Genomic DNA, 108,031 nt, shown 5'->3' on the forward strand with positions numbered 1-108,031 from the left:
AGGGCATTTCATTACTTCTTCTCCATTATCTCCCATTGACCCCCAGGATAAATCCAAACCTCTTCAAATCAACCTTAATGCTGCTGTGGTCTGAAATTGGGCCAACACTGAGGAACAGGGTTAAGTGGATACCCCACTACTTGGGGATGATGGAGTAAAGTATATTTTTAAAGCTCTTTTAGCCATGAGGTCTAGCGTACTTTGAGTGCATTGGTCTTTGTTTAGTTTGGAGAATCGACCTTGGTCTGGAGATTGTAGTTTCATTCAGAGTGGACAAAATACCACACGTCCATCTGGGCTCATTTGCTGGCACATCCTTCTCAGCTCTGTCAGCCCAGGACAGTACAGCCTCGGGTTCCAACATTGTTCAGGCCTCAGAGTGACCTTAGCTCAGGTCACCCAAGGCTGAGGGGAATATAGTGGACATTTCACTTGAGCAATTAATCATTAATTATATTGGCGTATAGTTCATTTCCAAGTTGTGTATGTTTTTTGATACAAGCAACAAATTTCAAGTACGTGTAGACCAGTATCAAGGCTTTTTTGTACACCCTGACTCTCTAGCTTATTTCAGAGTGTTGAGTAGTTTTCCCCATTTTATACAGTAGGCCCTTGTGGATGTTCTGTTTTTCTATATGAGTGTGTTATATGTTAATTGGAGGAGAAAATGGCTACCCACCCCATGGAGAATCCCATGGACAGAGGAGCTGGTAGGCTGCAGTCGATGGGGTTGCAGAGTTGAACACGACTAAGTGAGCTCTCATGCACTTATACCTGTTAAGACCAACTTTCTGATTTATTCCTCACTTCTAGTGTTATCCCATCAGTGTCACTAAGTTGGGTTTTGAAGTCTGTGAGTCTCTTTCAGTTTTGTATCAATTTAACATTTTCTGCATAGGTGATACCATAAGATACTTGTCTTTTTCTCTCTGACTTCCTTCAGTTAGAATGACCTAGTGGTCTTCCTAATATGTCGTAACAAGTGGCATTATTTCAAATCTTTTTTATGACTGAGTAGCATTTCCTTGGTGTGGTTTGGAACTGTGGTGTTGGAGAAGACTCTTGAGAGTCCCTTGAACTGCAAGGAGATCCAACCAGTCTACCCTAAAGGAAATCAGTCCTGAATATTCATTGGAAGGACTGATGCTAAAGCTGAAACTCCAATACTTTGGCCACCTGAAGCGAAGAACTGACTCATTGGAAAAGACCCTGATGCTGGGCAAGATTGAAGACAGGAGGAGAAGGGGATGACAGAGGATGAGATGGTTAGGTGGCGTCACCATCCTGATGAACATGAGTTTGAGCAAGCTCCAGGAATTGGTGATGGACAGGGAAGCCTGGCATGCTGCGGTCCATGGTGTCGCAAAGACTCAGACATGGCTGAGTGATTAAACTGACTAAGTGTTTCCTTGTCTTATATAAATGTATAAAATTTCTTATCCATGCATCTGTGGATGTACAGTATGTTTTTTCTGTATCTGTGTACTGTAAATAGTGCTGTGTAAACATTTCCAAATTACAGTTCTTTCCAGGTAAAGGCCCACAGTGCAGGTACTGGACCTTACGGTATCTCTGTCTTTGGGTTTTTAAGGAATCTCCGTGCTGTTCTCCACAGTGGCTGTTACTAATTTACAGTCTCACCAGTGTCTTAGGAATGTTCTTTTTTCTCCAGTTCCTCTCCAGCATTTATTGTTCGTAAAGTTTTGAAATTGACCATTATGACTGGTGGGAGGTTATACCTCCATGTATTTTTGATTTTCATTTCTTTAGTAATGATTGATACTGAGAGTTTCTACTTTTTTTTTTTTTTTTAACATGTTTGAGTAAAATTTTCCCACTTAAACTGGCTTTTTAAAGTCCTGCCTTGTTTGGAATTCTTACGGGATTACCTACTACAGGCCATTAATGAGGGCAGGTGTTGTTTACACACCCACAGTCCTTGTGAGTAATAAGTGCCATTCAGCATCAATTCTAAAGCTGTTGTTACATGAAATGGCGAGAAGGCAGCAGCGTGTCTTCATTCCACACTCTGGTTATATGAGGCTTAGTAACAGTCATGTTTCTGACTTGTAGAGAGTGATAAGAGCCAAATCACACACCCAAGGGCTTGTTTCTCATCCCTTCCCCACTATTAGTCTCCCACTGACCCCCAGGACAAATCCCAACCCCTTCAAATTCACCCTGCTGATGGGGCGATCTGAAAGTTGGATGACAGAGGAAGGATGGTGCCAGTGGCTACCTGGAGAGGAGGCGACCACATCAATTTTCAAAGCTCTTGTAGCCCAAGGTCAGGCATTCTTTGGGTTCGTTTGTTTATTCTTCCCTGATGGCTCAGTGGTAAAAGATTCCATGGGCAGTGCAGGAGACACAGGATGCACAGGTTTGATCCCTGAGTCTGGAGGATCCCCTGGAGAAGGAAATGGCAACCCACTCCAGTATTCTCCCTGGAGAATCCCATGGATAGAGGAGCCTGGCGGACTACAGTCCATGGGGTCTCAAAGAGTCGGACATGACTGAGTGACTACTCGGGCAAATCCTTGTTTACCCGTGGAGGCTAACTCTGATCTCTAGACTGTGATTTCATTCAGAGTGGACAAATACCACATGTCCATTTGGGGTCATTTACTGCCACCTCCTCCTCAGCTCTGTCTGGAGAGGCACAGTGCTGTCTTGGATCCCTCAAGGGATGCCTCAAAGAGCTGACCTTAACCCAGAACACCCAGGCCTGAGGGAAGTACAGTAGCCATTTTGCATGTGAAATTAATCATTATTTCTATTGGAATATACATCATTTCCAATGTTGTATTTTTTGAAGGTGCTCAGTAACGAGCTTCAGGTATACACTGACCAATTTCTAGCCTTTTTCTGAGTCCTTGACTGTTGGCTCTATCAGGGATTTGAGTGGGATTCCCCTTTGTGTAGTGTAGCCCATTGTAAATGATGCGCTTTTTTGTAGGTGAACGCGTATGTGTTAATCCCTACATCCTGACTTGTTCCTTGTCCCCAATATTCCCCTCAATTTTCCAAGTATGTGAATCTCTTTCATCTGTGTATATGATTTCATTTTTATAAATTTTTAGATTCTCCATATAATTGATACCATATGATATCTTTCTTCCTCTGAGGTTTTTAGTTCTTCCATTAGAGGGATCTAGTGGTCATCCTACTATGTTGCTACAAATGGCATTATTTCAATCTCTTTTTGTGGTTTAGTAACAGTCCCTCATCTGTATAAATATACCACAATTTCTTCATCCATTTATCTATGGATGGACATTGTGGTTGCTTCTGTGTCTTTTGTACTGTAAATAGTGCTTTGTTGAACATTGGGTTGCATGTGATTTTTTGAAATTGCAGTCTCTCTTGTAGAGTCCCCGAAGTGTAAATGCTGGACCATATTCTATCTCTATTTGAACCCTGAGAGGGTTTCCTTGTCTTCAGGATCTCCCCAGCTTTTACTGTTTGTAGACTTAAATGATGGTAATTCTCATCCATGAGCGGTGATAGTGTAAGTGAAAGTCACTCAGTTGCGTCCAACTCTTTGTGACCCCATGATACAGTCCATGAAATTCTCCAGGCCAGAATACTGGAATGGTAGCCTTTCCCTTCTTCAGGGGATCTTCCCAACCCAGGTATCGAAACCCAAGTCTCCTGCATTGCAGGCAGATTCTTTACCAGCTGAGCCACAAGGGAAGCCCAAGAATACTGAAGTATAGTAGCCTATCCCTTTTCTAGCAGATCTTCCTGACCCAGGAATCAAACCATGGTCTCCTGCATTGCAGCAGATTCTTTAGCAAGCTGTTAGGGAAGCGGTGATACCTTCTTGTATTTTTGATTTGTATTTCTCTAATAGTAGGCTTCCCAGATGGCACTAATGGTAAAGAATTTCCTAACCAGTACAGGAGATGTAAGAGATAAAGGTTTGATTCTTGAGTCAGGAAGATCCCCTGGAGGAGGCAATGGCAACTCACTCTTTTATTCTTGCCTGGAGAATCAATCCATGGACAGAGGAACCTGGAGAGCTGTGGGCCATAGGATCACAGAGTCGGGAAACATCTGAGGCAACTTAGCCCACCTGCATGCAATATTGAGTGATACTGAGGATCTTTACATGTGTGATTTTTAAAAAAATCCGTTGGAATAAAACTTACCCAGTGAAATTGCCTTCTTGAAAGCCTGCCCTGTTTCAAATTTTATGGTATTACCTACCCCAAACCTTTTCTTGAGGGCAGCAGTAATTTCTAGGCCCTCAGGCCTTCTGAGGGATAAGCTCCCATCAGCACAGGTTGTAAAGGTGTTGTTAGAGGAATGACCACAAGGTGGCAGGATTTTTCCATTCCTCAGCTCTGGTTATTAGAGCACCAGAGCCTTAGTGAATGTCCTGTTTCTGGTTTGTCAATGAGAGTGCCATGTGGCAGAACACATATACAAGCATTTGTATCTCATTATTTCCTCTGCATTAGCCCTCCCACCCCCGATGCCCAGGACAAATCCCAGCCCCTTCAAACCTTTGTTGTTCAGCTGCATCTGACTCTTTGCAACCCAGAGTTGACTGTGGCACGCTGGGCCTCCCTGTCCTTCACCATCTCCTGGAGCTTGCTCAAACTCATGTCCATTGAGTCGGTGATGCCATCCAACCATCTCATCCTCTGTCATCCCTTGTCCCTCCTGCCTCCAATCTCTCACAGCATCAGGGTTTTTCTAATGAGTTGGCTCTTGGCATCTGGTGGCCAAGGTGTTGGAGCTTCAGCTTCAGTCCTTCCAATGAATATTTCAGTGAATATTGTGGGTTGATTTCCTTTAGGATTGAAACCTTCAAACCTACTGTGCTGCTGATGTGGTGGTCTCTGATTCAGTTTAGTTCATCGCTCAGTCCTGTCCAACTCTTTGTGACCCCATGAACCGCAGCACGCCCTGATTGGGGCGACTCTAAAGAGACTAGAGGTGGGAACCCAACCACTGCGAGTTGTGGAGTCTAGATAAATTTTCAAAGCTCAAAATTTTAGCCCAACGGTCCCAACATCCTTTGGGTGCATTATTCTTGTCTTGTGTGTTCAGGGCTGACCCTGGAGTGGAGATTGTCTGTTCGTACAGAGGGACAAACATGAAGGTCCATGAGGGGCTCATGTGCTGGCACGTCCTTCTCAGCTCCCTCAGCCCAGGGACAGACCCCAGGGATGTGGACCCCAGATCAGGTCCCCAAGGACTGAGGGTGACGTAGTTGGAATTTCATTTTATTTACCAGATTAGTAAATAATTTGTATTGGAGTATAGTTCATTTCCAATGTTGGTTTTGTAGGTGTACAGCAGTGAGCTGCAGATATTCATAGACCGGATATGTCTTTAGACCTAACATGTAGTCTTTTTCGGAGGCTTTGCCCCTATAGGTGATTTCATAGTGTTTAATAGGTTCCCCATTATATACGGTCAGTCTTTGTGGATGATCTGTTTCTGTACATGGATGTACATGTGTTAATCCGAATCTCCTGATTTTCTTTTCACCCCGACATTTCCACTTCAGTGCCTCTAAACTGGGTTTTCTGTCTGTGAGTCTGCTTCAGTTTTGTAAATGAGTTCATTTGTGTCAAATTTGAGATTTTAAGTGATAACATATGACATTTATCTTTTTCTCTCTTACCTGCATCACTTAGAAGGACTTAGCAATCATAATACGATGTGGCTGAGAGTCATTATTCCGTTCTTTTTCTCCGGTTGAGTAACATTCCCTTGTCTGTATATAAACCTACCACAACTTCTTTATCCATTCATCTCTGTGTGGACATTACGGTTACTTCCTGGTGTTGGCTCTGGTGGACAGTGCTGCGGTGCACCTTGGCCTGCACGTGTTTCGTTTCGTTTCCAGATTACAGTTATTTTCAGGACAGAGTTCTGAGAATCAGTGTGCTGCATCATACGGTATCTCTGTCTTTAGGTTTTTATGGAACTTCCACACTGTTCCCCACAGCACTATTACCAATGTACATTCCCCCAGTGGCCTAGAGGCTTCCCTTTTTCCAGGCTCTCTCCAGAATTTGTTTGTAGTCTTCTGATAACAGCCATCTTGTCCATTGGGAGGTGATATCTCTTTGTAGTGTTGATACGCATTTCCCTAATTATGTGTGATGCTGATCATGTTTTCATTTGGTGTTTGGAAGTGCAGAGCCTTAATCATTAGCCTGATGGGGATGCCCTTGCCAATGTATGTTAGCTGACTATATCACAGGCATGCCTTTCCTCCCTGTGTTGTTTAGTCTTTTTTAAAAATAAATCTCTAGTTCTGTAAGATCCTTTCTCATAGGTTCTGATCTTCTCACTGATGGTTTTTCTACAAACATTTGTGATTTTGGTTTTTTCTAGGGGCTATGAGCTCAGGGACCTTCTACTTTCTTGGCTTTTCTCTACTGAATAATTTCAGTCAAATTATTTTCAAATATTATCAGTGTGATTCTTGTTTACCAACTTTTTTAGTATATTTATGTAACAGTGTACGGTAAGTTATATACTCTTGTTTTTTAAAGAATTAGTGTTTTCAAGATAAATAGCACTTAGTTTAGCTCCGTTGCTTCAGTTTATAGAGGAAGCAAATGAAATCCACTCAGAGAGTCGTTGCCAGGACTAAGTTTCTGGGCTGGTCTATTGTTCTTCAGCCAGTTGCTCCTTCCCATTTACAATATGGGTCACAATTTGTCTGGATGACCATTTCCTAGAACTGCGTTCTACACAGTAGATTGTTCTTCAAAAATATTTTTTTAGAAATGCTGCATAACATAGCTTGTTCTTGGTAATTCTTGGGAAATCCTTATTAAAAAAGTGAGACAACCTATGTTGAGAAATCTAACTTCTCACCTCTGGACATGAAGCTGCACAAACTCGAGGAGATAGTGAAGGAAATGGGGAGGCTGGTATGCTGTGGTTCATGGGGTCCAGTGTTTCTTAATGTAACCAAAGGATACATTAAAATATTCCATTAAAATACTGAGGGTAGCAGCACAGAATCTAATGTGGGAAAGCTTACATAAAGAAATGTCCAGGACTTCTATTCAGTAGGGCTGCTAAGTTACAGAGGGATTATGCATATTTCAGAGCTCCAGACAAATGTGTACAATCTAAAGGAATAAAGAAGAAACATGTTGACTCAAGAAAGAAGCCGCTTTACTCCTAAGGAACTGAAGGGAAGTAAATGAGGATGACACTCAAGCTCCAAATGTGAATAGGTTATGTAAGTAGGTGCCTAAAGCCCCTGAACCTTAACCTCTCAGTCATGAGAAAAATTTCCTGTTATATATAAAACTTTGAAGCAGATAAGCTAAGGGAAGTACAAGTGCACACACACAGAAATACATGTGTGTATGTGTGTCTGTTTACATATGTCTGTGTACATACGTAAGAACAGAAGAATTGTCTTGTTCACAGAATGGTTTCTCAAACAAGGATATATCCTGAATTTTATAAACAAAGAGTTTAGAAAACCTAGTGGCTTAAAATTCGGCCAGAAAATATTTACGGAACACCTACAAAGTACCAAATATTATTCATCAGATTCTAGTTCTCGTTTCTTATTAAGCTTACATTACACTATGTGATAAAACACTTTTTGAAAAAAGTATGTATAATGAATTACGGTGATGTGATAAAGTGGCTGAGTACTTCCTTTATATGGTGTAATCAGGGAAGACCTCTATGAGGACTTAGCATTTGCAATAAGCAGTGTGGCCCTCCAAAACTGCCTATGCCCTAGTCCTGATAATCTGGGAATATTCTTCTCATACCACATGCTTCAGACTTGACAGCTGATAGGGCTGTGTTCCACAAGGTCACCCAGGAAGTCAGGCAATGGGAGCCACCATGTCTCTGCATGTTGTCAGGTATAGCAGCAGGTGAGTGCTCTGTAGCCTCTGAGGAAGTCTTGCATAGCACTTCCATCCAGTCTGCTAGAATTTATTGTATAACCACTCCTAATTATAGGTGTCTGAGAGATTCAGGGGAGAGGACAGAATATTTGGAGCCACCACTATCTGTGCCACAGGTAATAACACCCTTTTTAAAGCAAAATATCCATGGCATTAACAGATAGATTCATCTATCGTACAATTCAGGGGACACTAACTATAGTTGGATGGTGAATAGAATTTGCACAGAATGTGAGTATATTGAATATAAAGAAGTATTCAATTAATAATAAGGTATCTCACATGTAAGAGTAAGCAAAGAATTTTAGAAAGTTACAGCAGGGAGTTAGGAATGTTAGCACTTATGTAAGTAGCTCTGTAGTCCAGGAATGTGTCATGTGGTACAAAAACTTCAAACAGTGTAGTTACTACCATAATCAGATGATTAAGGTTAGCATGTCAGTGAAAGCCACAGAATAGGGAAAACAACCATTTCAAATACTGAGCACTTTATACATGTCTCTTTTTGCACTGAGTACTTTATATTCATGTGTGTGCTGTGCTGTGCATAGTCACTCAGTTGTGTCTGACCCTTTGTACCCCCATGGACTGTTGCCCGCCAGGCTCCTCTGGGAGCCACATCCCAGGCAAGAATATTGGAGTGGGTTGCCATGCCCTCCTTCAGGGGATCTTCTCAACCCAGGTATTGAACCCAGCTCTCCAGCATTGCAGTCAGATTCGTTACCCTCTGAGCCACTAACGAAGCCCAAGGGATAGGCTACTGGAGCAGGTAGCCTATCCCTTCTCCAGGGGATCTTCCCAGCCCAGGAACCAAACCAGGGTTTCCTATATTGCAGGCATATTCTTCACCAGCTGAGCTACCAGGGAAGCCCATATTCATGCATAGATTAAGTATAGTACAGTGTTTTTTAAAGACAAAGAAATGAATTATGAGAGGCAAGCAAAATAGTAATAGCCAACAGTACTTTTTAAAAAATGTACTCGGCATTCGTTATTCATAAGTAGAATGAATTCATGGTCACTAAATTTAAAGGAAACACTGAATAGTAATTTTTCCTCTTGTATATTTTCTGTCACATTAAGAGCTCTGAGAAGCCTTCCAGAAGAAACCAGGTAGTGTCTTTTACCCAAGTTTACCAAGCTTTTTATCATATAGGTAAAAAGAACAGAGAAAAATTAACCTGCCATACCCTGCTCAGCCTGGCATACAACCGAAAAAAAACAAAAGAGGCTTTTCTGCCAGTTGGCTTTCAAAGTGGTCAATTCCTGAAATTCAGCCTTCCTCAGCTGTGATGTAAACCTATCATGTGCATAGTCTGTTTGAATTTGTTGCATCTCCACTGTGAGGTTTGAGATCAGGGGAAACTGACAGCAGATAGGCTGATACGCATGCTCTTTACTGAGCGCTAACAAAGTCTTTTGTCTCTGTCCCAGGAGTTTTATGTGTCTCCTGCCAACGTATTAGCTTGTAAGTAACGTAAAGTCTGAAATATAATAGTGCAGCATCAGATCAGATCAGATCAGTCGCTCAGTCGTGTCCGACTCTTTGCAACCCCATGAATCGCAGCACGCCAGGCCTCCCTGTCCATCACCAACTCCTGGAGTTCACCCAGACTCATGTCCATCGAGTCAGTGATGCCATCCAGCCATCTCATCCTCTGTCGTCCCCTTCTCCTCCTGCCCCCAATCCCTCCCAGCATCAGAGTCTTTTCCAATGAGTCAACTCTTCGTATGAGGTGGCCAAAGTACTGGAGTTTCAGCTTTAGCATCATTCCTTCCAAAGAAATCCCAGGGCTGATCTCCTTCAGAATGGACTGGTTGGATCTCCTTGCAGTCCAAAGGACTCTCAAGAGTCTTCTCCAACACCACAGTTCAAAAGCATCAATTCTTTGACGCTCAGCCTTCTTCACAGTCCAACTCTCACATCCATACATGACCACAGGAAAAACCATAGCCTTGACTAGACGAACCTTTGTTGGCAAAGTAATGTCTCTGCTTTTGAATATGCTATCTAGGTTGGTCATAACTTTCCTTCCAAGGAGTAAGCATCTTTTAATTTCAAGGCTGACACTGCTTCCACCGTTTACCCATCTATTCCCCATGAAGTGATGGGACCGGATGCCATGATCTTTGTTTTCTGAATGTTGAGCTTTAAGCCAACTTTTTCACTCTCCACTTTCACTTTCATCAAGAGGCTTTTGAGTTCCTCTTCACTTTCTGCCATAAGGGTGGTGTCATCTGCATATCTGAGGTTATTGATATTTCTCTCGGCAATCTTGATTCCAGCTTGTGTTTCTTCCAGTCCAGCATTTCTCATGATGTACTCTGCATATAAGTTAAATAAGCAGGGTGATAATATACAGCCTTGACATACTCCTTTTCCTATTTGGAACCAGTCTGTTGTTGCATGTCCAGTTCTAACTGTTGCTTCCTGACCTGCATACAAATTTCTCAAGAGGCAGATCAGGTGGTCTGGTATTCCCATCTCTCTCAGAACCCTCCAGAGTTTATTGTGATCCACACAGTCAAAGGCTTTGGCATAGTCAAGAAAGCAGAAATAGATGTTCTTCTGGAACTCTCTTGCTTTTTCGATGATCCAGCGGATATTGGCAATTTGATCTCTGGTTCCTCTGCCTTTTCTAAAACCAGCTTGAACATCAGGAAGTGCATGGTTCACATATTGCTGAAACCTGGCTTGGAGAATTTTGAGCATTACTTTACTAGCGTGTGAGATGAGTGCAATTGTGCAGTAGTTTGAGCATTCTTTGGCATTGCCTTTCTTTGGTATGGGAATGAAAATTGTCCTTTTCCAGTCCTGTGGCCACTGCTGAGTTTTCCAAATTTGCTGGCATATTGAGTGCAGCGCTTTCACAGCATCATCTTTCAGGATTTGGAATAGCTCAACTAGAATTCCATCACCTCCACTAGCTTTGTTCGTAGTGATGCTTTCTAAGGCCCACTTGACTTCACATTCCAGGATGTCTGGCTCTAGGTCAGTGATCACACCATCGTGATTATCTGGGTCATGAAGATCTTTTCTGTACAGTTCTTCTGTGTATTCTTGCCATCTCTTCTTAATATCTTCTGCTTCTGTTAGGTCCATACCATTTCTGTCCTTTATCGTGCCCATCTTTGCATGAAATGTTCCTTTGGTATCTCTGATTTTCTTGAAGAGATCCCTAGTCTTTCCCATTCTGTTGTTTTCCTCTATTTCTTTGCATTGATCGCTGAAGAAGGCTTTCTTATCTCTTCTTGCTATTCTTTGGAACTCTGCATTCAGATATTTATATCATTCCTTTTCTCCTTTGCTTTTCGCTTCTCTTCTTTTCACAGCTATTTGTAAGGCCTCCCCAGACAGCCATTTTGCTTTCTTGCATTTCTTTTCCATGGGGATGGTCTTGATCCCTGTCTCCTGTACAGTGTCACGAACCTTAGTCTATGGTTCATTAGGCACTCTATCTATCAGATCTAGGCCCTTAAATCTATTTCTCACTTCCACTGTATAATCATAAGGGATTTGATTTAGGTCATACCTGAATGGTCTAGTGGTTTTCCCTAGTTTCTTCAATTTAAGTCTGAATTTGGCAATAAGGAGTTCATGGTCTGGGCCACAGTCAGCTCCTGGTCTTGTTTTTGCTGACTGTATAGAGCTTCTCCGTCTTTGGCTGCAAAGAATATAATCAATCTGATTTCGGTGTTGACCATCTGGTGATGTCCATGTATATAGTCTTCTCTTGTGTTGTTGGAAGAGGGTGTTTGTTATGACCAGTGCATTTTTTTGGCAAAACTCTATTAGTCTTTGCCCTGCTTCATTCCGTATTCCAAGGCCAAATTTGCCTGTTACTCCAGGTGTTTCTTGACTTCCTACTTTTGCATTCCAGTCCCCTATAATGAAAAGGATATCTTTTTTGGGTGTTAGTTCTAAAAGGTCTTGTAGGTCTTCATAGAACCGTTCAACTTCAGCTTCTTCAGCATTACTGGTTGGGGCATAGACTTGGATTACTGTGATACTGAATGGTTTGCCTTGGAAACGAACAGAGATCATTCTGTCGTTTTTGAGATTGCATCCAAGTACTGCATTTCGGACTCTTTTGTTGACCATGATGGCCACTCCATTTCTTCTGAGGGATTCCTGCCCGCAGTAGTAGATATAATGGTCATCTGAGTTAAATTCACCCATTCCAGTCCATTTCAGTTTGCTGATTCCTAGAATGTCGACATTCACTCTTGCCATCTCTTGTTTGACCACTTCCAATTTGCCTTGATTCATGGACCTGACATTCCAGGTTCCTATGCAATATTGCTCTTTCCAGCATCGGACCTTGCTTCTATCACCAGTCACATCCACAGCTGGGTATTCTTTTTGCTTTGGCTCCATCCCTTCATTCTTTCTGGAGTTATTTCTCCACTGATCTCCAGTAGCATATTGGGCATGTACTGGCCTGGGGAGTTTCTCCCTTCAGTATCCTATCATTTTGCCTTTTCATATTGTTCATGGGGTTCTCAAGGCAAGAATACTGAAGTGGTTTGCCATTCCCTTCTCCAGTGGACCACATTCTGTCAGATCTCTCCACCATGACCTGCCCATCTTAGGTTGCCCCAGGGGCATGGCTTAGTTTCACTGAGTTAGACAAGGCTGTGGTCCTAGTATGATTAGATTGACTAGTTTTCTGTGAGTATGGTTTCAGTGTGTCTGCCCTCTGATGCCCTCTTGCAACACCTACCATCTTACTCGGGTTTCTCTTACCTTGGGCATGGGGTATCTCTTCACGGCTGCTCCAGCAAAGCGCAGCCATTGCTCCTTACCTTGGATGAGGGGTATCTCCTCACCGCCGCCCTTCCTGACCTTCAATGTGGGATAGCTCCTCTAGGCCATCCTGCGCCCACGCAGCCACAGCTCCCTGGACGTGGGGTTGGTCCTCCCAGCCACCGCCCTTGGCCTCGGGTGTGGGGGCGTGGGGTAGCTCCTCCCGCCAGCCGCCCCTGGCCTCGGGCTTGGGGCGTGGGGTATCTCCTCCCTTTGCTATTTCCATGTTAGAGTAATTTTTCCTGGGCTACTAGTTTTGACAGAGAAGAAATAAGAGTTGCTGGGCAGTCAATTCACAGATGCTATGATCTACCAAAGTGGCAAAGGTCTTTTTTGTGTGTGTGTGTATCACAATTTATTTTTAGCTTTTTATTTTTAATTGGAGTGTAGGTGATTAGCAACATGTTAGTTTCAAGTGTACAGCATAATGATTCAGTTATAAATATAGATAAATTTATTACTCAGCCATTAAAAAGAATACATTTGAATCAGTTCTAATGAGGTGGATGAAACTGGAGGCGATTATACAGAGTGAAGTAAGCCAGAAAGAAAAACACCAATACAGTATACTAAGGCATATATATGAAATTTAGAAAGATGGTAACAATAACCCTGTATATGAGACAGCAAAAGAGACACAGATGTATAGAACAGTCTTTTGGACTCTGTGGGAGAGGGAGAGGGTGGGATGATTTGAGAGAATGGCATTGAAACATGTATAATATCATATAAGAAACGAATCGCCAGTCCAGGTTTGATGAAGGATACAGGATGCTTGGGGCTGGTGCACTGGGATGACCCAGAGGGATGGTATGGGAAGGGAGGTGGGAGCAGGGTTCAGGATGGGGAACACGTGTACACTCATGGCAGATTCATGTCGATGTATGCCAAAACCAATACAGTGTTGTAAAGTAATTAGCCTCCAATTAAAATAAATAAATTTATATTAAAAAATAAAAAGATTCTTTTCCTAAATGAACGGTTACAAAATGAGTAGAGTTCCCTGTAGTGAACTGTAAGTCTCTGTTAGTTATTTATATACAATAGTATGTATATGTTAATCCCAAACTCCTAATTTATCCTTCCCCCACCTTTCCCTTTGGTAACCATAAATGTGTTTTTGAAATCTGTGAGTCTATTTCTATTTTGTAAAGAAGTTCATTTGTATCATTTTTTTTAAGATTCCATCTATGTGATACCAAATGATATCTTTCTGTGACTTACTTCACTAGTATAAAATCTCTAGGTCCGTCCATGTTACTGCAAATGCCATTATTTCATGCTTTTTTCATTGCTTTGTGTATATGTACCACATCTTGTCTGTGCAGTCCTCCATCACTGGATTGTTTAGGTTGTTTCCATGTCTTAGCTAAACAGTGCTGCAGTGAACAGTCAGGTGTGTGTATCTTTTCAGATTGTGCTTTTCTCTGGGTACATGCTCAGGAATAGGATTGCTGGGATCATATGGTAGCTCTGTTTCTAGTATTTAATTAACCTTCATACTGTTGTCCAGAATGGCTGTATCAATATACATTCTCATCAACAGTGTGGGAGAGTTCCCTTTTCTCAGCACTAACTCCAGCATTTACTGTTTATAGATTTTTTGATGATGGCCATTTTGACGATGTGAGGTGATACCTCAGTGTAGTTTTGATTTGCATTTCTCCAGTAATTAGAGATGTTGCGCATCATATAGTGTGCTTTGTTGGCCATCTGTATGTCTTCTTCAGAGAAGTATCTGTTTAGATGTTCTGCCCATATTTGATTGGATTGTTTGTTTTTTGATGTTGAGCTGCTGCTGCTGGTAAGTCACTTCAGTATATGCTGTTTGTACATTTTGGATATTAATTCCTTGATAATTGCTTCATTTGCAAATATTTTCTCTCACTTTGTGAGTTGTCTTTTTATTTATGGTTTTCTTTGCTGTGAAAAGTCTTCAAATTTAATTAGGTCCCTCTTTTTTTTTCATTATTCTAGGAGGTGAATCCAAGAACATAATGCTGTGATTTATGTCAAAGAGTGTTCTGCCTGTGTTTTCCTCTAAGAGTTTTATAGTATTTGGTCTTACATTTAGGTCTTATAGCCATTTTGAATATCTTTTTGTGTGTAGTGTTAGAGAATGATATAATTTCATTCTTTTACATGTAGCTGTCCAGTTTTCCCAGCACCACTTATTGAAGAGACTGTCTTTTCTCCATTGCATATTCTTTCTTCCTTTGTCATAGATTAATTGACCATAGGTTCATGGGTTTATTTCTGGGCATTCTGACCTCTTCCATTGATCGATATTTTTTGTTTTGTGCCAGCACCACACTGATGTGTTACTGTAGCTTAGGAAAATATCTTTTAAACCCTCCCAGTTAAAAGACATTTTGTCAGTATGTTTTGAGGAACTTTGGATTTTTCAAAGATCCTTCAGAAACGGTGATATCTCAGTTTGTGGTTTTCAGTGTTTACTGTGGCACCTAATGTGAGGAGACTGAATTGCTTTTGGATTTTAGTAGGCAAACAAAGCAATTAAAGTTTGTTAATCAGTCAGTTGTGTCCGATTCTTTGTGAGTCCCAAGGCTTCCCTGTCCTCCACCATCTCCTGGAGTTTGCTCAAACTCACGTCCATCAATTTGGTGGGCTTGATGCCGTCCAACCGTCTCATCATTTGTTGTCCCCTTCTCCTCCTGCCCTCAATCTTTCTCAGCTCAGAGGCTTTTCCAGTGGGTCAGCTCTTCACATCAGGTGGCCAAAGTATGGGAGCTTCAGCATCAGTCCTTCCAATGATCATTCAGGGCCGAATTCCTTTAGGATTGATTGGTTTGATCTCCTGGCAGTCCAAGGGACCCTCAAGAGTCTTCTGCAACACCATAATTTGAAAGCATCAATTCTTTGATGCTCAACCTTCTTTATGGTCCAACTCTCTCATCTGTACAAGACTATTGAAAAAAAAAAAAAAACACACACGCACAAAAACGTAGCTTTGACTGTACAGACTTTGTTGGTAAAGTAATGTCTCTGCTTTTTAATACACTGTCTAGGTTTGTCATAGCTTCTCTGCAAAGGATCAAGCATCTTCTCATTTCATGGCTACAGTCACCATCTGCAGTGATTTTGGAGTCCAAGAAAATAAAGTCTGTCACTGTTTCCATTGTTTCCCGGTGTATTTGCTATGGAGTGTTGGGACCCACTGCCATGATCTTCATTTTTTGAATGTAGAGTTTTAAACCAGCTTTTTCACTCTCTGCTTTAACCTTCATCAAGAGGCTCTTTAGTTCCTCTTTGCTTTCTGCCATAAAGGTGGTGTCATCTGCATATCTGAGGTTATTGACATTTCTCCCACTAGTGTTGATTCTAGCTTGTGCTTCATCCATCCCAGCATTTTGCATGATATACTCAGCATATTAGTTAAGTAAGTGGTGACAATATGCAGCCTTGACGTACTCCTTTCCCAATTTGGAACCAGTCCATTGTTCATGTCTGGTTCTAACTGTTGCTTCTTGACCTGCATACAGGTTTCTCAGGAGGCAGGCAGGGTGCTCTGGTATCCCCATCTGTTGAAGAATTTTCCATAATTTGTGTGATTCACTCAAAGGCTTTAAGCATTGTCAGTGAAACAGAAGTAGATGTTTTTCTGAAATTCTTTTTCTTTGATCCAAAGGATGTTGGCAATTTGATCTCTGGCTCCTCTGCCTTTTCTAAATCTAGCTTGTACATCTGGAAGTTCTCAGTTCACATGCTGTTGAAGCCTAGCTTGAAGTATTTTGAACATTACCTTGCTGCTGCTGCTGCTAAGTCGCTTTAGTCGTGTCCGACTCTGTGCGACCCCATGGACGGCAGCCCACCAGGCTCCTCTGTCCCTGGGATTCTCCAGGCAAGAACACTGGAGTGGGTTGCCATTTCCTTCTCCAATGCATGAAAGTGAAAAGTGAAAGTGAAGTCGCTCAGTCGTGTCGGACTGCCAGCGACCCCATGGACTGCAGTCCACCAGGCTCCTCCATCCATGGGATTTTCCAGGCAAGAGTACTGGAGTGGGGTGCCATTGCCTTCTCCAATTACCTTGCTAGCATGTGAAATGAATGCAACTGTGCAGTAGTTTGAACATTTTTTGGCATTGCCTTTCTTTGGGGTAGGAATAAAAACTGACCTTTTCCAGTCCTGTGGCCACTGCTGAGTTATCCAAATTTGCTGGCATATTGAATGCAGCAGTTTAAGAAATGCATTTTAAAAAGGAAAAGAAAATGAAAAACCTTATAAAAAATTTAGGAAAATGTGGTCAAGATTGAATTTAAAAAGAATGTTTCAGAAAGAAATACAGATGCATAAAGAAATAAAAATTCAAGTAGACTACTTCACACAGAACATTAGACTGAATGTTTTGTGATACAACAGGAATTAGGCAAAGCACAGGGATACGAAAGGGCATCTTTTAATGAATGAAACCAGTCTTTCTGCAGTGACTGTGAAAGCAAGAAATATTACAGTAAGTAACCATTAATGCCCATTCTACTCATTGTACCCTTTCACCCAAAACTTTTTATTTTCATTTACATCTCTTAACACTAGCACCGAACTCTTTTTATTTTTATTTATTTATTTTCTGGCTGTGCTGGGTCTTCATTGCTATGTGCAGGCTTTCTCTAGTAGTGGTAAGCAGGGGCTACTTGTTGTGATACATGGGCTTCTTGTGGCTTCTCTTGGTGCAGAGCGTGGTCTTTAGGTGCATGGGCGTCAGTAATTGTAGCACTTGGGCTTAGCTGTCTTGCTGTATGTGGAATCTTCCTGGACCAGAGTTCAAACCTGGGTCTCCTGCATTGGCTGGTAGATTCTTAACCATTGGACCACCAGAGAATTCCTAGCATAGCATTCTGAAATTGCCAAGCATAAGTTGTATGCAGCTGAGTGAAAAGATCAAAATGTATTCAGTTTTCCAGAAGAGCTGATGAACATGGAAAATGACAAAATCCTTTTACATACCCATTTATATAATCATTGACAAAAATATAAGCATATATTGTTAAAGAGAGCATGATTAAAAATAATTCCATAAAGAAGGAAACTGAAGTAATGGATAATAAATGGTTCAGAGGCCAAGCGTTTGGTTACCATTCTTAAATGCCTTTCAAAATAGTTGATCCTCGTGAAATGCAATGTACCAACAGTCTTGGGGTTTGTGTTGTTTCAGGGAATTGATAAGAGTAATGATATTTCCTCTTTGAGGAAGACAAGTGTTCAAGATCCAGGATTTGTTTAGGTTGTCCAGTCCTCTGCCATATTTACCACCAGGGAACCAATTAGTAAATCAATATCCAATAAAAATACTTGTATCATGAATAAGTGAGATCTGTAGAAACTTAATTCAAGTTGTTGTGTGTATGTTAAATTTTAAAAGGTACCTATTTTTGTTCCAAGTGTGGATGGCATCTTAGTAATTCTTTAGAAATGTGCTTATGCTCAGTGCAAAACAAAAACAAAAAAATGCCACTAGTTCTTCAACTCTAAGATAAGGTGTGCTTGCAAAGATAAAGCACATCAAATCTTCATTTTGTAGGTCGATATTAAGAATGGTCCTGACGTAGCCGATGCATGAATGTGAAGACTCATTTGCTCCCTGGAAAGCAGAAAGTAAGTACTTAGTGCTTATCAGAAAGTTGTGGAAAAAATAGGTAATTCTGACATTCTTTAGATTGAAGATGTCATATTTTCTAGTAATTAGCCCAGCTTCTCAAGCTGGAGAGAAAGATTCTCTGATGCACTTCATGGATGAGACAATTATTTTCCCATTCCAGGGAGCATGAAGCCTCCTTCCCAGCTCTCAAGAGCTGCACGCAGTCACATGAGGAGGGTCACTCATTAAATCTGCTCTGAATGAGCATTTCCACTCCTTGCTGTCCCTTCAGACCATCCTCCATTTAGTGGTGTATGTACTGCTACTTTCAGAAAGACTACTGGTTTATTCTCTCTGTGAATAAAACCACACCTTAGCTCTACCATCTTTGCTTTATTCCCTCCTGTACATCCATCTTCTTATTTTTCAATTGTTTATAAATCTGCCCACAGGCATAATTATTAAATATTCAACATGAGGCCTGTTTAAGGAAATCTATATCTGTGATTCTTCTAAATCTAGTAAATCAAGTAATCTATAGAGAACAGTGTTCTCTGTTTGTAAAGGAAAAAAAAAGAACATTGTGTAAAGAGCAGTAGCTTTCCACTGCAACAATCAGATGTTTAAGAAAAATCAATATACTTGTTGACAGTGACACGTTAGAGAGTTCTCCATCTTTTACCTTAATTTAGCCACATAGAGCCCCAAGATACTGGGTATTCAGGGTTCATTTAGCACTGATGAAATATATCACATAACAGTTACAGGGAAGAATACAGAAAAATTTACAATTATTACACTTCATTTTGAAAAGAATATTTTCCCACCAGAACAAGTTTTTGTTGTAATATGGCTTTTAAGTGGATAATCTTTTCTGTTGTATAAATGGTCATGTGCATTACTTTGTTTAATCATAACTTATTTGTTACTTGACTAATGATAGGTCTTAAAGGTGATACAATATTTCCTTCATTACAATGTGAATATATTAGATTAGCATTTTGAATATTCTGTTCAGATGGATTGTAGGCAGAAGTATTCAGTCTTTTTAGTGAATAAATATAGGCAGAAAGCATCAGAACAAAAGATTGAGTGGTCTTCCTAAGCCCAAGTTCTCATTCTTACATACAGAAAATACTGTTGTATGTCCTGTTTTACTTTTTTTTAATAATTCAGTTTGACTGATGTCACACTTAGAAAATGAACAGATTTGCACTGTTAAAATTTTCTGTAATGTCTCAAAAAGATAGATAGAATGAATGCTGGTGAATCCCTGGCTACTGGAAGTATAAAATTTTCATAGAGATTAGTTGGGATAATTCATGTAAAATGGTTATCATAATTTTGGTGCACAATAGAAGGTCAGTCATTATCAGTGGCAGCTCCAGAATTTCTGTATAAGACATCATACAGTCAACAATCTGATTGAAAGTAGAGTAAGAAGACTTGTTTTGAAGTTGTAATTTTTCATAGCAAGTATATTTGCTTTTATTTTGATTGTATATATTTTTTGATTTTCCTGGGAAGAAGGGTGGATGGAACCTAATGTAAGTGGAAAATCCTCCCCACACCCTACCAGGCCACACCAATGCCACATATGATTATTAAAGGCTTCATTTAGGGAAGATTGAGTCAGATGTTCCTCTATTTACAAGGGGGCATAGGCACTAATAACTAAAACACAGAGACCTGAGCCACGTCTTCAATTTTGCTTAAACTCCTACTGTCCACATTTACCTGATTTTTCCTGTAAACTCTGAGTAATTTGGTCTTACTGTATTGACTTGTTTTTCTTCTATTCTTTATACTATTGTATTCAATTTTAGTTCATGAATTGTAATAATTCATCAAGACTTCAACATTAAACAGGTAGGGTACACACTGATTTTGTACTGTGATTGTAGCATATTTTTATGCTACAATCCTTTATATTAATATGTTATCTTCATCTTAAAATAGCATATTTATCCTGTTTTCTTACCATCATTTATTGAGTTTCTATTTCTCCTTAATTTCTAGCTTATTTAATAAACCTTTCTATTTTCTTTTCTCTTGTAAATTTCAGTCTCCCCAAATATCTACCGTTTTCATTTATATATAAACTTTCCTAGTCTGTGATTTTATTAATTTGTGATTTTAAAATAATTAGCTAGAAATAATCAAGAAATGAAAAGTTAGAACACATTTAGCTTTTGTGCAACATTTTAACTTTTCAAAAGTGATGACTTCATATTTTAGTGCATTCCTCTCAGAAGAAAGATGTAATGTAGTGATCTGCTTGGTATTACTAGGGCTTATTATTCATTCAGCCTTCATTTATGTTTTAATTTACATTCAGTTCAGTTCAGTTCTCAGTCATGTCCGACTCTTTTCGACCCCATGAATCGCAGCCAGCACGCCAGGCCTCCCTATCCATCACCAACTCCCGGAGTTCACCCAAACTCACGTGCATTGAGTCGGTGATGCCATCCAGCCATCTCATCCTCTGTCGTCCCCTTCTCCTCCTGCCCCCAATCCCTCCCAGCATCAGAGTCTTTTCCAATGAGTCAACTCTTTGCATGAGGTGGCCAAAGTATTGGAGTTTCAGCTTCAGCATCAGTCCTTCCAATGAACACCCAGAACTGGTCTGCTTTAGGATGGACTGGTTGTATCTCCTTGCAGTCCAAGGGACTCTCAAGAGTCTTCTCCAACACCACAGTTCAAAAGCATCAATTCTTTGGCACTCAGCTTTCTTCACAGTCCAACTCTCACATCCATACATGAGCACTGGAAAAACATCTCAAAACTTCAAAGATACATTAAAAACAATTGTTGACTAGACAGATCCAGAAATATTTGTAGCCTAATTTATAACCTCTTTTTGATAAAATGAAAACAAGCAATATATAATGTTATAGCAGCTGTATATAATTTTTATTATATACTTACTTATTTAACACTCCACTCGGCATGCACAGTATGAAATCATAAAAGCAACAAACATCACTGTACCAATACTCCATAAGATTATTTGTACCAGGCGAAGGAGGTTTATTTTTCCAGTTACTTGATCTATGAACATTGCTGCCTTCTCATCACCAATGGTGGCAGTCTGTAATAAAGTTAATAGTGTTTTTGGGGTAGTTTAGTGAAGCAAAATACTCAAAACCTTCAATTTATGTATCAGTTTTTTTTTTTTTCAAAACACTGCATAAATTTTAGTTATTTTTTTTCTGTAAAACAAGCTAATGGAAGTCTCTTTGCATGTCAGAGAAGGTAATAAATGCCAAGGTGGAATATTTAGAGAAATACAATCATTTCCCTTTAAACATGTTATATAGCATTCTTCAGTACACTGACTTCTTTGTTCAATACACTGGTCTTACAGAAATATTTTCCAGTTTCCCAAAGAATGTTTCTTAGTGACAGAGGGAAATATCAAGGGTCAGCAGTTTTCTTCCTCTAAAGGCTTATACAATGCATTTCCTAATTCTGTGGCTAATCCACTCCATGATTTTTACACTAAAAATGTCTCATCAGGAGATAAACTGCCTACATTTACTATAAACTCATCTTTATAAACTTGGTTGGCTTTTATTAACACTACAATATTCACACTGAGTTATTTGGAATGTCATGTTTGCATGACTCTTCCCCATGCCAAGCACTATGACAAGAGATAGTGTTTAATATACGCATTATGGAAATAATCTTAAATGATAGGAAGTACTTTGTCTTTCTAAAATAAAAACACTGAAATCTAACATAATCCTGATATTTCTGCATGGCTTGGTTCTCTCAAAATAATTAATTCTATAATTAATAATGTATAAACTTGCCCACATGAGTAATGGAAACTCATACAACTTCAAATACTATGCACACTTACTCAATTTTCAATCATCCAAGATTTATTCTATATACAAAGATGTTTGCTATTTCAGTGACTAATAGATAAAAATACTAACCTCATTAAGCCAAAGAATAGGCACCAAATAGTTCTGCTCCAAATGCTTTAATGCTCTGTAATATACATTGAAAATAATTATAAAATATTAAATAATTATGGAAATAAATATATATTATACACGCATAAGAGAAGTGTTAGTAATTATCTCTATACATGAATGTTCAGAAACTAGTTGCTGTTGTGTCTTGGTTAAATTCCTTGATTTTTGTTCCACGTGATGAATCATTTAAATTTTAAGGTCTGTTTCTGAGTTTTATAATCACTCTATGAATTTTTCTAATATATATTTCTAATTAGATTCACTTTTTCTAATCACTTATTTTCCTTTTCAACAAGTGATGCCCAGGAAACTGAGAGAGTAAATTCCTAGGCAGGTTGATAAGAAGTCCGGGATCCCCAAGGACAGAGGGGTCTGGAACTCTTGAGGAGGAGAGGACAAACTTTTTTATCCTCTATATTCCTTAGGATTATATAGCAATAATGTAACCTGCTTGAGGACAGTTTCTGGAAAAAAAAACCTTCTGGCTAATCCTGTTATCATAAAATGTAAATTATGGGAGTGGGTCTAGTAAGGTCTTTACAACCTCCAGACATTGTTTTGATTTGCTTATTATTAATTTGACTAATAATAAAATTCAATAAAAATTTGATAATTATTATAAAATAATAATTATCAAATTATTATACTAATATTTTGATAATTATAATTTGATTATTATAATATTTTGTAATTATAATTATCAAATATTATTATCATCATCATCAAATAGCTAACACTAGCAATGGGGTACTCTTTCTGCCCCCTTCTGATGTCTATGTCAGAAGCTTTCTCTACCTCTTTTATACTTTAATAAAACTTTATTACACAAAAGCTCTGAGTGATTAAGCTGCGTCTCTGGCCGTGGATTGAATTCTTCTCCTCCGGCAGCCAAGAATCCCAGTCTTTTTTGGTTTGGCAACAACCTTTCAAAACTAAACTTTGAATTCTGGAAACTACTGTCATAGAAATATTTGGACAGCTAGTGTGGAATGAGCAATACCACTATACACTCATTCCAAAATGTGTGTAAATACCATTTCAATACAAACTAGATATAATTCTAAATTGCAAATGAAAGTTATTAGCATTTTATGATTTAATGAATTAAGCCAAAGAAGTTGAAATTTTATTTTATATATGTTTTTTCATCATATTGGATTATTACTGCATGAGTTTATTCAAGAAAACTAAGAAGAAGTGGCAAGAATACACAGAAGAACTATACAAAAAGATCTTCACAACCCAGATAATCACGATGGTTTGATCACTCACCTAGAGCCAGACATCCTGGAATGTGAAATCAAGTGGGCCTTAGGAAGCATCACTATGAACAAAGCTGGTGGAGGTGACGGAATTCCAGTTGAGCTATTTCAAATCCTAAAAGATATGCTGTGAAAGTGCTGCACTCAATATACCAGCAAATTGGAAAACTCAGCAGTGGCCACAGGACTGGAAAAGGTCAGTTTTCATTCCAATCCCCAAGAAAGGCGATGCCAAAGAATGCTCAAACTACCACACAATTGTACTCATCTCACATGCTAGTAAAGTAATGTCCAAAATTCTCCAAGCCAGGCTTCAGCAATACGTGAACCGTGAACTTCCAGATGTTCAAGCTGGTTTTAAAGATCAAATTGCCAACATCCTTTGGATCATCAAAAAAGCAAGAAAATTCCAGAAAAATTTCTGCATTATTAACTAAACCAAAGCCTTTGACTGTGTTGATTACAACAAACTGTAGAGTATTCCTCAAGAGATGGGAATACCAGACCACCTGACCTGCATCCTGAGAAACCTGTATGCAGGTCAAGAAGCAACAGTTAGAACTGGACATGGACCAACAAACTGGCTCCAAACTGGACAAGGAGTACGTCAAGGCTGTATATTGTCACCCTGCTTATTTAACTTCTATGCAGAGTACATCATGAGAAACGCTGGGCTAGAGGAAGCACAAGCTAGAATCAAGAGTGCTAGGAGAAATATTAATAACCTCAGATATCCAGATGACTCTCTTATGGCAGAAAGCAAAGAACTAAAGAGACTCTTGATGAAAGTGAAGGAGGAAAGTGAAAAAGTTGGCTTAAAGCTCAACATTCAGAAAACTAAGATTATGGCATCTGGTCCTATCACTTCATAGCAAATTGATGGGTGAACTGTGGAAATAGTGACAGACTTTATTTTTTTAGGTTTCAAAATCACTGCAGATGGTGATTGCAGCCATGAGATTAAAAGACACTTGCTCCTTGGAAGAAAAGTTATGACCAACCTAGATAGCATATTAAAAAGCAGAGACATTATTTTGCCAACAAAAGTCCATCTAATCAAAGCTATGGTTTTTCCAGTAGTCATGTATGGGTATGAGAGTTGGAGTATAAAGAAAGCTGAGCGCCAAAGAATTTATACTTTTGAACTGTGGTGTTGGAGAAGACTATGGTGTTGAGAGTCCCTTGGACTGTAAGGAGATCCAACCAGTCCATCCTCAAGGAAACCAGTCTTGAATATTCATTGGAAGGACTGATTCTGAAGCTGAAACTCCAATACTTTGGCAACCTGATGTGAAGAACTGACTCATTTGAAAAAACCCTGATGCTGAGAAAGATTGAAGGTGGGAGAAGGGGAAGACAGAGGATGAGTAGGCTGGATGGCATCACCGACTCGATGGACGTGAGTTTGAGTGAACGAACTCTGGGAGTTGGTGATGGACAGGGAGGCCTGGTGTGCTGCAGTCCATGGGGTTGCAAAGAGTCGGACACAACTGAGCAACTGAACTGAACTGAACTGATGGTGACAAAGAATACTTTAATCCACAGCTTACAGTTTCTTCAGTCAGAAATTCTTGGACATAGGTTTTCAAATCATTTAATGGTCATGCTTTTCTTTAGTAGCCTGTTTTGACATTCCTAAAGGGGAAGATATTCTAAATTTATGTAGAAATTATAAAAAAATCTTATCTCTAAATCTTTTAAGAGTATCAGTAATAAAGCTGGTAGAAAGAATTGAGCTGCAAACCTCTTACAGTGCTAACATGGAAGGATATAACCATGCTTATACAATTTTTCATATCTCCTTTTGCATTTTTTTCTGTGCATATATATTTTCCTCATACAAATTTGTTTATGCAGTCCATTCACTGTCTGTCTTCCTAGTCCAGCTACCTAAATTTCTGTAGACTTTCTTTTATTTCTATTTACCAACATTTTGTTTTATAGAGGTACAGGTAGATTTTTATTTTCATGACTCATTATTATCTGTGGTCAGTGCCTTGGGCTAAATAACTCTGATCATCTACATTACTTTAAAAAATAGATTTTTTTTTTTTTACATTGGAGTATAATTGCTTTGCAGTGTTGTATTAGTTTCTTCTGTACAACAGCGTGAATCAGTTAAAAGTATACATAAAGCCCCTTCATCTTCAGCCTCCCTGCCACCCCTCTACATCATCACAAAGCTCTGAGCTGAGCTCCCTGTGCTATACAGCAGCTCCCCACTACCTGTTTTACACATGGTCATGTGTTTATGTCAGGGCTGCTCTCTCAATTCATTCTACCCTCTCCTTCCCTCGCTGTGCCCACGCATCCGTTCTTACATCCTCATCTCTATTCCAGCCCTGCCAGTAGGTTCATCAGTGTCCCTTTTCTAGATTGCATATATATGTGTTAATATATGATATTTTTCTGACTTAGAGAAGTTGAATTTTATATTCTTTCCCCTTCTTTTCATAGATATACTCTCATTCTTACAAGAAAATACTAAAAATCATAATGAAACTTGTTCAAGAGACTCACTCAATTTTTCTTGCTGGTTTAACCAGTATATTGATCTGCAGTTGTTTTGCAAACTGTAGAGTGAATCCAGTTATCTAAAGACAGAACAAACTAAATTAATTATCAACTTCCTTAAAAAAAAAGATTTTATAAATCCAAAATTTATTTTTACTGTTACATAAAACCTAAAGTGAAACTCTACTACTTGAAATTTATTGAATAACTAATTGGACATATTGCTTCATGCACACATAATTCGCCATAATTAAATTTTGTGTGTGCATGAATAGGTGTATACAGATGTATATACCCATGCATATATATGCACACAAAATTCCTTTGCCCATCCTAATGCCTAGGCTTTATTTAAATTTAAGATATTTATTTGAACTGGTTTTGAGGGATCCACAACAATAGTACTGAAACCCAATACTATTTATACTGTCTATAAATCCTGAACTTTGCATGATTAAGTATATATCAGTCAGAACCCATGTATCATCCATATAATTATAATACTACTTATTATTCCTTAAACTGACATGTGACTCCTAAAATGCTGGCATATCATTTAAACTTTGAATAGGAGAATATTAAAATAAATGAAAAGTTGAAAACTGTTACTCTATAGGAAATTTAATAGATGTTTCCCTACACTGAGTATAATGAATCTTACCTCAAATGCATATATATCTGTAAAATCTTTTAATTGCTTGTAATCTACAGTGTCCCTTCATGTGAGCAGTACTTGCAGTTAAGTTATAAAATGAGCATAAAATTGTACTTTACACCAAATTGTTTTAAGTAGAATCATTTCTATCATTGCTTTCCCTGACCTATGAACAATTAAAAAGATCTATAAAATTTCACATGCTATAAACTAAAACAGAATTATTTCATCTCATAAGCAACAATAGGAAAAAAATAAATTTAATTTTCATTGATATAAAAGTAATTTATCAAGATTGTGATGCAATAAATATAATCAATAAATGTGATTGAGAAAATGGAGAGAATTTAATTTTTCTTTCATTAAAAAATAATGTTAAACCAAACAGGTCAATAATGTAGTTGCTTACAGGTTCAACGTCTAAGTACGTGCTATGTTCCTCTTCATTTGGACTTAAGCCTTCAATAGGTTCTGCAATTTCTGGACTTGCATGTAGAAAATGAGGAAGTGAAATGTACACAGGTTTTCTTGCAAGCAAGTTTTAAAAGACAAATGATATAAATACTTTTTCTTATTATACATCCCTCTCAGAAAAGATTTCCTTGAAGATAAAGCTTTTTAAGTTAAAAATGAAATGCAAAGTTTGCTTTGACTACTAATTGGATGGTGAGGGTTAGAGACAATTGTAGCATCTAATCACTTTTGAACAATAACAAAAAAGAAATGTAACCAGTTATCCCTTAGGTGTTTATTTCCTATAAGTAAGGCTTAGTTGGCCTTCCCTGGTAGCTCAGTGGTAAAGAATCCGCCTGTCAATACAGGAGATACAGGTTTGATCGCTGGGTCAGGAAGATCCCCTGGAGGAGGAAATGGCAACCACTCCATTTTCTTGACTGGGAAATTCCATGAAAAGAGGAGTCTGGTGGGCTATATAGTCTATGAGGTCGAAAAGAGTCAGATACGACTTAGCAAGTAAGCAACAACAGCAAAGCTTAGCTGCTGAACACAAAGTTACAACCATATACCTTCATGTTTCAGGTAGTAATGTGCCGGTGGACTGATAATTTTTTAAAGAGATTCTTTCTTTCTTCACACCTACACCAATATGAAATAGGTGAGCAAAATATGATAAACTCCATATTTTGCGTCAATTCTTGTTTTGGAGACTTCCTGAAATACACTTATTTTTATTTACCATTTTCTAGGGTAGAAAAGTTAGAAAAATGCTAGATAAGTTGGGATGTTTAAAGTATTCTGATAACTATTTTAATTTTATCCTAAATCTAAAAAGAGCACAGAGATTCTGCACAGCAGAGGACACCATCAAAAATGAAAAGGCTACCTATGGGATGGGAAAAAATATTTTCAAAACTTATATCCCATAAGTAAGTAATATCCAAAATATACAAGGTATTCACACAACTCAAAAAAATAATCCGTTAAAAAATGAGCAAAGAACCTTAAGATTTATTTTCCAAAGTAGCACAGAAAAATATCAGGGTGGTTTTACCTAATAACAACTAACTTTTGAAACAGTGAAAATCAGAACAAAAACAGCCTACCACTTTCTGCCATTGTTGCCTTCTCACTTTAAATTTCTTGTGGAAAGAAACCCTGGGTGAAGTTTACATTTTAAAGAATAATGCAAATTATGCCGTGGATTGTAACATTGAGAACCTGTAAACTTACCTTCTTTGCATTTGCCAATGTCTAGCACACCATATAAGGTACAATTTTTTGAGGAAAGTTTTTCTGTGCAGAAACAGTGGTTGTCTGGGTTTTGAAATGGAGATGCAAAAGCCAAGGATGGAAGAATGAATCTGTACACAGGGATTCCTTTCAGATTCGTTTCAGCTGTGAACACAACATAGATGGACCTGAACACAGATATGAAAAAGCTTCATTCTGGGAAACTGAACTTCCTTCTGGAGATCCATTTTCTCCTATTTTAAATTTTATATTATTGCTTTAACTTAGGAAAATTATGTAATCTTGCTAGAATTCCTGCTTAATTCTTAGGAAAAAAATCTTGAGAGATTTTAAGCTATAACAGAACTCAGTACTTGGATATTCTTACCTTTGTTTTCAAAAGCTTCTGAGATTAATTTTTGTTTGTAAACTGCAATAGAGTATTTATCCCTTGAGATGGGAATGGCAGCCACTCTAGTTTTGTCACCTGGAGAATCGCACAGATAATGGAGCCTGGTGGGCTACAGGGCTACGGTCCACAGAGTTGGACATGACTGAGCGACTAACCACATAGAGTATTTATACAGCAGACATTTCTCATAGTTCATTTCTTCTGTGGATTAATTATTGATGACTCTCTCAAATCCTTAATTTGTGCCCAATTTAAGTGAGATAAAAATAAAGTTTCAATCTTCCAAAACTTAATCATGGAGAGAAGTTCAGCTTGAGTGTGTGCATGCTGGTGTTTAATATTTGCCTTCTACATGCCCATCATTTACAGCTATTCACCATAACCAGGCTTCCCTGGTGGCTCAGAGGATAAAGCGTCTGCCTATAATGCCAGAGACCTGGGTTCGATCCCTGGATCGGGAAGATCCCCTGAAGAAGGAAATGGCAACCCAGTCCAGTACTCTTGCCTGGAAAATCCCATAGACTGAGAAGCCTGGTAGGCTACAGCCATGTGGTCGCAAAGAGTCAGACACGACTGAGTGACTTCACTTCACTTCACTTTACCATAACCGCGACAATGTACTGGATCCCACTATATACTTTTTTTTTTTTTTTGATACCCAGATGACCTTATTTGAAGAAATTCTGCTCTCTTCAATTTTACAGATAAGAAAAGTTTCAGAGATCTTCAAAGCTTTCTCACACCACAAAGAATTTAGAAACTAAAGGATTCAAGCATACCCAATGCCCAGTGTGGGTGCTGATGCTTGTGTGATAGCTACTGCACCCTGCCAATTTGAATGGATGTCGTAATGCCAGTAGAGCACATTAACATAGATCTGTGCCTGGAATCTCATCATTTTAGACAATTTAAGGAAGATTGGGCATGTCTTTCTTGACTGTTATTAAGCATACTACTACTTTAGTAAAAGAGAGGAACAAATAGCTCTTGCTTAGAAATGACAAAGAAGAAAATGATTTGCATTATGCAGAATACCTTTCTACATCTTTTAGTTTTCAGAAATAAACACATTATGAATTCTATATTGTATTTATTAATATATCAAAAAACTTCCTTAAATTTGTTTTATTTTTCTAATGTACTATTATTGAGTGTGGTTTTCTTGATTTATCTCTTGTCACTTGGGGAAATAATTCTGACTTATAGAAATACATCAATGTCTTTGTCTTACCTGCAAATGTCCAAGGAGAAGAATTGTAATACCCGGATCTTCTCAATAAAAGGTGGAAATGAAGCTGCATCTGTTTAAAAGTTGAGCCAGTGGCAAGGGATTAGATGCAGTTTGTGTCTTAAATCAAGAAATCTTGATTCCAACATGCTTGATAGAAATATAATATGAACTGTAGCAATTCTACATGTAATTTTTTAAACAGAAATTTATTTTTCTCATTCCTTTCTCTTTTATTAAATTTTATGTTGGATCAGTTGATTAACCATGTTTTGTTAGTTTCAGGAGTATAACAAAATGATTCAGTTATACATACACATGTATCTATTCTTTTTCTTTTCCCATCTAGGTGAAAAAAGAATACTGAGTAGCATTCTTTGTGCTCTACAGTAAGCCCTTGTGGGTTATCTGTTTTAAACATTAATAGTGTATCTATGTCAATCCCAAACTCCAAATCCATCTCCTCCTCCAACTTCTTCCCTCAGTCACTGTACTTCATTGTCTGAAGTCTGTGAGTCTGTGTGGTAAGTTCATTTGTATCACTTTTTTAAGAGTCTGCAAAAAAGCAATATCACATGATTCATGTCTTTCTCTGATTTACTTCACTTAGTATGATAATCTCCAGGTCCATTCATATTGCTGCAAATGGCATTATTTCATCCTTTTTAATAGCTGAGTAATATTCTGTTTCATATATGCATCACATTTTCTTTATCTGTTGATGGACATTTAGGTTTCTTCCATCTCTTGGCTATGGTAAGCAGCACTGCAATGAATCCTGGTCTGCATATAACCTTTTGAACTACATTTTTATCCAGATACATGCCCAGGAGTGGGATTGCTATATCATATGATAGCTTTATTTTTAGTTTCTTAAGAAACCTCCATACTGTTATCCATTGTGACTGTTACCAGTTTAAATTCCTACCAAATGTATAGGAAAATTTCCTTTTCTGCACATCCTCTCCAGCCTTTATTGTTAGTGAATTTTGGGGTGATGGAGTCTGACCATTGCGAAGTGATACCTCATTGTAGTTTTGATTTTCATTTTTCTAGTAAATAGTGACTTTGAGCACATTTTAATGTATTTCTTGGCCATCTGTATGTCTTCTTTGGAGAAATGTCAACTTAGGTCTTTTGCCCATTTTTTGATTTTTTTATATGTATATATAGAGAATATGAGCTGTTGAAAACTTTGGAAATTAATCCCTCATTGGTTGCATTGTTTGAAAATACTTTCTCCCATTGTGAGTTGTCTTTTAATTTGGTTTATGGTTTACTTTGCTGTACAAAAGGCTTTGAGTTCAATTATGTCCTATTTGTTTATATTTCTTCTTATTTCTATTTCTCTAAGAGGTGGCTCAGAAAAGATACTGCAGTGATTTATGTCAGAGAGTGTTCTGCCTATGTATTCCTCCAAGAGTTTCATAGTATTCAGTCTTTAGTTACTTAATCCATGTTGAGTTTATTTGTGTATGGTGTTAATGTTCAATTTCATTTTTTTACATGTACTTGTCCCATTTTCTCAGCACCATTTATTGAAGAGACTGTCTTTTCTCCATTGTACAGTCTTACCTACTTTGCTGTACATTAATTGGCCATATGTGTGTGCGCTGTTTCTGGGCTTTCTACCCTGTTCCAGGGATCTACATTTCTGTTTTGGTGACACTGCCATACTGTTTTGGTGACTGTAACTTTGTAGTATAGTCTGAAGTCAGGGAGCCGTGATTCCTCCAACTTTGTTTTCTTTCTCAAGATTGCTTTGACTCTTCAAGGTCTTTTATGTCTCCATACACATTTAAAAATTTTTGTTCTAATTCTGTGAAAAATGCCATTGGTAATTTGATAGGGATTTCATTGAGTCTTTAGATTGCATTGGGTAATATAGTCATTTTAACAGTCTTGATCTTTGAATACCAGAATGTGATACATCTTTCCATCTGTTTCTGTCATCTTTGATTTCTTTCATCATCATATAGTTTCAGAGTATAGGTCTTTTGTTTCCTTAGGCAATTTTATTTCTAGGTGTTTTATTCTTTTTGATACAATGGCAAATGGGATTGTTTCTTTAATTTATCTTTCTGATCTTCATTGTTAGTGTACAGAAATGGATTACATTTCTGTGTAATAATTTTGTAATAATAATAATTACACACTTAGTTATCCTGTAACTTTACTGTGCTCAGACACTCAGTTGTGTCTGACTCTTTGTGACCCCATGGACTGTAGACCACCAGGCTTCTCTGTCCATGGGATTCTCCTGGCAAGAATACTGGAGTGGGTTGCCATTTCCTTCTCCAGCAACTATATTACAGCTCTTCAAAAATGAATTCAGAGGTTTTCTGATAGCATCTTTAGGATTCTTTGTGTACAGTATCATGTCATCCACAAGCAATGACAGTTTTACTTCTTTTCCAATGTGGATTCCTTTTATTTCTTTTTCTTCTCTGATTGCCATGACTAGTACTTCCAAAACTATGTTAAATGATAGTGATGAGAGTCAACATCCTTTCTTGTTCCTGGTCTTAGAGGAAATGCTTTTATCTTTTAAATGAATAATATGATGCTAACTATATTTTTGTCATATATGGCCTTTATTATGTTCAGATAGGTCTCCTCTGTACCCACTTTCTAGAGATTTTTTAAAAATCTCAATGGATATTGAGTTTTGTTAAAAGCTCTTTCTACCATCTATTGAGATGGTCATATAATTTTATTCTTTAATATTCTTTGATATCATATATCACACAGATTGATGTCCAGATATTGCAAAATGCTTGTATCCATGGTATAAATCCCACCTTATCATGTTGTGTGATCCCTTAATGTATTATTTGATTTGGTTTGCTAGTAGTTTGTTGAAATTTTTCACATCTGTATTCATCAGTGATACTGACCCATGGTTTCCTTCTTTGCAGTATCTATTGTCTGGTTTTGGTATCAGGGTGATGGTATCCTCATAGGATGAGTTTGAGAATATTCCTTCTTCTGCAAATTTTTCAGTAGTCTCAGAAGGATAGGTTTAACCCTTCTGTAAGTTTTTAGTAGAATACACCTGTGAAGCCATCTGGTCCTGGACATTTTTTGTTAGAAGTTTTTAAAGCGCAGTTTCAATTTCATTACTTGTGATTGGTATGTTCATATTTTCTATTTCTTCTTAGTTCATTCATGGGAGCGTATACCTTTCTAAGAATTTGTACATTTCTTCCAGGTTTTCCATTCCATTGACATACAGTTGCTTGTAGTTGTCTCTTATGATCCTTTGTATTTCTGTGGTGTTTGTTTTAACTTATGTTCTTTTTCATTCTAATTTTATTGATTTGAACTCTCTCCCTTTTTCTTTCCTTGATGAGTTTGGTTAAAGGTTTATCCATTTTGATTCTTTTTAAAGAACAAGCTTTTAGTTTTATTGATCTTTTCTATTTTTTTTTCCTTTTTGATTATGATTTGTTTTCTTTTGCTAACTTTGGTGTTGTTTGTTCTTCTTTTTCTATTGCTTTAGGTGTAAGGTTGGGTTGTTTATTTGAAAATTTTCTTGCTCCTGAGATAAGATTGTATTGCTATAAACTTCATTCTTACAACTGCTTTTGCTTCTTCCCATAAGTTTTGGATCATCATGCTTTTATTTTCATTTATCTCTACGTGTTTTCTTTATTATTATGCTTTGATTTATTCAGTGATCTATTGGTTTCTTGATAACATGTTGTTTACCTACAACACATTTGTGTTTTTTCAGTGTTTTTCTTGAAGTTGAATTCTAATCTCATAGCATTGTGGTCAGAAAAGATTCTCGATATGATTTCAGTTTTCCTAAACTTATCAAGGCTCACTTTGTGGTCCAGCCTGTGATCAATCCTGGAGAATGTTCCATGTGAACTTGAAAGGAATGTATATTCTGCTTCTTTTAAATGGGGTGCACTATAAATTAAGTCCATCTGGTCTTTCTTTTAAGGCTTGTGTTTCCTTTGGTCTTCTCTCTGGATTATCTGTCCATTGCTGAAAGTGGGATGTTAAAGTCCCCCAGTATTATTGTGTTACTGTTGATTTCTCTTTTTATGGCTGTTAGTATTTGATTTATATATTAGGATGCTCCTATTTTGGGTGCAAGTACATTTGTAGCTATTATATCTTCCTTTTGGATTGATCCCTTGATCATTATGTAGTGTCCTTCTCTGTCTATTGTGAAAGTCTTTATTTAAAGTCTGTTTTGTCTGATGAATGTTGCTACTGCGGCTTTCTTCTGACTTCCGTTTGCATGGAATACCTTTTTCCATCCTCTGACTTTCATTGTGTATGTGTACTTAGATATGATGTGGATCTCCTGTAGACAGTATACATACAAGTCTGGCTTTTGTATCTATTTAGCTAGTCTATGTCTTTGGTTGGAGCATTTAATCCATTTACATTTAAGCTAGTTAGCAATGTCTCTTCCTATTTCTATATTCTTCATTGTTTTGGATTTGTTTCTGTAGGTCTTTTTTCTTCCCTTTCTCTTCTGTTCTGTTTTCTTGTGATTTGATGACTAGCTTCAGTGTTGAATTAGTTTTTCTTTTTTGTGTGTGTATCTACTGTAGATTTTCAGTTTGCTGTTACCATGAAGATTTGATATAGCAATCCATACATAAACAAGGTTGTTTTAAGTTGCTGATGTTTTAATTTCAAGTGCATTTCCAATATCCTGTATTTGTGCTCCCTTATTCTCACAATTACTGGTTTTGATAGCATATTTTGCATATTTTTGTGCAGATGATTTCCTTTCTTTCTTTTTTTGCCTTTACTGGTAAGCTTTTCCATTCTTAATTTCTTTGTTTCTAATAGTGAATTTCAGTTAGGATTTGTTGCAGATCTGGTCTGGTGGTAATGTGTTCTCTGTAAAGCTTTTGATTTCTCTGTTGCAACTGAATGATAGTCTTCTTGGACAGGGTATTCTTGGTTGTAGGTCCTTCCCTTTCATCACTTTGGATATGTCATGGCACTCCCTTCTGGCCTGCTGAATTTCTGCTGAGAAATCAGATGATAATCTTATGGGAGTTACCCTGTATGTTATTTGTTGTTTTCCCCTAGTTGCTTTTAATGTTTTTCTTTGTCTTAAATATTTGTCCACTTAATTCCTGTGTGTCTTGGTATATTCCTCCTTGGGTTTATCTTGCCTGAGACTCTTTGCACTTCCTGTACTGTACTCACTGTCTTCTTTCCCATGTTAGGGAAATTTTGGGCAATTTATATTCATTTTTCTCTCTCTTTTCCTTCAGAAACTCATATAAATGTGAATATTGGTGCATTTAACTTTGTCCCAGACTTTTAGACTCTTCATTTCTTCTTATTTTTTTTCTTTATTCTGTTCTGCAGCAGTGGTTTCCACCATTCTTCTAGTTCACTTAGCCATTCTTCTGCCTCAGTTACTCTGCTGTTGCTTGCTTCTAGTGGATTTTTCATTTCAGTTACTGAATTGTTCCTCTCTTTTTGTTCTTTTGTTTTTCTAGGTCTCTTAAACATTTCTTACATCATCTTGATCTTTTTATGAGATCTTGTATCATCTTCACTTTCATTACTCTGAATTCCTTTTTGGGTAGATCACCTATCTCCATTTCAATAAGATGTTCTTCTAAGTTTTATCTTGTTCCATCATCTGGGACATATTCTTCTGTAACCTCATTTTGTCTAATTTTCTGTGATTGTCATTTCTTTTCTATAGGCTTTAGGATTATAGTTCTTTTTGCTTCTGCTGTCTGTCCCCTGGGATAAGACTGTCTGAGTCTGAGAGGCTTGCACAGGCTTCCTGGTGGGAGGATTTTGTTCCTGCCCACTGGCAGGTAGAGCTGGGTCTAGTCCTTTCGGTGGGCAGAGCTGTACTCAGAAAGTCTGTGTGCTGATGGATGGGGCTGTGTTCCTGCCTTGGTGGTTGTTTTGGATGAGGTATGCCAGCACTGGAGCCTACAGGATGTTGGGTGGGGCTAGGTCTTGGGGAGGAAATGGTATTCACCAGAACTTCCACTACGAGTTGGTTTTTTTTTTTTTTTTTTCCAGTTTGTGGAAAATAATTATACCACCTGGCAAGTACGGAATTTGGTTTCATTGTGATCGTGACTTTGCCCCTCCTTCTGTCTTGTTGTGGTTTTTTCTTTGTCTTTGGATGTAGAGTATTTTTTTTTTAGATGATTCTAGCATTTTGCTGATGTTGTGGATGGTTGTTCAGCAATTAGTTGTGATTTGGATGTTTTTGAAAGAAGGGGTGAACTCACACTCTTCTGCCTTGCCATCTTACTGCCAGCTGATTCAGAAATTTGAATACACGTAATTTTTAAATCCTCCAATAGCCATCTTTTAAAATGATAAAAGTATCAGTTATATTTAACCCAGTATATCCAAAATAACATAACTTTACACATAATCAATATAAAATTAACAAAATACCATGTGTACTTATGGCACATTTTGGTTTGTACTAACCCTATTTCAAGTACTTAATATGGACAGGTGACTAGCTGCTACCTTAATTCAACAAGTCTGTATACTGTCCACATTCATTGGTATTCAATTTTGTATCAGATTTTCCCACTGTTTAAAAATAAATGAGGTGTTTTTTTTTTTTTTAATGGCCAAATCACCTGTTGTTAAAACTATGATTGTTTTCCTACCCTATCAGTAGAGTGGCAATTTCCTTACTTTGAGGTTCCTTTACATGTCCTTTTGGTAAATGTTGTTCTTACTTTTGATTGTGATTCATTCACCTACACTTATGGCTGATTAACATTTTTAAAATCATTTTTTGAAGTTCTCTCTCTAAGTAGGATTTCATGCAAATAGTTTGAAATTGTATACATCAAAACAAAAAAAGCATTTGTTGAGTTTATTGAATCCCTACAATGGTTATTATCCATGGCACACATTGAATATAAGAAGGAATAACTAGATAATAACTAGATAATTTCCTCCATTTACTCCACAAATGAGTACCAGCAAAATGAGCCACTGCTGAATGTGTTTGTTCAAACAGTAAGACCTAGCCTTCAATTATGAATTCTTTTTCTAGTAACAGCACCAACTTTGGAATCTTCTTACATTTCACTTATAACAGAAAATCAGTAAACTTGATCCTGCCTTTAAGATAATGGGCTATTGAAGATTAGCTTAAATGCCCAGATGGATCTCTGAATGGGCATTGCCTACAACTGCCTTCCCAACACCTTAAACATTAAAGGAAAAGAATACATTGAAAAGCTTTAAATATCATCAAAGATTCTGTCATAATGATACCAGCAATTACCATGTGTCATAACCCTAGGATTGTGCATACTAGCAGGACCCTTTTTTTAAAAATACATTCAAGTGTAAATCAGTATTTTAATTTTATACCTCTTTAAGCTTATTGGTGAAGGTATAGTAAGTACTTCTTTCATGCTAACAACATTGGAATCCTTTCTGCCAGGAGCCGGCATATTGCATATTGAGTGCAGCACTTTCCACAGCATCATCTTTCAGGATCTGGAATAGCTCAACTGGAATTCTATCATTGCCGGGAGCCAGCGTGAGGAACTCCGCCCATGACAAAGGTCATGAGGAAGGAGGCTCGGCATACGCAAAGGCGGGATCGAGCTTCAGGAGTCCCCCTGGAAATTCTCCAGCATCTAGCCCCAAAACCAGAGTCTGCCTACTTTCTGCTTTGTGCTTTCACCTACACCTCTGACTTTACGGGGGCTGTCCCCCACTACCTCTCTCTGAAAAAGAGTTAGCTTACAGTTCCAGTTAATAATTCCTGGGTGTGACAGTGTTTAACCTACAAACTCCTTTGGAAATCCTCTAGCCTGCCTGAATAGGTTTTTCAGGCCACATGTGATTGTTCAGAGCCTCCCAACTGTGAGAGGCAGGAGATGTTCTAAACTGTCTAAACACAGATTCTTTTGAGTAGTTAAAAGATTGATTAGAAATTGTATTGGTGAAGGGATTTTCACTTGTTGGGCCAATGTTTGCTGCTAAGTTTCCATATCCCTTACCTGCTGTGTCCCTGGCAGTGTATTGATTAATAGAATTGGTGTAAGTAGTAGCTTTAATGTTTGTAACCTGGGACCCTTGAGTTAATTCTTTTTCTTGTTATAGCCCACCACACCTTTGCTCTGTAGGAATGCAACTTTATCTAATGCTTTTGGAGGGTGGCTCCTGGCCAATCACCTTTAGAGAAAAATAAGTTTTCTGAAGAAAGGGTCTTAAAATGTTAACAGGCCTCCGGGCCAGAAGATGATGCAAATCACCTAAGCTTTTGCATATGATAAGTTTGCAGGAAGAAAGCCTGGCTTGCTGCCTGACTCTACCCCTTCCCCCATTATCCTCTATGCATAACTTAAGGTATAAAAACTACTTTGGAAAATAAAGTGCGGGCCTTGTTCACCGAAACTTGGTCTCACCATGTCGTTCTTTCTCTCACCTTCTGGCTGAATTATTCAGCCTCTTTTCTCCACTGAATTTCCTCACTGAGCTATCCTCATTCTATTACTCTTTATATCCTTAATTAACGTTTAACTAAGCAATTGTTTCCTGATCCTTGCCTATGCCGTCTCTCCTTCGAATACCCTGGATCAGCCGGGGCTGGTCCCAGGCACCTTTCCGTTTCTTTACACTCTTTTCCTAGTGTGTAACCAACAATCTGTCTCAAAGAGATTCCATCAGAATCCTTGGTCTGCCCAATATACCTCTACTCCTAGTATTTTTACTTCTGTTTTTCTCTTAGATACTTTTAACTTCATGATTTCTTCCCAACTTTAGTTTAGAATGTTCATTTTTGCATGTTTTTTCATGGTTGGTAACAATATCCAGTACAGGTATGTATTGGTTAACACATATATAACCTTATTTTTGTTGCTACTGTTGTTCTTTTCTCCATAATTATGATCATCTTATTCAAAATAGATGGCTCCCCTTGCAAGGTTACTGATTATTCTTCACATTGAAACCTCCACTTGGAAAAATGTTTTACCTTTTATAATTATGTTGATTGTTAAATTCTTTCAGTTTTAAGTTATTATCTACACAGTATGTACAATAGATGTGAACAGTAACTACTAACCTCTTTACTTCTGTGACCAGTAAGTCAGTTAATTAGTCTTTACAAAGCAGTAGTAAAGATGCTTTGTAAAGCATTATTACAAAGCATTAGTCTTTACAAAACATTTCCCTAGGAATGCAGTAATGGTTTATCCTTAGTGATTAATCTTGAGACATTTCATCAAATTAGATAGTTACTATTACTTTGCCAACAAAGGTCCATCTAGTCAAGGCTATGGTGTTTCCAGTGGTCATGTATGGATGTGAGAGTTGGACTGTGAAGAAGGCTGAGTGCCGAAGAATTGATGCTTTTGAACTGTGGTGTTGGAGAAGACTCTTGAGAGTCCCTTGGAATGCAAGGAGATCCTACCAGTCCATTCTGAAGGAGATCAGCCCTGGGATTTCTTTGGAAGGAATGATGTTAAAGCTGAAACTCCAGTACTTTGGCCACCTCATGCGAAGAGTTGACTCATTGGAAAAGACTCTGATGCTGGGAGGGATTGGGGGCAAGAGGAGAAGGGGACGACAGAGGATGAGATGGCTGGATGGCATCACCGACTTGATGGACATGAGTTTGAGTGAACTCCAGGAGTTGGTGGTGGACAGGGAGGCCTGGCGTGCTGCGATTCATGGGGTTGCAAAGAGTCGGACACGACTGAGCAACAGAACTGAACTGAACTGAAACCTGTTTAGGAATTGAGACTCTGAATTATGTTGTAGGGACACAAAGATAGGTAAAAGCATCCCTATCCAGAACATCGTCGGCATGATGGTAGATTTGTGGGGAAAAGGAGGGGGTTTCATTGTGGTATTATTACAAAACAAATACCCTTACCTGTACCATTAATCATGTCACAATAACTTGCCTGATAGGAGAGATACCTTAGGGGGAAAAAAAAAAAGGAAAGGAAATGAACATTTGCATTCCAAGAGCACATCTCACATTAATTTTTCTTTTATGGTTCAAGTGGTGGGGGTGGTGGTTTAGTTGCTAAGTTGTGTCTGACTCTTACAGGAGTCTGTAGCTCACCAGGCTCTTTTGTCCATGGGATTTTCCAGGCAGGAATACTTGAGTGAGTTGCCATTTCCTTCTCCTGGCAATCTTCCTGACCCAGGGCTTGAACTTGGGTCTCCTGCATTGCAGAGAGTTTCCTACATTACAGGTGGATTCTTTACCAACTGAGCCACCAGGAAAGCCCTACTTCTGCTAACGTAATAAACATTGATTAGACTAGTTGTGACAAATGCTAAGTTTAAGAAATGCTCTAAATCATTTGGTCTATGTTTTGTTAGAAGTTTTCATCTTGCTGAGGTGAATGAAGTGCCTGATACCATTAAGTGGCCAGATTATAAAATAAAAACTGATAAATTTTGTTAGGAACAACTTGGAACAGACCGAGTTTTTAAACATTTTTTGAGAAATATTTATCAGAAATTTAGATCTCTGTTTAGGATTAAATTTCTGTGTTCCGGTGGGAGAAGTGGATTATTACATAGTATATTGAGTGTTCAACTGAATAGGAGAAAAATACTAAGTAGGTAACTGATGTAAACTCAGTATGAGGGAAAAGAGGGGAGTGTGGAGGAGCAAAGAAGCAGATGTTTGATCAGAAGTGACTAGAAATGTAGATAATCAATTTATACTTTTCCCCTCTTTTAACTTTGCATGAACTGACATTAAAGTAGAATGGAGTTTATTAATTTATACTCTGGTATTTTCATGAAATATACATATACATATAACTGGAAACAGTACAAACAATGATGGTGATTGTTTCTCTGCAGTCTCAGCCACTTTTTGGTGATAGAAAATGGGTTTTTCACCCTCCTAATATATCATACCGTAAGATGTCAAGGCAAGCTGTTGCTTCTATTTGAAACACAATAAGCCGTCAATAATGCTCAGTCTTGCCGTGGTCAGTTAAATTAACCTTATCTTAACCTTAACGGAGAAGGCAATGGCACCCCACTCCAGTACTCTTGCTTGGAAAATCCCATGGATGGAGGAACCTGGTAGGCCGCAGTCCATGGGGTCACTAAGAGTCAGACACGACTGAGCAACTTCACTTTCACTTTTCACTTTCCTGCATTGGAGAAGGAAATGGCAACCCACTCCAGTGTTCTTGCCTGGAGAATCCCAGGGACGGCGGAGCCTGGCAGGCTGCTGTCTATGGGGTCGCGCAGAGTTGGACACGACTGAAGCGACTTAGCAGCAGCAGCAGTAGTAACCTTAAACTCATGTGAAATTCTTATTCCAATTAGGAGCACTCAGTAACTCCTCAGAACCTCTCTGTAATACTGAAATTAAAGAAATGCTCACTGTACTCAATATATGAACACTGATATGATATCCCATAAAATGAGCATTTAGATGTGTTTTATCCCTCCATTAGATTTTCCTGTAAAAAAAAAAATGTGAGTATGAACTCTGTAGATGAAAAAGGAATATGAGTAACTATTTAACTGTTTTACGCAAATTTTAGATAGGAACTCAGTGTGAGGTAATGCTTGCTTAATTAATAAAAATGTTCCATCTCTTGATTTTGATTATTCTTTGTCATAAAATCACTGATCTAAAACTCATTTTAACTTTGAGGAGAAAAGTCTTTTTCTCCTTGGTATTTATTGGGGTTCTTCCTATTTTAGACATATGACAGATTAGATGTACTCCAGATAAGCAGGCAGAAGTTAGAGAAAAGTAGGAAATTGTGGCTAGTGAACATATCTCATTCTACTACTGCTTCACAGAATATGTGCTTTTTATTTTCAAGTTCAGTATGTCAGTTTTAAACAGGAAATAATAATTCCATTTTTATAATGATAGGCTTTTTAAAAAAGCTGAGTTATTTTAAGAACATTTGGAAGGGGAAAGTCATAAAAGTTGTAGCATGAATTCATTAAGCTTCCGTCGTTATAGACATGTTTAGTCATGTCACTGGAATGAACAATAATTTTATTTCATGCTCAGTAAAAAAAAAAAAAACAGTATATTTTCCTAGCTCCTGGATGATGAGTTGACATATTGATATTCTTCCTTTTAATTTGCTATTATGTAATTGAAGTGTGCATGAAAACTCTGGTTATGCAACACAGATTAAAGTGGCCCCTTTAGATTTCTGTATATAAGAGACCTGTTCATAAAGGTGAACCCTCCAGTGGGGCTGATACGCAGCAGCTATGTACCAGTGTGACCAGTCATCACACCTAAAAGGTTAATGCCTGGCAGACCAGGAGTTTCTAAGGGCCGAGATACAGGCAACTCTGTGCCATAGGTTGGTGCCTGTGCCTTACCAGTTGGTAAATAAGTTTCTTGCCTGCCTTAAAGCATCCTAGTGACACACACACACACACACACACACACACACACACAACTTTGCCTGTATACTTACTTTTTGCCTTTATATGTGTCTATTCTGGCAACTTTGCTTATGTCATCTTTCCCATTGAAAACTTTATAAACTCCATCTGCAGTGTTGTTGTACTGAAGAAATACATGCAAGAAAAAATTACTTCTAAAACAAGCCATGCTTTCCAAATTATAAAGTATGTAATTAACTCACTTTTGCATTTCTCAGACACTGGCTGTTCACAATTATTTTATATGATTTGAAATGTATAAGTGATGAATTTTTAAAATTACTTATTTTTAATATTTTATAAAAACAAGATATAAAAAGTGCCTAGAAATAAGTGCTAGATGCTGAGATAAAGGAAGAAAACAACTATCAGAAGCTGACATGATCCAATTCCAGTACTCTTGTAATTAAGCCAGAAAGGCCATTTTGATCACTAGTCCTGTTATATTGAGGTGAAGGAATAGTTAACAAAACCTATGAGAAATATGACAGCTTTCCTGAAGTTTTCTCAATATTATGATCTCTAATATGTGGTTACTAAAATTTAGGTACACAAAATTAAAAACAGAATTAGCGAAGGAAAGAATTGAGTATTTTAGGTAAATAATAATAACTGAATTTATTATCCTTTAAGGCTTCTATACTTAAATTTAATTGATATATAACCTTGCAATCCTAAAAATCATCTCAAGTAAGATAATTAAAGAATATAACAGATATATAATAAAGTGCCAAATGAATTCATATTCAATTTTTAAATGTAGTAATCAACTGGTTCTTTTCATGGTTCAAAACATTAAACTATAACTAAGTACATCACCAAGTTCACATCTTCTTAAATTTCCTATATGTCACTTCATGACATTTGTAGATGTTTTTATCAACTAACTATGAAAATATGACATTGCTGATTTATCCTTCTTGTTGTGTAGAATTTCAGGTAACTTTTAAATTTACATTAAAACAAACTTGTAGGTCTAGAGAAGGAAGAATGGTATGATGAATACATTTCGTATAAAAACTGGGCATTCAATTTGATTGTGCATAGATAGAAAACCAAAGTCGAAAGTGTTCAAAGTTTTTCCACCCTACAACTTAATTTTAGACAATTTATATGTTTGTCAAAGAATGGAAACTTGATTAAATGTTAGTTTAATTTTGATTAGTAAATTCAGACAAGTAAATTTTCCCAGCTAGGAAAGATAAAACTATGTGACATAGACTTTGAAATAGTGAGAATATTTATTAGGGTTAATACACTAATAGGGTTAAGAAATAGGGTTGCTGCTGCTGATGCTGCTAAGTCACTTCAGTCGTGTCCGACTCTGTGCGACCCCATAGACAGAAGCCCACCAGGCTCCCCCGTCCCTGGGATTCTCCAGGCAAGAACGCTGGAGTGGGGTGCCATTTCCTTCTCCAATGCATGAAAGTGAAAAGTGAAAGGGAAGTCGCTAAGTCGTGTCCGACTCCTAGCGACCCCATGGACTACAGTCTACCAGGCTCCTCCATCCATGGGATTTTCCAGGCAAGAATACTGGGTGGGGTGCCATTGCCTTCTCCGAAGAAATAGGGTTAACACACTAAATAATAAAACTGTGAATTGCCAATGCCATTATATTTATCTGGTGAAAGTCCAATATTGACATTTGCATTGTTACTCACAGGATAAAATGAACCAACTGTAGTAGTAGGGTATGGAACCAAATGCAAGAATGGATCCTTACAGGCCCACTAGTATGTATAGTTGTTTTAAAGTTCTCTTTTGAAACATGAGAACTTGACTTTTTGATAAGTGAGTTGAGTATTCAATTCACTTTTTAAACTTTTAAAAGTGACTTTTAAGAACTTAGAGTATGTACTCTGAGATCAGAAATACGGTTGACACACTAAATGATAAACTTATGAATTGTCAATGTGATTATATTTATCCAGTTAAAAGTCTAACAGTATCAAGATTTATAATTGTTACTTACAGGATAAAACACATCAACTTTGGTAGGAATAGAGTATGGAATCAAGTTCAAGAATGGATCTGTATATCCCCACAATAGTTCTTTCAAAGTTCTCTTTTGAAACAGAAGAATTTGACTTTTTGGTAAGTGAACTAAGTATTCCTTGAATGTATCTGGATAGAGATGTGATACAGCCTGAAAAAAAAAAATCATGGTTTAAGACACCAACTGCAATATCACTTTCTTAACAAATAAATATAAATACAAGAATTAAACTGAATAAAACAATTTCTAGCTATCTTTAAAATGACTGCCAAATCTAGCCAGGACTAAAAGTATATTATTTCTTCATCTCTTAATGATTACATTTCTCTGTGGTTGTGTGGGCCACAGGAAGAGGAGTTTCAAAGTTAAGTCCTACTTTTTGACAAATTTTACTTATTTATTTCATTAGTGATTTATTTTGGCTGTGCTGAGTCTTCATTGCTGTGCACGCTTCTCTCTAGTTGCCTTGAGCAGGGCCAGTCTCTAGTTGTGGTGCACGGGCTTCTCATTGTGGTGGCTTCTCTTGGTGCAGAGCATGGACTCTCGGGTGTGCAGACTTCAGTAGCTGAGGCATGTGTGCTCAGTGGTTGCGGCTCCCCAGCTCTAGAACACATGCTCAACAGTTGCGGTGCACAGGCTTAGCAGCTTTGAGGCATGTGGGATCTTCCTGGACCAGGGATTGAACTCATGTCTCCTGCATTATCAGGTGGATTCTTTATCACTGAGCCACCAGGGAAGCCCCATAAATCCTTTTTAAAATGATACACTCTAAGTGGTCTTCTAATCAGTCTTCAGTTGTTTATTCTATCATCTTGTCATCTTTCCAAATGATCATAATTCAAAATAATAGCACAAGAAAGCATTTTTATAAAAATGAAAACAAAAGACATCTAATTGTAGTTTTAATCATGGGTTCTAGAGGATTTCAAAATCAGTAATTTTGCTGTTGTCTACTAACTGCTACTTCACTGGAATGTGAAGTCAAGTGGGCCTTAGAAAGCATCACTACGAACAAAGCTAGTGGAGGTGATGGAATGAATTCCAGTTGAGCTATTTCAAATCCTGAAAGATGATGCTGTGAAAGTGCTGCACTCAATATGCCAGAAAATTTGGAAAACTCAGCAGTGGCCACAGGACTGGAAAAGGTCAGTTTTCATTCCAATCCCAAAGAAAGGCAATGCCAAAGAATGCTCAAACTCCCACGCAATTGCACTCATCTCACATGCTAGTAAGGTAATGCTCAAAATTCTCCAAGCCAGGCTTCAGCAATACGTGAACTGTGAACTTCCTGATGTGCAAGCTGGTTTTAGAAAAGGCAGAGGAACCAGAGATCAAATTTCTAACAGCTGCTGGATCATGGAAAAAGCAAGAGAGTTCCAGAAAAACATCTATTTCTGTTTTATTGACTACGCCAAAGCCTTTGACTGTGTGGATCACAATAAACTGTGGAAAATTCTGAAAGAGATGGGAATACCAGACCACCTGACCTGCCTCTTGAGAAATCTGTGTGCAGGTCATGAAGCAACAGTTAGAACTGGACATGGAACAACAGACTGGTTCCAAATAGGAAAAGGAGTACATCAAGGCTGTATATTGTCACCCTGCTTATTTAACTTATATGCAGAGTACATCATGAGAAACGCTGGGCTGGAAGAAGCACAAGCTGGAATCAAGATTGACAGGAGAAATATCAATAACCTCAGATATGCAGATGATACCACCCTTATGGCAGAAAGTGAAGAGGAACTAAAAATCCTCCTAATGAAAGTGAAAGTCCTAGTGAAAAAGTTGGCTTAAAGCTCAACATTCAGAAAACTAAGATCATGGCATCCAGTCCCATCACTTCATGGGAAATAGATGGGGAAACAGTGGAAACAGTGTCAGACTTTATTTTCTTGGGCTCTAAAATCACTGCAGATGGTGACTGCAGCCATGAAATTAAAAGACACTTACTCCTTGGAACGAAAGTTATGACCAACCTAGATAGCATATTCAAAAGCAGAGACGTTACTTTGCCAACAAAGGTTCGTCTAGTCAAGGCTATGGTTTTTCCTGTGGTCATGTATGGATGTGAGAGTTGGACTGTGAAGAAGGCTGAGCGTCAAAGAATTGATGCTTTTGAACTGTGGTGTTGGAGAAGACTCTTGAGAGTCCCTTGGACTGCAAGGAGATCCAACCAGTCCATTCTGAAGGAGATCAGCCCTGCGATTTCTTTGGAAGGAATGATGCTGAAGCTGAAATTCCAGTACTTTGGCCACCTCATGCGAAGAGTTGACTCATTGGAAAAGACTCTGATGCTGGGAGGGATTGGGAGCAGGAGGAGAAGGGGATGACAGAGGATGAGATGGCTGGATGGCATCACTGACTCGATGGACGTGAGTCTCAGTGAACTCCGGGAGTTGGTGATGGACAGGGAAGCCTGGCGTGCTGCGATTCATGGGGTTGCAAAGAGTCAGACACAACTGAGTGACTGAACTGAGCTCACTGCTACAGCCAGGTTGAGAATGGTGAACGTGTCATCCTCAGTTCCAACTGATAGCGAGGGTTCAAAGATGGCGCCATTGGGCTGCAGGAAAGAGACCATGTGGCTCTCAGAGTCCTGGTTTATATTTTCCTTGGTGAGATAATGAACTCTGAAAAACAGGAGGAACTAAAACTCAAAACTGTTGTTTCAAATGAATGTCATTCATTTTAACAGAAGTTAAAATTCACAATAGTTATTCAAATGAAAATTAATTCTCAAATGCCATTCATTTAAGCAGCGATTATTGAGTACATAAATTATGTCAGAAATTAGGGTAAACAAGCAGATTAAAATGATAAATAAGCCAATGCTGAGCCTCCAGCAAATTAGAGAAGAGGAATCTTAGGTGTGCATAGCAGAGGAGAAGGAATATGTGTCTTTATAGGAGTTTACACAGGTTCTGTGAGAAAACATGGAACAGGTACAAACTTGGGCTATGGATTATGGTGGGGATAATGGACAGGATACAATTCCATATTAAGTGTTCTGAGTGAGAAAAATAAGCTTAGGTAAGATGAGATAGAAAATATCATGTGTTAGGTAAATGTGTTATTTTAGTAATTCAGATGTTTCAATATGGTTGGTTTAAGGAGTAAGGAGAGTGGTGGAAATAAAGTGATTAAAATAGGTAAGATCTGGACCATAAAAGGGTTGCATCCCATAATGAAATGTTTAGCTTTTATCCTGAGGGTGAGGAGAAGAAAGAGAGTTTTAAACAAGGGAATAGTAAGAGCATGTTTTCATATAAGAGAAAGACTGTTCAAAGTGCACAGACTTTCCTGTATTGGCTTTTCCATATTTTCCAATGTTTTAATGAGAATTAAAGATGCTAAGTGAAATATACTTTCTACTTTACAGATCGTTTCCCCTCAATCCCTGCCCCATATGTTGTTAAACTTATTACATCTAAGCTTCTCGCTCTAACACCTCTAGGCAAAGTACCATCTACCCTTAGGAAAGAGATCAAGGGTGGTTTTAGGGGGAAAACTCTTTTGCAAGTACAAGATATTTAGAGAGATGAAATAAGGTATACATTATTCATTGCTCTATCATAGAATATCTATTATGTGAGGTTATAGTAGATCTCTGTTGTTATCTGACTAAGGTAAACACTGAAAAAACAGGAAACTGAAGTGTGGAAACAAAAATAAACCAGAGAAAACCTGACGTGATTTCAATCAGGTATATTATGTGTGTTTTATATGCCCAAGCAGTATCTGGTAAATGGTAATTTCTTGGTAAATATTTAAGAATGAATAAATAACGGTTCATATTCTTTAAAAAGTGAATTAACAAAAATATAGAAATATATCTTATTTCTAATATAATTTAATTAAAGCTTTATTGTTCACTATTCTTGGAGTACTGCAGACACAGAATACAAAAATCTAAAACAGCAGCCAGGATAGTCTATTACTGCTCAATTATTATTTCCTCTTAGAAAATTATATTTTAAACTTAGATTACGTATTATTAACATTTTACTGTTAAAATACTTTAATTTTCAGGAAGATTTATATATGTATAATATTTGAAATAATAGCAAAGTAGTTTTGACCCAAATTGTTTTCTTAGTTGTAGTTATAACACTATACCAGTAGATGGCAATCACTAAGAGAAAAATCCTTTAAACTGAGGTCTGTGTTTAAAATGTACTTTTTTTTAATATAAATTTATTCATTTTAATTGGAGGCTAATTACTTTACAATATTGTATTGGTTTTGCCATACATCAACATGAATCTGCCACGGGTGTACACGTGTTCCCCATCCTGACCCCCCCTCCCACCTCCCTCCCCATACTCTGGGTCGTCCCAGTGCACCAGCCCCAAGCATCCTGTATCATGCATCGAACCTGGACTGGCGATTCATTTCTTATATGATTTTATACATGTTTCAATGCCATTCTCCCAAATCATCCCACTCTCTCCCTCTCCCACAGAGTCCAAAAGGCTGTTCTATACATCTGTGTCTCTTTTGCTGTCTCACATACAGGGTTATCGTTACCATCTTTCTAAATTCCATATATATGCATTAGTATACTGTATTGGTGTTTTTCTTTCTGGCTTACTTCACTCTGTATAAGAGGCTCCAGTTTCATCCACCTCATTAGAACTGATTCAAATGTATTCTTTTTAATGGCTGAGTAATACTCCATTGTGTAAGAGAACATGATCACTCAATTTTGGTGTAAAAATTAGACTACATACAGGTTCTAGAAAGTGTTGGTTAATGAGATCAAAGGGAGGAGTTCCTCTCTACTTTAGCCCAAGATTGGTTTCTGTGTACTCCTACCAAAGCAGAGGAACTTAAAAAAAAAAAAAATTATATTGGATCTGAGAATATTCTGAAGGAATTAACCAGGTCTTCAAAGAATTGGTGTAGATCGGAATAGACATAAGTAAGATCTCAAAGTAGATAATTTTATTCTTTGACCCATGTCACATCCTGCCAGAGTTTCATCAACTTCACATTAGCAGCCAAAGCTAAATAAGCCTGTGCTTCTGTTTGAGGAGGGAGATCCTTCTCCACTGGAAAAGGTTGGTTTCCATTCCAATCCCAAAGAAGGGCAATGCCAGAGAATGTTCAAACTACTGCACAATTGCACTCATTTCACATGCTAGCAAGATAATTCTCAAAATCCTTTAATCTAGGCTTCAACAGTGCATAAACCAAGAACTTCCAGGTGTACAAACTGGATTTAGGAAAGGCAGAGGAATGAGAGATCAAATTGCCAACATCCGTTGGATCATACAAAAAGCAAGGGAATTCCAGGAAAACATCTACTTTTGCTTCGTTGACTACACTAAAGCCTTTGGCTGTGGATCACAACTAATTGTGGAAAATTCTTAAAAAGATGGGAATACCAAACCACCTTACTTGCCTCCTGAGAAATCTGTAAGCAGGTCAAGAAGCAACATAAAAACTCAGCATGGAAAAACTGACTGGTTTAAAATTGGGAAAGGAGTACATCAAGGCTGTGTATCATCACCCTGCTTATTTAACTTACATCACAGCACATCATGCAAAATTCTAGGCTGGATGAATCACAAGCTAGAATCAAGATTGCTGGGAGAAATATCAATAACCTCAGATATACAGATGACACCACCCTAATGGCAGAAAGCAAAGCGAAACTAAAGAGCCTCTTTATGAAGGTGAAAGAGGAGAGTGAAAAAAAGCTGGCTTAAAATTCAACATTCAGAAAAACTAAGATCATGGCATCTGGTCCCATCACTTCATGGTGAAATAGATAGGGAAAAAATGGAAACAGTGACAGACTATTTTCTTGGGCTCCAAAATCACTGCAGAAGTTGACTGCCACCATGACAGTGACACTTGCTCCTTGGAAGAAAAGCTATGACAAACCTAGACAGCATATTAAAAAGCAGACATATTACTTTGCCACCGAAGGTCCTCCTATGGTTTTACCAGTAGTCATGTTCAGATGTGAGAGCTGGACCCATAAAGAAGGCCAAGTGCTAAAGAATTGATGCTTTTGAACAGTGGTGCTGGAAGACTCCTGAGAGTCCCTTGGACAGCAAGGAGATCAAACCAGTCAATCCTAAAGTAAATCAACCCAGAATACCCATTGAAAGGCCTGATGCTAAAGCTCCAATACTTTGGCCACCTGATGTGAACAGCTGACTCATTGGAAAAGACCCTGATGCTGGGAAAGAATGAGGGCAGGAGGAGAAGGGGGCGACAGAGAATGTGATGGTGGGATGGCATCATTGACTCATTGGACTTGAGTTTGAGCAAACTCTGGGAGATAGTGAAGGACAGGGAAGCCTGGCTTGCTGCAGTTCATGGAGTCGCAAAGAGTTGGACATAACTGAGTGACTAAACAACACTTTTCCTCCACTTCCAGTTTCAACTGTATTCAGGATTTAATTGATGGAAAAAGCTATTAGCTTTTCCTGAAATGTAACCAGTCATTTTCCTATTATTTAAGGCATATAAACAGACACTATGGAGAAGGCAGTGGCACCCCAATCCAATACTCTTGCCTGGAAAATCCCATGGATGGAGGGGCCTGGTAGGCTGCGGTCCATGGGGTCGATAAGAGTCAGACACAATAAAGTGACTTCACTTTCATTTTTCACTTTCATGCATTGGAAAAAGAAATGACAACCCACTCCAGTGTTCTTGCCTGGAGAATCCCAGGGATGGGGGAGCCTGGTGGGCTGACGTCTATGGGGTCACACAGAGTCGGACACAACTGAAGCGACTTAGCAGCAGACACTGACTACTGTTTTATTGACCTATTGAGACAAAATGACTCATAGTTAATCATAAATTCCTTTAATATTGTTCAGTTCAGTCACTCAGTCATGTCCGACTCTTTGCGACCCCATGAGTCACAGCACGCCAGGCCTCCCTGTCCATCACCAACTCCCAGAGTTCACTCAACTCACGTCCATCGAGTCGGTGATGCCATCCAGCCATCTCATCCTCTGTCATCCCCTTCTTCTCCTGCCCCTAATCCCTCCCAGCATCAGAGTCTTTTCCAATGAGTCAACTCTTCACATGAGGTGGCCAAAGTACTGGAGTTTCAGCTTTAGCATCATTCCTTCCAAAGGAACACCCAGGACTGATCTCCTTTAGAATGGACTGGTTGGATCTGCTGGCAGTCCAAGGGACTCTCAAGAGTTTTCCCCAACACCACAATTCAAAAACATCAATTCTTTGGCACTTAGCTTTCTTCACAGTCCAACTCTCACATCTATACATGACCACTGGAAAAACCATAGCCTTGACTAGATGGACCTTTGTTGGCAAAGTAACGTCTCTGCTTTTGAATATGCTATCTAGGTTGGTCATAACTTTCCTTCAAAGGAGTAAGCATCTTAATTTCATGGCTGCAGTCACCATCTGCAATGATTTTGGAGCCCAAAAAACTAAAGTCTGACACTGTTTCCCCATCTATTTCCCATGAAGTGATGGGACCAGATGCCATGATCTTAGTTTTTTGAATGTTGAGCTTTAAGCCAACTTTTTTACTCTCCTCTTTCACTTTCATCAAGAGGCCTTTTAGTTCCTCTTCACTTTCTGCCATAAGGGTGGTGTCATCTGCATATCTGAGGTTATTGATATTTCTCTCGGCAATCTTGATTCCAGCTTGTGTTTCTTCCAGTCCAGCGTTTCTCATGATGTACTCTGCATATAAGTTAAATAAGCAAGGTAACAATATATAGCCTTGATGAACTCCTTTTCCTATTTGGAACCAGTTTGTTGTTCCATGTCCAGTTCTAACTGTTGCTTCCTGACCTGCATATAGGTCTCTCAAGAGGCAGGTCAGGTGGTCTGCTATGCCCATCTCTCAGAATTTTCCATCGTTTATTGTGATCCACACAGTCAAAGGCTTTGGCATAGTCAATAAAGCAGAAATAGATGTTTTTCTGGAACTCTCTTGCTTTTTCGATGATCCAGCAGATGTTGGCAATTTAATCTTTGGTTCCTCTGCCTTTTCTAAAACCAGGTTGAACATCTGGAAGTTCATGGTTCACATATTGCTGAAGCCTAGCTTGGAGAATTTTGAGCATTACTTTACTAGTGTGTGAGATGAGTGCAATTGTGCAGTAGTTTGAGCATTCTTTGGCATTGCCTTTCTTTGGGATTGGAATGAAAACTGACCTTTTCCAGTCCTGTGGCCACTGCTGAGTTTTCCAAATTTGCTGGCATATTGAGTGCAGCACTTTCACAGCATCATCTTTCAGGATTTGAAATAGCTCAACTGGAATTCCATCACCTACACTAGCTTTGTTCATAGTGATGATTCCTAAGGCCCACTTGACTTCACATTCCAGGATGTCTGGCTCTAGGTGAGTGATCATACCATCGTGATTATCTTGGTCATGAGGATATTTTTTGTACAGTTCTTCTGTGTATTCTTGCCACCTCTTCTTAATATTTTCTGCTTCTGTTAGGTGCTTACCATTTCTGTCTTTTATCGAGCCCATCTTTGCATGAAATGTCCCCTTGGTATCTCTAATTTTCTTGAAGAGATCTCTAGTCTTTCCCATTCTCTTGTTTTCCTCTTTCTTTGCATTGATTGCTGAGGAAGGCATTCTCATGTCTTCTTGCTATTCTTTGGAACTCTGCATTCAGATGCTTATATATTTCCTTGTCTCCTTTGCTTTTCAGTTCTCTTCTTTTCACAGCTATTTGTAAGGCCTCCCCAGACAGCCATTTTGCTTTTTTGCATTTCTTTTCCATGTTATATATATACAAATTTATTTGTGTACTTTAGTTGCAAACTAACACAAAACACAAAAATTGTTTGTGTACTTTAGTTGCAAACTAACTTCTCTTTCCAACCCTCACCTCTTTGCTTCTCCAAGTAAATCAATTACATCTTACTCATTTCACTTTTATCCCTTAAAGAGAGAAGTTCACACCTCTAAGAATAAAATATATATTAACTGTCACCTATCAGAGCAGGACTAGGAGAGGAGTCAGTATTGTGTTTGTTTTTCTATACCACAATTAGTATCCTTTAAAGTCAAAGCATAACCTCTCCAGACAAACAAAAAATTAAACAAAAATCATGGTAAGTTCTCAAATTCTAACAACTATTATCTTTTATTACATGCCATCAGTTCACTCAGTTCTGATTTTTAAAGTTATGCTTAGATGCTTATTAAGTTATATGTGAATTCTAGATTTTCAAATGCACATATCGTAGCTACATCATTTTTTTTGAAACAAGATATTTACATAGGCTTTTGATAATGACATAAGAACTGTAAGACTCTGAAAAAAAATTTTTTTTTGAAGGTAATATTTTTTTCTCTAACAAAGAAAACCAGGTAATCTGTGAGAGAGTTGTGAATAGTCATGGGCATATGCCTGGAGCTAGGACACATGGGGATAATTGCTGGACAGAGTGACACTCCGGCACTCCACAGCTTACATTACGTGTTGTAGCAGCAGGCATCCCCTCCCAGCTGCTCTTACTTCTTTATATTTGAGTGTGAGTTTTTGATATAGTTGTTGATATAGAAATATATTAATGCACAGAAAGGAAAGAAATTATGTAATTACAGACTACCTAAAACAAGTAAGTAAAACTATAAATTAGAGGAAACTATTGAAAATATGATATTTTGTACCTAACCATGGCGTATAACTAGTTGAAATTATTCTTGAGGAACAATAAAAATTTTTATAACAAATGATACAGCAGGGCTTAACTCTGTTCCCATTGGGCACCATAAATAGATTCCTAATATCACAATAAAATTAGTGTTTTGAGCACCTCTGGCCCCCCTTTTCTTTGATAGTTAGAAAAAACAGTCTATAATTTAGATAGGAGAAATTTACTCAATAGTATAAGAGTTACTAATTCTCAAGTTTATATAAATCGCAACATATCCCCTGGTTTCAGTTTATTTAATTTAAAATTGAAATGTTCTGGCTAATTATTTCCCCCTAGTTCTAATAGTCTAATGTTTGGTTCAGAAGTATGTTGAATTATTAAGGCATATAAAATATTTAGTCTCAATAGTGGGTAAATTATAAGAATGAAACTATTAAATAAGTAAAAACACCCTTAAGAGCTGGAAAATAGTTTGAATAGAAATCCTTAGCAGGTTTTGTGGTTATGTAAAAACTGTGGTGTTGGAGAAGACTCTTGAGAGTCCCTTGGTCTGCAAGGAGATCCAACCAGTCCATCCTAAAGGAGATCAGTCCTGAGTGTTCATTGGAAGGACTGATGCTGAAGCTGAAACTCCAATACTTTGGCCACCTGATGCGAAGTGTTGACTCATTGGAAAAGACCCTGATGCTGGGAGAGATTGGGGGCGGGAGGAGAAGGGGACGACAGAGGATGAGATGGCTGGATGGCATCACTGACTCGATGGACATGAGTTTGAGTGAACTCCGGGAGTTGGTGATGGACAGGGAGGCCTGACGTGCTGTGATTCATGGGGTCACAAAGAGTCGGAAACGATTGAGCGACTGTACTGAACTGAAAATCAGTTTAATGTTGAGGTTCTCAAAATTGAGTATGTGTTGAAATCCTCCAGGATATTTGTTGAATTCATTACTGGTGCCAAAACTTGGAGTATCTGATATGTTTGGTAAGGTGGGACCTGAGAATTTGCATTTCTCCATAGTTCCGAGGAGATGCTGATGTTACTGGTCCAGCAGTCACACTTTGAGAACACTCTTATAACCCACACTTTCAATTATAGGATTTAAAAATACCCTGGTTTTACATTTTTTGGATAGATTTTTTTTCCTAGTTAACATGCAGATTTTAGAATTATTTGGAATATATGTCACAAGTAAAACTCCTATAGCTTTTTAAATGTATGGCAGTTAATTGATGCTGGTAAACTCATAATAAAATATGTATTTCTTATCATCATTGTATCTTTAGGGTTTTAAATAGGCAGAAACAAATATTTCAATGTATATTAATGGCAAGAAAATGACGAGTATGTTTCAATAAAACAGCATTTGTCAAATGAAAGCTTTTTCAGAAATACATATGATCAAGTGCCACTTTTTGTGGGGACTCACTCACCTGTATGTGTAAGGACTCCTTTGCTTGACTTTAATTTTGCTGCTATGAACTGCCACTTCCTTTGGATTCTATACATCGAATATCCAGAATTGTCTATAAACATCTATGTCTGTTTTAAACCAATTTTTAAAAGCAATTGTACCTTCTTCAAGGACAGCTTCCTGTGAAACAGAAAACAACTTTGGGTTATTTCTTTGTGGTCAGTATGGGCATTTGTGGGCGTTGCAAACCTTTAATTATCCAGTGAAAAGACTAAACTCAAGTATCTTTTCATGAGAACCTTGGCAACCTGCCACATGCTTGCAACAGAAATGTTTTCAGCATTTGAGGTAGCAGTCTCTTTTAGTCAACATTTTATAAAGAGAATCATGTGATATTGTAGACATGTCTGGTGATTGTAAGGCCAACCATTGGCAAGCTTTAAAGTGACCTTATGACAGTATTGTGAAAGCTTATAATACAATTATTAAGAAAATTTCATCAAAACTTTTCCAGAAAGTTCTTATCAGGTCAAACATTAACTTTTTTGCCCTCTGTGAGTTGCATTGAGGAAGGAAAGGGAAAAAATCTGATGGTATTGAAGCTTTTTCACTTTTCTTCAGAAGCTTCAGAATCCTGCTCAGTGTGGCTTCCCTAATTCTCAATATGTTTATAGAAACATGTTAGTACATATTTCCAGAAACTTCAACAGTCTAATTCATTACATTTAGGCTACTACATTTTAGATAAAAGGGGGAATGAAGGTTTCTTATTATTCTTTGTGAAATCCATTAAGAATGTTAAGAATCATGGATGTTCCTTGTAGTAACGATATACAAATAGAGAAAATATCAGTGACAGAATCAGAAAACCCTGCTTTAGAAATCTCTCCTGTGCTATAGGAGTTGAAACTATAAAGAGTCACCAAACTCTCATGGGTCAATTTCATTATGTGTCAATGGAGGGAATTATCATAGATGCTCTCCCAGGTTCCTTCCAAGGCTTTGACTCTCTTTGAAGGAAGCCCAGGAAGCTCTAGAAGCTAATGCATACGAAGGTGACTTTGTAGCAGACAGTGTTTCCAATTAAGTACCTTGGGAGGAATATGTACCCAGATGTAATGCTTCAGTTTATCTTAGTGCTGGAGGAAGAGGGAGAACAATGTTTCACAGAAAATTGAGCCTAAAATCCTCATGAACACAGGACAATCTGACCTTTCATTCACCAGGAAGCATCAGTTCATAGAAGGAGGGATCAGGAAAGGACACTGAACATTGGCCCGTTTTCTGGGAGAGCATGCCGAGGCTCTGAGAAGCCTGGTGTCTGGCCAAGGGTCACCGGGTCAAATACGTAGAGGTAGAATCATGACAAGGCTCCTAGGCTCTGGCCCTTTGTTTACTCCACTTTTACTCTGTGCTTTTACTAGTTTTTTTTGTTTCTGTCATCTCTGCACTTGGTTGATAGTAGTCAAATTAAGTTTCATATCTTCAGGATACTTTACTTATTGCTTAATGGAGAGAATAAGGGAATTTCTTAGAGATGAACAGAGTATCAGCTAAAATGCCAGTACAAACGCCTGTGATGTCATAATCCTTTTACACAGGGTGCATTGCAGCTGCTAAAGCTTTGTGAGACTGTCTTACTTTTTACAAGCAATTATCCTTGAAGAACTTTTTCTTTGCTCCTAAAAAGTCTTTATTTCCATAGCAAACCCAAAATTGAGACAAAATTACTGCTATTCTAAATGTAAAGATGTTTACCCTAAATGATCAGGATGTTATAGCTGGAACCTATATGGAAACTGAAAGCTATGTTAGTTTACCCATTTTGAGAGACTTTATAAAGAAAAAAACATACACCAACATACACACATACATATGATTACTTTCACATTATAGAATCTTCAGATCAGATCAGATCAGTCGCTCAGTCGTGTCCGACTCTTTGCGACCCCATGAATCGCAGCACGCCAGGCCTCCCTGTCCATCACCAACTCCCAGAGTTCACTCAGACTCACGTCCATCGAGTCAATGATGCCATCCAGCCATCTCATCCTCTGTCGTCCCCTTCTCCCCCTGCTCCCAATCCCTCCCAGCATCAGAGTCTTTTCCAGCGAGTCAACTCTTCACATGAGCTGGCCAAAGTACTGGAGTTTCAGCTCTAGCATCATTCCTTCCAAAGAAATCCCAGGGCTGATCTCCTTCAGAATGGACTGGTTGGATCTCCTTGCAGTCCAAGGGACTCTCAAGAGTCTTCTCCAACACCACAGTTCAAAAGCATCAATTCTTTGGCGGTCAGCCTTCTTCACAGTCCAACTCTCACATCCATACATGATCACAGGAAAAACCATAGCCTTGACTAGACGAACCTTTGTTGGCAAAGTTCTCTGCTTTTGAATATGCTATCGAGGTTGGTCATAACTTTCCTTCCAAGGAGTAAGCGTCTTTTAATTTCATGGCTGCAGTCACCATCTGTAGTGATTTTGGAGCCCAAAAAGATAAAGTCTGACACTGTTTCCACTGTGTCCCCATCTATTTCCCATGAAGTGATGGGACCAGATGCCATGATCTTAGTTTTTTGAATGTTGAGCTTTAAGCCAACTTTTTCACTCTCCACTTTCACTTTCATCAAGAGGCTTTTGAGCTCCTCTTCACTTTCTGCCATAAGGGTGGTGTCATCTGCATATCTGAGGTGATTGATATTTCTCCCGGCAATCTTGATTCCAGTTTGTGTTTCTTCCAGTCCAGCTTTTCTCATGATGTACTCTGCATATAAGTTAAATAAACAGGGTGACAATATACAGCCTTGACGAACTCCTTTTCCTATTTGGAACCAGTCTGTTGTTCCATGCCCAGTTCTAACTGTTGCTTCCTGACCTGCATACAAATTTCTCAAGAGGTAGATCAGGTGGTCTGGTATTCCCATCTCTAGAAGAATTTTCCACAGTTTATTGTAATCCACACAGTCAAAGGCTTTGGCATGGTTAATAAAGCAGAAATAGATGTTTTTCTGGAACTCTCTTGCTTTTTCGATGATCCAGCGGATGTTGGCAATTTGATCTCTGGTTCCTCTGCCTTTTCTGAAACCAGCTTGAACATCAGGAAGTTCATGGTTCACATATTGCTGAAGCCTGGCTTGGAGAATTTTGAGCATTACTTTACTAGCGTGTGAGATGAGTGCAATTGTGCGGTAGTTTGAGCATTCTTTGGCATTGCCTTTCTTTGGGATTGGAATGAAAACTGACCTTTTCCAGTCCTGTGGCCACTGCTGAGTTTTCCAAATTTTCTGGCATATTGAGTGCAGCGCTTTCACAGCATCATCTTTCAGGATTTGGAATAGTTCAACTGGAATTCTGTCACCTCCACTAGCTTTGTTCGTAGTGATGCTTTCTAAGGCCCACTTGACTTCACATTCCAGGATGTCTGGCTCTAGGTCAGTGATCACGCCATTGTGATTATCTGGGTCGTGAAGATCTTTTTTGTACAGTTCTTCTGTGTATTCTTGCCACCTCTTCTTAATATCTTCTGCTTCTGTTAGGTCCATACCATTTCTGTCCTTTATCGAGCCCATCTTTGCGTGAAATGTTCCTTTGGTATCTCTGATTTTCTTGAAGATATCCCTAGTCTTTCCCATTGTGTTGTTTTCCTCTATTTCTTTGCATTGATCGCTGAAGAAGGCTTTCTGATCTCTTCTTGCTATTCTTTGGAACTCTGCATTCAGATGCCTATATCTTTCCTTTTCTCCTTTTCACTTCTCTCTTTTTCACAGCTATTTGTAAGGCCTCCCCAGACAGCCATTTTGCTTCTTTGCATTTCTTTTCTATGGGAATGGTCTTGATCCGTCTCCTGTACAATGTCACGAACCTCATTCCATAGTTCATCAGGTACTCTATCTATCAGATCTAGGCCCTTAAATCTATTTCTCACTTCCACTGTATAATCATAAGGGATTTGATTTAGGTCATACCTGAATGGTCTAGTGGTTTTCCCTAGTTTCTTCAATTTAAGTCTGAATTTGGCAATAAGGAGTTCATGGTCTGAGCCACAGTCAGCTCCTGGTCTTGTTTTTGCTGACTGTATAGAATCTTAATGACTAATAAATTTAGTATTTATCATGTAGCTCTCAAGACATATATTTATTTCAGTTCTTAATGAGAGGAAACCAGTATATATTTATGGAACTCAATATATATTCATGGAACTGAAAAGGCACTGTGATAGAATGTACTTGGCAGGACAGAAAAATCCCTCACTATCATGTTTGTGCTTTTCATATCAAAACACATTTTAAGTGTATCATGCTTTTATTCTAAACTCCATGAATCATCTTGTCTTATTTGTTCATCTGGAGATACTTAATTTTTCTTTAATGAGAAAGTTGAAACACAAAGAGTTGAAATGAATGCATTGAATTATCAGCTGTGAGAGTTAGGGTTATCTAACCCCATCCATGTTTTTTAGAGGTAGAAGTGAGTCCTAGAGAAACAGATGTCTTCTTCAATATTGTATGACAATTTATTGGTGGATAATGGAATCAGGTATTTTAGTCCAGTCTTATGTAATTTCTAAACCACCACAGTTTCTTCAGAGAGCAAAAGAAAAAATTTTGAAGCAGTCAGAATAGGAATGCCTTCTGATCCTAACACTACCACATGTACTAGAAAATTGTATTGGCTTACTTGAGTACTAAGACTGATTTTATCATAAGTTCCTTTAATTTTAAATCAGCAAAAGTTTGTACATCTTTTGTGAATTTAAGAGATTTTGTTTTTATTTTATTTTTTAAATTGTTAATTGGAGAGTAATTGATAGACCTGGATTATCTGGTCTATTTTGCAAATGTTTAATTAAATTTAAAGTACAAAGGTGGTAATTATATGTACAGCAAAAGTAATATAAGATCCTCTCCCTTGGCCAATATGTACATCAGTATCTTTCCCTTAATTTAAGTATTGAGATTATCCCAGCCTGGTAAGGAGATCAAACCTGTCAGTCCTTAAGAAAATCAATCCTGAATATTCACTGGAAGGACTGATGCTGAAGCTGAACTTCCAGTACTTTGGCCAACCTGATTTGAAGAGCCAGCTCATTGGCAAAGACTCTGATACTGGGAAAGATTGAACACAGGAGAAGGGGACAACAGAGGATAAGATGGTTGGATGGTATCACCAACTCAATAGTCATGAGTTTGATCAAACTCCAGGAGCTACTGAAGGACAGGGAAGCCTGGTGTGCTGCAGTCCATGGTGTTTCAAAGAGTTGGACATGACTGAGCCACTGAACAGCACCAACAAAACCCTAGTAATGGGTAGATTCCAGCCAGATGACTCTTACATGGCATGGTCTCCAGCTAAGTTGAAAGCCATTTACCTTGAAACTTCTTTTTGCTCCATTAGATTGAAAGCTGATTTTTGAGAGAATAGTATCTTCTATCTAGTCACATGGTCACTTGATTATTGCTTTTATGGGAAAATGGTACTCATCCACATGATAGGCAACTTTAGTTTAACTGTTACAATGTCTTTGATATCTTCCTATGCGTTAAGTATATAGAATACTTATATAAAATATGTATAGTCCCTTTTTCCAAGGATATTACACAGTAATGAGGGATAGAATCATATATAGCAGATTTTAATCCATGAGTAGATATCCTTAGCCTACTCTCAGCCTGACCAAGTACATTGACTTTATTACTCAAGCCTTGATTAAAGTGGTTAATAAAGAAATAGATGCTATGAGTTTGATCCCTGATTTGGTCACATTCTAAGCATTTAACTTAGGCAGGTTACTTAATTTCTTTGTACCTCGGTTTCCTTATCTGTAAAATGGCTGTAATAATATTAATATAATAAATTAATAATAATTATCAATTAATATAAATAATATATTAATATTAGGTTGAACTAATACAACTAGCATTTTCAAAAGTCAAAATCAGTGCAATATGGTGAAATTAAATATTTATCCTCATATGTTGTTATAAGAATTAATAAATGTTAGCACTTAGTATAGTCTTAGCATATAGCAAACATTCAATAAACCTTGGCTGCTATTATTATAGAAATCCTATCCACCTTTAGAGGGAGCACTCTCATCTCATTTACTTCCCAGATTGCTCTAACTACTTTGTTCTTAGCATTACTGTATAAACCACTCATGTGGCAATAACTCATATAAAATCCTATGACATTTCTTTCTTTTCTTAAAAAAATTATTTTTGGCTGCACTGAGTCTATGTTGCTGCATGTGGGCTTTCTCTAGTTGCAGTGTGTGGGCTACTCATTGTGGTGGCTTTTCTTGTTGCAGAGGGCTCAAGGGCTCTCAGGCTTAGTCGTGGCTCATGGATTTAGTTGCCCCAGGGCATGTAGGTCTTTCCAGACAAGGTACTGAACACCTGTCCTCTGCACTGGCAGGCAGATTCTTAACTACTGGACCACCAGGAAAGCCCCTGTGAAACTTCTTTTTCTGCTATTTAATCTGCTGCTTTTTTCTGCTGTCATTTTATTTTATTTTATTTTTAAACTTTACATAATTGTATTAGTTTTGCCAAATATCAAAATGAATCTGCCACAGGTATACATGTGTTCCCCATCCTGAACCCTCCTCCCTCCTCCCTCCCCATACCATCCCTCTGGGTCGTCCCAGTGCTCTAGCCCCAAGCATCCAGTATTGTGCATCGAACCTGGACTGACATCTCGTTTCATACATGATATTTTACATGTTTCAATGCCATTCTCCCAAATCTTCCCACCCTCTCCCTCTCCCACAGAGTCCGTAAGATTGTTCTATACATCAGTGTCTCTTTTGCTGTCTGCTGTCATTTTAATATTGACTCGCCATCCAGTGAAATCAAAGCTTCCTTGAAAAGTAGAATCATACAGAAAACAATTTTCATTATCTCTGCTCACTACTAAAATTTGTTTTGTTAGGACTAGTTACAAGCAGTTTTTACATGTTCAAAAATGTTTCTCATATGTGTGGGCATTATGTACATGTGTGACTGTGCATTGCTGAAAAAGAGAAGTATTTAATTCCCTTCTTGGTGTTCAACAGTATCAAATTTATTTTAAATTGCCTATTTTATACAGTATTCACTAAATATTAATCAAGTGACATTAACAAAATCAAGGTGATGAATTATTCTTTGAAAATATTGATAAAACTTTGTCCTCTTTCTTAAGTCTTTTGGTGGTTTTTACTTTCCACACTCATGGCAGCTCATGTCCTTGACTTTATCTAGCAAAATTGCATAAACCTGCTGGACCTACACAAACATAATAGGAAACATAGTCTAAAATACTGGTAAATAAATTTTCAGATACAATGCATAAAAAGCATGAAGTCCCTAAAAATTTACATTGGAAATAAAGAGTAAATAAATACATATATATGAAATAAAATGTATTGATTATTTTAGGCTATTTCAAATGCTCATGTCAGGGTGATTTCTTATGGTGAACGATGTTGGATTTGTGATTTCTGAAGAAGATTTAGCTTAGGAACAAGGGACCAGGCTTCAGACACTCAGAATTTTGTGTGGCAGAAGTTTATTACAATGAAAAAGGACAGAGGAAGCTTCTGACATAGACATCAGAAGGGGGCCGGAGACTGCCCCTCTTGCTCGTCTTGTCAAGGCCTTATATACTTTTTCAGTTGGTTACTAACAATAGAATGATCTTACCAGACCCACTCCCACCATATCCATCTTAAGATAATAGGACTAACAATAGTACTGGAGTGGGGTGCCATTGCCTTCTCCGAGAAAGGTCTTACCAGACCCCAAAGAAGATGTCCTTTTCATCACAGGGGACTAGAATGCAAAAGTAGGAAGTCAAGAGATAACTGGACTAACAGGCAAGTTTGGCCTTGGAATACAACATGAAGCAGGGCAAAGACTAATAGAGTTTTCCCAAGAGAACACACTGGTCATAGCAAACACCCTCTTGGAACGACACAAGAGAAGACTACACATGGACATCACCAGATGGTCATACCAAAATCAGATTGATTATATTCTTTGCAACAGAGATGGAGAAGCTCTATACAATCAGCAAAAACAAGATTGGGAGCTGACTGTGGCTCAGATCATGAACTCCTTATTGCCAAATTCAGACTTAAATTGAAGAAAGTAGCAAAACCACTAGGCCATTCACGAATGACCTAAATCAAATCCATTACAATTATACAGTGGAAGTAACAAATAGATTCAAGGGATAAGATCTGATAGAGTACCTGAAGAACTATGGACAGAGGTTCGTGCCATTGTACAGGAGGCAGTGATCAAGACCATCTCCAAGAAAAAGAAATGCAAAAAAGCAAAATAGTTGTCTGAGGAGGCCTTACAAATAGCTGAGAAAAGAGGAGAAGCTAAAGGCAAAGGTGAAAAGACATACCCATTTAAATGCAGAGTTCCAAATAATAGCAAGGAGAGATAAGAAACCTTTCCTCATTGATCAATGCAAAGAAATAGAGGAAAACAATAGAATTGGAAAGACTAGAGATCTCTTCAAGAAAATTAGAGATACCAAGAGAACATTTCATGCAAAGATGGGCCTGATAAAGGACAGAAAAGTATGAACCTAACAGAAGCAGAAGATATTAAGAAGAGGTGGCAAGAATACATAGATGAACTATACAACAAATATTTTCATGATCCAGATAACCATGATGTTGTGATCACTCACCTATAGCCAGACATCCTGGAATGCGAAGTCAAGTGGGCCTTAGGAAGCATTACTATAAACAAAGGTAGTGGAGGTGATGGAATTCAATTGAATTGTTTCAAAGCATAAAAGATGATGCTGTTAAAGTACTGCATTCAGTATGCCAGCAATTTTGGAAAACTCAACAGTGGCCACAGCACTGGACAAGATCAGTTTTCATTCCAGTCCCAAAGAAAGGTAATGCCAAAGACTACCACACAATTTCACTCATCTCACACACTAGCAAAGTAATGCTCAAAATTCTCCAAGCCAGGCTTCAACAGTACGTGAACTGTGAGTTTCCAGATATTCAAGCTGGATTTGGAAAAGGCAGAAGAACCAGAGATCAAATTGCCAACATCCTCTGAATCATTGAAAAATCAAGAGAGTTCCAGAAAAACATCTACTTCTGCTTTATTGACTACACAAAGGCCTTTGACTGTGTGGATCACATCAGTGTGGAAAATTCTTCAAGGGATTGGAATACCAGACCACCTTACCTGCCTCCTGAGAAATCTGTATGCAGGTCAAGAAGCAACAGTTAGAACTGGTCATGGAACAACAGACTGGTTCCAAATTGGAAATGGAATATGTCAAGGTTGTATATTGACACCGTGCTTATTTAACTTGTATACAGAGTACATTATGAGAAATGCTGAGCTGGATGAAGCACAAGCTGGAATCAAGATTGCTGGGAGAAATATCAATAACATCAGATACACAGATGATACCACCCTTATGGCAGAAAGTGAGGAGGAACTAAAGAGCCTCTTGATTAAAGTGAAAGAGGAGAGCAAAAATGCTGGCTTAAAACTAAAACCAATACAATATTGTAAATTAAAAAAAAAAAAAAAAGACTTTGAACTTAAAAAAAAAAACCTCAACACCCAAAAAACAATGATCATGGCATCCAGTCCCATCACTTCATGGTAAATAGATGGGGAAACAATGGAAACAGTGACAGACTTTATTTTTTTGGACTCCAAAATCACTGCAGATGGTGACTGCAGCCATGAAATTAAAAGATGCTTGTTCCTTGGAAAAAAAGCTATGATCAACCTAGACAGCATATTAAAAAGCAGAGACATTAATTTGCTGACAAAAGTCCATATAATCAAAGCTATGATTTTTCCAGTAATAAATATGGATGTGAGAATTGGACTGTAAAGAAAGCTGAGCACAGAAGAATTGATGCTTTTGAACTGTGGTGTTGGAGAAGACTCTTGAGAGTCCCTTGGAGAGCAAGATCAAATCAGTCAATCCTAAAGGAAATCTGTCCTGAATATTCACTGGAAGGACTAATGCTGAAGGTGAAGCTCCAGTACTTTGGCCACCCAATGCAAAGAACTGACTCATTGAAAAAGACCCTAATGGGAAGGATTAAAGGCAGGAGGAGAAGGGGAAGACACAGGATGAGATGGTTGGATGGCATCATCAACTTGATGGACATGAGCTTGAACAAGCTCCAGGAGTGGACAGGGAAGGTACAGGGAAGCCTGGCTTGCTGCAGTCCATCGGTTGCAGAGTCCACAGGACTACGCTCCTGAACTGAACTGAACCAGACCCACTCCTACATAAGATAACAGGATTAGTTCTTGTTAAGAAGGAGAAACACATCCTTGAGCAAGATACATTGTTGTTATATAATCATTTGTACAGAGCTTAAGGAAAAATATACCCTTGAGCAAGATGAGTTGTTTTGTTGTATAATCATTGTCTCTGGGCTTAAAGAAAATAAAGTCTTATGTGACTAAGAAAAAGAAATACAGAAAAAAGTCTGTCTTTTTCTCTTCCTTGAGAGCTCTGGACCCCTTTCTCCTCCTTGAGGGCCCCAGACTCATTATCAACCTATGTAAGAATTAACTCCTCAAGGGTACCATCTTTTAGAATCAAAAGATAACATAGAATCTCAACTCTGTACTTTAAAAATTAGATAACAACATGAGATTATTTTCTAATCTTTTATAATTAAGCACTTTAATTCTTTTTTAAAAATGGCTGTTATATACAGGTAATAACTTTCAATTTGGTATTTCTTAAATGAAGCAAGTAATCTGCAGTGGCTTCAATAGTAAATAAAAGTTGACAAGTTCTAAACTGTATGTATTTTTAAAATAACAGAATTAATCTAAGTGCTCCTAAGGCAGGGGTAAGGCACTTTGTGCTCTGGGATTATACAGAATTCACAGGTGCAACCCCTACTGTTGACCAATTTGCCTGTTCTTTTGTCTCTGCATTCAGATTCTCTGTAAAGCAAATTTACTGTTTAATCTGTAATCTCTATTGTAAAGATTAAATCTCTCTGAGCTCTGACCTTTGGAAGTATTTGTCCTGTGCTTGTAACTCAGTTGTATCTGACTCTTTGCAACCCCATGGACTGTAGTCTGCCAGGCTCCTTTGTCCATGGGATTCTCCAGGCAAGAATACTGGAGTGCCTAATTCAAATCGCTTATAAAACCTTGGAACTTTTTTCTCCTAAGGTATACATTTCTATCAGTAACACAATTGGCCATCTTGCAGTCTGCTATTTTTACTCTTCTCTCTCTCTCCCCTTTTAGTCCCTTTATCCTATTGCATCTCATCAACCATTAGTTCTAAAATATCCACCACTCTAGACAGAGTGCATTTTGTTATGTACACACTGTGCAAAGATCTTTATAAAAGGGAATCTTAAATTCTCCTTGAAAGTGATCATGTCCTACCTAACTTTTGTTGGTTTTCTTGTTTTTAGTCTCCTCAATTTCCAACACTTTATATTTCAGAATTATACAGTTCGAGACTATGGAAAGTATCTAGTCTCTCCAGATTGCCTACGTTTGGAAATTGGCTCATCCTCTTTTTGGCTAGGTGAGAGTGCAAGTCAGTTTAAGCTCTTGTGACTGTAAAATGGGAAAAATAATAATATGTTCTCATAGGTATTTGTGAAGACTAGATGAATATTTATGCATATTGCTTGCTTGCTAAATCTCTTCAGTCATGTCCGACTCTTTGTGACCCCATGGCCAGCAGCCCACCAGTCTCCGCTGTCAATGGAATTCTCCAGGCAAGAATACTGGAGTGAGTAGCCATTCTGTTCTCTGGATGAAGCTGTTAGTAGTAGAAATAGCATGTCTGTGAGGGACGTGGCATGCTGCAGTCCATGAAGTCACAAAGAGTTGAACATGACTTAGCGACTGAAAAACAAAATATACTAAATGCAAAGTAATTTAGGGTTATTTAATGAAGCTCTTTTGTTGTTGTTCAACTCTTTGCTACCCCATGGACTGCAGCATGCCAGGCTTCCCTATCCTTCAAGGTCTCCTAGAATTTTCTTAAACTCATGTCCGTTGAGTTGTTAATGTTATCCAACCATCTCATCCTGTGTCACTCCCTTCTCCTTCTGCCTTTCTGCCATTAGTTCCTCTTTGCTTTCTGCCATTAGAGTGGTATCATCTGCTTGTCTCAGGTTGTTGATATTTCTCCCGGCAATCTTGAGTCCAACTTCTGATTCATCCAGCCCAGCATTTTGCAGGATATACACTGCATAGAAGTTAAATGAGCAGGGTGATGATATACAGCCTTGTCGTACTCCTTTCCCAATTTTGAACCAGTCTGTTGTTTCATGTCCTGTTCTAACTATTGCTTCTTGACCTGTGTATGAGTTTCTCAGGAGGAAGGTAAGGTGGTCTGGTATTTCCATCTCTTGAAAAAATTTCCAGTTTGTTGTAAACCACAGTCAAAAGGTTTAACATAGTCAGAGAAGGCAGAGGTAGAAGGGTTTTTTTCTGAAATTCTCTTGCTTTTTCTGTGATTCAATGGATGCTGGCAATTTGATCTCTGGTTCCTCTGCCTTTTCTAAACTCGGCTTGTACATTAGGAAGTTCTTAGTTCATGTAGTGTTGAGGCTTGGCTTGAGGGATTTTGAGCATTATCTTGCTAGCATGTGAAAGGAGCATAATTGTATGGTAGTTTGAAGTTTTTTGGCATTGCCCTTCTTTGGGATTGGAATGAAAACTGACCTTTTCCAATCCTGTGGCCACTGTTGAGTTTTCCAAATTTGCTGGCATATTAAGTGCAGCACATTAACAGCATCATCTTTTAGCATTTGAAATAGCTTAGCTAGAATTCTGTCACCTCCATTAGTTTTGTTTGTAGTAATAGTTCCTTAAGGTCCACTTGACTTCACACTCTAAGATGTCTGGTTTTAGACGAGTGATCACACTTCTGTGGTTATCTGGGTCATAAGGTATTTTTTGTATAGTTCTGTGTATTCTTGCCACCTGTTCTTAATCTCGTCTACTTCTGTTGAGTCCTAGCCATTTCTGTCCTTTATTGTGCCCATTTTTGCATGAAATGTTCCCTTGGTATCTCTGATTTTCTTGAAGAGATCTCTAGTCTTTCTAGTTCTATTGTTTTCCTCTACTTTGCATTGTTCACTTTAGGATGGCTTTCCTATTCTCCTTTCTGTTCTCTGTAGCTCTGCATTCACACGGATATATCTTTCTCTTTCCCCTTTGCCTTTTGCTTCTCTTTTTTTCTCAGCTATTTTAAGGCTTCCTCTTGCAATCATTTGCCTTGTTACATTTCTTTTTCTTGGGGATGGTTTTGGTAATCACCTCCGGTATAATGTTATGGGCCTCCATCCATAGTTCCTCAGACACTCTTGTCTACCAAATCTAATCTCTTGAATCTATTTGTCACACTCCACTGTGTAATCATAAGGCATGTGATTTAGGTCATACATGAATGGCCTAGTGGTTTTCCCTAGTTTCTCCCATTTAAGCCTGAATTTTGCAATAAGGAGCTAATTATCTGAGCCATAGTCAGATCCAGGTCTTGTTTTTGCTGACTACATAGAGCTTCTCTCTTTTTGGCTGCAAAGAATATAATCATTCTAATTTTGGTATTGACCATTTTGAGATGTCCGTGTGTAGCGTCATCTCTTGTATTGTTGGTAAAATGTGTTTGCTATGGCCAGTGTGTTCTCTTGAGGCAACCATGCCTGCTGCTAAGTTGCTTCAGTCGTGTCCAACTCTGTGCGACCCCATAGACGGCAGCCCACCAGGCTCCCCCGTCCCTTGATATCAATCTCTAAATGCAGATTTTTATATCCAATATATAATGGAAAATAAACACCAACTACTATTGTCTGTCCCATCATTAATTAAATATTCTGATACTCTGTTCAGTTCAGTCTCTCAGTCATGTCCAACTTTTTGCAAACCCATGGACTGCAGGACACCAGGCTTCCCTGTCCATCACCAACTCCAGGAGCCTACCCACACTCATGTCCGTCGCATCAGTGATGCCTTCCAATCATCTCATCCTCTGTCATCCCCTTCTCCTGCCTTCAATCTTTCTCAGCATCAGGGAGTTTTCCAGTGAGTCGATTCTTTGCGTCAGGTTGCCAAAATATTGGGGTTTCAGTTTCACCTATTCTGATATTCAAAGCATCCTAAATCTTACCCTCATTGTTCTCTTTTTAATCTTCTCTCTTCTTAAGCCTATATTTTTGGCACATTTTCTACACTTGTCCTTCCCTTCTCACAACGTTTAGTTACATTTGCACTACTTTATCCATTATATTAGCCTGTTCTTTGACCCCTTTATTTGCAGCCCTCTTTGGATGTTCAAAGTTTTATACTTCAAAATTAAACTCAAGTCTCACATTTTTACTGAAGTTATTTATTGCTCTGAGAAAGTTCTCTTTCTAAATTACATTTATATAGCCTCCAATTAAAATAAATTTATATTAAGCAAATAAATTACATTTATGTTTCCATATTATATACTTTAGAATTCAATGGTAAAATTTCACAGGTCTCCTTTTTTTTTTTTTTAACTAATACACTTTTTCCCCAATTGAAAGATATTTCTTGAAGTAAATATTTATTTTATTCTGTCTTAGTCTCTATGCAAAAGCAAATTTCTAATGTCTGAAAACTCCTATTTCCTCAGGATTAGCATTGTGAATTTAGAGGGAAAATATTAAATAAACACTAAAGAAATCAGAGGGCTTCCCTGGTGACTCAGCAGGTAAAGAATCTGCCTGCAGTGTGGAGGACCTGGGTTTGATCCCTGGGTTGAGAAGATCCCCTGAAGGAGGAAAAGGCAACCCACTGTAGTATTCTGGCCTGGAGAATTCCATGGACTTTATAGTCCATGGGGTTGCAAAGAGTCAGACATGACTGAGCGGCTAACTTAGAACTAGAAAATTGATAGTACACCTTTCTTGTCATCTAATGAGAATCTATGTCTATACTATCTTGAATAATAAAAGAATAGATTACCACTGTTGAAATATTGATCATCAATTATATATTGGAAAAGTAATCTGAATATAAAATATGATGCACTGGAAGATTATTGTGACTTTTCTACTCTGAAGACTTTCCATAATATGAGTTATAGACTCTGTGTTAGAACTGACTCTGTTTTCTCTAAAGAAAATGTTGTTGTACAAAGTCTGTATATCAAGTCACTGTATTTTTAGTTAAAACTATAGCCTTTTTGTTAAGTATATGATGGGATATGTCCTACATTTCATTTCTGAAAGTATTTTCTGGGAGTCAAGTTTAAAGCTTCATCAAAAGGAAATAAGACAGTCATATATTACACGTATTTTAAAAAGCAGTATGGTAAGTACAAGATTTTTACCAGTTTTTCCAGATATTCATGTGTTAATATTAACTATAATTATGCTTAAGTTATATATAAGAAATGTGATTTTACTTTTTTCAGTATTAACCAGAGTACAGCTACTTTTCTAAATGTACTGTCACAAAATACAGTTACTTGTTTCTTATTCAAAAACATATCAGTATATTCTGTGGACATAATTAAAAGCAATTAATAATCAGTTAAGAGATACAGAAAATAAGTAGATCTAAAATATATCAAAAAGTCATTGTGAGAGGAGGAGAATACAAATGCAGGATTTTGAAAATGCATTTGAAAATGAGATCAACAACCTAAGACAATAGTGCATATGTAAATAGACTACTATACAATTACCACATGGTAATCATAAACCAAAGATCTAAAACACATATACATATGAAAAAGAAAAAGGAGGAAATCATAATAATAAAAAGTCAGAAAGTCAGAAAGTGAAGTCACTCAGTCGTGTCCGACTCCTTGTGACCCCATGGACTGTAGCCCACCAGGCTCCTCCGTCCATGGGATTTTCCAGGAAGAATACTGGAGTGGGTTGTCATGCCCTTCTCCAGGGGATCTTCCCAACCCAGGGAACGAACCCAGTTCTTCTGCACTGTAGGCATACGCTTTACCATCTGAGCCACCAGGGAAGTCCCATAACAGTAAAGATAGGCATCAAATCATAAGAGAAGAGAGCAAAAGAAGAAAGAGAAAAATAAAGTCCTACAAAAACATATCCATAATATTAACAAGTGGCAACAAGAACTTAGATATCAATAATTACATTAAATATATATGGACTTAATGTTTCAAACAAAAAATAGAATGTCTAAATGGATACTAAAACAGACCCATATACATGTTGTGATATGAGATTCACTTCAGATCTAAAGATACACAGACTAAAACGAGGGATGGAAAAGGGTATTCCATGCAAATGAAATGCAAAAGAAAGCCAGAATAGCAATACTTACATCAGACAAAATGGATTTAAAAATATAGACTGTTATAAGACACAGAGAAAGATACTCCATAATGATCTAGGGATCAATCCAAGAAGATATAATATCTGTAAATATATATTTGCCAAACATCAGTTTCAGTTCAGTCGCTCAGTTGTGTCCGACTCTTTGCGACCCCATGAATCGCAGCACGCCAGGCCTCCCTGTCCATCACCAACTCCCGGAGTTCACTCAGACTCACGTCCATCAAGTCAGTGATGCCATCCAGCCATCTCATCCTCTGTCGTCCCCTTCTCCTCTTGCCCCCAATCCCTCCCAGCAGCAGAGTCTTTTCCAACGAGTCAACTCTTCACATGAGGTGGCCAAAGTACTGGAGTTTCAGCTTTAGCATCATTCCTTCCAAAGAAATCCCAGGGCTGATCTCCTTCAGAATGGACTGGTTGGATCTCCTTGCAGTCCAAGGGACTCTCAAGAGTCTTTTCCAACACCACAGTTCAAAAGCATCAATTCTTCAGCGCTCAGCCTTCTTCACAGTCCAATTCTCACATCCATACATGACCACAGGAAAAACCATAGCCTTGACTAGACGTACATATATGTATATACATATATGAACATTCCACTCAAAAACAGAATATACTTTCATTTCAGTTGCATGTGGAACACTGTCCAGGAAAAATTCCATACTAGGTTACAAAAGAAACCTTGATAAATGTAAGAAAATTTAAATACTTTTAAGCACCTTTCCCAACAATGTGATGAGACTTGAAATAAACTGAAAGAAGAAAAAAAAACTGCAGAAATTTTCTTAAAAAATCACAGAGAAGCTAAACAGTATGATACTAAACAACCAATGGATTACTGAAGAAATCAAAGAGGAAATAAAAAATTACCTAGAGACAAATGAAAATGAAAACATGATCCAAAATCAGTGGTTTGCAGCAAAGGCAGTTTTAAGAGGAAAGTTTACAAATTTACCTCAGGAAACAAGAAAAAAATCTCAAACAACCTAAACTTACACCTAAAGAAACTAAAGAAATAAGAACAAAAAGTAGAAGGGAAGGAATCATAAACATCAGAAATAGAAACTTAAAAAATACAGAAGATCAATGGAACTAAAAGCTGACTCTTTGAAAAGATAAAGTTGATAATCCTTTAGCCAGACTCATCAAGAAAAAAACAGAAATGATCTAAATCAGTAAAATTAGAAATGTAAAAGTGGAAGTTATCACTGACACCATAGAAGTACAAAAGATCATAAGAGGCTACTGTGAACAACTGTGCCAATAAAATGGACAGCCTAATCTAAGAAAAGACAAATTCTAGATACAGTATCTCAAGACTAAACCAAGAAGAAATAAAAAATATGAAAAGACCAATTACCAGTAATGAATTGAATCAGCAAATTAAAAACTCCCAACAAATAAAAGTATAGGATCTGATGGCCTTGCAGTTGAACTCTGCTAAACACTTACAGCCATGGTAACTACCTCTCCTTCTGAGACTAGTCCCAAAAATTTCAGAGGAAGGAATACTTCTGAACTCATTCTATGAGGCCAGCATCACCCTGATACCAAAACCAGAGAAACCAAGTAAAAGAAAAAAAAAAGGGAACCAAAAGTCAATATCACTGATGAACATAAATGTAAACACCCTTAATAATATAGTAATGGAATGTAACAATACATTAAAAGGATCATCCATATGATCAGGTGGCATTTATTCTGGTGATGGAAGGATTTTTCACTATCTTCAAATCAACCAATGTGATATACCATATTAACTAATGAAGAATGACAACTGTATGATAATCTCAATAGTTGCAGGAAACTTTTTAGATAAAATTTGACATCCATTTATGATAAAAATTTTCCAGGAGGTAGGCATAGAGGTAACCTCCTCAACATAATAAAGGCATGATCCATCATAGCTAACATCATACTCAATGAAGAGAAGCTGAAAGTATTTCCTCTAAGATAAGGAACAAGACAAAGATGAACACTATTTCCACTTCTGTTCAATGTAGTTTTGGAAGTCCTAGCTGTACCAATCAGAGAAGAAAGGAAAGAAAAGGAAATTGGAAAGGAAGAAGTAAAACTGTTACTTTTACAGATGACATATATTATGCATAGAAAATCTTAAACATGCCATCTAGAAAACTACTAGAGTTCATCAGTGAATTCAGTAAACATTCAGGATAGAAAATTAATATACAGAAATCTGTTGCATTTCTATACAGTTAACAGTGAACTATCAGAAAGGGAAATTAAGGAAACAGTCCTATTTACCATTGCATCAAAAAAGATATAATACCTAGAAATAAATCTACCTCAGGAGATAACAGACCTATACTTGGAAAGCTGAGAGACAGATAAAGAACATACAAGCAGATACAAAGATACTGTGTTCTTGGATTGGATGAAATAACATTATTAAAATGACCATACTACCCAAGGCAGACTAGAGATTCAGTGTAATCCCTACTAAGTAGCAATGGCATTTTTCAGAGTAGTACAACAAATAATTTGAAAATCTGTATAGAAACAAGAAGTTCCCAAATAGCCAAAACAATATTGAGAAAAAAAAAAAATGGAGCTGGAATTATCAAGCTTCCTGAGTTCAGAGAATTATACAAAGCTGCAATAATGAAAATAGTATTGTACTGTCACAAAAAACAGACATATAGATGAAAGGAGCAGAATAGAGAACCCAGAAATAAATCCACACATCTATGATCAATCAGTCTTCAACAGAGGAGGCAAGAACTTACAATGAAAGTGAAAGTGTTAGTCACTCAGTCATGTCCAACTCTTTGTGATCCCATGGACTGTAATCCTCTAAGATCCTCTGTCCATGGGATTTCCCAGACAAGAATACTGGAGTGGGTAGCCATTCCTTTCTCCAGGGGATCTTCCTAACCCAGGGACCAATGCGGGGTTGCTTGTTTTGCGGGTAATTTCTTTAGCATCTGATCACCAGGAAAAGAAGACCGTTTCTTCACCAATTGGTGCTGGGAAAGCTGAATAGTCTCATTATAAATTAATGAAATTAGAATACTCCGTCATACCATATACAAAAATAAGCTCAAAATGGATTAAAGACCTAAACTTAAAGCTGTATACCCATGAAACTTTTAGAAGGAAAGGTAGATAGGACACTGTGACATAAATCCCTTTCTTTCTGTCTCCAAAAGCAAAGGAATAAAAATGAATATTAAAAAAATGAGACCCAGTTTTCTTAAAAGCTTTGGTACAGCAGAGGAAAGATTGCTGAAGTGAAGACAGCTTACTGAAGGGGAGAAACTGTTTAAAAATGATAAGACCGTGGGTAAGAGGTTAATGTCAAAAATATATAGATATCTCATGCAACTCAATATAAAAAAAGAAAAAACAGAACAATCCATTTTAAAAATAGGCAAAAGAACTTAGTATATTTTTAAAATTTTATTTATTTTTACTGAAGTATAATTGATTTATAATGTTCTTAATTTCTATATAGAGCATGTGTGTGTTAGTCACTCATTTGTGTCTGATTCTCCGCAATATCATGGACTACAGCCCTCCAGGTTCCTCTGTCCATGGGATTCTCCAGGCAAGAATACGAAGTGGATTGCCATTTCCGTCTCCATATAGAGCATAGTGATTCAGTTATACCTAAATATACATTCTTTTTAAATAGTCTTTTCCATTATTATCTATCATGGGATATATTTTAAAATTGGAGGACACTCGCCTTAGAATGTTGCATTAGTTTCTGCTGTACAGTGTTAATCAGCTATATACATCTGTCCTCTCCCTCCCGCTGCCTCCCGCATCCCACCCCTCTAGATCATCACTGAGCACCATACTGAGTTCCCTGTGTTACACAGCAGCTTCCTACTAGCTATCTGTTTTATACATGATTTTATATATATATATATATATCTTTATACATATATATATATAAATGCTACTCTCTCAATTTGTCCTGCCTTCTTCCTCCACTGTATCCACAAGTCTCCCCTACATCTGCATCTTTATTCCTGCCGTGAAAATAGATTCATCAGTACCATTTGTCTAGATTCCATATATATATGTGTGTATGTGTGTTCATATTAGTTTTCTTTCTGACTTACTTCACTCTGAATGACAGACTCTAGATTCATCCACATCACTGCAAATGACCCAGTTTCACTTCTTTATGCTACTGCTATGCTATGCTAAGTCACTTCAGTCGTGTCCAACTCTGTGCGACCCCATAGACGGCAGCCCACCAGGCTCCCCCAACCCTGGGATTCTCCAGGCAAGAACACTGGAGTGGGTTGCCATTTCCTTCTCCAGTGCATGAAAGTGAAAAGTGAAAGTGAAGTCGCTCAGTCGTGTCCGACTCTTAGCGACCCCATGGACTGCAGCCTACCAGGCTCCTCCATCCATGGGATTTTCCAAGCAAGAGTACTGGAGTGGGGTGCCATTGCCTTCTCTGCACTTCTTTATATGGCTATATAATATTCCATAGTATATGTGTACCTTAATTTCTTTATCCATTAATCTCTCAATGGATATCTAGGTTGTTTCCATGTCCTGGCTATTGTAAATAGTGCTGCAGTGAACATTGGTGCCAGACATCCTAGAATGTGAAGTCAAGTGGGTCTTAGGAAACATCACTACAAACAAAGCTAGTGGAGGTGATGGAATTCCAGTTGAGCTATTTCAAATCCTGAAAGTTGATGCTGTGAAAGTGCTGCACTCAATATGCCAGCCAATTTGGAAAACTCAGCAATGGCCACAGGACTGGAAAAGGTCAGTTTTCATCCCAATCCCAAAGAAAGGCAATGCCAAAGAATGTTAAAACTACTGCACAATTGCACTCATCTCACATGGTAGCAAGGTAATGCTCAAAATTCTCCAAGCCAGGCTTCAGCAATACGTGAACCATGAACTTCCAGGTGTTCAAGCTGGTTTTAGAAAAGGCAGAGGAATCAGAGATCAAATTGCCAACATCTGCTGGATCATCAAAAAAGCAAGAGAGTTCCAGAAAAACATCTATTTCTGCCTTATTAACTATGCCAAAGCCTTTGACTGTGTGATTCACAATAAATGGTGGAATATTCTGAAAGAGATGGGAATACCAGAGTACCTGATCTGCCTCTTGAGAAATTTGTATGCAGGTCAGGAAGCAACAGTTAGAACTGGACATGGTAAAACCGACTGGTTCCAAATAGGAAAAGGAGTATGTCAGGCTGTATATTGTCACCCTGCTTATTTAACTTATATGCAGAGTACATCATGAGAAGTGCTGGGCTGGAAGAAGCACAGGCTGGAATTAAGATTCCCAGGAGAAATATCAATAACCTCAGATATGCAGATGACACCACCCTTATGGCAGAAAGTGAAGAAGAGCTAAAGAGCCTCTTGATGAAAGTGAAAGAGGAGAGTGAAAAAGTTGACTTAAAGCTCAACATTCAGAAAACTTAGATCATGGCATCTGGTCCCATCACTTCATGGCAAATAAATGGGGAAACAGTGGAAACAGTGGCTGACTTTTTATTTTTCTGGGCTCCAAAATCACTGCAGATGGTGATTGCAGCCATGAAATTAAAAGATGCTTACTCCTTGGAAGGAAGATTATGACCAACCTAGATAGCATATTCAAAAGCAGAGACATTACTTTGCCAACAAAGGTCCGTCTAGTCAAGGCTATGGTTTTTCCAGTAGTCATGTATGGATGTGAGAGTTGGAGTATAGAGAAAGCTGAGTGCTGAAGAATTGATGCTTTTGAACTGTGGTGTTGGAGAAGACTCTTGAGAGTCCCTTGGACTGCAAGGAGATCCAACCAGTCAATGCTAAAGGAAATCAATCCTGAATATTCATTGGAAGGATTGATGCTGAAGCTGAAGTTGCAATATCTTGGCCACCTCACGTGAAGAGCTGACTCATTTGAAAAGAGCCTGATTCTGGGAAAGATTGAGGGCAGGAGGAGAAGGGGACAACAAAGGATGACATGGTTGGATGGCATCACGACTCAATGGACATGAGTTTGGGTAAACTCCTGGAATTGGTGATGGATAGGGAGGCGTGGCATGCTGCGGTTCATGGGGTTGCAAAGAATCGAACATGACTGAGTGACTGAACTGAATGTTGGTGTACTTGTGTCTTTTTTTAAAATTTATTTTTAATTGGAGAATAACTGCTTTACAGTGTTGGGTTGGTTTCTGCCATATATCAACATGAATCAGCTACAGGTATACATGTTTCCTCCCTCTTCAACCTCCCTCCCACCTTTTACCCATCTATTTATCACAGAGCAGCAGGTGGAGCTCCCTGCATTATACCACGACTTCACATTAACTATCTATTTTGCATATGGTAATATATATATTTCAGTACTCTTCTCTGTTTGTCCCATATTCTCCTTCCACCTCTGTGTCCATAAGTCTAGTCTTTATGTCTGAGTTTCTGTTCCTGCCTTGCAAATAGGTTGATCAGTACCATTTTTCTAGATTCTATATATATGCATTAATATACAATATTTGGTTTTCTCTTTCTGACTTACTTCACTCTGTGTAGCAGGCTCTAGATTCACCCACCTCACTAGAACTGACTCAAATCTGTTGCTTTTTATGGCTGAGTAATATTTCATTGTATATATGTATCACAACTTCTTTATCTATTCATCTTGTCAACGAGCATCTAGGTTGTTTCCATGTCCTGGCTATTGTAAATAGTGCTTCAGTGAACACTGGGGTACATGTGTCTATTTCATTTATGGTTTTCTCAGGACATATGCCCAGTAGTGGGATTGCTGGATCGTGTGGTAGTTTTATTCCTAGTTTTTTAAAGAAATGTGTGTACTGTTTGCCATAGTAGCTGAATCAATTTACATTCTCACCAGCAGTGCTAGAGGGTTCCCTTTTCTCCACATTCTCTCCAGCGTTTATTGTTTGGAGAGGAAATACAGATGGCCAACATCATGTAACATGCTCAACCTTATTAATAGTCAGATCAGATCAGATCACATCAGTCACTCAGTCGTGTCTGACTCTTTGAGACCCCATGAATCGCAGCACGCCAGGCCTCCCTGTCCATCACCAACTCCCGGAGTTCACTCAGACTCACATCCATCGAGTCAGTGATGCCATCCAGCCATCTCATCCTCTGTCGTCCCCTTCTCCTCCTGCCCCTAATCCCTCCCAGCATCAGAGTCTTTTCCAATGAGTCAACTCTTCGCATGAGGTGGCCAAAGTACTGGAGTTTCAGCTTTAGCATCATTCCTTCCAAAGAAATCCCAGGGCTGATCTCCTTCAGAATGGACTGGTTGGATCTCCTTGCAGTCCAGGGGACTCTCAAGAGTCTTCTCCAATACCACAGTTCAAAAGCATCTATTCTTCGGCGCTCAGCCTTCTTCATAGTCCAACTCTCACATCCATACATGACCACAGGAAAAACCATAGCCTTGACTAGACAAACCTTTGTTGGCAAAGTAATGTCTCTGCTTTTGAATATGCTATCTAGGTTGGTCATAACTTTCCTTCCAAGGAGTAAGCATCTTTTAATTTCATGGCTGCAGTCACCATCTGTAGTGATTTTGGAGCCCAGAAAAATAAAGTCTGACACTGTTTCCACTGTTTCCTGATCTATTTCCCATGAAGTGGTGGGACTGGATGCCATGATCTTCATTTTCTGAATGTTGAGCTTTAAGCCAACTTTTTCACTCTCCACTTTCACTTTCATCAAGAGGCTTTTTAGTTCCTCTTAATAGTCAGGAAAATATAAATCAAAACCACAACGATATATCACCTCACACCTGTCAAAATGGCTATCAGTAAAAAAGCACAAATAACATAATGTTGGTGAGAAAAGGTAACCCTAATTCATTATCACTGATAATGTAAATTTGTTCAGCCACTGTAGAAAACAGTGTGGAGATTTCTTACAAAACTGAAAATAGAACTATCATATGACTCAGAAATTACACTTCTGGATACATAGATGAAAAACCCGCTAATCTGAGAGCATACATGTACCCTAATATTCAAAATTGCATTATTTTCAGCTGCCAAGACGTGGAAGCATCTTCAGTTCCATCAACAGATAAATGGATGAAGAAAATGTGGTATATATATATGCACAAAGGAATAGTTCTCAATTATAAAAAAAGCAATTTAACCATGTTCAATGCAGATGGACTTGGAGGGCCTTAACCTAACTGAAATAAGACAGAAAAAGACAAATATTGTATGATGTCACTTATATGTGGAGTGTAAAAAAATACAGCAAACTGGTGGGGGGGTGGGGAACAGGAAAAAAAAAAAAAGGGGGAGAAGACTCACAGACACAGAAAACAAACTAGTGGTTACCAGTGAGGAGAAGGAAGGAGAGGGACAATACAGAAATAGGGGGAAAATGCTTATTATGAGATTATATGAAATCATGTATGTGAAACTTGAAAATTTCAAAGCACAATAGAGTTTAAGAATCTTTCAATAAAAATGGTATATGTGTATACAAAAAAAGCATATAACATATTCTTTGGACATAGTTAAAAGCAATGACACGTTCTAGATACTACTTGTACCTTTTTAACTGTCTTCTGAATAAGCATGTCTCCAACTGGCACTAGAATACCACCAAACACAGCCAGGACTGCACCGATGGCAGCACCAGTGATGAGCCCACAGTTTCGATCACAGCCCATTTCTTGTTTAGGGGAAAAGCTAAAATTCAGCACCTGTTTCTTTCAAACTCTCGGGTCTGATGAAGGTGGTTTCCAAGTGGTCTGGTTCTATCATTGGAAGGAGATCATAAAACAGAAGCATAAATATCAGTACAATTATCAAAGTACAAGAAAAACATACAACTGAAACAGATCATTTTGCCAGTTATAAATAAATAATTTTTTTAAAGAAAACTTTCTAGGTCTTACCCTTTTCTTGATTTGAGCTACCTACCAGTGATAGAAATAATAAATATTGTCACATAGAGCATTTCTTTAAATTCTACTTTTTAAAATGTTCTTCTTTGAATGATTCACATACTGAAATCTTACCTAAGGAAATCGTGCTTACTGTACTCTCACCTTTTGCCTTCTTTTGTCAGCCTGAGACACTTATAGGTAACCTCACCCTTTATCCGGAGAAGGCAATGGCACCCCACTCCAGTACTCTTGCCTGGAAAATCCCATGGGTGGAGGAGCCTGGTAGGCGGCAGTCCATGGGGTCGCTAAGAGTCGGACAGGACTGAGCGACTTCACTTTCCCTTTTCCCTCTCATGCATTGGAGAAGGAAATGGCAACCCACTCCAGTGATCTTGCCTGGAGAATCCCAGGGACGGGGGAGGCTGGTGGGCTGCCGTCTCTGGGGTCGCACAGAGTCGGACACGACTGAAGCGACTTAGCAGCAGCACCCTTTGTCTTGCTTCCACACCCTACCTGGAGTTCTCCTGCAAACTGAATGCGAGTGTACAGATGTGTTTTCCTTCTAAATGCTAAGCGAGTGTGGTGACAGGTGTTTTCTTTTACTATACATTCTTCACAGGTAGAAAGATACAGATTTTACAGGCAATGATATGATGAGTCTCAGAAGGAATCAATTCTTCTAATAATTGTAAGCTATCAGTTAAAACAAAAATGCATCTGTGAACTGGGAAAATACATTGTCCATAAAATTAATACTAGATTGCTCTCTACTGTCATCAAAATTGTAAACATTATTTAAAGAAAATTTCATTTTCACGAGTACTTAGTTCATGCTTAAATTCTTTCTTACATTTGAAAATATTGCAGTTTTAAGAAGACTATTTTCAATTTCATTTTTAATAATGCCTTTTAGATAATCTAACGGTGAAAAGAATTTCAAGAAATATTTAAGGTAGTTGTTGACTAGCTTCTGTGACAGGCCTTGTTTTCTTACAAATCTCGTGTGTAGTGTGTGTGTATACACATATATATAAAAAACACATTTGAGTGGAATACAGTTCTTTTTGCCATGGGCAACTGATTTGTGCCAATTCTGTTAAAATCAACTACGTGGTGTGAGTATGTGTTTTATCTAGTCAGTCTCATCTTTGGTATATTTATATGAGATATGTATATTTCATAAAAATTGCAAGAAAATACTTAGTGGAATGAATAGGTCCTATTGTAACACATAATTTATTATTCTAACATTTGAAAACATACTCATTTGAGCTATTTTGGTTACAGAAGAATTTTTTTTAAATCAAGTTGACCTGACATTGATAAGGTGTGCTTTGTAACTTTTAATCAAATATTCCCTACTTCAGAATGCCCCAGCCAAGAAAAACAAAAATGCCAACAGAATGAAGGCTATAGACAAAAAAGACATACATATAGTATTTTTGTCAAGCTTATAAGTATAATATTAATTATATTTTTGTTGTCTTACATTTTCCCTTCCACAGCTTTGTTGTGGTAGTATCATTCTTATGAATTTATTAGTATTTTTTCCACTTTAGTAATCATTTTTTTCATAATTATTACATATGTGGCTAAGAAAATAAGGGAAATTAGACTTTCCACAAAATTTGGACAGAAAAAATGTTAGAAAATTTTTCATGGTAATGTGTTAATTTTTTGCTTTTATCTGTTAAGATCTTCCTGTACCTGTCTTAGGATCAGTTCAGTTCAGTCACTCAGTCGTGTCCAACTCTGCGACCCCATGAATCACAGCACACCAGGCCTCCCTGCCCATCACCAACTCCCAGAGTTCACTCAAACTCATGTCCATTAAGTTGGTGATGCCATCCAGCCATCTCATGCTCTGTCGTCCCCTTCTCCTCCTGCCCCCAATCCCTCCCAGCATCAGGGTCTTTTCCAATGAGTCAGCTCTTCGCATAAGGTGGCCAAAGTATTGGAGTTTCAGCTTCAGCATCAGTCCTTCCAGTGAACACCCAGGACTAATCTCCTTTAGGATGGACTGGTTGGATCTCCTTGCAGTCCAAGGGAACTCTCAAGAGTCTTCTCCAACACCACAGTTCAAAAGCATCAGTTCTTCGGTGCTCAGCTTTCTTCACAGTCCAACTCTCACATCCATACATGACCACTGGAAAAACCATAGCCTTGATTAAACGGACCTTTGTTGGCAAAGTAATGTCTCTGCTTTTGAATATGCTATCTAGGTTGGTCGTAACTTTCCTTCCAAGGAGTAAGTGTCTTTTAACTTCATGGCTACAATCACCATTTGCAGTGATTTTGGAGCCCCCCAAAATAAAATCTGATACTGTTTCCACTGTTTCCCCATCTATCTGCCATGAAGTGATGGGACTGGATGCCATGATCTTAGTTTTCTGAATGTTGAGCTTGAAGCCAACTTTTTCACTCTGCTCTTTCACTTTCATCAAGAGGCTTTTTAGTTCCTCTTTACTTTCTGCCATAAGGGTGGTGTCATCTGCATATCTGAGGTTATTGATCTTTCTCCCGGCAATCTTGATTCCAGCTTGTGCTTCTTGTCTTAGGATACTTCCACTGTAAATCAGGATGAACAGACTGATTCACACTGATGTCCTGGTGGCTAAGAAGCTTAAATGGTCATTAGTGTCTTTTTTTTTTTTTTCCAAGTGTAAATGAAAAACTCACAAGCCTAAACAAGTGACTTATTTTATCCTGCGGAAATTATGTGTCACTGAGCAAGTAGAGTGGGCTTTTTACTAACTTTAGGGGTGAAAGATGAAGAGCAACATGCTACCTCCTGTGACTTTGGCCAGGGTTATCATAATGCAATGGAATGAGTTAGGTAAACCTGATAATAATGACTATATATTCTCAGGTAGAATCTTCTTTGTGAAGTCTAATTTTACAGCCACTTAAAGTGTTCATGGAACATAATCTCGTAAACAGTCATTGTCATTTTTAAGTAGAGAAAGTCATCCAAATATTCTGTGCAGATACAAATGGGATCATATTCGGGGGGTTATTAAATAATATTTTATTGAATACCCATTTCATAGACTATTCCCCATTTCTCAAATACATGTTATACCTTAAGTAGTCATCAAAATACAAGGATTTTATATTTTGTGTGATTGAGACTGGTGGCCTGACAATGAAACCAGAGGCTGATTTGCCACCACTTAATCTCTCTATGCCTCTTAATTCCTTATGTGTAACATAAGGTGCTAACATAATATCTGGAGTTTTTAATATAAGCAGCTTAACTGGTTCTTCACTCAAATTCTTACACGGAAGACCAGGCAAAGTGACTTTGATTACAGCAGTGGTGGGAACCCAAGACCTCCATGTTCTTTGCAGGTCTGACAGATGGAATACAAGTGATTTAAAAATTTTAATTATGTCACTGCTAAAAATGGATGTATGTGTGTATATTTGCCCCTTTTCAGATTTTATGCCATCACCTAGTTGAGAATCTGTTTTTCCTAGAATCATTCTCCTTTATTCACGCAGCCCATGGACTACAGGGAAGGGTCCCAAGGGGAAAAAAGATCCCAAGAAAGTCCACTGGATGACACAGGGGGCACATGTTCTTCATTGCCCCCCTCTCTAAACCTAAAAACTCATTACTAGATATCCAAGGACCCTGAGTCCAGAGATGTCAAGTCATGGGCAGACCTGGGTACTGCTTAGCCTCTGTCTGCTTTGAACTTAAAATTGAAGTGAGATAGTGCACACAGCCCACTACTGTTGAGTCAAGTTCATCAGAAAAGAGAAGTGTCAATAATTTATTATTTCGAATTGCATAGTTAGTTACTAGTCTAATACTGGTCTGGATGATATATAAGCTAAGATATAATATTAATATAATTAGATATAATCTAATATTCCTGCATAGTCTTCATCACTCAGTCGTGTCCAACTCGAGACCCCATGGACTGTAGTCCACCAGGCTCCTGTGTCCATGGGATTTTCCAGGCAAGAATGCTGGAGTGGGTTGCCACTCCCTTCTGCAGGGGATCTTCCCGACCCAGAAGTTAAACCCGGGTCTCCTGCATTGCAGGCAGATTCTTTACTGTGTGAGCCACCAGGGAAGCCCAATATTCCTGAATACATGTGCTGGTATTTTTGACAGAAATTGAGTTTATGTACTTTTTCAGATTTTGAGTTGCCTGACTCACTCTTGTCACCTTGATGTAAGTTTTCCATTTTTTTTCTCCCTCTAAGAAAATGCAGGGTATTTCACATAAGTGTATTCCTCCTTTATCACATCAGCAGCTTTGCTTTCTGTGGTTTCAGGTACCCACACTTAAATAAGGTCAACTGAGGGTAACTGAAACTGTGCAAAGCAAAATCTTGAATAACGGGGGACTACTTAGGGTTTGGTGCTATCCGTGGTTTCAGGCACAAGCTGAAGGTGATGGAATGTATCCCCCACACCCGTCGGTAAAGGAGGGATTACTGTACTTGGGTTCATTTATTGTGCTTCAGTGCCTTGTCACCATGAGTAAATATTCCTGTCATTGTCATACTTGTGTTCATACTATAAATTCCAAATAGAGTTGATTGACCCTTGAATATCACAGAGGAGTTACAGGCACGGATCCTGTGCACAGTAGAAAATCTAGGTTGTAACTATACAATCAGTCCTACTTATCTGTGTCCTGTATGCATGGATTCAACCAATCAGCCATTGTGGTTTGGGCAGTAATTTAGCTTTTATTGAAAAAAATCTGCATAAAATTGGAACCATGAAGTTTAAATCTTCCCCCCCTCCCAAAGGTCAATTGTAGTTTTATTCATTCAAGCAGTGCAGGAACGAGGCATTATGTCAGACATGCACTGGATACATAAGAGAAAAGTTCAGGTTACTCAGCACATTCTATCCAACAGCTCTTTCACTTATGTTCATCTTCAAAAAAATGTGGTTTGACCCCACTCTTCTCTCAAATGTGGCTATTTGTAGCAGGTAAAAAGTTTTTCTTGCTTACCTGATTTTCTTAATAATGCAGTTTCTTTTTAGAAACCATATGTATCATTTCACATACAAATTTTACTATAATTCCTCTGTGGAAAGTTTATAATCATTTTATAGATACATGTCTTAGAGTATTTACAAGATAGTTACCAGTAATGAGGTTACAATAGATGAAAATATCTGGTGTTTTGTGAAGATGGCTTATTAAAAGAAGAAAGAATAATAGTTGCTAAATAGAATGATATTCAACATAGGAGCCAAAATGTATATTCTATTCTGTTAATGTTTTATTTTGTGTGTTAGTCGCTTAGTCCTGTCCAACTCTTTGTGACCCTATGGACTGTAGCCCGCCAGGCTGTTCTGCCCATGGAATTCTCCAGGGAAATTACTGGAGTGGGTAGCCATTCTCTTCTCCAGAGAATCTTCCCAACCCAGGGATCAAACCCAGGTCTCCCAAATTGCAGGCAGATTCTTTACCATCTGAGTTTCCAGGGAAGCCCTATTATTTTATTTTACATATTATTAAAATGAAAAAGAAGAGAGAAATACATATATACTTGAAGATGGTTTGGAGATAAACAAATGAGGAAAATGAGGTCCTGAGAGGGATAATAGTTGTGCAGTGTATTACACAACTATTCTAGAACAACAAAAAAATATTTTTTTTGTTTTTTTTCTATCTTGTTTATGAGATAGAAATTATTTATACACACAAACATATCAACAGTGTTAATAACAGAATATTGCAGCTTCTTACATGTTAAAATTTTATTTGCTAATTTTAGATTAAACTTCATTCTTTATTGTTTCATCTTAAGAAACAGACAAAACATCGATGTCTCTAGTAATTTATTGCTTGCTTAAAGTACTGACGTTTAGAGAACAAAAGGGCAGGAAAGAAGACTAATTATTGGGACTTAACATCAAGAACAGAACATAAAAAATGTGTTTTAAGATATCACTAATCACATACTTCTCTTGAATCTGTAGGGAGATCAGCTGTATCCTGTCAGTTCATAGATCATAAATTCTATTCCTTTTGTAGAATTCAGAATGTATCTATATGTGGGCTTTCTTTGAAAAAAAGAAGAATATAATTTTTCTGTTTCTTCCTTGCTGTCATATCTACAGAGTGTTTCTAGAATGAACGTATAAGCACTATGCCTTTGCACAGTGTTGGCAACATGGTGGTAGGAACTAAGGCTGAGCTACATGAAGTATCTCCAATAAGTTCAGAAAATCAGAGAAAGTTCCCAAAGAATCTGTAATTATTCCCATGTGTGAATAGAGCTACAGTCCCTGGGAGACTCCACCTAGAAAAGGCATCGCCCAGAGGTAAAATCTCCTGGGATGTGAGCTATGAAACTTTAAAACAGTTTCAGATTGCAGGAGTGCATGCTTGTCCCACAATGAATTTATCTTATAGTTTATCCCATGTGTCACTGGATCTCTACACAAAAGATTTTTAAAAATGTATTTGTTGGTTAACTTAAGGATGAGTATTTAAAACAAATGTTTCTTTTACTAGTTTATATAATAAACAATTGAAAAAAGTACATGCAAAGATTTTAATAACATCTTTCAGTATGTTACTTGACAATTCCAGAAATTGTTTGAAATTTTCTCTAGAGAATTTATTGTTTACAATATGTATGAATTTACTTACTATAAGTAAATTAAAACTTTTTCTACAGAATGATTTGTCTTTATTTAAACTTGGTATCATCATTCAAGAAAGTAATTTGCTTTTGTCTGTAATTAGCTTCCTAAATATCCAATAATATAAATTTTGGTTTATTTTTATTCTATCAAATTGTATATAATTTATATAATTTATTTAAATCAGAATCATTATTTTGAATTAATAAATTCACTATCTCCAGTAGAAATTCAAGTGCCCTTGTTCATTAAGAAATGCATAATAAGAGAATATCCAAAATAGACATTGCATTACTGTGTGGACAAAGTCAAGTTCACCAAAATCTGTGCAATTAAGATAGAAGATTAAACAAACTAATAGACTCTCTAAAATAATAATTAGTTAATGATTACATATTGCAAAGCATATTGGTATAAGTATGGCAAGTTGTTTAATAGGAACTAATTCTACTATAATGATTTTTGTTTTCATTATGGTTGTTTTCATTCATAATTTAAATTAAATATCATGTTCAAATAGCCTAATAGACAATGAAAATTCCCCAGTAATAAAAATGGATACTAGATCATATTAAATGTTAACAAATGTTTACAGATAAACGTAGGACTTTAAACATCAAGCAAAATGACATTAACTGTTGGACAAAGTTTCAATATTTTTAAACATAAAAGGTAAGATTGAGAACTTGGAAAACACAAAACCTAATTTTTTAAAAAAGCCTAATAACTTCAAGACAACATGTCCTGCTTGCTGCTGCTGTTCTATAACTCATTAAGAGTATTTATATAGTAGTGTCATCTCCTATTATTTGGGAAGCAGAAATCTTTTTATTTAAAAACAATCATTATGACTTACTTTTAAAAAGGCTAAGAAGGATTTTTCAAACAAATGCTCCAATATTTAAATAGACAGTTATTCTTAGGACCAAATGTTATTTTGTAGAAAAACTCTACACTGAAGCCCTTATTACAAAAAAAAAAATGTGAGTTTAAATATGCTTAAAAAAATATGTCGGGCCTCAGTGAGTGATCTGTTGCAAGAGAAATTTAAAAGGAGAAGAAGAAAGAAACTTGCATCCTTTTACTGACATTCTTTTTCAAGGTCTGTTTTTCTGTTCTGGTGATGACCCATTACCTCCATCGGAGATCCTTCTGCAGCACTTTTATTTTTTAAACCATTTTTCCAAATAAGTCAGAGGCCAGAGAGACATAAGGAAATAACTTGCCGAGTGGGCTCTAATATGCTCTGTTTTACTGCACAGTCGTTATTCCAGATGATAAACTGGGTCCGTGATGATGGGAAAGATTGAAGGCAGAGGAGAAGATGGTTGGATGGCGTCACTGACTTAATGGACATGAGTTTGAGCATGCTTCAGGAGATGGTGAAGGACAGGGAAGCTTGGCATACTGCAGTCCATGGGGTCGCAAAGAGTTGGACACAACTAAGCAACTGAACAAAAACAACACAATTAGGTCCAAGGGATCAGAAGTACAGATTAGGGAGACTTAGCACAGTCTCACTTCCCTGTATGATTTAGCTTCCAGAACTCATTTCATGAAGTTTAAATAAAATGCACTTTTCCATACAGCATTAACCTAAAATGTTGTACGTAACACTTGTGAAAATAATTGGAGACTGTCAGTCATAAAGGAAATAACCTATTTTTCTAACTGGATTTTTTCCACCATTTGTCACTTCCTATTAGTTTTACAGAAGTTTCATGACCACAGCAAAATTCTTCTATGAAAACCAAAAATATTATTTCTCTCAGATTTTTAGATTAAAAAAACAACTATTAAATAACATTTAAATACAATTACTGTTTAGGATGATATTTTAATATAAAAAGTATTTTCTTAAGTTAACTTGAAAAGGCATTGCACTTGGGGAGAAATAAAAGACCCTCCATATGAAAAACACATTTTTTACAAAGAAATTCTCAATCATACAAGCAAAATAAAAATCTTCAGAGGTTAAGCTTTCATCTGACAGACAGACCAGCTGAATAAATGCTTCTCAATCAGCCTTGAAAGACAACCTGACAATAGTAGGCAGAAATGCATTTAGTTCTTTAGATCATATTTAAACCGTGTGTAGGCTCCTTGCATTTGCTAGCTGTGCAACACAGCTGGGAAGGAACCCAAAGCACTTTTTTTCTGGAGAATTGCTTTCTTTTTCCAGGGTATTTTGACTGACAGCTTTATGTAAAAGTAAGTTATAAGAAAAATTATGTATATTGGGATTGTTTTTTCCAATGTCAGACCACTTAAACTAGAAGTGGGCTGTGTAAGCTCATTATACTTTTCATTTAAGAATAACTTACAGAAAGTTTACATATTTTAAAAAGATAATCTCCTTACAACTGAGACCTTGTATCTTTGTTGTATTAGTAAGATGGTAGTATAAAGGCTAATTTAACAATTATTTTGATTAAGAATATCTATTTTATTGTATTTAAGCTGCTTTGATACATTTCCTTCTCAGCCTTAATTCTCACAGATACACCATACACACCAATACACACCATACACACACAATATTAGCCCACTAACACAAAATTTCAGCTGCTATTTTAAAATGGCATATCTTAGGTACATTGAAAGGTTAGTTAAACTATAATGAAAATATGAACACTAATAGAGGAAGATAATTCAGAAAAATACACATAAATAGATGCTTGAATTGACACTGAAGTTCCTTGAATCACTATTTAATCAGTAGCCTGTGCATGCTAAGTCTCTTCAGTCGTGTTGTGTCCCACTCTATGACCCCATGGTTCCTTTGTCCAAGGGATTCTCCAGGCAAGAATACTGGGGCTGCCATGCCCTTCTCCAGGGGATCTTCCAGACCCAGGGACTGAACTGGTATCTCTTAGGTCTCTTGCATTGGCAGGCTGGTTCTTTTCTGCAAGCGCCACCTGGGAAGCCCAATCAGTAGCCTAATACCATCCAAATTCTCTGTCTCTGGAAAGAAAAATGTCACATGCTTCTGTGAGTAACCCAAAGAGTTATATTTCCATTTCCAGAGACAGCTGTTAAGTGTTCAGTCCCATAAACAATGTTCTTGAATAGCTTAGCGTACAAGACCTGGAAAATGCAGAGCTATGTAAAATCTGCAACCGTATATTTATATTTTAAGCAAAATACTCATCTGAAACAGTAAGTCATAAAATTGCCATATCATTTCTGAGTAATTTATGTTGAGGTTTCCATTTTAAAAAGATTATGTACGTACAATATTTTGAAGGGTATGTGTCAGCAGATAATAGGGAGAGTCTAAGAGGACCCATCCTCACAGGCCTCGATTCTTGATGAAGACACAAAAAAGAATCTGAGGTCTTACCCATAGCAGAAATAAGTTTATTGAAGAAAACAGAAAGAACACCTCAAAGGAGAAGTGGGCAAACCAATAAAGGCGCTGCCCTGAAATGATGAGGAATAGGGTTTTTCAAGTCAGGGCTTTTGTGTATTCATCTAGGTAGGCGGGGATTGACGTTTTTGATTGACAGTTGCGAGTTACATAACAGGCTCTATTGTGCATGTCTTCCCCATACTTGAGGACACAGCTGTGCATTAAGGAAGCATGTGGTGGGGTAGGAAAAGTCCCTGTGGTTAGTTTGTGTCCACTGTGCCCTGGGGCACATAGGCTGGGTGGAGTTGGAAAAGTTTCTGTGGGTATTTTGTAGAGTATCTGTGAACTCTTCCTCAGCCTTACCAGGCCTGTCAGGTGGGGTTTAGAGTTTAGCTTGAAACTTTTACAGCTATGCCACCCCTCTTTTGCTCATGCCTAACTTTCTACCTAACAGTACGTTTTATATGAGGATAAACCTTAACCTTATGTAAATCCACTGCTGCTGCTGCAGCTAAATCGCTTCAGTCATGTCCGACTCTGTGCGACCCCATAGACAGCAGCCCACCAAGCTCCCCTGTCCCTGGGATTCACCAGGAAAGAACACTGGAGTGGGTTGCCATTTCCTTCTCCAATGCATGAAAGTGAAAAGTGAAAGTGAAGTCGCTCAGTCATGTCTGACTCTTAGCGACCCCATGGACTGCAGCCTACTAGGCTCCTCCATCCATGGGATTTTCCAGGCAAGATTACTGGAGTGGGGTGCCATTGCCTTCTCCGAAATCCACTGCAGGGGTCCCCAACCCTTAGGCCACCTACAGGTGCGGCACCTGTTAGGAATGGGGTGTGCAGCAGGAGGTAAGTGGCAGGGGACGAAAAGGTTGGGGACCACTGCAGAGCGCTAGACAAATTTAGTAGAATGAGAAACTAAAATTGTCTATATGCCAAAGACAGCTTAGGAACAATGCTTTGGGAATGCTTTTTTATATTTTTTTGGAGGACCACTCAGAATTTGGAATCAGATAGACATAACTGACTCCTGGTATTACCACCACTAGCTTTATTCACTGGGGGTTTGCAGGTAAATAACTTTTTTTCTTAATCAAAAAAATGGAGGAAACTCAATTCAAGAATCATAATAAGAACTAATTGAGTAAAGTTGTGTGTAGCACTTGACAGGTGCCTGATTACAAGCCAGCAAAATGCTTCCCTTTCCATTTTTGCCCCTGGCCATTTTCTCCTCTTCTCTGTTTCCTGGAGATTACATATCTCCATCAGATTTACATTTGATTGTTTTTTTTTTCTTTTTTGCATCTCTAACTGCATCTGTTAGAATGTTAGCTCTATTGTGAGGGGAAGGGGGAACTTGTCTGTTTAGTGCGCTGCTAAAGTGTGGTCATGTATGGATGTGAGAGTTGGACTGTGAAGAAGGCTGAGCGCCAAAGAATTGATGCTTTTGAACTGTGGTGTTGGAGAAGACTCTTGAGAGTCCCTTGGACTACAAGGAGATCCAACCAGTCCATTCTGAAGGAGATCAGCCCTGAGATTTCTTTGGAAGGAATGATGCTAAAGCTGAAACTCCAGTACTTTGGCCACCTCATGCAAAGAGTTGACTCATTGGAAAAGACTCTGATGCTGGGAGGGATTGGGGGCAGGAGAAGAAGGGGACGACAGAGGATGACATGGCTAGATGGCATCACTGACTCGATGGACTTGAGTCTGGGTGAACTCCGGGAGTTGGTGATGGACAGGGAGGCCTGACGTGCTACAATTCACGGGGTTGCAAAGAGTCGGACACGACTGAGTGACTGAACTGAACTGAACTGAGGGTAACTTCAAATCCAGGATGTACTATATATAAGGCAGTAATAATAAACTTTCAACTCTTTGCATAAGTCAGTTAATTTGAGTAGCTTTTCCAGGGCTACCAATTTTGACAAAAGAGAAATATGAGTTACCTGACAATCAACTCACATTTACTACCTACCAAGGTTACAGCTTTCCAGGGTGTGCAGTGATAAAGGATCTGCCTGCCAATGCATGAGATGTAAGAGACACAGTTTTAATCTTTGGGTTGGAAAGATCCCCTGGAGTAGGAAATGGCAACCCATTCCAGTATTCTTGCCTGGTAAATTCTGTGGACAGAGGAGCCTGGCAGGGTACAGTCCATGGGGTCAGAAAGAGTCAACACGACTGAACAAGTGGGCACCAAAGTTACAGGGTCTTATTTAACATTTACCTACTCTGTTTCATTCACTGTGGAAAACACTTGACATACATTATTTATTAAATTAATCAAAGATACTCCATGGTTTAGGTATCAGAATTTTCATTTTACATGTAAGGGAATTAACACACTGGGCTTAATTAATTTTTGTAAGGTCATGAAAGTGGTAGGCCTTACCTACCAAAGTAGGGGGTAGGCCTTTAATTCAAATCCCAGGCACCAAAACCAAATTTCTATCCATCACATTTAGAGAAAGAAGGTTATAGGAATTTTAAATTTATTCACAGTAGAAAAAAATGTTTTCACAAAAATCAGATCAGATCAGATCGGTCACTCAGTCGTGTCCGACTCTTTGCAACCCCATGAATCGCAGTACGCCAGGCCTCCCTGTCCATCACCAACTCCTGGAGTTCACCCAGACTCACGTCCATCAAGTCAGTGATGCCATCCAGCCATCTCATCCCCTGTCATCCCCTTCTCCTCCTGCCCCCAATCCCTCCCAGCATCAGAGTCTTTTCCAATGAGTCAACTCTTCGCATGAGGTGGCCAAAATACTGGAGTTTCAGCTTTAGCATCATTCCTTCCAAAGAAATCTCAGGGCTGATCTCCTTCAGAATGGACTGGTTGGATCTCCTTGCAGTCCAAGGGACTCTCAAGAGTCTTCTCCAACACCACAGTTCAAAAGCATCAATTCTTTGGCGCTCAGCCTTCTTCACAGTCCAACTCTCACATCCATACATGACCACAGGAAAAACCATAGCCTTGACTAGACGAAACTTTGTTGGCAAAGTAATGTCTCTGCTTTTGAATATGCTATCTAGGTTGGTCATCACTTTCCTTCCAAGGAGTAAGCGTCTTTTAATTTCATGGCTGCAGTCACCATCTGCAGTGATTTTGGAGCCCAGAAAAATAAAGTCTGACACTGTTTCCACTGTTTCCCCATCTATTCACAAAAATAGTAGAAACTAAATTGAAGATTTTTTTAAAATATTAAAAGCCCAAGTTTTCAAATTTTTACCATAAAAAGAAAAGCAAAATAAAATGTTATTGTCCAATAAATATAAATAATATATGAGAAGAGAGCAAAGGATTTTTGAAGTCACTTTAGTCATGTCTGACTCTTTACAATCCTATGGACTATATGGGATTCTCCAGGCAAGAATACTGGAGTGAATTTCCATTTCCTCCTCCAGAGGATCTTCCCAACCTAAGGATCAAACCCTCACCTCTTACACCTCGTGCATTGACAGGCGGGTTCATTACCACTAGCACCACCTGGGGAGTCCTCATAAGCACTCTCCTGATATCTAATGAGTCATTCTAACTTCCACACTTGGTTTCATATGTCCCTGTTGTTTATTCTCTATTAGCTGAGGTAAATACACCTAAGAATATTGTATAGTTGACACACAGCCGTGTCTTCATATCCTTGGGTTCCCTAACCGCAGGTTTTACCAAACTTGGAATTCAGTTTGTGCTTGAATCTGGAGATGTGAAGAGCAGATGCTTCGTTGAATCTGAAGATGTGAATGGCAGATATGGAGGACCAATTGCACTATGCCGTTTTATGTAAGAAACTTGAGCCTCCTTGGATTTTGGTATTCATGGAGGTCCTGGACCAATTCTGTGCAGATACCTAGGGCTGACAGTATAACATTACCTTCGTTTCAGGTGCACAGCAAAGATTTGGTTTATAGGCACTGTGAAATAATCACTAAAGTAAGTCTAGTTAACAACTATCACTGTAAATAGTTACAGTTCTTTATTCTTGTGATCAACACTTAAGGTTTACTCTCTTAGCAGCTGTCTAATGTGCAATACAAGATTACTTACTGAGTTGTCATATTGTACAATATATCCCAAGGACTTAATTACTAGAAGTTTGTATCATTTTGACACATTTTGCTGATTCATCTACCCCCACTCCTTGCCTCTGGCAACCACCAATTTGTTTTGTGTATATCTGAGCTTGACTTTTTTTTCTTTTTTCTTTTGGATTCCACATATAAATGAAATCATACTGCGTTTGTCTTTTTCTGTTTGACTCATTTTACTTACGGTCCTCAAGGACCATCCATGGTGTCACGAAGGTCAAGATTTTACTTTATGGCTGCATGATAGTCTGTTCTACATTTTACTTTTTATGGCTGCATGATAGTCTGTTGTAGATAGATAAATCAATTGATCAATCAATTGATCGATTGATCTTGGTTATTGTTAGTTCAAGATTTTACTTTTTATGCCGCATGATAGTCTGTTCAAGATTTTACTTTTTATGGCTACATGATAGTCTGTTGTAGATAGATAAATCAATCGATTAATTAATTGATCAATTGATCTTGGTTATTGTTAGTTCAAGATTTTACTTTTTATGCTGCATGATAGTCTGTTCAAGATTTTACTTTTTATGGCTGCATGATAGTCTGTTGTAGATAGATAAATCAATTGATTAATTAATTGATCGATTGATCTTGGTTATTGTTAGTTCAAGATTTTACTTTTTATGGCTGCATGATAGTCTGTTCTAGATAGACAGATAAATCAATCGATCAATCAATTGATCGATTGATCTTGGTTATTGTTAGTAATGCTGAAGCAGTATCGGGAATGAAGAAATCTTTCAAAATCAATATTCTTTTTTTCTTCTAATAAATACCCAGAAGTGGAATTGCTTGATCTTATTGCATTTTTCCCCATCTATTTCCCATGAAGTGAGGGGACCGGATGCCATGATCTTCATTTTCTAATTGTTGAGCTTTAAGCCAACTTTTTCACTCTCCTCTTTCACTTTCATCAAGAGGCTTTTTAGTTCCTCTTCACTTTCTGCCATCAGCGTGGTGTCATCTGCATATCTGAGGTTATTGATATTTCTCCCGGCAATCCTGATTCCAGCTTGTGTTTCTTCCAGTCCAGCGTTTCTCATGATGTACTCTGCATATAAGTTAAATAAGCAGGGTGACAATATACAGCCTTGACGTTCTCCTTTTCCTATTTGGAACCAGTCTGTTGTTCCATGTCCAGTTCTAACTGTTGCTTCCTGACCTGCATACAGGTTTCTAAGCAGGCAGGTCAGGTGGTCTGGTATTCCCATCTCTTTCAGAATTCTCCACAGTTTATTGTGATTCATACAGTCAAAGGCTTTGGCATAGTCAATAAAACAGAAATAGATGTTTTTCTGGAACTCTCTTGCTTTTTTGATGATCCAGTGGATGTTGGCAATTTGATCTCTGGTTCCTCTGCCTTTTTTAAAACCAGCTTGCACATCAGGAAGTTCACAGTTCACGTATTGCTGAAGCCTGGCTTGGAGAATTTTGAGCATTACTTTACTAGCGTGTGAGATGAGTGCAACTGTGCGGTAGTTTGAGCATTCTTTGGCATTGCCTTTCTTTGGGATTGGAATGAAAACTGACCTTTTCCAGTCCTGTGGCCACTGCTGAGTTTTCCAAATTTGCTGGCATATTGAGTGCAGCACTTTTACAGCATCATCTTTCAGGATTTGAAATAGCTCAACTGGAATTCCATCACCTCCACTAGCTTTGTTCATAGTGATGCTTTCTAAGGCCCACTTGACTTCACATTCCAGGATGTCTGGCTCTAGGTCATGCTGCGATTCATGGGGTCGTAAAGAGTCAGACACGACTGAGCGACTGAACTGAACTGATTGCATTTTTAATTTTTTGAGAAACCTCCACATGTTTTCCATCATGGCTGTTGTTCAGTGGCTCAGTCATTTCCAACTCTTTGTGACCGCATGGACTGCAGCATGTCAGGCTTCCCTGTCTTTCACTATCTTCTGGAGTTTGGTCAAACTTCATGTCCATTGAGTTGTGATACCATTCAGTCATTTCATCCTCTGTTGCCCCCTTCTCCTCCTGCCATCAGTCTTTCCCAGCATCAGGTTCTTTTCCAGTGAGTCAGCTCTTCACATCAGGTGGCCAAAGAATTGGAACTTCAGCTTCAGCATCAGTCCTTCCAATGAATATTCACAGTTAATTTCCTTTAGGATCAACTAGTTTGATCTCTTTGCTGTCCAAGGGACTCTCAAGAGTCTTCTCTAGCACCACAGTTCAAAAGTATCAATTCTTGGGTGCTCAGCGATCCTTATGGTCCAACTCTCACATTCATACACAACAACTGGAAAAGCCATAGCTTTGACTATACAGACCTTTATTGACAAAGTGAGTTCTCTGCTGTCTAGGTTTGTCCTACCTTTTCGTCCAGAAGCAAGCGCCTTTTAAATTGATGGCTGCAGTCACTGTCCACAGTGACTTTGGAGCCCAAGAAAATAAAATCTGTCACTGCTTGCATTTTCTCCACCTCTGTTTGCTATGAAGTGATGGGACCATATGTCATGATCTTAATTTTTTGACTGTTGAGTTTTAAGCTAGCTTTTTCACTCCTCTTTTCACCTCCATCAAGAGGCTCTTTAGTTCCTCTTTGCTTTCTGCCATTTAGGGTGGTATCATCTGCATATCTGAGGTTGTTGATATTTCTCTGGGCAGTCTTGATTCCAGGTTGAGCTTCATCTAGCCCGGCGTTTCACATGGTGTACTCTGCATGTAACTTAAATAAGCAGGGTGAAAATAGACAGCCTTGACATACTCCTTTCCCAATTTTGATCCAGTCCGTTATTCCATGTTGTTCCATGGTAGGTATGCCAACGTATATTCTCAACAACAGTACACAAAAGTTTCCTTTTCTCCATATCTTTGCCAGAAGTTGTTATTACTTTACTTTTGATGACAGTCATTCTAACAAAGTGTGCAGCAGTGAGATATCATTGTGGTTTTGATTTACTTTCACCCGATGATTAGTGATATTAAATATCTTTGCACGTTCCTGGTAGGCCATTCATATGTCTTCTTTGAAAATGTTTTTTGTTCATATCTGCCAAAATTTTAATCAGATTTTTTAAGCTATTCAGTTTGAGTTCTATATTCTTTATATGTTTTTCATATGAATCCCTTGTCATATACATGATTTGCATGTATTTTCTTCTACTTCACATTTTGCCTTTTTATTGTTTTCCTTTGCTCTGCAGAAGCTTTCAAATTTGATGTAGTTCTATATATTTGTTTTTGCTTTTGTTGTAAAACTTAAAAAATTATCATCAAGGTTAATATCAAGAAACTTACTGAATATGTTTTATTCCAAAAGTTATATGTTTTGAGGCCTAATGTTCAAGGCTTTAATGCCTTTTGAGTTAATTTTTGTGTATGATGTAAGATTGTGGTCTAGTTTCATTCATTTGCGTGTGACTCTCCAGTTTTTGCAGCAACATTTATTGAAGAGACTGTTGTTTTGCTGTTATATAGTCTCCACTACTTTGTTGTAAATTAATTGATCACATAGGTTTATTGCTCCTGTCTCTATTCTTTTCCATTAATATGTGTCTTTTTATGCTAATAACATCCTGTTTTGTTTACGGTATGATACAGTTTGGAATCAGTAAGTATGATGCCTCCAGTATTGTTCTTCCTCCTCAAAATTCCTTTAGCTATTTTAGAGTCTTTTATAGTTTGGTAGGGGTTTTAGGATGATTTGCTCTATTTATGTGAAAAATGCCATTGGAATTTTGATAGAGATTGGAATGAACCTGTAGTTTGCTGAGTAGTATGAACATTTTAACAATATTAATTCTTTCAATTCATGATCATGGAAGATCTTTGTGACTTATTTATTTCATCAATGTTTCATATTTTTTAGTGTGCAGAATTTAGGAGAAAGAATTTACCTTTCACCACCTCAGTTAAGTTATTCCTATGTACATGGTTCATCTTGAACCAGTTGCAAATGGGATTGTTTTCTTAGTTTTTGTGTCTGAGAGTTTATGATTAGTGTATAGAAAGGCAGCATTTTTGTACTTTGGTTTTGTATCATGCCACTTGATGGAATTTGTTTACTGGTTCTAACTGTGTGTTTTGTTTTTTTTTTCTTTTTTGGTAGAATCTTTAGGACTTTTTCCATATAATATCAAGTCATCTGCAGAGACAGTTTTACCTCTTCCTTTCCAATTTAGATATCTTTCATTTATTTTTCTTATCTGATGGATGCAGCTCAGACTTCCAGTACTATGTGGAATAAAAATTGTGAGTGGTCACTCTTGTCTTGTTACTGATCTTAGAAGAAAGTTTTTCAGCTTTTCACCATGGAATATGATGTTAGCTGTGGGTTTGTCATAAATGGCCTTTATTATGTTGAGCTACATTTCCTGTAATTCTGTTGGGAGTTTTTATGATAAATAAGTGTTGAATTTTGTCAGATGCTTTTTGTGTATCTATTGAGATAACCATGATTTTTATTTTTCATTTTGTTAATGTGGTGTATAACATGGAATGATTTGCACATGTTGAACCATCCTTGTGTCCTTGAAATAAGTTCCACATGATCACAGTGTATAATCATTTTAACGTGTTGTTGAATTTGCCTTGTTAATATTTTGTAGAGAATTTTGCATCTGTGTCTACCAGGGATATTGATCTGTAATTTTCTTATGCCTTTCTTATGTGGTGTTGGTACAATGGTTTTGCTGGGCTTGTAATATGAGTTTGGCATGTTTCCTCTTCTGTTTTTGGGAAGAGTTGAGAAGAATTTATATCAATTCTTGTTTAAATGTTTTGTAGAAATCACCGATGAAGTTGTCAGATCCTGAACTTTTGTTTGGTGAAAGGTTTTAGATTTCTTAATTCAAGCTGTTTAATAGTAATTGGTGTATTCAGTGTTTCTGTTTCTTTATGATTTAGTCTTGGTAAGTTGTTTCTAGAAATTTATCTCATTTCTTTTAGGTGATCAACTATATTGACATATAATTGTCAATATTAGTATCTAATTAACCTTAGTTTTTCTCTGGTTGTAATATTTCCTCTTTCACTTGTGATTTTATCTGAATTCTTTCATTTATTTGAATTTGTTTTGGTGCATGTAGCCAAGGTTTTTTTTGTTTTGTTTGTATTTTCATAGAATCAGCTTTCAGTTTTGCTGATCTTATCTGCTGTCTTTTAGTCCCCATTTATTTCTGCTCTGTTTTTATTTCTTTCCTTCTGCTAACTTTGAACCTCATTTTTTTCCTTTTCTAGTTCCTCTTGGATGGGAGAAACATTGGCTTTCAGATCTAGTTGTATTGTGTGCTCATCTCTCAAGGGCATTTACTAAATGTTAGTATGCCTGATGTGGGGTTTAGACTTTTTCCTTCTTAGGCGGATGCTCCAGGTTAGATTTAACCTTGACTGTTTCTTGACAATGGCAGGATTGTTTTGCAGCCTCTTCTACCTGCCCTGATGTGGAATTTTTCTCACTCATTTTAGGTGTTGGAAAACTTGCTCAGCTAGTTTTTAGTTTTTTCAGAGAAAATTGTTCTTTATGTTGCTGTAGGTTTGAAGTGTCTGTGGGAGAAGGTGAGTTCAGGAATTTCCTGTGTTGCCAGCTTCAGCTGGAACCAGAGTTAAATATTCTGATAACATAAATAATGAAACAAAATAACAGATTTCAGCAGGAAATTATTTGTAGAAAAATTTCTGAATCCTTGTCACTCAGCTGTCCATCCAGTTGATTACTCCATTGATTCCCCTCCTTGTACTTCTCTAAACATGCTGCTCACGTGCTGGTGGCAGGGCTAGGGTGGGAGGGGATTGGGGATAAGCAAAAGGAAGTTAACTGCTAATACAGATAAGTTTCACAATCTTATGGGGCCTTTAATTTAAAAGGGTCATTAAGATATCTGTGGAAAATATACAACATAACAGATGTTAATATTTCAAAAAAGTTTCCGAAATAAAGAAAAGTTTTAGAATCCTGCTCCCTGATCTCTATCAGAAAGTGAAAATATTTAATAATTTATCACAATCCAAATTTCCATTTTAAGAAGTCTTCTTAGAAGAAGATTCCTATGAAGGTTCCTATGAAGTCTCAAGCTGTTAAATTCTCCTCTTTAATATTTAGGAAGTGGAGTTATACTAACTACTTATTTCCAATTGTTCACATAGGCCTGTCTTTCCATAATAAAACATAGTCCTCAACTGTGTAGAATGAATGTAGTATTAGCAGTAGAACAGTAGCTGTAACCATGGCTCTATGAGCCTAGGTAGGTCCAAGCTCAGTTCTCTCCTTTGCACTGGCCTTATTTATGCTTCTATTACTGTATAGATGCTCATTCTTCCCTAGAAATAAGCCTTTGTCTTTGTATTCTCCTCTCTTGCCCCTGATGCTTCTCCCTCTCTAGACATCTTCTATGCAGGCAATCCAGCCTATTGTTTTTCCCAGAGTAAAGTTCTGTTCAGTTCAGTTCAGTCACTCAGTAGTGTCTGATTCTTTGCGACCCCATGGGCTGCAGCACGACACGGCACCCTGTTCATCGCCAACTCCCGGAGTTTACTCAGACTCATTTCCATTGAGTCAGTGATGCCATCCAACCATCTCATCCTCTGTCTTCCCCTTCTCCTCCAGCCTTCAATCTTCCCAAGCATCAGGGTCTTTTCCAATGAGTCAGTTCTTCACCTCAGGTGGCCTAAATACTGGAGTTTCAGCTTCAGCATCAGTCCTTGCAATGAATATTCAGGACTGATTTCCTTTAGCATTCACTGGTTGGATCTCCTTGCTGTCCAAGGGACTCTCAAGAGTCTTCTCCAACACCACAGTTCAAAAGCATCAATTCTTTGGCACTCAGCTTACTGTATAGTCCAAAACTCACATCCATACATGACTACTGGAAAAACCATAGCTTTGACTAGATGGACCTTTGTTGGCAAAGTAATGTCTCTGCTTTTTAATATGCTGTCTAGGTTGGTCATAACTTTCCTTCAAAGGGGCAAGCATCTTTTAATTTCATGGCTGCAGTCACCATCTGCAGTGATTATGGAGCCCAAAAAATAAAGTCTGTCACTGTCTCCACTGTTTCCTCATCTATTTGCCATGAAGTGGTGGGACCAGATGCCATGGTCTTCGTTTTCTGAATGTTGAGCTTTAAGCCAACTTTTTCACTCTCCTCTTTCACTTTCATCAAGAGGCTCTTTAGTTCCTCTTCACTTTCTGCCATAAGGGTGGTGTCATCTGCATATCTGAGGTTATTTATATTTCTCCTGGAAATCTTGATTCCAGCTTGTGCTTCTTCCAGCCCAGCATTTCTCATGATGTACTATACATATAAGTTAAATAAGCAGGGTGACAATATACAGCCTTGACATAATGCACTCGTTTCCCTATTTGGAACCAGTCTGCTGTTCCATATCCAGTTCTAACTGTTGCTTCCTGACCTCCAACAGATTTCTCAAGGGGCAGGTCAGTGGTCTGGTATTCTCATCTCTTGAAGAATTTTCCACAGTTTGTTGTGATCCACACAGTCAAAGGCTTTGGTGTAGTCAATAAAGTAGATGTTTTTCTGGAATTGTCTTACTTTTTCAATTATCCAACAGATGTTGGCAATTTGATCTCTAATTCCTCTACCTTTTCTAAATCCAGCTTGAACATCTGGAAGTTCATAGTTTACGTATTGCTGAAGCCTGGCTTGGAGAATTTTGAGCATTACTTTACTAGTGTGTGAGATGAGTGCAATTGTGCAGTAGTTTGAACATTCTTTGGCATTGCCTTTTTTTGGGACTGGAATGAAAACTGACCTTTTCCAGTCCTGTGGCCACTGCTGAGTTTTCCAAATTTGCTGTATATTGAGTGCAGCACTTTGACAACATCATCTTTTAGGATTTGAAATAGCTCAACTGGACTTCCATCACCTGTGATAGCTTTGTTTGCAGTGATGCTTCCTAAGGCCCACTTGACTTCACATTCCAGGATGTCTGGCTCTAGGTGAGTGATCATACGGTCGTGAAGATCTTTTTTGTATAGTTCTACTGTGTATTCTCTCCACCTCTTCTTAATATCTTTTGCTTCTGTCAGGTCCATACCATTTCTGTCCTGTATTGTGCCCATCTTTGCATGAAATATTCCCTTGGTATCTAGAGACTAGAAGACTAGAGAAGAGATCTCTAGTCTTTCCCATCCTATTGTTTTCCTCTATTTCTTTGCATTGAATGATGAGGAAGGCTTTCTTATCTCTCCTTGCTATTCTTTGGAACTCTACATTCAAATGGATATATCTTTTCTTTTCTCCTTTGCCTTTCACTTCTCTTCTTTTCACAGCTATTTGTAAGGCCTCCTCAGACAGCAGTTTTGCCTTTTTGCATTTCTTTTCCTTGGGGATGGTCTTTATCCCTGCCTCCTTTGCAGTGTCACACACCTCCATCCATAGTTCTTCAAGCACTCTGTCTATCAGATCTAATCCATTGAATCTATTTCTCACTTCCAGTGTATAATTGTAAGGGATTCAGTTTAGGTCATACCTGAATGTTCTAGTGGTTTTCCCTACTTTCTTCAATTTAAGTCTGAATTTGGCAATAAGGAGTTCATGATCTGAGCCACAGTCAGCTCCCAGTCTTGTTTTTGCTGACTGTATAGAACTTCTCTATCTTTGGCTGCAAAGAATGTAATCACTCTGATTTCAGTATAGACTATCTGGTAATGTCCATGTGTAGAGTCATCTCTTGTGTTGTTGGAAGAGGATGTTTGTTATGACCAGTGCATTCGCTTAGCAAAATTCTATTAGCTTTTGCCCTGCTTCATTCTGTACTCCAAAGCAAAATTTGCCGCTTACTCAAGGTATTTCTTGACTTCATACTTTTGCATTCCAGTCCCCTATAATGAAAAGGGCATCTTTTTTGGGTGTTAATTCTAGAAGGTCTTGTAGGTCTTCATAGAGCCGTTCAACTTCAGCTTCTTCAGCATTACTGGTCGGGGCACAGACTTGGCTTACTGTGATATTGAATGGTTTGCCTTGGAAATGAACAGAGATCATTCTGTCATTTTTGAGATTGCATCCAAGTACTGCATTTTAGACTATGTTGTTGACTTTGTTGACTATGATGGCTACTCCATTTCTTCTAAAGGATTCTTGCCTACAATAGTAGAAATAATGGTCATCTGAGTTAAATTCCCCCATTCCAGTCCATTTTAGTTCACTGATTCCTAAAATGTTGACGTTCACTCTTGCCATCTCTTGTTTGACCACTTCCAATTTGCCTTGATTCATGGACCCAACATTCCAGGTTCCTATGCAATATTTCTCTTTACAGCATTGGACTTTACTTCCATCACCAGTCATATCCACAACTGGCTGTTGTTTTTGCTTTGGTTCCATCACTTCATTCTTTCTGCAGTTATTTGTCTACTCTTCTCTAGTAGCATGTTGGGCACCTACCGACCTGGGGAGTTCATCTTTCAGTGTCCTGTCTTTTTGCCTTTTCCTACTGTTCATGGGTTCTCAAGGCAAGCATACTGAAGTGGTTTGCCGTTCCCTTCTCCAGTGGACCACATTTTGTCATAACTCTCCACTATGACCCCTCCATCCTGGGTGGCCCTACACAGCATGGCTCATAGTTTCATTGAGTTAGACAAGGTTGTGGTCCACATGATCAGATTGGTTAGTTTTCTGTGATTGTGGTTTTCATTCTGTCTGCCCTCCAATGGAGAAGGATAAGAGGCTTATGGAAGCTTCCTAATGGGAGAGACTGACTGAGGGGGAAACTGGGTCTTGTTCCTATGGGCAGGACCATGCTCAGTAAATCTTTAATCCAATTTTCCTTTGATGGGTGGGGCTGTTTTCCCTCCCTGTTATTTACCTGGAGCCTAACTATGGTGGAGGTAATGAAGATAATGGGGATCTCGTTCAAAAGGTCCCATGCAGGCACTGCTACACTCAGTGCCCCCAACTGTGCAGCAGGCCACTGCCAACCCACACCTCCACAGGAGATTCCTGGACACTCACGGGCAAGTCTAGGTCAGGCTCTTGTGGGGTCACTGCTCCTTTCTCCTGGGTCCTGGTGTATGCAAGGTTCTGTTTGAGCCCTCCAAGAGTCTTTTTCCCAGGTCTGTGTAAGTTCTGGCAGCTGTTAATATATTCCTTAGAGTTTATGTGATATATAAAACTCCAGGGTCCTGAAGACTGCCTTTATTCCAATGCATAATTTCCATCTCAGATAAACTCTGGTGAGTATCTCCAGAGTTTAGTATATCTTCCCTACCCGTGACCTATCTCCTACTTTACATACAGAAAACATGAATATTTGCCATGTATATTGTAAAGCAAAGCAAATAACACATTTCAGAAATCTTGAGAGTACAAAGTTACTGCCACCTCACCCTCTACTCTGCCGTATAGAACCTACAGATGCCTGTTACCATCTGAATATGCTCAAAGAATGCTCAAACTACTGCACAATTGTACTGATCTCACATGCTAGTAAAGTAACGCTCAAAATTCTCCAAGCCAGGCTTCAGCAATACATGAACCATGAACTTCCAGATGTTCAAACTGGTTTTAGAAAAGGCAGAGGAACCGGAGATCAACCTGCCAATATTTGCAGGATCATCGAAAAAGCAAGAGAGTTCCAGAAAAACATCTATTTCTGCTTTATTAACCATGCCAAAGCCTTTGACTATTTGGATCACAATAAACTGGAAAATTCTGAAAGAGATGGGAATACCAGACCACCTGACCTGTCTCTTGACAAATCTGTATGCAGGTCCGGAAGTAACAGAGCTGAACATAATAGCTGAAAACAGCTGACAGGAAGTAACAGCTGACAACAGACTGGTTCCAAATACAAAAAGGAGTACGTCAAGGCTGTATATTGTCACCCTACTTATTTAACTTATATGCAGACTACATCATGAGAAACACTGGGCTTGATGAAGTGCAAGCCGGAATCAAGAGTGCCAGGAGAAATATCAATAACCTCAGATATGCAGATGACACCACCCTTATGGCAGAAAGTGAAGAAGAACTAAAGAGCCTCTTGATAAAAGTGAAAGAGGAGAGTGAAAAAGTTGGCTTAACGCTCAACATTCAGAAAACTAAGATCATGGCGTCTTATCCCATCACTTCATGGCAAGTAGATGAGGAAACAGTGGAGACAGTGACAGACTTTATTTTTTGGGGCTCCAAAATCACTGCAGATGGTGACTGCACCCATGAAATTAAAAGGTGTTTACTCCTTGGAAGTAAAGTTATGACCAACCTAGCCAGCATATTAAAAAGCAGAGACGTTACTTTGCCAACAAAGGTCCGTCTCGTCAAGGCTATGGTTCTTCCAGTAGCCATGTATGGATGTGAGTTTTGGACTATAAAGAAAGCTGAGTGCCAAAGAATTGATGCTTTTGAACTGTGGTGTTGGAGAAGACTCTTGAGAGTCCCTTGGACTGCAAGGAGATCCAACCAGTCCATCCTAAAGGATATTAGTCCTGAGTGTTCATTGGAAGGACTGATGTTGAAGCTGAAACTCCAATATTTTGGCCACCTGATGCGAAAAGCTGACTCATTTGAAAAGACCCTGTTGCTGGAAAGACTGAAGGAAGGAGGAGAAGGGGATGACAGAGGATGTGATGGTTGGACGGCATCATCAACTCAATGACCTGAGTTTGGGTAAACTCCAGGAGTTAGCAATGAACAGGGTGGTGTGTCATGTTGCAGTCCATGGGGTCACAAAGAGTCAGACATGACTGAACGACCGAACTGAACTGAATTGAACCATCTGGAAACAGCATTTACAAGCTCAACATGCAATGGGCAAAACTTAGTGAAATATTTATAGCCAATTTTAAAGTCTGCTGGATTTCCCCTCATCTCATTACACTTCTGTAGTTTTGCTCTCTTTATCTTTTTAGTCAGTCTGGTGATAAATCAAACTATTACCAGGAACAGGTCAAATAAAGCTGTTACAGGTAATTCAATTTCAATCTTTCTTAAATCAGGACTCTTTCAATTTCTTATATATATAAAGCTCGTTGGGATCCTTTGAAACTATAGGTTCTGATTCAGTAGGTCTGAGTTGGCAACTGAGATTCTGCATTTTTAGCAAGTTTATAGGTAATGCTAACACACCTGACTTAGATTTCACACAGTTAAAAAACAAGACTTTAAAACATTTATGTCTGTCCTAACTATGTCACAGTTCTCTTCCTGAGAGTGTAGAATGGAGCATTTCTGAAATATGTGCATATAAGCTTAATAGCATCTGAGAACAGTTGGGAAAAGAAATAGGAGTTAATATGTCAAAACTGATATATAGACAGAACAGCAAATATACGATTATAGTAGCATATCAAACAGTATTGAAGTAAAGCACATTTAAAATTATAAATGGAAATCAAATCTTTTTCTAATAAAGGGAGTTTTTATTTTCACAAATATTTAAAACTGTAGCTGCCTTTGAGACAGGAAAGGAAAAAGCAGTGTATGCCTGTATATATTTGATACCAGTATTCAACACTAACTCCTTATTAGTTCATTAGCTAAGCTTGCTGCAAATAATTCAGAAAAGCAATCATAGGTAATCCCATTTGTATATGCAGAAATATGTAATGGACAGTGATTATTTAAGTGGAGTGGTTATTTAGAGTTGTAGATGGGCCTGAAGAGGCAGACAAAGAGATAGCAGGCGCAGTGTATCTGATACATTGGACTTCAACCTGAAACACTGAACTGACAGTTGAAACACACCTGCAAGAAACTCCAGCTTTAAATATGGTCAGTGTGTAGTTCAGGCATTGACAGTGGGTTAAGATACATTATTGAATGTGTAAAATTCCAAATGCAAATATCCAGCATTTTCACAAGAACAAATTTTCATGGATAACCAGTTTTCCTTATTACTACACCTTTTTTTCCCTGAAATTATACTTCTTTTCCTGAAAACTGAAAGTTGTATAGGTTGTTCTCTTTCTTCACATTCTTTTCAGCACACACCCATTTTAAGATGCTATAGATTCCTAACTTAGGTTAACTCCTTTGCACATGCTATTCATTTTCAGACTTCATTTTGAACAACTATAGTTTAATAGAGATGGAGAGTCGGACACGACTGAGCGACTTCACTTTCACTTTTCACTTTCATGCATTGGAGGAGGAAATGGCAACCCACTCCAGTGTTCTTGCCTGGAAAATCCCAGGGACGGGGAGCCTGGTGGGCTGCTGTCTATGGGGTCGCACAGAGTCGGACATGACTGAAGCAATTTAGCAGCAGCAGCAGCAGCAAGCGTACTTTAGAATGAAAATGTGCCACTTTACAAAATAGTATGGATTTTCTATGGAATAAAGAATGAAGA

General features: G+C 38.1%; 1 protein-coding gene across 1 annotated transcript; it reads right to left on the reverse strand.

Moving 5' to 3' along the window:
* Positions 1–21,245: 21,245 nt before the first annotated feature.
* LOC133246725 (platelet glycoprotein 4-like) lies at positions 21,246–80,481 on the reverse strand. Its single transcript, XM_061415362.1, is given in 12 exon segments — positions 21,246–21,404; positions 22,261–22,315; positions 26,085–26,158; positions 27,143–27,260; positions 28,419–28,610; positions 30,066–30,135; positions 39,937–39,983; positions 42,491–42,582; positions 44,431–44,604; positions 46,940–47,087; positions 55,511–55,671; positions 80,345–80,481. Coding segments are annotated over 12 exon segments (1,410 nt in total). The 5' UTR covers positions 80,465–80,481.
* Positions 80,482–108,031: the final 27,550 nt, after the last annotated feature.

This window comes from Bos javanicus, chromosome 4 (assembly GCF_032452875.1).
Source record: "Bos javanicus breed banteng chromosome 4, ARS-OSU_banteng_1.0, whole genome shotgun sequence".
Taxonomy (NCBI): Eukaryota; Metazoa; Chordata; class Mammalia; order Artiodactyla; family Bovidae; genus Bos; species Bos javanicus.